Source organism: Haliotis cracherodii, unplaced genomic scaffold (genome assembly GCF_022045235.1).
Source record: "Haliotis cracherodii isolate W230 unplaced genomic scaffold, xgHalCrac1.p SCAF_6, whole genome shotgun sequence".
In the NCBI taxonomy this organism is placed as follows: domain Eukaryota; kingdom Metazoa; phylum Mollusca; class Gastropoda; order Lepetellida; family Haliotidae; genus Haliotis; species Haliotis cracherodii.
Window position 1 is genome coordinate 39,988,523 of NW_027266319.1, and position 133,079 is coordinate 40,121,601.

Sequence of the window (133,079 nt, forward strand, 5' to 3'; positions counted from 1 at the left end):
AAACAAAATAAATCATTGCTTTTGTGACCAGGGTAATAGAATCAACATTAAATCAAACAAACGAATTTCATCAATACGTAAAACTTTTCATTAGATAAAGTATATGCATTGAAAGGATACACAACATACATGAAACCAATACTTACTATCAAAACAAAGGACGCTTGATCCATGGTTCGCCAGAACCATAAGAAAACTGTACACAGTGGCCTCCGCTATCATACCCGTGGCTTCGCTTCAGCGTTGTCCCTCGCCAATGTCACTTGTGTCAGCCCACTGCCAAGATCATGCATAAATCGGGAACACAACACTTACGCACCGAACACCTAGCACTTTCAAACACATCGATCGGGTTATAACCACGGTGTGGGTAATTGCAGTGGCATTAAGCAATGCGTGTGTATGTATGTCAGTATTAGTATCATAATCAGGGAATATGTTTAATACTGGATATATGTTTTATTTAGAAAGATGATCCAAATCCTGTCAAATGGTAAATTATGCGATCAACCATTCTCAGACACTCGTCAAGACACCATGTGATATTTGACTCTTATTCTTCTACCTTATGCATGCCTCTGCTTGAACTGTACATGTACAAGGACCAGATACGATAGTGGTCCTTTTTGATCCAGTGGAAATGTCAAATTTAGAAGTTACAGAAAACGGTTCCCTCACCCCCTACATGTTAACACACGGCGCACAAGTTGGATGTTTGCATGTTTGGTGAGAACATAACTCTCATACACGTGTTTTTTATGTGAACAGGACACAATGATTGTGCTCGTAAAAAAGACTGTTGCTTTGCCGTAAACGATGATTACCCAAAGCCAGGGCTTGTACTAACGTCTAAGCGCCGTGGGTATGCTACAAACAGGAATGGTGCAAGACAAGGTTGCCAGACATTTTAATGTTCATCGAAACACAATATAATATCTTTGGAGACATTATCTACAACGGGGCTATACTACACTTGCCACGGGCCGGTCGTCCACGTGTGACGTGACGTCACCAAGACAACCATTTACGGTTGGTGCATCTACGGAATCGATGCCAAACTGCCACATTAACAGCTCGCACAATTTCTGGGTTGAGACATATTAGTGGCAGAACCTCTATATCCCCTGGGCTCGCATTCCGGTTAACTAAAACAAACCCCTGGATCCATTCCCGTGATTCTCGCGACCTCAAATTACCCGTCCTTGTTTTCATTAACATTTTACCCACCAATCAAAAGTCGAGATAAAGTAAATGGGAATGCTTGTTGCCCATTGACTTGCCACCGACAGTTTTAATGGACATGAAAAGATCCTTGTCATCAAAAAGAATTTTAAGAGGGTTTTTTGCATGACAGTCAGTTTTATCAATGTTTAATTTCTGGCAAACTCTATCGTGATCAAAGGGGCTGGCTGTCATGTTCTTGATATTACCAACCCAACATTGAGGCTGGTTTGTAACTCAGGTAGCAAATCCAATTGGCTGATGAAAATCAAGGGCGGGCAATTTGAGATCGCGAGAACCAAGGATCCAGGGGTTAGTGTAGGTCTACCGAAATGCGAGAGGAAGTACGCAACCGGTTGAGGGACAATCCGTCCCACACGTCCACAGCTCTGATGGTCATGCAAGGGTCTACCCCTAGGGGTCAAGGAAAACGTTGTACTCTACGTCGTCAGTTTGGGGTGGAACTGTTAAGGTAGGGTAAACTCATAGAACAAGACATTGTAAATGGCATTTTTGAATGGCGTACGCTACCGCGACGACATAGTTTGATATCATATTCTACCTTTTGTGCAAATGCAGGGACGTAACGTCACGTTGTAGCGGAATAATGCCAACCCACATGTTGCACGTCTTGTAACAGATATTTTGAGGCAGCATAACATTGCTGTACTGCCATGGACGGCTGCATCTCCGGACCTCTCCCTTACTGAACATGACTTGGATGAGATGAACCGATGCCTACGACAGGACCTGAACCAGCCAACATCCCCCAAAGCTGTTTTCAATCATGTGGTGTCTTCACTGTGCCACCGCTGCCTCGCATGTAACAACACAAATGGCGGTCACACCGGATATTGACCGGTTAATTGAGTTGTTACACCACCCTTTTTAGGGCGTGTGGCTCTGTCTCCTGTTACCAGGTTGAGTTGGCTTAATGAATTTGTCATGATAAAACAACGAAGGACAAAATGGTACGTAGTTATTTTCAATAACATAACATTTATACCACTTTATAGTTAGCACAGTTAAGTTTTTCCGTCAAAACATGAACAAGTCTGTGACAAGATGAGTTGTTGCCATATGTTTGTGTTATTCTACCCCTCTTAAGAAGAAATTATTTTCTCAAGTACTTATATACTGATTTCCATTTTGTCAAGTATAATTTGGGATATGTGAGATTTCAGTGAATAATCACACCTGGGTCACACAAACCATTGATGGGTATTATAAGCAACGATCGACCCACGCCGTTGAAGCACGACTTGCAATCAAATTATGTCACAGAGCCTGATCGAATTGGTCGGCTCTTACGACAGGCATAGGTGATCCGCTATCTATTCGGACACGGGGCAGGAGATCGGGTGCTGGTCACTGGAATCACAGTTGCTAAATTCCCACTTGCTCCTGACTCTGTTATACAGACAGCATCGTGATACAGCCTGGCCATGGCAGATTGCAGCGTTAAACATGTCACCCACTCATTTACTGTGCTTACAGAAGTCAACCTCGAGAATGGAATCACAAATCAAGTCAATAATGTTTTACCGCTAATAACCATGATAATACAGATCGACAGTAGACTTTCAGGGCAAGTCATTAATGTTGATTCAAATTATATTTATCCAGTATTCCAGGACAGTCAGTGCAAAGACAGAATCTAAGAGATCGATAAACCTGACAATCTACATGTTTACCTTAAACTACAAATGGTGAATACCTGATTGAGTCTCATTAGTACGAGAGTTTATTCAAACAACTTATCAAAATGCGAATAAAAGTATTATCACGTATGTAGGCGCCCCCTATGTTAAATTTGAGTTGTCACTGCCTCAACACAAACATTAGAAAGCGCATATCAATTGTTGTTTGACGTTTTGGAACTGGATTCGCTATATGGTTTGCTTGTTGTTTAACACAGAAAAGAACAGCCATATCACAGAGGTATGTGGACAATAGGCAGGCATTGGTGTCCCAGTCGCCTAAAGCGCCGCGATTCGCTGTGCATTGTTGCGTCAGTTGGGCACTCCAGAAACCTTTGATTGTGGGTTCGAATTCCTGTTCGCCTCGAGTATGTGTCTATGCTTGTCAACACCCTACACGTACTCGGGGATTTCACTTAAATTGTAAATGTCTGAGACCTGCATCACTTCGAGCTTTCCTCCCACATTAAGCTGACATGCCGTGATATAACTGGAATACTGTTAAAAGTGGCCTTAAACCCAATTCACTCACTGGAAAGGATGGAATCTGGACAAGAAAATTCAGAAATTGACATCATGGGCATGGACCAATGTAATTGGCATTGGGTCACATGGAATCAACTACAATATATCACCGAGTCTGACCTAGTCCATTTCATCGTCTCTCAGAAATATTGCTGGGCACACATATTCGTACCCGGAATCTCCACCGGTTTTTTATATACTGAGCGGCAAAAGAAATGTCACCATGGATAGATATATGAGAAATCTTATTTGTCCAAACACTGTAAACATACTTTGAGACATATCAATAAGATGAAACTTGATCATCAAGGTTGAAATTAAAGTCTGAAATGTTCTTAAAGTGAAACACGACACTAGTCTCTGAGAAAATGGCATCACAAGTCAGTATCTCATGTGTCCGTGTATTGATGACTGCCGTGCAACGTCGATACATGGAATGGATGAGGCGGTTGATGAAGGCCATAGGCACTTGAGCCCCCACTCTGAGGAACGCCTGACGCAGCTCAGCTGCAGTTGTCGGCCTTGGTCGGACGTCATTCAGCCAACTTTGAATCTCGCCCTACAGGTGCTTAATGGGATTTTAATCGGGACTGAGGGCAGGCCACTGCATGGTTCTGATGCCATTCTGCTGGAGGAAGTTTCTTGTTATCATGCTAAAACTCGTGGTTGCGGCGACGTGCCAAAGGAGGTATGGCGTATGGTCTCAAGACTTGATCAATGTACCGAGCTGCTGTGACACCATTGCCTCTCCCTGGACCGATGTTCTGGAAGACCACAGGGCCGACCCTCTGTGCAAGACCAATTCCAACCCACACCATGATGCTCGGACCACTCGGACCACCCCACGAGTCTCTCTCAACAACACAAGCCTCCAAATAACGTTCCCCACGGCGGCGTTAGACTCTCTCTCTCTCTCTGCCATCTGCTGTTGAGATACAGTAACGGCTCTCGTCTGATCAGACGGTCCCGGCGATGACGTGGTGTCAGAATTGGTCCTCGGTGTGGCCTGTGACAGTGGAGGTGTGTGCTCGTCAGTCGTCTACACACGATGTCCGCACTAATGTGTCACTGGTGTGTCCCCATGGTCTGTCGAGCAGTTTCCGCAGCAGTAGCAAAGCGATCTTGAAGATGCTGTCGCGCAATCTGACGATCCTGACGTCGGATGGTGACCCTTGGTCTTCCACTATGTGGTCGGTCATCTGTAGTGTTGGTGGTCTGGTACCGTTGCTGGAGCCTGTATATGGTCCTTATGGACTTGAAATGCCATGTGGTAGCAATTCAATAACGAATGAATGTAATCCGATCTGGGTGGATTTTATAGGGCAAGAAATGGAGGAGCGCATGTGCATTTTAATTTGCACGGAACCCACGTGCATCGGGTTACCATGGCCGTTACAGTGATGCGTTTGGGAGATCAGTTTTATTGTCATCTGTTGCTTTTTTTTATCATCAAATTTCGTTTTCTCTGGATTAGGTAATGTTGAATTTTTGAAACTTTGACAGACATGACCCAGATATTTAAATGACAACTTTTCATGCAATGTTACTTTGGGTGACGTTTCTTTTTGCGGTTCAGTATATATGGAAATGATATGGTTACAATGCCGGTTAGGATGGATACTATCTTAAAGCGCGACTACCAGTAACACATAAGTAACTGTCTATTTCAGTGCTTAGTCTTTACGTTTTTGTCCCTCAATCATTCGTGAATATATAGGGCCTGGCGAATACATAAACCTGGTTTCTGTGAGTACACAGATCAGTGAGCGCTGACTACACCGCACACACGGCAATATTTCCCTCTTTACATCGTGTGTAACATGCGTATGTGTCATAGCCCTGTGGTGTCTTCTCTACCAGTGAGCGCTGACTTTACACCGCACACACGGCAATATTTCCCTCTTTACATCGTGTGTAACATGCGTATGTGTCATAGCCCTATGGTGTCTTCTCTACCACTGAGCGCTGACTTTACACCGCACACACGGCAATATTTTCCTCTTTACATCGTGTGTCACATGCGTATGTGTCATAGCCCTGTGGTGTCTTCTCTACCAGTGAGCGCTGACTTTACAACGCACAGACGGCAATATTTCCCTCTTTATATCGTGTGTAACATGCGTATGTGTCAAAGCCCTGTGGTGTCTTCTCTACCAGTGAGCGCTGACTTTATACCGCACACACGGCAATATTTCCCTCTTTACATCGTGTGTAACATGCGTATGTGTCATAGCCCTGTGGTGTCTTCTCTACCAGTGAGCGCTGACTTTACACCGCACACACGGCAATATTTCCCTCTTTACATCGTGTGTAACATGCGAATGTGTCATAGCCCTGTGATGTCTTCTCTACCAGTGAGCGCTGACTTTACAACGCACACACGGCAATATTTCCCTCTTTACATCGTGTGTAACATGCGTATGTGTCATAGCCCTGTGGTGTCTTCTCTACCACTGAGCGCTGTCTTTACAACGCACACACGGCAATATTTCCCTTTTTACATCGTGTGTAACATGCGTATGTGTCATAGCCCTGTGGTGTCTTCTCTACCAGTGAGCGCTGACTTTACACCGCACACACGGCAATATTTCCCTCTTTACATCGTGTGTAACATGCGTATGTGTCATAGCCCTGTGATGTCTTCTCTACCAGTGAGCGCTGACTTTACAACGCACACACGGCAATATTTCCCTCTTTACATCGTGTGTAACATGCGTATGTGTCATAGCCCTGTGGTGTCTTCTCTACCAGTGAGCGCTGACTTTACACCGCACACATGGCAATATTTCCCTCTTTACATCGTATGCTACATGCGTATGTGTCATAGCCCTGCGGTGTCTTCTCTACCTGAGTCACTACAGGGACGGGTGGATTTGCTCAGATGGTTCATATTTTTCAAAGTATTCATGGACCATGTCGAAACTATGTAACACACGTCCAGGTTGTTTGAACGGCGAATACATGTGGGGGATTCATGGGATTTGTTCATGGGGTTCACGGGATTTATATAGTAAGGTTAAATTACTGAAATACAATAACAAGCATGTAATGTAACAATCATACCAATACATTAAAAATTTTGCGTTTGTGGTATGTACCACGAGCGTCACTTTATCTAAGGATATATTACACAGTACAATCATCCATTAAGTTGTAAGGGCAGAACACAATTAAAGTCTTACCTGAGTTTAGACATGCCTATCAAATGAAAACTTTGATTAACTACATACATCTATAAATATGACTTTGCCAGACATTGCTCTGGGGAATAACTTTAATGTATACCATCTTGCACATCCAAGTGCTTTAACAAAGATGTATATCTTCGCTTTATTAGATATATTTGCGTAGATGGATTATAAATATCAAAATTAGGACAGTGGTAACTTTTCTGAGACGCCTCTTAAGAAAAGGATAGGCTACTTGGGAAGGCCCACGGGGTTTGAGTGAGTGAGAATGGTTGTACGCCGCATTTAGCAATATCACGGCAGAGGACACCAGAAATGAGCTTCCCACAGTGTACCCATGTGGGGAATCGAACCCGGGCCTTCGGCGTGACGAGCGAACGCTTTAACCACTAGGCTACCCCACCCCATATTGTTGGCATATATTTAGAAATACGTCAATATATCTTTAGACATGATGGATATGATATTACTTCATATTTTGTGGTTATTTATTGATATAAAATGTGTGTACTATTTATCAAGGCTGTTCATGTCATTTCAAGCATTGTCAAATTTTCTACACTCAATTGTGTATGTCTGATCATTTGCTGAAATTAATAAAATTCGAAAACCAGTCGTGTCAGTTTTCTTCATCTTATTTTAATATCTCATTGAAAAGTAATAATTTGCAAATAAAATAAACAACTTTGAAAGAATGAGATCAATGGCTTGCCAAATTTTCTTTAGTATGTACAGAATACATTTAGATCTATATCAGAGTGGTTCAATCGTCGTACAACAGAACTAAGCAAGAGTGGAAACTGGACTTTTATACTCAGTTAACGCCCTTGCCTCGGGAAGATGGGTTATTCCCTGACTTTGACGTCTGATATTTAATGCCAGTCAACGAACGAAAGGCCAACTTCATGACGACTGCCTATAAATAATCAAGACTGGGCCAGACAAGTTGTGCTAATTTTATTGGCCGACAACTATTAATAAAACACACACACACACACTAACACTACACACTACACACACATGCTACACCACACACACACACGCACTGACCTGAAACGCCTTCGACATGGCCATTCGTTTTCCCTACGTTTGTCGGAACGTAAGGTTAGACGTTGGAGTGAAAGAGTTGGGTGTAACGCCACTTTGAATAGTACTTCAGTTATACCACAACCATTCAGCTTAATGTGTGAGAAAAACACTAATTCTACCATGAAGTTGGTAAATACTCGATTTTGACTGATCAGAGGTATCAAATCCCAATTAACACCCTCTGATTGAAACAGCCGATTTGACGGCCGCATCACCGCGGAAGTTAATATTTTTAGATTAGTACTTCTTTTACAGTCATTGTCGGGAGGCATATTTAAATAATAATATGTACAATTATTTGCTACAAAATGCAAAGTTGCGATTACTAGATATTCAATGGACGTGTGGCAATATTTTCATGCAGAGAACACGATAGAAATCTGCAAAAAAAGAGAATGTGTTTTAACAGAGAGCTTGCTATTTGGCGCTGTTCTTTGTAGTATTGTCAGGTCATATCTTGTACGTCACAATGAACGATATGTCGTCACAATTGTGACGTGCAGTGTAGCACGAATCATTGCAAGGCTTGCTCAGTTTTCTTTAGGGGTGCCCACCTCTAATTATCGTAAGTAGGTGCCGTGCTGCCAGTACCTGTCATAAGTTCGTGTGAAGTATTACGGTGTTCGTTGTTTAACGCCGAACTCAGCAATATTCCAGCTATATGAGGGCGGTCTGTAAATAATCGAGTCTGGACCAGACAATCTAGTGATTGACATCATGACATCCACGCAATTGGGATCGATGACATACATCAACCAAGTCAGCGAGTCTGACCACCCGATCCCGTGACGTTAGTCGCCTCTTACGGCAAGCATAGTCGCCTTTTACGGCATGTATGGGTTGCTGAAGACCTATTCTATCCCGGAGCTTCACGGGTAAGCAAAACTGTTGTCGGTGATCCAGTAAATTCTGATCGACAACCCACTCGAAACACTGGACTCAACCCATGCCGCTTCACTCGATATTATTTCCTAACACCAAAGAACTCGCGTTTTATTTAATCATGGCAGAATGGAGATAAACATACTGTGTTTCCAATGTAGAGATTTCCGTTCCAAATTCCAAATGTAGCGCGGTTGAATCTACAGGTAACCTTGCTCTACATTGAAAACACAATATCTCCTAAATGACAGCGATTGAAGACGTTTGCTGCTATGGTGATACCCAGTAGCAGGGTGCTGGCAACCCAGGAATTGTAATCTGGCAGTCGATCATACGAGCATACGATTCTCACTGGTATAAGGGGCGCAACTCTGCACAGAACAATGCGGCTCCTTACACGGCTGGGCTTCCATAGTCGAATCTCACGGAAGCTTCTTCTGCACCAAATCAGAATTAATCGTTCGACAAACAGTTTTCGTAGCCTTCAGTGCAGATTGAATCTTCTGGCTGGCACCTGTGATTGGATGATTTTGTGTAAGTTGTTTTAAATGTACATCCATTCAGTAACTAAAGCTGGCCATGTTTTCTTGATTTGGTGGTGTCTTTCTTAACACGATCCCTTCTGCTGAATGTGACCACATATTTTCAAGCAAGTGCCATTTGGTGCGGAACTGGGGGTGGTGTGTTTAGCTTCCTGTTCTAGGAAAAGGAACTGGCTAAGATAGTCATTTTTTGTTGTTGTTTTCATTACTAATTTTAAGTAATTTAACGCAAGACTGTGCACACATGTACATTTAATAGCTCTTGAAAGCATGTTATTGTTATATAACATATAACGTTACTACAAAAGCCTATAGGAAAACAGTATGTTGTTTGTTTGTTTGTCTGTTGTTTAACGCCAGCTATATGACGGCAACTTCTAAATGATCGAGTCTGGACCAGACAATACAGTGATTGACATCATGAACATCGATCCACGCAAATGGGAACGATGACATGCATCAACCAAGTCAGCGAGCCTGACCACCCGATCCCGTTCGTCGCCTCTTACGACAAGCACAGTCGCTTTTTACAGCAAGTGTGGGCTGCTTAAGACCAATTCTACCCCGCATCTTCACGGGTAGGTTGTGTGTATAACCTCGCGATTTAGGACACACTTACTTCCGAAATGGCAGCTTTTGTTTTCTGTTTCATGTTTGGTTGATAGTGAGGCAAGTATTGCAAATCTCTTTTGTTAAGGGACCAAAGGTGGCCCAGTGGTCCAGGACGCCAGAACTATGGCTGTGCAGCCTCACGACACGTCTGTGCACATAGTTTAGGTATTAGGTGCCTTGTATAATATAGTGAAGCACAATACTGATGATTCTGTCACTTTATTTCATCATGTCCCTGTAACACACAGAACCCTCCCTCAACAACAGAAAACTTCACCCATGTACTGTTGGTTGGTTGGTTGTTTAACGCCGCACTCAGCAATATTCCAGCTATATGGCGGTGGTCTGTAAATAATCGAGTCTGGACCAGACAATCCATTGGCTGACATCATGATGGCATGCATCAACCAAGTCAGCGAGCCTGACCACCTGATCCCGTTAGTCGCCTCTTACGACAAGCATAGTCGCCTTTTACGGCAAGCATGGGTTGCTGAAGACCTATTCTAGCCGGATCTTCACGGGTCACAGAATGAACAGAGAAGACATTACATCTGCTATTGGTGTGCATGTATACTACTCAACAGTTGATTGGGACACTGAGATATTTCATGTGACGTAACGCGACATCAACTTATTGAACTGTGTATTTATGTAACATTTTATATCAAATCAATATTAAATGAAGTTGCACATGCTTCATTTCCATGACAATATCGAATACTATTTTACGGCAACATATCCGATCAATCAGTCACAATAAGACCCCACCTGGGATCCCAGTCCCTATCAAAAGTGGAGTGGTATATACCTTACGCATTTATAGTACACTACATGTTCACTTAACACGATTACTAGTAAACAAATACCTGACTCAAAGCAAGCACATATTCTGCAACCAGCGTGCAGACTGGAGCGTTTACAATAATATCATCATGTTTTACAGTTATATGAAAGAGCATGTTATAATATAATGATCTTCCAAGAGCAATTATACCTGCACTATATGTAATACTGTCCAAGCGTCACGATTATTGTCTTGTAGTTGATCTTAACAGAAACTCCACAGACTTTATCATGATGCAGAAAATGAGAAAACTTTCAGACTCAAAGATAGGAATCATAACAACACTTAAATATATTCCCTCCATAATCCTCACAACTGAGGTTCTGTAAATATGATGATAACACATAATGCATCAACTGATATCACACGTGTCAGCTTAATGTGGGAGGCGTGTCAGCTTAATGGGAGGAAAGCCCGAAGTGATGCAGGTCTCAGACGTTTACCACTTCGGTGAAACCCACGAGCACGGGTATGGTGCTTACAAACCTAGAAACATAATTGGGTCGAACCGGGATTCGAACCAACAATCCTAGATTTCTGGCATGCCCAAGGGACGCAACTCTGCGGCGCCTTTGAAGACTGGGCCACCGGTGCCCCCTGATAAACAGTAAGCCTGAGCAACAATATGCATGAAACCAGTGCTGACAAACAGTCAATTTGTATGTACATTCTGCAGTTGTTTAAGTTGTCAGCTACCATCATTGGAGACTCAGTGCGAACTGTTTGTATTGAAACATGAGAAATCAAAATATTGAAAATAATCAAAAGGCGCCAACTCAGGTGATGATAATGCATACACATAAATTATAGCCTGAAAAGATTATGGCTTCACACAGAAATATTTATAAGCTTTTGAGTTTTGGCAGGAAACAAATGCTGCATGTTGCAGACTCAGTCCAAATTGTTTCCATGGAAACACAAGAAATTAAAAAAATAATTGAAAAATATGAAAAGACAATAGTTGTAAATATGGTCATTGCATATGTGTATGTGTTTCATGCCAAAATATTCATCAGTGTGAACGATTTTAAAGTTATGGGATAGAATAGGATTCCAAAGCCAAAAACAATAGGTCTTTCCTCCCTTTGGGGGACAAAAAAGTAGTCCCCCTTTATGTTCTTTTTTTTTTGTGATCTTTTGAGGTATGGGGACATTACAAGTACCGGTACATAAGTGGTACATCATAGTAGTTTTCTGTCTCTGAATACAACTGCGAAATGTGTGAAAGCACAGCCAAATTCCAGTTGTGTTAACTGTTCATCTCTCAGCCATTTAACAGGCATATATCCTTTCCTTGTCGTTGACAGGTGTGTCGCACACCCGGCAGCATGTCAACGTGTCGGAGCAGTCGCTGCAGGCCATGATGTGGTTGCAGGGCAGGAAGAGGACGTTGCTCTCTCTCAAGTGACACACCATGCACCGACGCTGAAGCTTCAACTTGCGATTCATCTGGACCAGCTGCTCCCTGGTGTCTGTTGACCGAATGAAGGAATGAGTGAGTTTGGATTAACGCCGCTTTGAACAGTATTTCAGTGATATTAGTTTGATGGGGAAGGAAAAGGCGAAGTGACGCCACAGCACATGTATGGTGCTGACAAACCTAGAAAGATAATCTGACATTCGTCCCACGATTTTTCCTCGCATAAGGGACGTAACTCTGCACAGCGCCTTAGACCACAGAGGACCAACTGTGTAAACGCTGCTGAGCATGATGTTCATACATACTGGTACACAAGTGACCTGCGTTGTAACCCCATAAGTATGAATGATTGGCAGGTAGGTTTTAAGGATTGATGGACGTGCCATACATGCATCGCCCTGTTGATATCTTTAAAATTAATTGACTGAATGGATGCAGCTACGTCGTATTCAAGCACGTAAGCAGTGACAGAAGCACTCGTTTAACGTCAATCCGCAACTACAAATTACTCGACCTTAAACAACGATAATCCTATTGATGTTCCGTCCAGTAATATAGTATCATGTTGATTATAAATGCTGTAAAAATGTAAAGAGACAGTGAATGTTTATATCCAAAGTCAAGTGAAAGCATACCTTTAAATCGACGTAATTGTCGAATTATATTACATCTCTGGCCACATGTTATCATCCTCGTAACACAGGGCTTTGTTCAAGGTAGATTTAAATATACCCTTGGGGACAATAGCCGGTCATATGAATCTTTCGAAACTCTCTACTTATAAGACGTCCCGGGTGCCGTGTAAGACCATGTAGCAGACTCACTGTGTGGTTGGTTATCAAGTGATAAAATAAGTCGGGTTAGAGGCAGCTTTGAACTGTGTTTCAGTTATATCACGGCAAGTCCGTCTAGTATGGGAGGAAAGCTCTGAATGACTTAGATCATCTACCTTGACAACTTTGGATAAACACAACGATAACAAGTAAATCGGGGCGAATCTGCGACTCGAACCACCCAATCGCGGACCCTGGTTCGCCCTAAGACACAACTCTGCGCTGCAATTTGTGCGTCCTTAATCCACTAGACTACTTATGTCCCGAACTCTCAAAGACATAACCTTGCATGAATAGCTCCATAGTGACCATTTGAGTGAATATGTGAAACTCGATGGAACGTTCTGCCGTGGGTTTCACAGACTACCAGCTTCAAATGCTTACAAACGCTTGCTGACAAATACGAAGGCTACTCTCCATTGGTAAACCACTGAAATGTCATATTGAATCTTTTAACTGGTAGAACAAACATTTTGGATATTACCAATATGATTCGTTTTGGATCGTCAGATCTTGTAGCGCCCCCGATAGGAACGTTACCATGATATTTGTGTAGGCCCTCATAAAGGCAACTATGCTGAATGAAGTCCTGGATTTCAAGGATAGACGCTTTCCTAGTCTTTATACTTACCAGCATCATCAACCTCCTTCAAATAAGTTGATATGTCCGAGTCATGATCTGTTGAGAAATGAGACCAAAGGAGTATCAATGTGAGTTTGTAGCTGCTGTTAACGACTTGGACAATCAACAAGGCAAGGCACGGAAGCATACTAGATAATGCTCTGATAAATGTCCCTGAGCGTGTAACTATAATCCATGGGACCAAGAGGTGAGTGGAGTATGTGATGTGTATTATATACATCATGTATAAGATAAAACATATTCATGAGAAGTCGCATGACTTCAAGGTAACGTGAGTATTGCTGATACTGTACACGTTACACAGAAGTACATACTAACAGTTTTAGTCCACTAGCAAAACCATCAAAAATGGCAAGTTTCTACTATTTGGCATTTGGCAAGGACTACACGAGTACTGCCTATTTCTAGCGCTGACTTCACATTCACACTTACCCTTTTTCGAAATAATGTCTCTTTCAATGGCTGTATTACACACTGGACATTTTAAAAAGCCTCCCACGTTGTAACACACTTGGCAGCTGACCACGTGGCCACAAGGCAGGAATACCACGTCCCGCTCGTCCTGGAAACACACCACACACACGAACTGGGCCGTCAGGTCTCTGTTCTCCTTCATCAGTGTGACGAGATCTGGAAGGACAATACACCACTTAACCAGGAACCTAGCTCTGTCGACATCTCTCTAACAGTAGATGTCATCAATCCTCAATAGTGGAAGATGGGTTTCTATGGCACCTCTAGTGCAAGAACCAATAGAAACAAAGGGGTAATACTTTGCTCGAAATATTGTAATATAAACACTCTTATTCATCTATCATTGGGGAGGTTAACTATGAATTAGAACTTCGATATGAGTAAAAGTTCACTACACATAAGATAAATATTCTCAGTCATTAATCAACTTTCACAACACAAATTATTGATGTTTACTTTCTTAATGGATCCGTGATGATCCGGGTTGGAAGTGGTCTTCAGCAACCCATGCTTGCCTTAAGTGGCGACTGTGCCTCTCGTAATAGACGACTAACGGAATCAGGTGGTCAGACTCGCTGACTTGGTTGATGCATGTCATCATATCCCAATTGCGTAGATCGATGCTCGGGATGTCAATCACTGGATTGTTTGGACCAGACTCGATTATTTACAGAATGCCGTCATGTAGCTGGAATATTGCTGAGTGCGGCGTTAAAAAGACAAACAAACAAAGAACAACGATCAACCGGATCTGTCATGGAGTACGTCCGTCACATGTGGCGTGTAACACGAGGTAATCTGCGGGTGCCCCTGTCACTAAATGTACGTAAGTATGTTTAAGCCACTGTTGTTAAAGCTAGAGCACTCGGAGTCCTATCGTTCCTTTTCAGTACTATCGCGAGGCCTCTACCTGTCTTAGAGCACAGCCAAATTATCGAGGCACATGAAAGAACATACATGCAAATAGTCATAAGTTTGAGCAACCGGCGCCCTGAAAGCCGAAACTCCAAGTGACATTCACCACTGGACAAGAGCCATTTAGTTCATTTCCACATCATTTTACCTTTAACGTCTGACAACAATACGTTCCTTAACTGTATAAATGAATAAAAACTATAGAGTTTCAAACAGTGAAATATGAAAAGGCAGTGTGACAACCTTAAAGCAAGTGAGTGAGTGAGTATGGTTTAACGCCGCTTTAAGGAATATTACAGCAATATCACAGCGGGGGAACACCAGAAATGGGCTTCACACATTGTACCCATGTCTGGAATCGAACCCGGGTCTTCGTCGTGACGAGCGAACGTTTTAACCCGACCGCCCCCTTAAAGCAAGTACCCAGGGCAGCCTTACGTCATTCGTTCAGTTTTACTCGTTTGTTTCTTCTTTAACGCCGCATTCAGCAATATTCCAGCTAAATAACGGCTCATTCGGTATTAAAATTTCCGATAGAATAACCGGTGAATTTGGGTATTAATACAATTTACAAGTGAGCGAGTGAGTGCGACTTTTACCAATATTAAAGCAATATAACTGCGGGAGACACAAGAAATGAGCTTCACACATTGTTACCTTATATGTGGAGTATCGAACCGGGGCCGTTAGCGTGACGAGCGAACGCTTTAACCACTAGGCTACCCTGCCGCCCTGCATTTGCAACAATCATGTGTTGTGTGTTTCTGTAATGCCGCACTATTCCAAGCAATATCCAAGATACATGACGGACTGCAAATAATCGAGCCAGGAGCAGACGAACCAGTGATTGGTATTATGAGCAACGTTCCATGACGTCGGGGTACGATGACAGAGGGACCTGGCCATCGGAACTAAGCCATTTATAACCTAACCCAGGATATATTCATGCGAATTATACGACGAAAGGGTGAGATCCCCTCAGCCGTTTTAGCAAGCCAAAGTGTTCCACATTCATGCAATATATAAAAAGAGTGAGTGAGTGAGTATGGTTTTATGCCGCTTTTAGCACTATTCCAGCAATATCACGGCGGGGGACACCAGAAATGGGCTTCACACATTGACGAGCGAACGCTTTAACCACAAGGCTACCCGACCGCCTCTTGCAAAAAGAAAGATTTAGCAAAGATATATAGTCATAGAGCTCCAATGCTTGTGCAGAGGAATAAAGTAATATTGAAGGTTTAACTATACCTTTTTCTTGACTCTCATCTGCAACATAAAGTAGACGCATATATACAAAAAACCGTGTTTAAACCGCATTTAAGCCTCAGTTTACTCAGAATACATTATCTTGACTCCGAAACTCCAGTCTTTGTCTTATACCCTTATGCTTCCAGGCAGGGTAACAAATACCATCTTTAACGTCTTTTGGATTGACGCGGCGATGGGATCAAAACCACCGACCTTCCATTCTCCAAGCAAACACTCTATCCACGAGACCACGGAGGCGGTGTACATACTAGAAGGTCGGATGAACTGTGTTTTTCACAGAATATATAGTGAGTGAGTGATTTTGGTTTTACGCCGCCTTTAGCAACATTCCAGCAATATCACGGCGGGGGACACCAGAAATGGACTTCACACATTGTACCCATGTCGGGAATCGAACCCGGGTCTTCGGCGTGACGAGCGAACGCTTTAACCACTAGGCTACCCGACCGCCCCCACAGAATAAATAGAAATACCTGTACACTTGGAAGGATGAGAGAATATGCGCAATCAATATTAGACAGCCAGATTACGAAAATATACACAATCAAAACTAAATAGTTTGCGAGTTACTGAGTAAGGGAGTTTGTTCTAACGGTGCTTTGAAAAGAATTTATGTTATTTCACGATGTGTCAGAATATAAAAGTGAAAAGCGCAGAGTAACGCGGATCCTAGACATGCTATCTTTCGGTGAGCAGCAGTGCTACGAAACCAAATATCATGATCAGGGCGACCTTAAGAATCAGGCCGACCCACGATCATCGGATTCTGGCATTGTTAAGAGAAGCAACTCCACATCGTCAACTGGGTCATTCATAAAGCACGATGTGTCAACTTAATGTTGGAGGAAAGCCCTTAGTGATGCAGATCCCAGAGGATTGCCACTTTTGTTTAACAACTGAGTTCGGATATCAAGCTGACAAACCAAGAGTTACAATCAGTATGAATGTGTGGCGCGTGTTTGGAATGCAACTCGTCCGTGTGGGACATGAGAGTCCCCAGTTACTCTTGAAATGACTATATAGACGGAATGATAATGTCAATACCAATGGTGAGATCAGCTTTCATCAGCTTCTTTACAGCATCCCGAAGCTCACTAGCACCTTCTCCCGGAGTTTTCCTGTGGATATCCATACTGTTAGTGACTATAGTGTAGATATCAAGAGGCAGGGTTAGAGCAGATAGGACAGCACCCCCTATCTTTGCAGCCAGGAACCCTGTCTTCAAAACACTAGCTACGGTTCTGGTGGTCGCAGAAATGACTCCTCTCGCAGCAATGGCCGAGACAACAGCTGCTAGTCTCATCGCTCCGCCGCCTATTCCAGCCACACCCAACGCCGTCAGTTTGGCGACCTCTGTTGTATGAACACCAGTTTTAAAGTCCATGTTCTTAAGGACTTTCTGCAACAGCTCCTTGTCATCATTCAAAACTTTAGTTATTTGCAATAGCATGTTGGTTGTGTCTGTGTAATCCTCTCTGGCAGCACTGGCATCCTTGAAAGCGTTACTCTGGATGATTCTACCCACGACAGTGGTGCCCACAGCCCCTACAGCGCTGGTGACCCCCAGCGCCACACCCCCGACAGTTAAACCCAGTGATGCTCCGAAGGTGAACGGTGCCGCAATGAGACCGGCAATTGTGAGACCAGTGGCTACGATCCCAGTTGAAGCAAACGTCAAATTGGCAATTCTGGTGTTGAAGGAATGTTTATCGAGTTCATCAGCCAAGGCGGACAGAGTGCTGATGACACGTTTCTTCTCCTTAGCTTCCTTCTCTATGAGCGAGATCAGTACCTCGGACAAGGCATCTGCATCACTCGTAGAAGGCATCTGGAATCATACAGATAGTAATCGTTACTGGATTATATGGTCATTTTTCTATTGGTATTTGTTTGATAATTAGAGTTTATATAGCTCGCCTACGGGTGCCAATAGTCCCATCCTTACTGCGTACAGCATCGCTAGCACGTTCATTTACCCGTGGGGATTCAGGGTAAGAATAAACTCCCCAGCAATTTTAGCTGGTCGTAAGAGGTGACTCAACAGATCGGGAGGTCCGGCTCACTGACTTGGTTGAATGCATGTCATCGTATCCCAATTTTGCGGATCGATTATTTACAGACCGTCATGTAGCTTGAATATTCTTGACTACAGCGTTCAACAACCAACAACCAACAAACAAATTATAATTTTACATTGAACAAACCTACTCTTCCAGACGGTGCAACATGTATTTTCATAGCTGCTGTTTTCTGGATAAAAGCGATGATTAAAGAATGTGGTCAGTTATCCAAATGGTTTCACAGTTGTCATGAAAACAGGTCATTCGAGGTCATAAATCTAAACTGAAGCTGACAGTTTCATAATAACTGGTTATCAGATGTGTTATTATTTTGTACACGCTAATCAGATTATCGATAGTCAACTCCAATGTCAATAAATGCAATATTACGGCAATACAACAGCCGCCTGTAGATGATCGAGTCTGGGCCTGACAATACAGTGACTGATTCCATGAACAACGTTCCACGGGTACGATGACATACAATCAACCAAGTCACCGACCCTGACCACCCAATCCCCTTTCTGACGATCAGCAAACGTTGTTGGCTGTTTCAACCAGGCATCCACACGGGGTAGATGTGAGTGAGTAATTATGACTTTACGCAGCTTTTAGCAATATTCCAGCAACATCACGGCGGGGGACACCACAAATGGGCTTCACACATTGTACCCATGCGGGGAATCGAACCCGGGTCTTCGGCAAGACGGGCGAACGCTTTTACCCACCCCTTGCCCCACATGGGGGTAGATATTGAAATTAGTGAGTGGTAAAATAATTATCACATAATTCAAAGGTGAATTGCAAAATAAATCTACTGAAAACTACAACCCATCTACATGGAAACAGGTGCTTGTCTGACACGAATAGCGGTTTTACACCCTGGAAATAGAAAACTAAGTTACCTTATATGACTAAATTTATTTATCGAGCACTATAAAATGCACACTTCCTTTTCCAAAAATCTTTATCCGCGCTTGAAATGCATCTTCTGTTATGAAGGAGGTATCCTGTGTTAGATTAAGTCGGTATTAGGCTCATTTAAATTTTGCTTTGCAGTTTGAATGTTCTCTTAAAACACATGGTAAAATATTTTGCTACTGTTGTTCCATTTTTTATTACTATTTGTCATATGGAAGCAGTTATAAAAGGATTAAAAGAGTAGGTCTTGTATTAACTAATATGCAGTGGAGTAGCTAGTTTGAAGACTGATCATCTGGAAAGCCTTACCGTAGTGTATTTATCATTAATACTTATTAATAATTTCAAGATATTCATAAAATCATCATTTATGATTATAGTTACGCTTTTCTTTGAGTATATAACAACTTGGCAAAATTGACATCACACAAGAGTCATAATCATCGGGTGTGTGTCATTTCGTTACCCAAACGAATTCGTACCCCTAGAACTGGGGCATTTCGTACCCACAATCGAAAGAACATCCGATGAAGGTGTCTGAAGTGATGGGGCGATATGTTATTTCAACAAGATTAACATTTTCAATTGCTTGACCTCACCAATTGAGATAACTATTGACTTCTCCTGTCACGACTGCAGTTTGTCGCCTGCATCGCCAACATATCCTGCTTCTTCTGATGTCTTCGAACGCTACCTCCACAGTCCAGCATTCGTTTAATGATTCATCATTCAACTTGACTGATACAAGTTTTCAAGCTGTTACCACTGTCGTAATAAATATATGTAATCGCGCATGGATGAGGAATAAGAATGTAGCAATTTGTGCGCCTCTGTTACATAATGAACAAATTCCTCTGGTAGCGGGACTGAACCATACACATGTAGTATATCCCGACATAAACAATCTAGTTCGTAAACACAACGTCGAGCTGGCACACCAGTTACAGTTACGGTGTTCAAAATAGGTTTTAGTTATTCGAATACATATTTTGTGGTTAAGTTAACCCTAGATACCACAGAAGCATAATCACTTTGAAGTTGAATAAAACGCAAAATACATCACGCACATACACACACACACATGTACACTTCATAGTTCTGTGGGAAATTCTTTTTTTTCTGATATCACAGGCAGCCATTTTAGGCAAAGCAAATTTACTGAAAACTAAATCTGAAAAATTATGCTACTTTTGACGTGACTAGTGAGTGAGTGAGTTGGGTTTAACGCCGCTTTTAACAGTATTCCAGTTGTATCACGGCGTGTCAGCTTAATATGGGAGGAAAGCCCGAAGTAATGCAGGTCTCAGACGTTTACCACTTCGGTGAAACCCACGAGCACGGGTATGGTGCTGACAAACCCAGAAACATAATCGGGGCGAACCGGGATTCGAACCCACAATCATAGGTTTCTTTCGTGCCCAAGGGACGCAACTCTGCACAGCGAATAGCGGCGCCTTAGACGACTGGGCCTCCCGTGCCCCCTGACATGACTAAATCCCAATATTCACAGCGATGTTTCAAGTACGATTTGAAATCTTCATTGAAAATTCAATGACAAAAACAGCACATCACCAATGATGATTCTGAAACATTGCCGATAACCCTAGAATCGTTTAAAATATTTTAGAAAATAGGCAAACACGAACGCCGAAGCGAACTTTCCGCCATATGGGATAGTGTTTACAAAATCACGTTTCGCGAATGCCGTTATGAGACGCCTATTACATTTCACACACAGCTGCGATACATACATCCCTGAATTACGCACACCGTTTTAGTATCAACTTACAACTTGTCTCTGTCACGATTATAAATGGTCTGGATGAAAATAAACGCTGATGTCATAGAGGTAAATCGATTTTCTTCGTTCATGGCAAGCTATTTTTCCTATCGAATGTAGATCACTAGATTCTATAACGTTATGCATGTGCATACAAATCCATTCGATAAATATATTTTTTTGTCGTTTAGATATTAGGCAGCATTTTGTTCGCACGCAGTTTCCGAAAACCTGTTAAATAAAATAAATTCTCGCACAACGTTTACTTTTCAGATATAAATAAGAAAATGTGCGTATGAAACATAACTCGGCATCATAACACCCTCGTGTTCCACCAAGCATGAACAGTTAATTGGATCATGTAGATACATTAGGAGATAAACCTACTGTGTTTTGAAATTTGATGTAGACATCTAGTCCACTGTAGAGCGTCGAATGAGTGTTTTATTGAAGGTTACATACCAAATACGGTGACAATGCATAAACGCAACATGTATATTACAAAATCATACTCATAAATATGTGACGTCAGACGGTGGGTGCACGAGCAATGACGTAATATATTGTGCACCTCGGCATGCAGTATTATACACAGCGGAACAAGCCGATTAAACTGGGAATGTTCTACAAATTGCAGCGCCATCTGGCGTTCTTAGTGTCCTTTCGTGCACACTGACGTTCTTTATAAGGCTGGGACGAGTCCAAAATTACTACCTGGGTACCCGACCCCCATTACCCGACCTTACCCGGGTACCCACTGTAGGTCTCAAGAGTTGGGGAAAAAATGTCTGACTGGGAATTGTATTACCGGAGCCCTGGCAAAAACTATTTCGATACATATATGTATCAAACAGTCAGATCATGGGTACACTAAAGTTTACTGAAGCTTTATCTTTACTGAAACACATACAGTCAAAAGGAATGTGTGCATCGTCAGAAAGAAATGCGACATTAGCTACTTGTAGTGTAACCCGGGTTCGAGTACTGTGGGTACCTGGGTCCTACTCAGGACCCACCCGACCCGAGTACCCGTCCCAGCCATAGTTCTTTAGTACACATTGTTCTTTCTTTTAAAATGACGTCTTTTCGTAACATTTGGCTATTTTTGCGTACTTTTGACCTTTATTTCAGCTTGGCATTTTTTTTTATACCGGCGTCTGTTTGTTTTGTATTTTGACCTTAAATTTATAAGTAACGTTTAACATATAAGATCTTTATTCTTACCATTTGACTATTATTGCGTGTTTTTGTCCTTTATTTTAACCAGAGACCATATAATATTATATGGACTCGGTTTTAACTTTGTATATATAATATAACGTACCTTTTATATATTTTTTGGTTGGTTTGGTTTGTTGTTTAACGCCGCACTCAGCAATATTCCAGCTATATGACGGCGGTCTGCAAAGAATCGTGTCTGGACCAGACAATCCAGTGATTAACATCATGAGCATCGATCCACGCAATTGGGATACAATGACATATGCATCAACCAAGTCAGCGAGCGTCACCAATCGATCCCGTTGGTCGCCTTATATATATAGATATTTAGAAATACGAAATAGGGTCACAAGTTTTCGTATTTTAAGGGTTAAGAATTTTCCAGTGGTACAAAAATCATTCCGATTCTTTCTCCCGGTTCGTTTATATTCAGTGCAATGATTGATCCCCCGAGACAAAGGGAGGCTACTCCGTACAACCATTCAAACCATAACAAAAACACATTGTGCCCACACATCTCAACAATACTCAGGCAAAGCCTAATAAATACCAGACGACAAGCCCATCCTTCTTATTTGATGTCAAGAAATAATGTTTGGTATACCTATTTTAACTCCGTGCTGTCAAGTTTGTTTCATAATGAGATCTCACAAAGATGGTCATAGAGGTAGATTGTAATGATGGGCCAAGCAACTAAAATTTAATACTTTACCTCGCTGTGTTTACCTTGAGTTGCTGTACGGTCGCTTTGACATTCAGCCTTGATCGACACAGGCATTTAACGACCCCATTCAACACGATGTTCAAAGTGGATTGTTGCTGCCTCTCACTACTAACGACACTATTTCCGTATCATGATGTTTTGCAGCCTGTATTGAACTGCAAGTACGATGTCGGTTACCAATCGGCCAACCTCGCCCCTTTCCGTAACTGCAAAGATGTCATTTTCAGCGGAAATGTCCGATCGTGCTCGGCTTGTTTACGTGTCAGTGCACATAAATAGTTGTATTATTATCACATGATCATGTGACATTCACTTATAGTCACGTGGCATGTGTATGCTTCGCAGGTCTTAGCATGGTCCACTGTACGTCAGTTTCTCCGGGATTATTACCTGAAACGACACCTGGCTTAAAAGGCGCCACCGTACATTAAAATTATTGTTTTACTATTTTCAATCAATACAACATGAACATGAGATTAGTTGTGTATGTACATGTGTAGCTATCTTTAAGAAAGATAATAGAGATAAACATATCTATATATACATCACACGCCATAGTAACTGATTACGTGCGACAGTGTGCACGTGTTGAGATTATGGAGACGACACATGCCTCTTTTGAAACAACTCTTGAATTACTGAGGAGAACAGCGTGGAATACTTAAAACATATTTATATGTACGAACTTTACAAAACGAAACACAACAATATAGACAACTAGTGTTTGTTTGTTTGTTTTTTAACGCCGCACTCAGCAGTATTCCAGCTATATGAGGGCGGTCTGGACCAGACAATCCAGTGATTGACAGCATGAGCATCGATCCACGCAAACTTGATCACCCGATCCCGTTAGTCGCCTCTTACGACAAGCATATAGTCGCCTTTTACGGCAAGCATGGGTTTCTGCAGACCTACTAGTGCTCTACCCCAGGATCTTCACGGGTTATACTGGTGAATGAGTGAGTTGAGTCGACAGTATTTCAGAAGTGATCGACAAATCTGGGATTCGTACCTACTATAATGAATGAAGAAATGCATATTCAGAAATTATAGCCGGTCATCCCATAGTTTAAAATAATGTACATATGTGTATAAATCATGACTATATGAATTTAATATTAATATTTGTTTGTTGCTCAACGCCGCACTCAGCAATATTCCAGCTATATGACGGCGGTCTGTAAATGATCGAGTCTGGGCCAGACAATCCAGTGATTGACATCATGACCATAGATCCACCCAATTGGGATACGATGACATGCATCAAACAAGTCAGCGAATCTGACCACCCGATCCCGTTAGTCAAATGCTCTAATGCTCAAATCACTGGACCATTCTGGTCGCACCACATGGGCTACTCACATTAAGAATATTTCGTTTAAATTAGGATTTGGATATGTATGGTTAACACAAGATGTTGGCTATGTGAAGATATTTATTCATCTTTTTAAACAAAGATTATTTGATAACCTTCAACAATCACGGTGTAGTTCTATTAATAGTATATGTGATACCAGAGATATATGGTCTCTGCCGATACCCTTTTTTAAACATTTTAAATCTCTGTTAAATGTAGAAAAATATCTTATACTCCCCATACCAGTACATCTGAGAATATGTATGACTCGTTTCAGATGTAGCAGGTTTAAACTTAAAGTTGATTTGTGGAGATACACAAATGTCCCATACACTGAACGATTATGTAAATATTGTATAGAAAATGGTAGATCTTTTATTGAAGATGAATTTCATGTTTTGCTTGTATGTGAGCGTTATTCGGCGATAAGAGGTATGTATGTTTAACAGTATATCAAGTCTCAAAGTGAAACGTCTTTAACTGAAAGTATTTCATCAGAAATCTTTGATGTTGTATATAACACATGTTTATATTTATATAAAGTCCAACGGCTAAGAGAAACTTAAATCGACTACTTCCTTGGCATGCGTAGTTCATGCAACCAAACATTGTCTGTATTATGGGCCTATTGCCTTTCTACTGAATAAACTATTTGTCTGTCTGTCTCTACATAAACATGATGTAACAGCGTAGGTATGTTGTGACAAATAGTTATGAATGAGTTAACGAGAAGATATACATTCACGATGTGGCACACATCACCATGATGACATACAATGAAACTCGGAGTCCTATAGGGACCATATCATGAAACACATCGAGGTATACATAATTCGATACAAGCTAGGTGAGTGAGTGAGTGAGTATGGTTTTACGCCGCTTTTAGCAATATTCCAGCAACATCACGGCGGGGGACACCAGAAATGGGCTTCACACATTGTACCCATGTCGGGAATCGAACCCGGGTCTTCAGCGTGACGAGCGAACGCTTTAACCACTAGGCTACCCGACAGCCCCTACAAGCTAGGAGCTGTGTTTAACCTGGTACTTTTCAGCATACACTTTTGTGCAAACTAATTAGGTAATAAAATATTTAAAATATGTTTCATATGCTCATGTAAACATCATACACGCGTTTATTTACCATATGAACTCTATGTCTTGTCTATTTTAATAAGAGAAATATATACTATTTTTATTCGGAATTTATTTATGATAATAAGTCTATGAGTCAACACCTCCCATTTTCAAAATGTATATCGGTATGGGGAACATAACAAACCACAATATTATATATTTTTAACTTCGGAATAATTTGGAATACAATGATCAACCAAGGGTTCAAAATAAGATCAAACTATTTGCACTTTCTGGCTAGAAAACATTTGGGAAAGCATATTATTATTTTAGGGATTAAACTTATATTGTCTGATATTAGGCGTAATGTACAAGAACCTATTCCTTTCTGAACAAAATAGATCCCAGTAAAACGAGTAATAGTCCTCGATAAGAGGCTTCAGCAAGGCTACATTTGGCTGATGCATGAAAATGTCAATATGGACAATGTATTGTACGGACGAATTGTGTTGATAATAAACGGTCAATATTATCAGGATTTGAAAAGATCACATTTAGAAAAAAATATAATCACCATGTATTATTAGTTCCAGCAATGAAATTGGTATATATCTCGTTTTTTATTTACATTTGTTCACAAAACAAAATCAGTAATCACCCCTCCCTCTAGCCGGCAACATTAATGCGCATGCGTATTAGTCCACGTTGGAAATATTGAGAAACGGACAGGCAAGGCCCATCGGTGTCGAGGTGTTGCGTGAAAACTTGATTAACTTGTCAACATGGTGTTAGATATTGAGCTCTTCCGTGCCGACAAGGGTGGGAACCCTGCTAAAATCAAGGAGAACCAAGCCAAAAGATTTAAAGATGTTACGTTAGTAGACAAAGTTGTCGACCACGACACAGCATGGAGGAAACGTAAGTTTGGGAGTTGACACCTGCCTCTTGAGACTTGTCTTACTGTATGTGACAGGTGCTCAGTTGTCGTCATAAATATTGTAATCTTGTGTAAGATTATTTGTAGTTTCTATTACTATTCTTCGTGTCATGCTTTACAAATTCGAAACACATCGTGCCGGGTCTTAAATTCGCGTGAATAAACGTGTATGATGTGTTTGTATTACTTTTTAGGATCTGCATTTAGGATGATTAGATATACAGTAGATTTTTTTTTGCAATATATTCGGCCATAACAAAAATGAATCATTAGATTTCCATCCTCACCCGCCTTACTACGGGACACCCCACGTCACAGAAATTTGTTATTGTCTTAAAAAAAGCCTGTGGCACCAAGAAAATCACTATATGTACATGATGTAGATGTTCCCGTCTTTCTTTTTTATGTAATTTATATGACTGCAGAGGTGCACGTGATCACATCATACTCATGATGTTTAAACTTGTACAGTTAATCGTGTGGAAAGTCCTATATCCACTCTTTTGATTCCCTGTCATTCCATTAAAGAGGCGGTTGGGTAGCCTTGTGGTTAAAGCGTTCGCTCGTCACGCCAAAGACCCGGGCTCGATTCCCGGCATGGGTACTATGTGTGAAGCCCATTTCTGGTCTCCCCTGCCGTGATATTGCTGGAATATTGCTGAAAGCGGCGTAAAACCATACTCACTCACTAACTCACTCACTCATTCCATTATAACAGAAATCGACTTAACCTTTTGTCACAGACAGAAAAAAAGTACATTTGCTCATAGTTTCACAAAGTTATTGTTAAAGTAAACTGTATACACAGAATATTTCAGAAATAACACAGCAATGGCAATAACTGGTCCGTGGCAAGTAGTCCTACCTAACATTCATGCTTCAGGTGAATCACATCTGTTGACAGTTAGTGTACTAAGATGTGCTTAACAGTTTGCTAAACAAAATAGAATACCTCCCACCTCATAGTCATAATAAAAAATTAGAATTAAAAAGTAATCACTCATTTATTGTGGCCCTTCAGAGATAAATAATACATAAAAGCATGTAAAATTAAACAGGAAATTACTCTCTGTCTACATATTAATATTGATTGTTTACCTCTTCTTTTAGTGAGGTTTCGAGCAGATTTGCTGAACAAACTCAAGAACGTGTGCAGCAGAGTTATTGGAGAAAAAATGAAGGTTGGTATATTGTATAATGGTATGTCATGGATATGTGACAGACGAAAAGTTTGTTGAGTGGACAAACTGCATTGAGTGTCCCTCTGCTGTTTTGTCTTTCCCAACAGCATCGATCATTGCTCATGCTGCCAACCATTGCTGGTGTGTCTAAAGCAGACTTTTATTAACAGGCAACTGTTTGTTTGCAGACAAACATTGCTCTCAGCAATATTTGAGTTATTTGTCGGCAGTCTGTAAAAAAAAGTGGTTGATATTAGCATCTCCCCGCATAATGGGGATAAGATGTCACACTGTCAACCAACTCACAGTCCCTGACCAGCCTGTCTGTCAAATTCCCTCAGTACAACAAACAAAGGTTGTTGGGGACCTGTTCTCAAGATCTCCACTGTGATATGGCTGGAATATTGCTGACTGTTCTAAAACTTACTGAATTTTCACTAGCCTAAACATACTAGTGGCTCAGTCTATTTCTGTTTCTGTGTACTGAAATGTGCCTGGGGTTCTTTCTGTAGTACTCAACAGGACAACACCCCGTCAATCTTGAACATGTTTTAGATCATGAGCAAAACTTCAAGTGTGAGTGCAAGTGGATCATGATCATTCATGTAATAATTTTTTTATATTTTTTTTTGTTAGCAATATGTGACATTGTTTAAACCATGTAAACCTACTTATTATAAGACTTTAAGGATTTCTTATTCTGCATTTCTTAGAACATTTTGTATCGATCATGTCATGGACACATCATAAAGATTGGTATGAATACGTTTTTACTCATTAATGCTTATCATGCTTATAGCTCTACCTCTTTAATCAGGTGATGTAACAAAATATCTCGACAAAAAACAATGGTTACACTGGTTAATGCGTATCAATTTCTCTTCACAGAAAAAGGAAGCAGTTGGTGATGATGCCGCTGTTCCATCAGAAGTTCTGGACAACCTGGATGGTATTACACAAGATCAGCTAACAGTAGGCAACCCTCAACCATTCTGTGTCATAGCGAACTGAACAGTCTGTGCTATAAACCTTTGATTCTACAACTAGTACTACATGTAGCTTGTCTTTTAGCATCATTTTGAGTACATTTTAGATTTAGTATTTGGACTATTATTTGCATGAATTACTTGGCTTACTATACTGGAGACCCATGAAGATCTGTGTTAGAATTGGTCTTCAGCAATGCATGCTTGTCACAAGAGGCGACTAACAGGATTGGGTAGTCACACTCGCTGACTTGATTGATGTATGTCATCGTATCCCAAATGCATGGATCGATGCTCATATCAATCACTGGATTATCTTGTACAGACTAGATTATTTTCAGACCGCAGTCAGATAGCTGGAATATTGCAGAGTGTGGCATTAAACAACAAACAAATGGCACACTTGAAAACAAAAACAATTCTATCCCTGGTCTTTCTTCTTTTGAGATTGTAGAAATTGTCACTCTCGATTGAAATGGAGATACTTGCTTAGTGAAAATAATGGATTTCCTTTAGAATGTATAGTATTCTAATTGTGGAGATTGTTCAATACAGTGAAAGCACAATCTGGTCTTCAGATAGCAAGAAACTCTTGATGGTGATAAGTCTGTGTATTCATTCATGTAATTTGGCTCTCTAAATGAAATTTTCTTTTCTTTACAGGGTTTGACAGTGAACCAGATCAAGAAAGTACGAGTTGAGATTGATGAAGCCATGAAGAAGAATGATGCTGATCTGGCTGCTGAGGAAACACTACGAAATGAATCTCTCAAGGAAATTGGCAATATGATTCATGAAAGCTGCATTATCAGCAATGATGAGGTCAGTGTGTCATGTAACCTTCATTCTGGTTATTTCATTTGTGTGACATCCTTTAATTTGTTTTTATCTTATCTTGCATTATCCCTTAATGCTGGTTCTGCTTACATTTGATAGAAATAAAGTTGTATGATGTCTAGCTGAAAAAAAGTTGTTCCAACCAGTGAACTACTTTTTCTTCAGCTGACCATCACAAAAGCAAGCATTAAGGAGTATTAAGGACTTCTGCAGGTATACAATTTGTAAAAATATATTTCGATTTTACTAAACTAAATGATAGACCTTTTAGGAAAATATGTATTGTTCTTTATACTACTACAGGATCACTTCATAGGATGAGGGGGAAGTTTGCAACGACACAACATAATTACTTAATTTGGATATATCTGAAGAATATTAACACATTTTACAGACACCATTTCCGTTGTTTTACCAACTGTTACAAAATATGATCTTTATTATGTGAACAGGCTGAGAACGGAATTGAGCGTACATTTGGAGATATAGAAGTGACAAAGAAGTATTCCCATGTGGATCTGGTGGTGATGGTGGACGGTGTCGACAGTGAGAGAGGGACAGTCACAGCTGGTGGGCGAGGCTACTATCTCAAGGTGCTCTTGCTATGCCATTTATAATAAAGATTTTGTATAAATATCACCATCCTAGTAATTATGATAATAATCCTGCCCTTGGCAAGAAAGACAAAAGAAAAACCAGTAGTTAGGATGTAATGTAACTTTTTACTATTATTAACTATTGTAATGCATACATGGTATAGTAATGTTCAATTGTCCATGTTCCAGGGCCCCCTGGTCTTCCTAGAGCAGGCCCTGATCAACCATGCCATGCAGATGCTGCAACTCCGGGGCTTCACTCCATTGTACACACCCTTCTTCATGAGGAAGGAGGTGATGCAGGAGGTTGCCCAGCTCTCCCAGTTTGATGAGGAGCTGTACAAGGTCAGTGTCTACTTGTTACTTGTAGGTCAGGATCACTCAAGCTGGTGGGGTAGTAGAAAGTCAAATAAATAGACTATGGGGGAGATGGTGTGCTATACACTGGGTCAGTTTGCCATTTGTATGAGCCGGTTCCCCTGGCCATTCAAGCTTAACTACTACCCCAGGGCTAGTACAAATGTCCCCATTGTTTTATTATTACAAAGGTATTTTGTCTTTAAGCAGGCTAATGAAGCTATTGGGTTTAGTTCTAACACTGCCCTCCTTTAGAGTTGGAGGGAAGTGTCCTTGGTAGGATTCACATACGATGAACAGACCCATCAAGACATTGGCTTTGCCCTAGTCAATTCCTTGGCTCTATTTGATTGGAATCTGTCTGCTAGAATCTCAGTCCTAGCCAAGTGGAAAAAGGGGGATGCTTTACCATCCCACTTCACTTCCACTGCCGGGGGCTGTTGCAACAGGATGGTACCTCTGTGTAAAGGGACTTGTCAGAGATGTAGGAAAACCCATACAACAATTACTCCTTGGGAGCAAGGCCTTAGTTCACATAGGCCCTCTGGTAAGGCAGTTCAGTCAGTCCATTGTTTCAACATTCCATTATTAGAGTGCCAATGGCTGGGTTTCTTCACGAAAAATTCATGGATGTGTTGGATGTCAGTGGGGGAGCCCATTTCGGATATGGGAGCCAGCAATATGGGGCCTCAATAATATGTTGGAGTTTGAGGCTGTCAGTTTGGCAGTGGATGCATTTTCATCCAAGCTAGCAGGCAGAGCTGTACAAATTCCCCATACTTGAGTTGAGCTATGACAGTTCTGATAAAAATCCAACAGCTCAAGGGCCACTTGGAAGGTCATTGTCTTGGCCACAACCTCAGCAGGCGGGGTTAAAGTGGTTGAGAGTGGACGCTCAAGAGGAGTACAGTCTGCAGGCTGTCCTATCTATGGGACATGCCCCACACAAACCTCTTTGCCACTCGACATCATCAAATACTTCCTCCATTGTGTCTTCAGTGCTGAACCCCTCTAGTGGTAGCATCTGATGCTTTCATGTTTAACTGGACAGGCATGGCTGTTTATCCTTTTTGTAGTCATATACCCTTATCCAGATACGCCCGATGTGGCCAGCACAGCCATGGTTACGTCCTCGAGTTACTGGTAGGGCTACCAGTGGTCCTTCTGCTGGTGAAATATAATGTAAAATAGATCAACATTTATTAATGGTTTGATATATGAAATACTTTTATTCCTAACTGTGGTGTTTTATAATTGGATTGTGCCAATAAGACCTTTTCCATTTCCTTGGTGTAGGTAATAAGCAAGGGCAGCGAGAAACAAGATGAGAGTGCTATTGATGAGAAATATCTGATTGCCACCTCAGAGCAACCTATTGCTGCATTCCATCGAGACGAGTGGATCCCCACTGAGAGTCTGCCCCTGAAGTACTGTGGCTACTCTACATGCTTCCGCCAGGAGGTCGGCTCACATGGCAGAGATACAAGAGGCATCTTCAGGGTGCATCAGTTTGAAAAGGTGGGATTAACATGCTGTATTAAGTTGCCAAGTTCACAACTTAACATTGTCCCATTTGTCATGTGTTTGACTTAATCAGTCAAGGGTTTTATGGTTTCATGGGAATTCATTCAGAAGATATTTACAATCTTATCCAAGTATTTTGTTTATTCTGGATGATGTGACAAGCAGGGCAATATTACAAATTGCTCTTGACAATGTGACAGATGGACTAGTCTTGGCTCATACTTTCTGCGGCTATGGGTAATACACTAGTTGGGTTACAGCACAGTAACACATGGCTCCCAAAATTTACTTATATTTTTAATAAACTCAAGTTTTACACTGTGACAGGATGTTGTTTCCCAATCGCTAAAAAAACATTTCAGCAGATCACCGCGAGCATGTAACACTTGAAATACCAGTCAACAAATCCATACTGAAGCAGGCAACTTACTCCAATTATTATATATCTTATTTTAAAAACATGTTCATTGTATATCTGGACTTGTATTTGTAAAATATTCTATTGATTTTATTCAAAATTTCATTTCATATTCTTTACCTTAATTTAGGCAATATGTGTTTGAAGTGATTGGATGATCACACAACTCACCGTTATTTACAGCAACCATGGTCAGATTACCGCTATTGACGCCTTGAAACAAACCTTTAGTTGACAAAATATATATATCATAAATGCCATACTTTGACTCGTTAAAAAGTCATAATTGTAGCAGTTTGACCATTATATATCAACATAACATTTTTCTAATCGGAATTCATGTAGCACGGAAAGTCCTTACAGTGACAGGTCAAATTGTTCCATACGTAAAAAGTATCCTGCAATAGCAATCAGCTGTACCAAAGAGCTATGCTTATGGTTCTTGTAATTTCAAATATATAAAGTAAAAGTTGTAACTAAAGTAGCAAGATATTGGATTATATTAATCCTCAAATATTCATGTCAGGTACAATTTCTTCCGATCATTACAAGGGGGCATGGGTGACCCAGTCGTCTAAGGCGCCGCAATTCGCTGTGAAGAGTTGCGTCCCTTGGGCTTGCCAGAAACCTGTGATTGTGGGTTCGAATCCCGGTTCGCCCCGATTATGTTTCTAGGTTTGTCAGCACCATACCCGTACTCGTGGGTTTCACCGAAGTGGTAAACGTCTGAGACCTGCATTACTTCGTGCTTTCCTCCCACATTAAGCCAACACGCCGTGATATAACTGGAATACTGTTAAAAGCGGCGTTAAACCCAACTCACTCACTCACTCACTCCGATCATTACATAAAAGTTCTTTGAAGTCGTATCATTGGGTACCTTTTAACTGAATCACCAGCAGATTGGGGGAAAATGTGTGTACTACTACAGCTGATAGCTATTTCCAACCTAGTTTACGAGAAAATACAAACAGTATTTTTAATCACTGCTTATAGGCTGGGGAAAAAAAAATTGGTTCTCTGGCAATATCCTGTGGGCGGCTTTCTTTCTTTTTTTCTTTATGTTTTTTTCCCGCAACACAAAGGCATTACTGTGAGCATTCCGAGAAACGTGTGTACAGCTGATTGCTACTTCTGGCTTAGTTTACGAGACAAGACGCACAGTAATCTTAATCTCTGCATATAAAAGAATGCCAATCAGTACAGGAAATACAATTTAATCGGTAAATCATCATGCCTAATGATGTTTTTTCTCATAGTTCAAATTTGTATTGGCCAAGTTTAATTGTTATCATCTGAATTCGCTGAAGGGATACGATGTAATTTTTTTCTGTGGAAGACAAACACATTTTTAATGCAAATGTAGGGATTTTGTTTGCACTAGTGATGTGCTTCATTCCAATTCCCTTTATAGACGGGGTATACAAGTTAGCATTGATTTCCCGCTTATTTTACGAGACAAATATTCATGTAATTGTAAATCTTAACCTCTGCGTATGAAACATGGATTGTCCCCCATCTAGTACACGAATACCAATGAATTTGTATTTGAATACCATCATCATGTCAAGTGATGTTGCATCGCAAACTTAATGTTTTCATTGACCAAATTGGCAAACAGCAAAACAAGCACACAAACTCCTATTGCCGCCATGACCATAACATCTGAGATTCGGAGTAAAGCAGTGCACCTGAAAAGGGAACTTCACATTATATTGGATCGCATTGTTTTATGTATTGTAGTGGTGGTGGATACGTGGTGTTATTCTTACTACACATAAAATTCAATAAATCTCTTTTTACACTAGGGGCGGTCGGGTAGCCTAGTGGTTAAAGCGTTCGCTCGTCACGCCGAAGACCCGGTTTCAATTCCCGACATGGGCACAATTTCTGGTGTCCCCCGCCATGATATTGCTGAAATATTGCTAAAAGCGGCGTTAAACCATACTCACTCACTCACTCACTTTTTACACTATGAATCATAAACAACTACCTTTCTTATCTTTTATCAAACTTTGAAATGTTGGCATAGATTTGTGTTAGGTAGGCACAGCAAACAAACAAACAAACTGTTGTGTTGGTCATCTGCCCCCGATGACTCCAACTCGCATTAATCGCTGATCGTCTATACCGCTCATCAATTATTTGGACCCCAAAGGTAGCTTTGTAGTAAGGGATGACTGTATCACGGTAGAGGTATTTCTCTGGAGAGTGTTTCCCTTTACAATTTAACGATATGTTTGGGTCGCGATACAATACTTATCCCGATACTAGAGAATCTGCATACTCTTTTGGTTGAACAGTTTCTGTTATTATTCATGTGTTATTTTTTTGTTTGTCCTACATTATAAGTAGTAGCAGGATCACAAGGGATACATGTGGTTTTATGCTTCCCACAATAGGTTTTATACTACGAGACAGAGCCCTCGTGATCCTGCTACAATGTATTTATCTTACCGACATGTTTTAATGAGATATTGTAAAAGACTTAACAGAAATTCAAAATTGATAGAAAACAGCTGTTCAATTGAGCTAAGGTTAACTTGTGCTATAATTGAGCTAAGGTCGGTGTGGTCGGACATCTGTGGAAACAGCTGCCATTCCTGGTCGCCCCATTCAGCCATTGATGAGGACACTATCCATCAAGTGGAGACCCGACGTATAACTGTTGGCCAGTTAGCACAAGATGTCAAGATCAGTGTAGGGTCTGTGGAAAAAATCATCCATGACAATTTGAACATGCATAAGGTGTCTGCACAATGGATTCCCAGGTTGCTCACACCTTTCCAAAAGCAGGAACGAGTCAATTGCTCAAAGGATCTTTTGGACATGTGCCAAAAAAAACAGGCAAACCTTTTTGACAGACTTATCAAACAGGATGAAACATGGGTCCATCACTATGATCCTGAGACTAAAGTTCAGTCGATGCAATGGAAGCATGTGGAGTCACCACCCCCAAAGAAGGCACGTGTCCAACCCTCTGCAGGCAAGGTCATGTTCACAGTTTTTTGGGACCAGCACGGGGTAGTGATGATGGATTTCTTGGCAAAGGGTACTACAATTACTGGAGCTTATTATGCTTCACTGCTGCGGAAATTGTGGGACGCTATCAAGCTTAAGAGGCGTGGCATGCTGACCAAGGGTGTCCGTCTCCTGCAAGACAATGCTCCAGTACACAACTCTCATGTTGCCCAGACAGAAGCGCGGTCCTGTGGCTATGAAATCCTTCAACATCCTCCTTACTCTCCTGACCTTGCACCATCTGACTTCCACCTCTTTCCAACCATGAAGTCATTTTTGAAGGGAAAACGTTTCACAGATGATGAAACACTGATTTCTGAAGTCAAGTCCTGGTTTGAGATGCAAAATGAGGGCTTTTACAAGCGAGGTCTCAATAGTTGCATAAAACGATGGGAGAAGTGTGTAACTCTTGGTGGTTCCTATGTGGAGAAAGACTAATACCTGTGCCAAGTTTCATTCCACTAGGTCCATCGGAAGTGGGTCAGGGGAAATCTTTAATGAACACCCCTTGTACGTTATCTCCTGTGGTAGACGGTGGAATTCTTGACAGAGATAGCAGCAACCTCATGCCTGTTCCTAGACGCCTGACTACAGGTTTGGAAGGATCATCTGGAGGTCCAGACAACCTCAGGGCAGTGGTCCAACGATCAGTGCACAGGGCTTCGAAACAACTTGGAGCTGGAAGTGCTCATTCTGGTTATATGCCACTGCCAGAACTGTCTCCAGAATGCCAAGTTAGCCATATCCACAGACAATATCACAGTGGTTTGGTGTCTGCGGAACCATGGGACACTTTGTCTATGATGACAAGTGGTGTTCCTTTGAAGGAGAAACATCAGGATTCCAGTTCAGCATCCCCTCATTCTCAACTCCTTCTGTTCCTCTGCAGCAAACAACAACTCAGGGGCAGCACCATCATTACCTCGTGGCCATTAACTCGGTGTTGGCAGTTCCTGATGATTGTAAAATGACTAAGATTCCCAAACAACAGCGCTCCATCAGGCTTCTGTGTGCTCCTCTACTTGAGCATTTCCACTCAGCTTCCTTCTTTAAGCTAAGAAGACGTTTTTTCCTCTTGGCACCTGTGCCTAGTTCATACAATGAGGTTTTTTATCCACCGATCTTAGACTCAACGTGGTGCCTGGAAACGGCTTTTCATCCTTGTCTCCGGGACATCCACGACATTAATCCTTGTGGTTACGTGCAGTCATCGTTCAGGCTGAGGAGGCTGCTGTTTCATACTCCAAGGGCCTCACAAGTCCCGGGCGGTTTCTTCAACACTCCATAGCAGTTGCTACATCAGATCCATCATGGAATGATTCTTCTGGAGACCTTACTCAGTTTTTGCAAGCCATCACCTGTAGACATGTCGTTGCACAGCAGGTCACCAATCCCAGACACCATTGAAATTCTACAGTTGACCAGAGCCAACCTTTTCCAACTCTTACAGTGTTCACACGCCAGATGGGAGGTTTCCAGATAGATAGACTAAGAAGTCTTAGACTTTAGCATACGCTATTTTCTATTGCAACAACTTCTTCTTCAGCTGGACCTCACTCACACAGCTTCGTCTTTCTGTCAAAAATCAACAGTAAATGCACTGAAGAGTAAAGCAGTATAAGTATACAAATGTAAAAAATAGTTTGATTTTCCTAAGTTTCACACCAATAATATTGTAACAAAATGTAGTGCTCTACAGGGGTCGTAAATTGATGTATTGTATCGTGTTCCGCGTATCGCGATACAATACTGTATAATTGCTGTATCGTTACACTACTATTTCACATATTTTACAATGTCTTTTCATTGCAGGTAGAGCAGTTTGTTATCACCTCACCTAAAGAAAACTATTCTTGGGAGATGTTTGATGAAATGATAAAGAATGCTGAAGATTTCACACAATCACTTGGCATCCCCTACCGAGTGGTCAACATTGTCTCAGGTAGGATGTACATCAGAACATGGAATTTCATGCATATTCCTGTGCACTACTGATTTTTGTAGAATTTGTCATTTTTCTTAAGGTGAAAATATTAACAGCATTTTTAGGAGGAAGAAGGCTCTTATATGATTGAAATTTTATTATCCTTAGGTGAATTGAACAATGCTGCATCCAAAAAGCTGGATCTAGAGGCATGGTTCCCAGGATCAGGTGCCTTTAGAGAGCTGGTGTCATGTTCAAATTGTTTAGACTACCAGTCGAGGAGACTCAAGATCAGATTTGGTCAGACCAAGAAGATGAATCAGGAGGTAAGAGTTGAAGGACATTACTACAAGCATGTTTCAGTACAAGACACTAGCAAGTACTGTCCTTTGGCCTCCAATACTGAGAAGGACCCTTGCTTCAATTTGTAATTCCGAGTATGTTATTATATGTATTACTGGGAGAAAAACATACATGTCAACCCCACCAGAAACTTAATTCAAGTCGACCTATTGTTACGATGACATAATTTTATGAATTTGTAGGGGACATGGGTGGCCCAGTCTAAGGCACCACAATATGTGGGCGGAGTTGTGTCAAATGGGTGCACAAGAAACCTATGATCATGGGTTCGAATCCCAGTTATGTTTCTAGGTTTGTCAGCACCATACCCGTGTGTATCACAAAAATGTTAAATGTCCAAGACATGTCCCGAATTACACTGACACACTGTAATATAACTGAAATACTGTTCAAAGCAGCGTCAAACCCAACTTAATATCAATTTGTTACTAAATATTGTTCTCAGCTATGAAGCAATGTAGTGCTTGTTGCTTCAACTAACTAATCACCATTATTTAAGTACTGGAAAGCTATTCTTCTCAATCTTTCTTCCTTTATGGGAAATAAGCTGCTTAATTGGGTATTTACACATGCTGTTTGCAAAATGTTTTTCATTTAATGCGAGCGTTTCTGTACGCAAGTTAATTAAAAGGAGTTTGGTTTTGAATAGTTTTGGGGGTTATTTTAAGCAAATACGCAGCTTATCTGTAGCTCTGTATTTAAGAATAAGTGCTGATGTTTTCCAGGTGGATTATGTACACATGTTGAATGCTACCATGTGTGCCACGACTAGAGTCATCTGTGCCATCTTAGAAAACTTCCAGACGGAAGACGGAGTTCTTGTGCCCAAAGTCCTTGGTCGGTTTATGCCAGAGGGTAAGTTTACAAGGAGAAACGTTAAGTTTTCCACCAAATGATCACTTTAGTCTTTTTTTCTCAGTAAGTTTGATTAAGTGAGAAGTGTTTACAATGCAGGCTATTTCCTACATTTTGTTCAGTTTTTTTCTGGGACGCACAGTGTTATCTAGGTCTGCCTGTAGAATTACGACTGTTGTATAATTTATTATCAACAGCTGAACTGCTTTTGGGGAAGGTTACTTTGACTTTTGCTTCTTGCTTGTCATGATTTTCATTCATGACATCCGAGAAAGATGAAATAACAACACCTAACGTGCTGCAAGTGCCACATAACTCAATCATGATTGCTGTAATACATAATAGGAACGTGCACGTAATCTTCAAGTACCCAGAGTCTAATCAGGTCTAACCCAAGAAAGCAGTACAAATTACACTGGGATTGGGGATGAATGGAAAATAAAACTTAGGGATATTGAATGTGGACAAGTTGGACACAAATTTGAATTTTTCGTGTTTTCAATAAAAGATGGCACTGGTGCATGTTTTAGATCATAATTGGAATTCTTTTGGACATTTTAGGAAACAATGAGTCTGTGGCATGTCTGATGTTTTTGTAATTGTACTGCATTCTGTTTCAGTATATGCAGAGAAGATACCATTTGTGAAACCTGCACCAATTGAAGAACAGGAGAATAAGAAACAGAAAAAGAGCAAAGACAAGAAGAAGAACTTAGAGGAAGGTGTACAAAATATGGATATCAAGAAATAAACCTGTGATAAGCATGTCACATGCTCAAAACAATGGGACCTGTACACAAATTTGCAGGATATTCGCTGCAATGTATTTATTTCACTCGAAGTGCTGACATATTTTTCATCCCTTGAAATGCTACATCATGAACTATTGTTAGCAATCACCATTATTTTGGTTTGTGCTGTCTCAATATTGAGGCCTTTAGCTTGTTTAGTATTTGAATCTTGGAAGATGTCTGTCTATGAAGCTTATCTTTTATTTTGTTTTACTTTTCACAAATGTCTTACAGGTAGTTATTGTTGAAAATACGTATGATTTTTGAACACATTTATGTAAAATAAAAATGGATCCAGCACATGTCTGGTCTTCTCCGTCATAGCTGGAATATTGCTGAGTACGACGTTAAACAACAAACAAACCCTTGTGGAAAATATTAACAGAGCGCCAGATAATGTTTTGAGCAATTGAGGTTTTACTCAAAGCTTTCTATTTATTGGTGATTTTTGAACACATTTATGTAAAATAAAAATGGATCCAGCACATGTCTGGTCTTCAGAAATTCTACATTATTATCTAAATTTGTATGGGGGGAAAAGGATTGTTATTTTACAATATTGATTAGAAGAGCCAGTTGTTCTTTTTTCAATGAAGTTTTAATATATTTAGTCATGAGATCACAGAAAAGACTCCTGAAGTTATGACAAGTGATGAAGTCATTTTCTTTTGACCAAAACCTTTTAAGAATTTCTAACATGATGTATTAGAAACAATTCATTTCAACTGCTCGATGCGAACATAAATAATGAACGTGTTGAACAGAAAATAACGACAGGTATAGTCATACACTTTCAATGTAAGCCTGAGTTAAGTAAAAATTTAGTAGTAGTCTGTTCTAAAATCTGCTATGAAACCAGACCGAAACGTTAGTTGCAAGTAGTTACAAGTTACAACTGATGATAATATTATCACTATGAATCACTCTTGTTGCAACACTATCATGTTGGCTTGTGCAATTTCACAATTATGAGTCTGACATGGAACAGTGAAGAAACATGAATTGCAATGGAAAATGTCAATTAAAACTGAAAACTGAACAAATTATTGTTATTTTCTTTGATTAGTTGAAAGAACAGACCATGATTTCTTGATATATCTCAACATTTTGCTAAAGAACAGATGACAGTGAGTATGAATATAAACTTACGCAGCGTGCTAGTGCCAATATACATCACTGGTTGCTCACTCTTGCAGTATGATTTGACTGGTCAGGATTCAGTAACAGCTAGCTATGATCTAGCTGGGAAGTTGCTGATTGTGGTGTTATACAACATTCACTCACTCATTAATTTAGTCACTTAGGAAATATGATAAGGACAGGATGGTCTGGTCTAAGGTGTTCAAGAATCTGTTGGTCATGGGTTCAAATCAAATTTGAGTCAAACCTATGCTTGTGGTATTTATGAAAGGAGTAAAGATCTACAGTCAACCTTGTATTGGACCCCTACTACTTTGAGCTGAAATGTTGTGATATAACTGTTCAAAACCTAACTCGCCCAGATAGCATCTTGAAAAGTTTAGACCGTACTAGTAATTAATAATAACATGTCAACATCTTAGGATCCTGTGAAACAAGAGAAACTCAAAATGGAAACAGACATATTTTATTGGTTAAAAGTCCAAAAAGCCTGATCTGAAAATGTCCAAAAATGAAATAATAAGGGCTATCCAACTTGAAAGGTCTTTCAGTAGAAGTAAAACCCAAGTGAAAAGAAATGTTATTTATTTTATGATCATTAACATTGTAACATGAATATTGTAAAATGTTCGAAAGGTCCTTAATGTGTCTCTATATCTGAAAATATCCCACAGTGAAACAGCCCAAAGGTATGTGACTGTTCAGATTATGTACAGGGTTACAAGATGCCACTAAGAAGCGTCCATCTTGCCAGCACTGAACACTCTCCTGAAAAACTTGGCCACACGTGATAGCAACTCCCTCACAGGGGAGTGGGGCTCCTTGTCATCACCCAGAAGGACTTCCACAAAGTGACTGTCGTCCAGATAGATGATGTCAGGGATGGGGACGGACACTGACATGGAGACGGGGTCTTGAGAGGAGACAGGTGTGTGGGGGGTGGGCAGGTCTGAGAGGGGGCAGGGTCGGGTCTGGACACTAGGACGCTGATAGGAAGGGGAAGATACGTAGAGAGTGATAGAGTAGGAGAAAAGGCATGAGGGTTGTGAAATAGTTTGACATGTTAGAAAGATGACTGAAATAGGGGAAGGAATTAAGGGGATACTGGATGAAGTCCGTGAAAACATTCCCGATTCGTCTGAATAAAGCAGGATGCATTTTTTTAGAGGACATTTGCTAACATAAGCATGACAGGTTATAATCTACTAATGTGCAAGGAAGATATGCTCCAGCTGCCACTGCCACCTACTTTGCGTGGAGCAGGAGGGGCCCAGATGGCGAAATTCAGAGGAAACCGAACCACAAGATCCAAATCTATAAAGACATGGAAAATTATTAAATATTTTGGTTGAAACGATTTGCAAATTGTAGAAGACATTCCTACAAAGAAAAGTGTAGCCTGACAACAAAAACAACGGTCTCGTTCGTGGCAGGCCATAGAAGCCTTATGAGCGGCCCTTTATGTGACTATAAAATATGAAATGACTCAATAGAAATGCCATGAATATTACAATGTTCAGTAGTCAAATACAATATGGAAACAGAATAGCTGTCATAGTTTGGTTTCAAAGTGAATTAAATATTTAATGAAATAAGACTGAATTAGAAAGATTGAGTTACTCGGAAATACAGAACGAACAAACCTTGAACGTAACTATTCATGGTGCACAAGACGTAAGAATCGTTGACTATCAAGCAGATGAGCGCAAATATACGAGATGAGCAGACGAAACAACAACAATGGCTGCGATTTACATCCGAAGTTAGGTTCGTCGTCAAGACGACGTCACAAGTCACACGAGAGCGTCAAAGTATCGCGTGGTGTCAACAAGTGTTTCGCGTAAGGAAGTTGAGTCACTATTTGCGCCCATTCAGAAACCCAATCTTGCTGACAAGGCAGTTCAGGTTGTGCGTATTCCGTTATCTAAATAGGCACATCGATGCTGACATGTTACATGCCAGCAGAAATGACGTACTTCTTTTGATAAGTGACAGGACCTAATGCCTGTTATTAGTGAGGTGAAAGAGTAGTTGACTTCGGCATTAAGGGAAATGATGCCTCACAAATGCGAGAAGGTATATGTTTGTTGTTTAACGCCGCACTCAGCAATATTCCAGCTATATGACGGTGGTCTGTAAATAATCGAGTCTGGACCAGACAATCCAGTGATTAACATCATGACATGCATCAACCAAGTCATTGAGCCTGACCATCCGATACTGTTAGCAAGAAAATAATATTCCTTAGTCTCCCGTTTGTGAAAGTCAATCTGTCACTTTGGCGAGATGCGCGATATCGCACGTACAGTACACTAAGCATGTTGCAAAATTGGATATTCAAGTCATAATAGACACCATATTTCTAACAAGTAGCATGATAACATTTTATAACTTTTCAAAATAGAAACCTTACTTCTTTGTAATTTTGCGGCATAACAAATAATCTATGATGATGATATATGTGGAAATAACAGCGACCAGCCCAAAAGTATGATCAACAAGACAGCCATCGCAGATATATTTGAAACCGCCTCGGAATCCTGTGCCCTATTTTAGAGACCCCAGTTTTTATTGTCACATTGTTTAACAGCTACTACCTGTATAAAAAGTATTTAGTTGTTTGAAATAAATATATACTAGAGCAAATGGTTATATAGCACACAACATATAAATTAACAAAGTCTTACTTTAAGATCTTATATATTTAAATCTTTTGTTTTCTTGTGCACGTTTTACAAATATTGATAGTATCATGACTTATTCGCAATGTGTATCTGACAATTACATGTAACATTCGATTACTTTAAAAACCTGTAACAATTGTAAAGCATTTGCAATTCATTTTCTAAAAGTCCACGGGAGCAGTATTGCGATGCATTAAGGTAACTATATTAAATATTAAGACACAGCATATTGTTGTTGTTTTGTAATTCGTGAAACTTAATCTGAGGAAAGACATTTTGATATTAAATGTGAGTATTATATACTACTCAAAATTTGATAAGGATCGTAGATATTTTTCTTAATAAAAAAACAAAATAACTGCATAACTGGCAATATTGTGTTCAAGTGAAATCAAAAACGTCTCCAACACACGTGCACGTGCATTTCATGCCATGGGAAATGCGTTTCACATCACAGTTCATGCTTTTGCTACCATTGCACGATTTCCAATCAGACAACGGTGTCTGATTCATTCTGAAACTGTAAACTCAATTGAGTGTTTACACTACGTTTATCTACGCAATGCCCCCTCAACGTGTAAGGCGTCGCCTGACGACAGAACAACTGGGCAGATGTATTGGAATGCTTGATGCTGGCTATTCACAACGTGACGTTGCCAATGCACTAAACGTCAGTCAGAGCGTTGTAAGCAGGCCCTGGTCCCGACAGCAAACTTTTGGTACAGCAGCACACCGACATGGGGGTGGTCTTCAGAGGTCGACAACCCAACGCCAAGATCATTTTGTGGCTCTTCAGGCACGACGTCATCCCTTCTGGACAGCAACCAGCCTACGTAACGACCTCCTGAACGCCTCGGGGGTGAATGTGTCCACTCAGACGATACGGAATCGTCTTCACAATGCAGGTCTCTACTCGAGAAGGGCATGTGTCCGAATCCCCCTGACTGTTCGACACCGGCGGGAGCGATTGGAATGGGCTGAAGATCATGTCACTTGGACATGGAACGATTGGGTTCCAGTTCTGTTCACCGATGCGTCCAGGTATTGTTTGGACTTTACAGACAGGAGGCAGCGGGTGTGGCGACGACAACGTGAACGTTTCCATGATGCCAACATCAGTGAACATGACCGTTATGGTGGTGGTTCCATCATGGTCTGGGGTGGAATCAACAGAGATGGAAGGACAGATCTTCATGTCCTGGAGAGAGGAACAATGACGGGGGTGAGGTACCGGGATGAGATCCTCGATGTGTACGTCAGACCCTACGCTGGTGCTGTTGGCCCTGAGTTCATCCTGATGGATGATAACGCCCGTCCTCATCGCGCCAGGGTGGTTGAGCAGTACCTTGAGCAGGAGACAATTGTCCGCATGGATTGGCCAGCGCGCTCGCCGGACTTGAACCCGATTGAGCATGTCTGGAACATGCTGCAGGTTGCCCTTTCACGCCGTAGAGCACAACCCACGACTTTGGCAGAGCTCGGACATGCCCTCGTGGAAGAGTGGAACAACCTCCCCATTGGGAACATCCGGGTGCTTATTGACAGCATATCTCGACGTTGTCAGGCCGTCATTGATGCAAGGGGAGGTCATACTCGATATTGACACTTCATCGACTAAGTGTAATGATGGACTTTCCCTCATAACTGTGTAATTCTTTCTCTTGTTTGCTGTTAACATTTTTTAATGAAATGCCTTTTGGTGTTTGCAGATTTCAAACATTCCATATTGATACAAGTTCATGCCGTTCATGCATTTTCATTCATAACATGATTAAACACGTTTCTGAGTCAGAGTCATGTCTTTTGTTATGTTTGTGGTAACTTACACACATATCACCTAGTGATCCTTATCAAATTTTGAGTAGTATATGTGAGTGACAGTGGACACGCTTTATTAGTATTATAGTATATCAGACGATCTGCAGTAATTTTCTCTGTTTCAGCCCTCCTAGATGGAGATGAGAAGCATACACTGTAATAAAGATACTCCTAAATCGTCTTAAACTATATATCTAGATAATCATGGGATCGAGGTGGCACTGTTTTTGCTCTGACTACTGTACAAAATTCACATTATGTTAACAATCATCTTATGTACCTCAGACCGAAACATCTGAATCTAAACAGGGGTGGATACAGCTTTTTAAAAATTGTGGTTAGTTCATTTTCCTTCAACTACTGGTACAGAATACATTTCTCAAACATGCGCCTGTGACGTTTCCCAATGTACAACTGAACTATCTCTACAGAATGAGTTACCTTTTTTTGTTTCAGATGCATAAGGTCAGTCCTGACAAACGCTCCTGACCCTTGGTGCTCCTCAAATGGGTTTTGGTGCGTCTTAAACTTGAAAATGTTCTTTCAGCCTCTGTACTTGTGACTTGTAGAGTCGCTGCTATTGTATGTAACCTTCTGATATTGGGAAACAAATCTTCATCGGATAATGTAAAACACATCATTATATTGTCCAGATAATATCTTGTTTCTTTCAGTGGCGTTGCCAGTCCTTCAGTTCTGACAATTATGCAGATGGCGTTGGTAAATCTTTCTCCCAGAACATCAACTTGGATTCAGTGTCTTTAAGGTCTGACTGTTCAGTGATGACACTTGGAAGGAGCATCAGGAGATCTATGCCTGGGCGGTTTTCAGAACTGAATCTGGTATTCATACCCTCGTTTAAATTATCAAGAAAAGGGATGACCAGATTCCTCTTAAAATACCCCCAAGGGGATTGTGAGGGAGCATTGGCTCTTTGGATCATCCTTAACTATTCTTGGTACATTGACATCAGAATCTACCAGACTGGCAAGGGAAATGGCCTCCACAAACCACTCATGACAGCTAGGGGTTCACCACATCCAGTTCTGGCAACACGAAATGCCATAATGTGTTGAGAGTCCCTTGGTACAGTCAAATGTCCCTGAGCCTTTTATACAGTGGTTTCCTGTCCAATGCCCAGTCTTCCTCACCATATATGTCTGTAAAGCTTACTTGATCTATCATTGCTTCAAGACACGTACATATGTGACTGTACAGTAAATGAGATACCTTTCAACCCACCTAGGTGTACAGAAACCCAGCAGGCGAGTTCTACTCGTTTCATTGCAACTGTTTCGCAGAATCTCTTAAAAAACCCTCTAAAGACTTCACTGACATTGTTCATAATATGTCTGACAGGGGGCATCTTGCATGAAGCTGCAATACTCAAATTAAGAACATGACTATTGCAATGAGTAAAGAGGGTAGTGGGCGTTACTGCCATAACTCTTGCTTGCACATCAACTTTGGATGAAGACATGCAATCATAACCTAAGCTAGTGTAGTTTGCATTTCTTTTACCATACCCTAAATGGTACTTCAGCTTGTCATCTCCACTAACCATTTGATTTAAAATGGCTAGGAAATTTCCTTTATTTGTTCAGATGATGAATGAACTGTCATCTCTGTGCTCTCTCAGAGGCAATCCTTGTCTGCTACAGCACAAAACTGAATCCTCACTACCCTTCAAAATGTGACAGTTCAGATCATACATTTCTTGGTTTTGACGGGACAGCTGGTAAGACAAGGAATTTTCAGACTTACGTCGATTTTCAAGAAAATTCCAGACTTACCAGCATGGCTGTCTGGTGTTCTGGTGACTCTCAGGTGCCCCTTCTTTACCAGTTGCCTTGGACAAGATTGTAAATGGAGTCTTTACAAATGTACCAGAAGATTTGTGGGCATCACTCAAATTTGGAAACAGGACACAAATTTTGCAAAGTCCCCCATTCAAACAAGGAATATACACGAGCCATTTGTACTGTTCTAACCAGCTGCGTTGAAAAACTAGTGTTTCCATTGTGGTCTAGCTTTTGTTTGGGGCACAAAGCCTTGAAAGTTTGAGCTTGAACAGAAGTGCTCTTTCAAGTATTTGTGTTTTTCTTCATTACTCGATACTATAGTACTCACGGAAATGAAATTTTTTTGTTTGTTCGACCTCAGATCTTAAATAAATGCAGTTAATATACAAAATATGTAAATATTCAAACAACTAAATTAGTACTAATTCGGCCGTGGCACAAATATAGCGTATCAAATGTTTTTATGCCTTTTTACTCGTAAAAATGTGAATAAAACAGACTGTTGTGAAACAGAGCATAACCATGTGTAAGTAGATCAAGGTGACCTATGACACCTTGACGACAGGTGAGAACAGGTGCATAATGCCTATAGTCTGTTTCTGCTATGTCAATTTGGACTTAGTTTTATTTTTGAATGTTGAAAGTGCCGACAAATTACCTCCTGTAAAGTACATTTTTTATTGTTCACTGAGATCAAACTAGCAAATCCAGACTAGTACTTTTCGGTTTTTTTTGTTATTTCGTATTTACAGCTACGTAACACTTTGTGTCGATTTTTAAATTGAGAAAAACAGTTTTTTTTTCATTTCCGTGAGTACTTTTATATCACCAACATCATGATCAACTTGACCCGTGAAGATTCCGGGGTAGAATAGGTCTTCAGCAACCCATGCTTGCCGTCAAAGGCGACTATGCTTGTCCTAAAAGGCGACAAGCCGGATCGGGTGGTCAGTCTCGCTGACTTGGTTGATACATGTTATCGATCCCAACTGCGTGGATCGATGCTCATGATGTTAATTACTGGGTTGTCTGGTCGAGACTCGATTATTTTATAGACCACCGTCATATAGCTGGAATATTGCTGAGTGCGGCGTTAAACAACAAACAAACATGATCAACTTTATGGGTATCTGTAGCGCATTCATGATCATAAGGAAGTTTGAGTTTCTTTGTATCAGGCTCAGTTTTATCTTCTATTATTTGATACCAATCATATTCGGAGGTCCCATCAGAATTCAAATTATCTGAGTGAGAGATATTCATAACCTCCTGGGGTGTCGCATCACGCTTTGGCTCCTACGAATCTAAACTTTCTAAGTAAGAGTCATCACAAGAACTATTGTACCTGTCTCTTTGTTCCCTTCCATTACACAAGACACAAAATGATAAGGTCTCCAGCCCTTAGATAAGGTGACTGTCATGTGTGTCTACAAAATACATATTTTTGGATTTTGAAATTGTCTGGTTCTGTCAAGAGCAACATTTTTCAATAATTGGATACAAAGACATTATCTGTATCTCAAATGCATTGCTTGCGCTCCCCTGCATGAGACATGATGTCAGGCTTCCAGACGACCTCAGCTGACACCACAACCTTTCTTCGGAAACTGGGGTATCATTGGGTGTGGACAGCACCCGCAACTCATTCTTACACTTCACCATGAATGCGGAAGGTTATACTTTCCCTACTACTCGGAACATTCTGACCAGCAAAATACACCCCAATATCTACTGACCACATTCTTCATAAGGAAAGTCCAGCATAACACAGCTTTCTAAGAATGGTGACCACGGACAGTTGTAGCGTGTAACCCATGTCCAGGCACCTCGGTCGTCTAGGTATAATCTACTTGGGTAAACGGACATGTTTACTTTAAATTGAAATCACCGTGACTATCGCGTGTCGATTTTGGAGCAGAGTGCCGGAAACGTTTCTCTGGGGTCGATTATATAGCTGAACAGCGTGTAGTTATCCTTTTGCTGGCTTACATTTTTATGGTACCAAGATGGCAATAGTGTTCCAAGAATATACTAATAATTTCGTTTGTGCTTTCACCATACACTAATAACGCTGAAAGAGTTGTTGAATTATGAACGCTACGATATTAAGTGTTCAATCACTCCAAATATCACTTTGCAGTAAAATGATGGAGGTATATGTTTGGTAAGGAGAAAATACTATTTGCACAGTGCACAGTCGTATTTGGGAAAAGCTGCGTTATACCTTCACTTATGTTGTCACAACCAACATTAAACAGCACGTGTGAGAAATTTGTGAATATGGTCTACATTGTATGGCTGTCACGATCACAGATAATTTTGATTATATCAATTATATGTCAGTACTTTAGATACAGGTATTATGGAATGGTTAATTTTGTATTTTTGTTGTTGTTTTTGTTTAACGTCGCACTCATAAATATTCCAGCTATATGACGACGGTCTGTAATTAATCGAGTATCGACCAGACAATCCAGTGATTAACATCCTGAGCATCGATTATCACAACTGGGATACGATGACATGCATCAACCAAGTAAGCGAGCCTGACCACCCGATCCCGTTAGTCAATTTAAGTTATGTATCGTTGGGCATATACTGAGAAAATGAGTAGTCACTTACCAAAAGTGTTTCACTCATGTTATGTTCAATAGAGGGAATTCGAGATTCGATTTCGAGCAGTATGGTACGCGGGACGCCAAACATCGTATTTGGTACATTCTAATAACGTTACGCAGCTCTCGCTTATTCGTGTCAAAGTATTGAACCTCTCTCATAGACATAAGAATCTATCATTTTGAAAATTATATGTATTCGTCAAACAATGGCACTCATTCATTCTTACATGTCATGACTGAAATTGTCCTTTCATTGACGGTAACAAATAATAAACACATTACAACACATTGTTCATTACAATAAGTTTAAGAATCAAGGAATGAATAACTGAAGGAATGTCATATCCGCTATACGGCTATGGCTGGAGATGTATAGAAGTGTTTCTGAATACACTCAACATTATAAGACGATCCAGGCCGTCGGGGTACGATGTCACGCAATCCACCTATTCACCGAATGTGACGACATACAATGGCTATACTTGGGAATCTGCACAGGGTTTGAATATTAAAAAATATATATGCTGGATATAAAACACAGCAGCTTTGGTATAGTTGGTATTTAACTGAAGAAAATGTGTTGAAATAACATAGTCCTTTACAGGTGTAATAAGTCGGAATACATATATACGTCACCCATTTAGGTTGTTTATACCAGTAATATTATTACCTTAATTTTCCATTAACAATTTCTGTATCGAGTATTTAATGCTGATATTTAGTGTACTGTGTGTTAGAGAGAGGTTTTTCTTTTACAAGTTACGAAATAATTCGTTCGAATATCTTGATTATTTTGAGGAAATTATTTTATTGTAAATATAATTTGACGAACAAAGAGTTTGCCGAGGTGTTGATGCATTGCATCAAGTTTTCTTGTCCTAGATATTTGAGGCTTATTCTGGAATTGCCAGACAACCCTTGCATGATAAGGACCGACTGACACTGGCATCGCAGTCTATGAGCTGATAAAGAAAGTTGATATAGCAATACAGCTAACGTAAAACAAACTACACATTGTTCCGAGTAAAGACATGAACGCTCCAACCCGCTGTTTGAATGTGAAGGTAGATATGATTGTACACCACATTCAGCAATATCCCCGCTATATAACAATGGGAGGCACAACTCTGGGGAATCGAACTCGTTTTCGAGTGACGAGCGAACACTTTTCCCACTAGGATATCCCTTATCAAGGAGTGTCATCTAAACTAACCATACCTTGAAAACTCTTAATCACACTGTCAGAAAACAAGGGACAATTCACTTTATACATGATCATGTCGTTCACATGTCAGTACTGTTGGGAGCGGAGTTATACACTCTGTTCGTCCTAACAACCATCAATAAATAGCACAAAGAGGACATATGTGATTAAGGTCTGCATTGCATGTACACAAATGGCTGGCTTCATTACGTATTCCTGCATCCACTTACCTTGACATTTTCAACTTGAAAAACGTTTCTTCGTGGAAAGCCTTGATAATTGACATAATATTTTTTTTTTTCTTTACGTTAGTTGTAGCGCGAAAGTAGTAGAAATTTCTATAAATAGGGGCGATCTCATTTTCATTTCGGCTTTAAATGAATTTTCACAACCTTGTTTGAAATAAATTGACATGCTCCGGCACAGTTGAAAATACACTACGTCTGCTTCGATTTATGGCGTCTGGAATTAACGCACACCAAAAACTCGTGTAACGGAAGTGATCTCTGATTGGCTATACTCGTAACCACGACACCACGTGACGATACTGCGAACACCTGTGTGAAATATACAGTGCCTGAAACCTGATCTGACATTTGTTTATATAAATATGCCACAACATTAATGAGGTTTAGAATGAAAGTAAGTTGAGAAATACTACACCGTGCATACTATTCTTTTGGATTATGTGATAAGAACCAAATGGTGTTAGACATGTTTTTGTCAATCGCACAAATAAAAAATGCTTATATCTTGCAGTTGCAAGATATAAGCATTTTTATTTGTGCCATTGACAAAAACAGTACCATTCTCAGACAAAAATCAGATTCCCAAAATGTGCCACACTATTTTAAATTTCGGGAACCACCAACAGTTTCTTTTTCCTTTACCAACACAAGTTCATCCATGTTGTTCAGTTATAGGAAAGTGTTGCAGAATGTGGACTTGGCAGCTCCTGCTGTAAATTACACTCCTTGTGCCTGCCAAGACTCATCATACTGCCACCAACCTGTTGGTCATATACTTACAAGTGACTTGTATGTTGTAGATAGTAACAACCTTCGTCGGTTATTCAAATATGTCCCAGAACATCGTGAACCATCTGCTGCCAGTTTGGGTTACAACTTTATAATACTTGTGGAAGCGTATGCCAATAAATGGGTCAAAAAGAGAAAAACCTGTTGAGGTGAGGTGAAGTAGGGTTTAACGTCGCGTCTAAGATAATTGCACTTATATGCCGAGAGTGCATACAATAAGAGTAACAATGACCATTTTTTAACGTCTTTTTTATGACACGGCCAGGGATCGAACCCCGAACATTCCGCTCTCCAGGCGGACGGTCTACCACTAGACCACGGAGGCGGTCAAGAACCCGTTGAACGTCTTTCAGAGCGGGTTAAGTCAGTGCGTGATGTAGAATGCACAAACTGAAAAAGGGGGGAAAACAGATATGGATCAAACCCATTTTTCTATCCTACTCAGCTGTCATCCAAAGTCTGCCCTACATGAAAAGTTTGTAGTTGTCCCACTGACAAGGCCTTAAATAGCACAACCATTATATGTAAGCATCACAACATTGATTGTTCGATCTAAGTACGTGGTACAGGGGATATACCAAATAATGCCACATATAAGGCCATTATGTTAACTCAGGGCGAAATCTGCCCAAACCATGCATCAGTCCTAACAACGTTGGACTCTAAAACCCGAAGATATGTCCATTGTTCTTTTGTACTGAATTCCAAAGCTCCATAACAATCGGCACACAGAGATATATATTGTTGGGTCCAGCAAATGTACCACCAAATACCTGTGCATTCTCAAAAACTCAAAAGGATTTGATTGACTTTTTGGAATCTCAGGAAAGAACCAATTCTGAGAAAACATTGTGTACACCACGAGGCTCGGAGCCCAAATGACACACAGAGGAAAATCTTCATTCCTTGACTCGTGTTTTTTTGTGTTTACAAAACGTGGTTTGTTTGTCGTTTAACGCCGCTTTCAGCAATATTCATGCTATATTACGGCGGTCTGTAACTAATCGAGTCTGGACCACACAATCCAGTGATTGATATCATAGGCATCGATTTACGCAATTGGGATACGATGACATGCAAGAACCAAGCCAGCGAGCCTGACCACCCGATCCCGTCGCCTCTTACAAGAATAGTCGCCTTTAATGACAAAACATGGATTACTTGAGACAGATTCTACCCCAGATCCTCAAGGGGTAACAAAGCGCGATGACCACAGATATAGTAACATATCCATCTTCAGATGTTTAAGGCAATTTATCAAAAATAAAGCCAATGCAGTTTACCGACAAAACAATATGTGAAATGCTGGACTTCCTCATTGATAACACATGTGAATTTGAGATGCGACATTTAGGTAAGAAGTAGGTATCCCCATGGGCACCACTTGAGCTCCTCTTCTTACTGATCTGTTTCTTTGTGCATATGAATCGGAATTTCTGCTCTGATTTGCAAATTTCAAAAAGGTAATTTGGCCAAGACCGTATATCGATGATCTGTTATTGTTCAATAACCATCAAATAGCCAATTCCCTTCCACTGATTTACCCACCTGGGAATTAAGGAGACTGGTGAGACTGCTTCCTCTGTTTCATATCTAGATCTATGCATAAAAATTCAGAGTGACAACACACACTCCTCAAGACTGTATGAAAAGAGGAGTGACTTCAACTCTCCAGTAGTCAACTTTCCCTTTATGTCGAGCAATATTCCTGCAGCTCCAGCCCTAGGTGCCTACATTTCACAACTTCTGAGGTACAATTGAGCATGCACTTTCTACCCAGATTTCAAAGAGCGACATATTAAACATGCTCAGAAGTTGTTTGATCAAGGTTATAACATCCAAGACCTCAGTAAAGCTTTCAAAAAGGTTAAATGGTAGACATGTGAAGGAAACTTCCAAATTTGACGCATCAGTGACAAAAATGATGTCCGATACGATTCCCTATTTTGATTTGTACCGCATATTCCCTTTTTTCATGTGAGGTGAGTTGAAATGGGGTTTAACGTCGCGTCCATGATTATTGCACTTATATAGCGACGTGCATGCACGTGTGTGTTTGGCTGCTAGTCCGGACTGATGCCGATTTATAGTGCTAGCACACTGAGATACCATGCCGCAGTTTAACATGAATACCCCACTCAGACACGGTATACTGACTCCGAGCTGACCAGTCCTTGTTTTAGCCCTTTAATGCCGAGCGCCAGACAGGGTAACAGCAAGTACCATCTTTTAACGTCCTTTGGTATGATGCGGCCGGGGATCGAACCCCAGACCATCCGCTCTCCGGGCGGACGCTCTACCACTAGACCACAGAGGCGGTCTTTTATCATGTGACCAATTGACTTGTCTTTACATGTGTTTGTGACGAGTCTCACCGGTGAGGCAGGATATTTTGGCAGAGATTTCTTCTTTATATGGAAAGGGATTATCGATTTTATTTATTGACATCACATGAAGGAAGTGTTTGTTTGTTTTTAAACGCAACACTCAGCATTATTCCAGGAATGGGACGACGCGCTGTAAATAATCGAGTCTGGACAAGACAATTCAGTGACTGACACCATGAGCATCGATCTTCGCAGTTGTGATACGATGACATGCATCACCCAAGCCAGACCACCCTATCCAGTTTGTCGCCTCTTACGAGAAGCATGGATTTCTGAAGACCAATTCCATTAAACCCGGACCTTCAGAGGCCAACGCGGTACTGGCACTATATGTGGTGTTCGATTATTTGCTATGTGTGTTTTCACTTTGAGGTCATTCTGACATGAGGCCGTTTTGACCTGTTCCTGTTAAGTGTCAGCATCTTTAAAGAAAGATTCATTTGTTTAAACTTCGCGCCACGTAAACTGTCAACTCGCCTTCCTGCGAGACTGGGTTTATAATTGGGCGCAAATAGTTTTTCGATTTCCTACGCTATAACCAGTCTTGATTCTTGACATCACGTGATACTCTGACGCCCTCGTGTGACTTGTGACGTCGTCTTGACGACGAACCTTACTTTGGATGTAAATCGCAGCCATTGTTGTTGTTTCATCTGCTCATCTCGTATATTTGCGCTCATCTGCTTGATAGTCAACGATTCTTACGTCTTGTGCACCATGAATAGTTACGTTCAAGGTTTGTTCTGTATTTCCGTATTTAAATCTTTCTAATTCATTCTTATTTCATTAAGTTTTTGATTCATTTTGAAACCTGTATCAAATCAACTTTGACAGCTATTCTGTTTCCAAATTGTTATTGACTATTGAATATTCATGGCATTTCGATTCAAAACATAACATTTTATAGTCACATAAAGGGCCGCTTACACGCCTTCTACAGCCTGCCACAAATGTGACCGTTGTTTTTGTTCTGTTTGTGAGGCTACACTTTTCTTTGAAGGAATATCTTCTACAATCTGCAAATCATTTCAACCAAAATATTTAACAATTTTCATGTTCTTTCTTTATAGATTTGGATCTTGTGGTTCGGTTTCCTCTGAATTTCGCCATCTGGGCCCCTCCTGCTCCACGCAAAGTAGGTGGCAGTGGCAGCTGGAGCATATCTTCCTTGCACATTAGTAGATTATAACGGTCATGCTTATGTTAGCAAATGTCCTCTAAAAACTCTGCTTTATTCAGACGAATCGGGAATGTCTTCACGGACTTCCAGTATCCCCATAATTCCTTCCCCTATTTCAGTCATCTTTCTAACATGTCAAACTATTTCACAACCCTCATGCCTTTTCTCCTTTTCTATCACTCTCTACGTATCTTCCCCTTCCTATCAGCGTCCTAGTGTCCAGACCCGACCCTGCCCCCTCTCAGACCTGCCCACCCCCCACACACCTGTCTCCTCTCAAGACCCTGTCTCCATGTCAGTGTCCGTCCCCATCCCCGACATCATCTATCTGGACGACAGTCACTTTGTGGAAGTCCTTCTGTGTGATGACAAGGAGCCCCACTCCCCTGTGAGAGAGTTGCTATCACGTGTGGCCAAGTTTTTCAGGAGAGTGTTCAGTGCTGGCAAGATGGACGCTTCTTAGTGGCATCTTGTAACCCTGTACATAATCTGAACAGTCACATACCTTTGGGCTGCTTCACTGTGGGATATTTTCAGACATAGAGACACATTAAGGACCTTTCGGACATTTTACAATATTAATGTTGATCAAATAAATAATGTGTATTTTCACTTGGGTTTTACTTTGGTTTTTAGGTTGGATAACCTTTGATACCTAAGAGCTCCAGATAACTTTTTGAGCAAGATTTTTTACTCAACGGTTTCTAGTTTAATTGGGTTGTTACATTTTTCATTGGATAACCAATATTTTTCTCTCTTATCTATTCATCAATCCAGATCTATACGTTTTTTCCCCAAATGAGTAAACATGCTAAAAAAGCTTCATTGGGTATTTACGCGTGGTGTTTTTGTGTATGCAAGTTAATTGAAAGTAATGGGTTTTGTCCCGTTTTGAACAGTATTTTGGTGTATATTACGCAAATATGCAACTTATCTGTAGCTCTGTACCTGGACTAGACATTGCAGAGATTGAACTGAACACTGAGATCTGCTGGTCTTTTTAATAATTTGTGAAACACCCTAAATTTGAACTCCACAAAATGACCAATCAACTAGGTACTCAGGGGTAGGAATTAACATGTTAAGTTGGCTATTGTCTGAACAGCAGTGGCATATAAGGCAGACACATAAAAGTTTTTGCCATTCTTCTGGCATTCGTGAAACAATTTGGTAAAATTGGCTGGTGTTAATTTTTTTCCTTGTATACAGAGCTACATACACAAGAAAAAAATCATCTCAAATATATAATTGTTTGTTTATATTCAAGATGGTAATTGTGCATTGAGGCCATTTTCTTGTTGATAGTCATTTTTGAGACATATGCAAAGTTTAGTTAATGCAAAGCAAAGACCACTCATATTTTTCACATTTAATTGACGATCACTTTAATTTTAAGATTTACAGTAATCGGGGATTTACATCTAACCAACACAGACATCTTATTCATACAGGATGTTTTTAGGATAACTTAGCTCGTCTTCCAAAATCTTAAGATGACGCCTTTGGTTTTTATCAGAGAAGACAGAAGCAGAACACACACCCCAAGAAGACAGCGAGAACTTATGGGACATTGACATTAACCATGATAACAATGTACATGTACAAAACAGAATGATGCAAGTGTGTGTGAAGTACCAATAAGTATGAATCTTATAGTGTGTATGTGTATGAATGTCTTCTAAAGTGTATATATACTGATGCACTTTGAAAACTCATATTCTAAATTTTGTAATATTTGGTAAAATGGCCATAAAAATCAATGTTGTTCTGCGTATTTAGACATGAGATAATCATCAATCAAACATTGTCGTTGTACAGGTTGGAATCCCATTCGATGGGTGTCTGGATGGACGCGTCTGATGCTTGAGTTGATGTATTTAAGTGTGTGTAAAATTGTGAATGTATGTCACTTCAGTTAAAGGATGATAAATATTATGGGAGTATGCAAAACTTATATTTGTTTACACAATTATCCAATCTACACTAAAACATCGCATACAATAAATGAGTTGACAAAGCTTATTTATAGTACATCAACTTTTATCAAGCCATCCAAAGTAGCTTTTTAACCTTGGTATGAAATACAGGTGCAAACATTAAGAAGTTTTGTGTTTACAGTATTGAAACACATTTCAAAATATATCACAGTTTAATTTATTTTCAAATTTACAAAATTTCAATATTTGTACAAATTATACATGCATGTAGAAATATGAGATTACTTGCAACTGAAAGGACGGATTATACACAGAAACAAAAGCAAGCACTAAATTCTTGTTATAAATGCATGGGCACATAAGGTATTTGTATGCAAACAGAATCACATACCAGTGATTTACAAGTTTCTGGAAATAATTCACAAATTTCATTCACATCATTATTCCTTCGATTAGATTTATCAAATTAAAATTAGTTCCTGAATATTTGATGGAGCATTTTGAAGACTGAAAGCCCTCCTGGCAAACATGGAACCATCTGTAAAACTGTGAGTTTATGAATGGAACAATCCACAGGGTTTCATAGTGAGATGTCTATCTGAAGCCAAATTATTTTTTTCCAGTGATTCTTTGTCTACCCTTCTCCCAGAATAGCAAAATTAGAAACTAACCTGTAATATGTTACTAGTACTTACAGAGATATAAATGGGAAAACCATCCCAAATGCCATTGGGGCTATGGGACAAGTATTTAGCCAAACTAGTTGTAAATTTGTTGATTCAAGTATATCTAAAAAAAATGATGATTAAACAGTTATCGCTACATGTTATTGAAGAATTTGTACTATAGACTAGGTAAATGATAATTTCAGTCAACACCTCACTTTATCATACACCCAATCAGATTGTTATTTACGACTTTATGTGGAATATATAACTTGTAACACAAACTCAAACAGCTGTCACAGACTATATTAGTCTTGAACATGTTACTTTATCATAGACCAGATCAAATTACCATGGACTTTTGTCAACCACATGTTGCATTGCTTTCATTAGTATAGTTGCCTTGTGTAGAATTGTTTCATACCATGCACACTAATTCATTATTAACCTGACACTTCATTTGCATGACAAACATGACTCTGGAAGGCTCAAGAAAATGCTGACATGGAAACGGTGCCCAGACTTTTACAGCACATCTGAGTGATGAAGATGGTCTAGCTTTTGTCATAGTGGTTGTTGAAGTTGAATCTCAGCAGCAGCTCCTGAAGATGAGGCTGGTAGCCCCGGAGAGCAAGCTTCTTCACAACTGCAATGCAACAATTTCATAAACATACATTTCTAAAAGCATTTTTGTTGTAAAGTAAAAATAGAACCAAAACCACTGACCCTTTCAACATGTTTACAGTGATAGGGAAATTAAAAACATATTTCTTTTGTTTATCATGAACCCTAAAAAATGAGGAGCATACCTTTATTTCAAAATACACACATATCTCAGTACGAGATCTCGTATCTCATGCCAAATATCTATTCCAAGTGCTACTTTAGCCTAGAAACTTGGGTCATAAAACAAGATGACCATCATGGACCCTATAGCCAACACAGAATTATTTCACTGACATGTACTTTTGTGTTTATACCTCCAGTGACGTCATCCCACTGTCCTGTCATTGTCTTCATATCTCATCAAATCCCCAACTTGTGTAATAGACAGGATTTCGTATATTGTGAACAAATTCTTTTTTATTAGGGATTTATGAATATTTTCAGGATATGTTTTGTAGTGGAGACTGAGTTTTAAACGGCATATAAAAACATTTCATGATCCCAAACTCTTTTTGTTCAGTGTATGAAATTACGGGATTTTATAGATAAAATCCCCCTGATTTTACACATAAAATACTGCAGAATTTTCACACACAACATATCGTTAATCTTATATTTCAGTGGATGGAACCTGTAACTTTTTTGTCTGTGACCCAGTGAGAGAAACACGGGGCTACAGAGGCACTGATAAATCATAATGCTTTAAGAATCACTTTTTCAAGTACATTCTGCCAGGAAAAGATATGTTATGTCCGTTTCCTAAGGTTCATGGAAACTGATTGAAACAGCAAATTGTTGATAAATGTTTCAGATTTTTCTTTCAGTAGATACATGATATAAGTAAGATAAAACCCTTCCGACTCAACCGATGAGACAAGCTTAACTACAATCATGAACCTCTACACAGCAACATTATATGTAGGATAAAACAAGTCCATGGGTTTTGTGAGATTTAAAACACTCATCCTCAGGATAAAATCTCGGGGCTGATGCCACTTTGATGAGGGTTTTATAGATCTCATCAATGCCCTCAGACTTATATTCTATCTACGTATAGTTTACGTATTGTGGATCTAAGGAAGGGGGGGAAAACGCATGCACACACACACACACAATATTTTGGAGCCCTCCCTTTTAAATGCTGGACCTGCACTTGTACTGCACTCAACGAATCAGGACTATAACAGCTTTCAACAGTATTTTGGTTAGCCCAGATCTTGGTTTACAGATTGTGTTGGGTGAGAGGTGTTGGGTGAGAGGTTAGTTAAGCTTCTTTCGTTGGTAGTTTAATCTATTGTATGCACATTTATTTTATGGTAAAATAACCATTCTTTACAGATTTGTTCCCACCTTTCATTAAATTTGTGTAGGCAGAACCGTAAACAGTTTTGTTTCCGATTTCTCCTTATATTCTGGGCAAGTCAGTTTAATGTTGTAGGAAAGTCTAAATGTATCCTTTCATTTAGATCATTTGATTGAAATTTGAATATTATCCTACCCATTTTGTGATTCTTGTTATCTTAACTTACCTTTAAAGAGGAAGAGGGTATATGCTTTAAATGCATCATAAGAGGCCACCATGTTGTTGAAATTAGGGTGAGTCATTTCCCCTGTGTTGGCATCTCTTATCCAGGGGGCGCTGACAAGCTGAGAACGGAACTTCAGGATGAGAGAGAAGGTATCCTGAATGATTTTCATAACAAAAGCAGCTTTCTTGTTCTGTAGAGATCTGGAGAAAAATAAATCTCAGAATAAATTGTAGCAATTTGAAACAATTGTCCACCATAGAAGAATCAGTTTGATTGTATTTTATATTTCAAGCTCGTGCGTGAGAGAAATTCTGTGTTAAGTCAGTAATAAGAAAGATGGAGATGGTAACGTTACTTTCAAAACAAAGCTATGGTGGCGAATGGGTCAAAGTTAGCACAATAGAATAGAGACAAAAACACTAGGAAATTGAGGATGGTTAAATGAGTTACATCATAATACATGCAACAAACCTGAAGATGGCGTTCTCCAAGTACCGTGCATGCACATGGTGCAGGTCATCCAGATTATGGACATCAGTGTGGACAGCGTCCATGAACTCCGACCAGGTCAGCAGGAGAATCTGGTTAGCGATGTACTCCTGTATTACCTTCACAAAGTGCATCATCTCCCACCTGCAACATCATCAATATAGCTTCAAAGTGCCATACATTTTCTTCATTACAAGAAAAACACTAATATTTTTCACACTGACGCAATAGCAATATAAAAATTGATCTTCACATAAGTGTTATGGAAAGGACACTGTAACTTTCATCCCTAAGTTAGAACACTGACAAGGAAAGTACCAACCTGTGCAGCTGAAGACGCCTAAACTGTGGAGAGTTCCCTGCCTTGTTGATAATGGCTGCAATGGATATCAGTGAAATGTGAACTATGTTAAACATGTATGAGATGTGAACAATCTCCTTCCAATACTAAACACTGATCTATAGCCCCGTGTTACACCTGGGAAAGATCTGGTCTCCAGTATCCGATGGATGAAGTGTAAAACTTGGTGATTTCATTTATTGCATGACATAGATGCATTAAAAGCAAAAAATGATTGCCATTTTGCTGTGAATATCAATTCTAGATACATTTAGTCAATTTCCGAGAATGCAAATTGATAATATTCTTAGAAAGTATTTAAATGCCCAAGTAAAAGTGCTGATACATGTATCAGCTCTTTAGGAATTCGTAACTAAACTCATATTAGATACAGGCCTGCAATGATATGGCTGGATTAATGCACCTTAAAACAAAATTCATTCACCCACTCTCCAAAAGAGACAAAGCAACTCACAGTCTCTCTTGAGCCTGTGTAAGATGTCCTTGAGTGCCCATACCAGCCTCTTCAGCTGCAGCATGAATGAGAAGATGCGACCATACTTGGTCATGCAGCTGTCTGTCAGCACAATGTTCATTGGCCAGTCAACCTGGATTTAACAAACAAAATCTGAATCAATGCAGCAGATATGTTGGTTGAAAAAACTGGCTGAAGTGGAATTCACTGCACTGAAACATTCTAGACTGGTTGTTCCGATTTGCAGGTGACATTGAGTATTTGATGCCTGGAATATGAAAACTTTCAAGTCATTATGACATTATACACAGATAAGTTGGTGTGACACAATCTGCATTCAGTATGTTCATGGTTTAATTACCACAGACCAACCAGCCTGTTGTGTGGTTTGTTCAGTGTTGTTGATGTACACACACCTATCCCTTTCCTTACCTTGTATCTCAGCTCCAAACAGTCCAAAGTGTCATGAGCTATTGAAAAAAGAAGAAGTATGAATTACAGTGTTATCTATATAACTATTTAATCAATGTACTGATTACAGGTTATTGTCAACACATGTCAAATATCATACAAGGTATTCCATATTAACAGCATCTCCTGGAAGTCTTTTGCCAAACATGTACTCTGTGACTAGTGGTGTCCGAAGACACAACCCCTATATGTCATTATTCTCTTCTTTGTTGACTAAGCAGGACGCTCGAGACGATATCCTACATGGATTTTCGAAGAATCCTTTGGTGTTAAGAGTTTCAAACTGTTACTGATTGAAATTCATTTCCAGCTTTGTTTGTTTGTTTTTAGTTGTTTAACGCCACACTCAGCAATATTCCAGCTATATGACGGAGGTCTATAAAATAATCGAGTCTGGATCAGACAATCCAGTGATTGACATCATGAGCATCGATCCACGCAATTGGGATACGATGACATGCATCAACAAAGTCACCAAGCCTGACCACCCGATCCCATTAGTCGCCTCTTACGACAAGCATAGTCGCCTTTACGTCAAGCGTGAGTTGCTGAAGACCTATTTTACCCCAGATCTTCACGGGCCCCCTCAAGAGCCAAGCAACCAAATATGGTCTCCCTTCTAAGGCCTCTGTGACCAATGTTACTTAACTTCACCCAGTTGTGACCTGTGTCCTGTACACAGGACTATGTGCCACCATGTTTAGCCCCTGTCTACAGCAAGTATGAGTATGTAGTGTTGCGGATACTGCGACTTCTATTCCCTGTGTTCATGACTACTGAAGATTACTGAACAAGCCATGGACCACCTTTTAGGTTCTGTCCTCCCACACTCACCATTAGGTTGGAAGACTGTAGGACTATACTTGACGGCAAAGCTGAGATTGTCAGCAAACTTGTCCTCCGAGTGCATGGACAACTGCAGCGATTTCGTCAGCGCTCCATTCAGGAAGAAAGGGTTGAGCATCTCCTGTGGTAGTGGGTTCTGGGCAAGCTGGAGTCATCAAACACAACATGGTCACTAAACTTGTGACTTGATGATTGATTGATTATGGTTTTAAGCCGCTTTTAGCAATGTTCAAGCAATATCACGGAGGGGGACACCAGAAATGGGCTTCACACATTGTGCCCATGATGAGCAAACGCTTCAACCACTAGGCTACCCCACTGCTCCTGTGACTTGATGAACAATGTACTGGCTCTTAATGCAAACTGTACCCTCTACATCACAGGGATAGAAATTCTCACAAGATCCACAGTCAGAAAACAAATCTTAATGGCTTTTTTTATGGTTTTACTTTTCACTATTTCAAATATTTAATCAACAATGACTGAAATCTCACCTTGTCCAGAAGAATATCACTCAAAATTTGAGCAAAGTCTCCATCTCCCATGAACAGGAAACTTCTGAGAGCCTCAAAATGACTTTGTATTTTCAATTCAGAGAAGAAGTAGTCGATGATGCACTTGTTCACAAGGTTGACTCTACAAAGGTGGAAAATGAGAACACAAGTGTCACAACCATTGTTTTGTTTGTTTCTTGCTTTACACTGCTGTCAGCAAAATTCCAGCTGTATCCATCATTGTGGACATTAGTTTTTGGTTTGGTTTATTGTTTTACGCGGCACTCAACAATATTCCAGCTATATGACTGCGGTCTGTAAATAATCAAGTCTGGACCAGGCATTCCAGTGATTTACATCATGAACATTGATACACGCAATTAGGATCGATGACATGCATCAACCAAGTCAGCAAGCCTGACCACCCAATCCCGGTAGTCACCTTTTACAACAAGCATAGTTGCCTTTTAGGCAAGCATGGGTTGCTGAAGACCTTTTCTACCCCAGATCTGAATGGGTCGTGTGGACATTAAGATGAGCATTAAAGGATCATGGCATGTTGGTAAATGTCAGCAATACATCAACAGCCTTTACAGTGTAGCCAAAGTTATAGTATGTAAACCAGTGGTCAATGACATCCAAATTTCATGTGCTTCACTTATTCATGTGAATCTGTTGACAGTTTGCTTAGACAACAAGTGTCATCAGAAGATGACAAATCTCCCCGCCCCCACAATAGCAAAAGGCACCACTTCAGCCCCTGGCTAATACATGCACCAAGTTTCGCTGAAAAATCACTCATGGTTTTCAAGTTATGCTCCGGAAAACAAAATACAGACGGACCAGATGATGACTATATCCCAGATCATTAGGACGTGGGGTAAAAGTGAAGCCCCCCAATTTGCATAAAAACCAAATATTTTATCGTGGGCTAAGATACAAAGGACAATTGTATTGTAAGCGAGAATCAAGAATGATCTGTTCACAAAGTTCGACTTACTGAGCTTTGAGTGAGGCAGTGATTGTTCTGTGCAGTATGGCTGGCAGTGGCATGTATCGGAAAGCCTCCACCTCTCCCTCCAGGCTGATGCCATAGTCCCCCCAGCTGCCATATGCCATGGGGGTCGACGCCATTAGGTCAGCCACCGGAGGCTCATCTGCAGGAACACAGGCAATGTGAAGTTCAACATGCTTCAATCTTCACACAATATCAACATCTGTGACGATAACCTAGATTACTTAGTTCTTAATCTGAAAACCTGACAACTTCTGTTTCTAGTATCTTTCTATCATTTAACAAAATGTAAAATTCAATGAAATGATATGAATGAAATCTATTTCATTAATCCATGTATGCCTCCAAAATTATGTTCTCCACACTTCTGCTGCATTTTGTTATTATTGTAAGATCAATATGGTCCTAAATTAGAAACATAAATTCATCAGACTAGGTTGAAACAACAAAATCTCCAGTTGGAAGTATAAGTTGAACTCACTGAGGCAGTCAAAGTTGTCCTGGTACTGGTCTATCTCGTTATCCATCCACATGGAGTGGGATGCTGCTGCAGTCATGATGTCCATGCTGGTGTCTGACAGAAACATACACTGTTTGAAATAATTTCAAAACTAGTCAGTTGGGTAGGTGACCCATAAATGTTGCCTGCACATCATCAAAGTTGCTGGCCATCTTCATCCGATGCAGTTGAAATAATGCAAACAATTACTTGAGAATCTACAAAAAACTGAATATGTAAGTAGTCATAAAATTATCTGCCAGACAGTCAAGCAGGTGGAGAAAATTTTCATACATCCCGACAGAAGAGTAACCAACCCTGGGCAGGCAGTTATTTCAGACACTGTAAACATAGCATTCTTATTCGCAAGCACACACACAAATCTTCATCCATGATTTCTCAAACAATGTTTGACAGTCCAGCAGGTACCTACTACTTCTGGTTCAAATCACAAAATACACTTTACATTCTTCTCTCACCTGTCACATGTTCCAACTCCTTCTCCCCTCGCTCACTGCTTGGACTTCCATACTTCTCTCCATACAACAGTTTCTGCACCGTTGAGTCGGATGAATGGCCGTGTATGTTCCTGATCCTGAACTTCTTCAATCTCCTTTCATCCAGGTCCACAAACTCAGACTCCCTGGAGCTATGCTTGTGTTTGTCCACCCGGATCATCGGCTTAAATGCTGCCGACTGACTCTCCATGTTCACCATCAAGGCTTTGTTGATCTTTATCATTGGACGGATGGCAAAGTCATTTGTGTCCGATTGCAAATTGGCATAGATCTCGGCATGTTTTTTTAACTTAGGAGCCGTGATATCATATTCCAAGCCAGAAATTTTTGAAACATGTCCAAAGAAATTCTGCTTCTTCACTTTCCATTCTTTTGAAGTTGTTTCAACATTTGCATGTTGCTCGCTGTGTCTCTTCAGCTTGGGTGCAGATACCTCCTGGCTTGATGTTGACTCCATGTTGGCGTGGACGTCAAGGACGACCTTTATGTGGGGCTTTTGATCTGAACTCTCGGTTTCCTTCGTTGCATGCATTTCCTCGGATATCTTCACAATGGGTTTGTATTCTTCATCAGGCACAGTCTCAGTCGTTGCATGTCTGTCCTGCATCAGCTTCACCTGTGGCTTGGCAGCACCAACTCCATCGGATTCTGTTGTACAGTGCATCTCTTCAAACACACGAATGGTCTTCTTCTCCGGACTTTCTTCCGACTCCTTGGAAGCAGTAAAAGATTCATTCATGCGGAGCCCAGTTTTCTTCCTAGGGGACACAAACACCCCATCATGGAGTCCGTCGCCATCACCCCCCTCCACAACGACTGGCTCCTCCTCAACACTGTAGGTCTCAAGCCCTTTCCTAGCCCACCCAGGCAGTTTCTGTTCAGCTGATGTATCGAGACCATACACAGCAGCCGGAGGAGCAGTGAGTCCACGCTCTGCCCACATGGGTAGAGCAGCAGCATCAGGTTCTGTGTCGTCTGCTATCACAGGATTTCCATCTGGGCTATCATTGACTTTCTCCGCCCACACAGGCAAGCTGGTGTCTTGGTCACGTTCCAACACAGCCTTAGAGAGACAAACAAAATACAAACTTTGTAATATAATATAATCGTTCCATTACTTTATTCAAAGTGACAATGAATTGAGGGGGAAAACATAAGTTGGCAGATTTCTTGTTTGCAATCATCAATCATTGGTTAATAATGGTTTGTTTCTACTGAAAACGTAAATGATAATAATTGAACAAAACATAGCAGCCATATTGAAATTCAGATATGAATATCTTGACCAGATTGAGATGTAATCATTGGTGGGATGTGAAGATTCAGCTTCATTAGTCAAGTAGTTTGTGAGATGTTTCTGATGGATGACAGACAAACAACAAAAGTTCTCTTGACTTTCAGTTAGATGAGCTGAAACTCAGTTAATAACATTTGACACATTTTTCTGAATGTGTAACCATATTTGCAGAATTCATGATGCAGGGTGACATCACTGTTGTCAACACTTGTTACTGTAAAAAGGTTTGTTGCCGACCAGTGCCCCTACCTTGGCTTCAGTTGCTTCCTCCATCTCTCTTCTCCACTTCTCCTGGTCGGCTGAGAGGAAGTCCACCCTGGCCAGCTCCAGTCGAGAGCGTCGCACCTTCCACAAGGCCTTCTGTTCCCTCTGGGCCGCATCCTCACTCAGCTCGGCATAGTACTTGACCAACTCCTCCCTACAGCAGTGATGCTGCCTCACTATACTGTCCACATGATGCTTGACAAGCGCAAAACTTTCTACCACATTAGAAACGTAGTAATGCCCTCTCCCTCAAACCTGGCCTGTGCCCACCACCTAACCCCTGCGACCTATCCCCCTCCCATGCGGCCTCTGCACCATCTAACCCCCTCCCATGCGGCCTCTGCACCATCTAACCCCCTCCCACCTGCCTCTGCACCATCTAACCCCCTCCCATGCGGCCTCTGCACCATCTAACCCCCTCCCAACCAGCCTCTGCACCATCTAACCCCCTCCCACCTGCCTCTGCACCATCTAACCACCTCCCACCTGCCTCTGCACCATCTAACCCCTTCCCAACCAGCCTCTGCACCATCTAACCCCTCCCATGCTGCCTCTGCACCACCTAACCCCTCCCATGCGGCCTCTGCACCACCTAACCCCTCCCATGCTGCTTCTGCACCACCTAACCCCTCCCATGCGGCCTCTGCACCACCTAACCCCTCCCATGCTGCCTCTGCACCACCTAACCCCTCCCATGCGGCCTCTGCACCACCTAACCCCTCCCACCCGGCCTCTGCACCATCTGACCCCCTCCAAACCAGCCTGTGCAACACCTACCCCCGTCCCACCTGGCCTCTGCACCGCCTAACCTCTCCCACCCAGCCTCTGCACCACCTAGCCCCTCCCATCCAGCCTCTGCACTATCTTACCCCCTCCCACCCCGCTTACGCACTATCTTACCCCCTCCCACCCCGCTTACGCACCACCTAACCCCTCCCAACTAATCCCCAATCTACAGGTCCTACCTGGCCTCTGCACCACCTAGCCCCTCCCACCCAGCCTCTGCACCACCTAGCCCCTCCCACCCAGCTGCTGCACCACCTAGCCCCTCCCTCCCAGCCTCTGCACCACCTAGCCCCTCCCACCCAGCTGCTGCACCACCTAGCCCCTCCCACCCAGCCTCTGCACCACCTAGACCCTCCCATCCAGCTGCTGCACCACCTAGCCCCTCCCACCCAGCCTCTGCACCACCTAGCCCCTCCAACCCAGCTGCTGCACCACCTAGCCCCTCCAACCCAGCTGCTGCACCGCCTAGCCCTTCCCTCACAGCCTCTGCACCACCTAGCCTCTCCCACCCAGCTGCTGCACCACCTAGCCCCTCCCACCCAGCCTCTGCACCACCTAGCCCCTCCCATCCAGCTGCTGCACCACCTAGCCCCACCCATCCAGCCTCTGCACCACCTAGCCCCTCCAACCCAGCTGCTGCACCACCTAGCCCCTCCAACCCAGCCTCTGCACCACCTAGCCCCACCCATCCAGCCTCTGCACCACCTAGCCCCTCCAACCCAGCTGCTGCACCACCTAGCCCCTCCAACCCAGCCTCTGCACCACCTAGCCCCACCCACCCAGCCTCTGCACCACCTAGCCCCTCCAACCCAGCTGCTGCACCACCTAGCCCCTCCAACCCAGCCTCTGCACCACCTAGCCCCACCCACCCAGCCTCTGCACCACCTAGCCCCTCCAACCCAGCTGCTGCACCACCTAGCCCCTCCAACCCAGCCTCTGCACCACCTAGCCCCACCCACCCAGCTGCTGCACCACCTAGCCCCTCCCACCCAGCTGCTGCACCACCTAGCCCCACCCATCCAGCCTCTGCACCACCTAGCCCCTCCCACCCAGCTGCTGCACCACCTAGCCCCTCCCAACTAATCTCCTTTCTACAGGTCCTACCTGGCCTCCTGTTCCAGCTGCAGTTCCCGAACCTCCATGGCCTCCTCGGACCTGGTCAGTCGGGCCATGTGCTCCTTGTCCTCCTCTGCACTCTGCTCCTTCTCCCCGGCACGCCTCTAAAACACACACAGGCAAGTCACAACACACATGTGTAACTGGTAACAAGCTCCTGACACGTATTGCATAGTGTTTCTGAGTTTAGGTAGGTTTTCATCCTGCGGTGTATTGACAATCTCCACCCACCTGCAGGTCTGTGACCATCTGACTCTTGAGCCGCTGGAACTCCTGCCTCTTCTTCATGTCAGCAGCCTTCTTCCTCTCATCAATCTTAGCTGCCAACATGAGGAAAAACATCATGAATGATAAGAGTGAGTGAGTATGGTCTTATGACATTTTTAGCAAATTCCAGGAATATAATGGCGGACATCAACACAACAAGGGCAGGCCCTAGCAAAGGATGAAATTACTTGATGCACATTGCCACGTTATGATGACACACAATCGGCCAGGACGGGCCGAGTGATTTCCATCCAACTTAGCCGTTGTGGCCTCCTGATCTTCTTTGACACCCATTGGAAGGGAAGGGGACATGTTGAGCAGGTGTGGGCCCATCAAGGATTGTAAACATGAATACAGAAGAACATGGCAGAGCCAACAGGTATAGAGCACTGACAGTTACAAAGAACTATTTCAGTCTCAACTGCTTTAATATTCATCATCATATATAATCTGCACAAGGAACTAGTTCTGTGTAGATACTTAACAACTGATTTTTCATCTCCAAGAGATCTAATTTTCATATTTACTCAAAACTAAATTGGTGTCAGTCACCAACCATAGCTCCACTAAAATACAATTTTATCTGAAGATTAGAGAACCCTGATTCAGGGATGTGATCAGGTTTTCCTGCAGTTAAATTTCGAAGGTAAATCAGTACTTTTAAAAAATCAGGCATAGCTTCCGTGCACCTGGCTACCCATCAGGTCTGGGAGCAATACTGCCATAAACTTCAACCCCCATCCTCCAGACATAAGGACAACTGTCACAAGAGTGCAATGTCTGACCCTTTCTCCATGTTGAAGCATATTGAAAAAAAACTTGTACATACTTACTTTTTGTTGAAAAAAACACAAAACTCCATTGCCAACATAAGACATTGATACAATATATATCCCTGGGTTATGGGTAGAAGAAACATTCATAGTTTTCTCGCTAATCACTTGAACAACTGTAAAACATCTCATTTACTTATTGGCTAAAAGACAACTTTATCTTAAAAACAACATTGTATGAGTATTTACAATTTCTGTGTGACGCCACACCCCACGTTATAGTGCAAGTATTTGTGATAGAAAACATATGATGTCCGAAAACCTATGATGCTGAAAGCTCTGATCGAAAACAGGACAATCCATGACGGTTGTCCAGTTTTCGATAACATTTTTCAGAGTGCTTTTTTAAAAATCTGATTATATTTTTACGAGGAAGATGATTTTTTCCGAGGAATACTGTTTTAAAAAACGCGATTTTCCGTGTTTCCGTGGAGATTTCACATCCCTGCTGAATAGTGTCAGTGACAAGGAGACTGACCTTGCAGTCTAGCAATCTCCTGCGAAGCTACCGTGTGAGCCTTCTCCATCAAATCTCGCTTCGCCTGCTCAGCCTGCTCCACCATCTGCTCCCTGAAGCACAGTCATAACACACTTCACTAGTCCACATGTAGCAGGGCATGACTGTCTAGAACAGGGTCAACGCCTTGGTCACAAGGGACAGACTCCAAGTCCAGCACTACATACAATATCACCATCCTGATACATCTGATGTGCTCACTCTAATTCTCCTAGCTACACTCAAATACTGTAAATGTGTAAATGTAAATTAATGTGTCTGCAAAAGAATGTAAACGCTTGACCCTAGCCAAAAATTCAACGCAATATGAATACAACACCCCCCCTCCTCTCAAGCATCAGTGGATTTATATCTAAAGAAAATGTTCTCTGTCAGGTTTACAGGAGAATACTCAAATTAATCCAACCTTACATTAATCCAATCACACACCAAATAGCACAGCATATTAGCGCTGAGTAGAGTACTTCCGCTAAAAAAATACATGTGCACTGGCTCGTGTGATCCTTGACGCGGTCGCAAAGAACAAAGACACCATGTTGCGTGGGTGGCGTCTGTCTGGAGTTGCAGGTGTGATCAGTGATGACATAAGTGAGTAGAACTCTTGTCTTGACCCCAGCAATGACAATTCACAGAATGTGATTAGTTTTTGAATGACCTTGTTTATATACTTGTTACAAGTGCTGCTCAATAAACAGTGGTGTGGAATACATAGTTGTTTGTTTTCAGCGTATGTCTTATTGTTGATATAAATGCGATGTTTCATAATGCGACCACTCACATTTTTCGCTTATAATTCACAAGGAATTTAAAGATTTACAGTAACCAGGCCAACTGACATGTGTGACAAGTTTCAGATTAAAGACAAGATAGATTTTTTGTCTGAATCTATGATGTTTCCACCTGAATAAGACTGATGTCCAATACATTGGTTATTTACCTGGATAAGACTGGCATCTATGGACCTGTTATTTACCTGGATATGACTGGCATCTATGGACCTGTTATTTACCTGGATAAGACTGGCATCTATGGACCTGTTATTTACCTGGATATGACTGGCATCTATGGACCGGTTATTTACCTGGATATGACTGGCATCTATGGACCTGTTATTTACCTGGAAATGACTGGCATCTATGGACCTGTTATTTACCTGGATATGACTGGCATCTATGGACCTGTTATTTACCTGGATAAGACTGGCATCTATGGACCTGTTATTTACCTGGATATGACTGGCATCTATGGACCGGTTATTTACCTGGATATGACTGGCATCTATGGACCTGTTATTTACCTGGAAATGACTGGCATCTATGAACCGGTTATTTACCTGGATATGACTGGCATCTATGGACCTGTTATTTACCTGGATATGACTGGCATCTACGGACCTGTTATTTACCTGGAAATGACTGGCATCTATGGACTGGTTATTTACCTGGATATGACTGGCATCCCATAGATCTGATATTTACCTGGATATGACAGGAATCCTATAGATTGGTCATTTACCTGGACATAACAGGCACCTGGGGATGTGTCATTTACCTGGATATGGTGAGGTTCCTGGCAATCTGCTGCATCTTGCTGACATATATCTGACAGCGTGTGTCAAGTGTTGACAGCTGCCGCTCGGAAAACGTCACTGTCACATGTGGGATGTCACTGTCATCAACTTGACAGACGAAGTGCTGAAAGAAACATATTCTGTCACCACAGGTTCCAGCAAGGACAAGACTACTTATCTCAAGATGGAACTTCTAGATATCTGTGAAGCCTTGCTATGTGACCCACCTCAGGACAGCAGATTTTGAGAAGGTTGATGGTCTTCCCGCAGATGAAGATGTCACAGGCCATGTCACGGAGGAAGACAGGTGCGCTGTCTTCAATCTGTTCCGCAGCCAAGGCATAGCCGTCGGTCCAGTAGTGCTTGTCTGCAGGAAAACATCATTATATCTCATCACAGATCCCGCAGTGTGTGAGTTAGTGTTGAATTCTTGAGTCAGCACTATCCTAGCTACCGGTACTTATCATGGCTGAGAAATGATCCATGCAATCAGGGCTGGATGACAGTGAGCGTCAACGAAATCTACAACCAACCATTTGTAGTTGCCTCTAATGGCAACAGTATTGTTCCTACAGCACCATGGTCAATACTTCTTGACCTCATTCACACTAAACTGAGCAGATACAACAGTGACATTATGTTTGGTGTTATGTAGTCTTGTGAAAATGCTTCCTGATAACTTTCAATACATACAGTGGCATGTGGCTTTACAGGACATTTCGGAACTCTCCTAACCTCAGTGAATCCCTGTATGCCCTCTACAAACCTGACGACAGTGTGACATCTGTCTACTCTCCCCAATACTCCAGATACTGGTGGTTGACCAATGACAGTGTGACTGAGGGTGTATGTCTGCCTACTCACCCCGACATTCTAGATACTGGTGGTTGACCAATGACAGTGTGACTGAGGGTGTATATCTGCCTACTCACCCCGATACTCCAGATACTGGTGGTTGACCAATGACAGTATGACTGAGGGTGTATGTCTGTCTACTCTCCCCAATACTCCAGATACTGGTGGTTGACCAATGACAGTATGACTGAGGGTGTATGTCTGCCTACTCACCCCGATACTCCAGATACTGGTGGTTGACCTATGACAGTGTGACTGAGGGTGTATGTCTGCCTACTCACCCCAATACTCCAGATACTGGTGGTTGACCTATGACAGTGTGACTGAGGGTGTATGTCTGCCTACTCACCCCGATACTCCAGATACTGGTGGTTGACCTGGATTGTGAACTCTCCATACACATCTCTGAAGGAGCCATGGAACACCCACTCCTGTACAAACCTGTACAATCACTGACAGTGTTAGATCAAATACACAAAACACTATAAAATAACATAGAACATAGAGATATTTGGTATACACAAACTCATCTGTGTGGTCATGTGGTCAGCATGGTCAGTTAACTGTGTCGTAACAAATAGCAATTTGCAAGCCATGTGGTCATCTTTTACTGCAGCAATAAAAATTGGCACTCGTCCTATAGGACTTGCCAAACTACCCAATAGTTTTGTTTGTTTGTTTGTTTGTTGTTTAACATATGTTTAACCCCACACTCAGCAATATTCCAGCTATATGCCAGTCAGCAAATAACCGAGTCTGGACCAGACAATCCAGTGATTGACATCATGAGCATCAATCCATGCAGTTGGGATATGATGACATCTATCAACCCAGTCAGCGAGCCTGATCACCCGATCCCGTTACTTATTGCCTTTTACAGCAAGCATGGGTTGCTCAATACCTAATCTACCCTGTATCTTCCCAGGTCTACCCAATAGTTAAGGCATCATTTAAATTTGCCCTTTTTAAGAGTTTTGCTATATATTATCATTATAAGGATGAGTGGACTACAAATGTTTCTATCAGTGATTCAGAAGGAATTTCAATACACTGATATCTATAGTTTTGGAATGGACTGCCAACTTTTAGCCTTCTTCTTTTCTTGAAATGTGTTACAACTTAAAATCTGCAAATGGAACACATATTCATATGAGACTCGTGAATGCAGAAACGTCAGTGACCAGTCTTACACGGTGTAAGGTCCACATGCTGTCTGTAGAATGGCCAGCATCATAGGGTAGTTGTCTGTGTTCATCGCCTCCAGAGTCTCCTGGTACAGATACGTCAGTAGCTGGATACCCTGACAACATACCACAGATGCCATCATGATCACTGGACATACCCTGACAACATACCACAGATGCCATCATGATCACTGGACATACCCTGACAACATACCACAGACACCATCATGATCACTGGACATACCCTGACAACATATCACAGACACCATTGTGATCACTGGACATACCCTGACAACATACCACAGACACCATTGTGATCACTGGACATACCCTGACAACATACCACAGATGCCATCATGATCACTTGACATACCCTGACAACATACCACAGACACCATTATGATCACTGGACATACCCTGACAACATATCACAGACACCATTATGATCACTGGACATACCCTGACAACGTACCAAAGATGCCATCATGATCACTGGACATACCCTGACAACATACCACAGACACCATTATGATCACTGGACATACCTTGACAACATACCAAAGATGCCTTCATGATCACTGGAAATACCCTGACAACATACCACAGACACAATCATGATCACTGGACATACCCCGACAACATACCACAGATATCATCATGATCACTGGACATACCCTGACAACATACCACAGACACCATTATGATCACTCGACATACCCTGACAACATACCACAGATGCCATGTGATCACTGGACATACCCTGACAACATACCACAGACACCATCATGATCACTGGACATACCCTGACAACATACCACAGATGCCATCATGATCACTGGACATACCCTGACAACATACCAGAGACGCCATCATGATCACTGGACATACCCTGACAACATACCACAAACGCCATCATGATCACTGGACATATCCTGACAACATACCACAGACACCATTATGATCACTGGACATACCCTGAAAACATACCACAGACACCATCATCATCACTGAACATACCCTGACAACATACCACAGACACCATCATGATCACTGGTTGTACCCTGACAACATACCACAGACACCATTATGATCACTGGACATACCCTGACAACATACCACAGATATCATGATCACTGGACATACCTTGACAACATACCACAGACACCATTGTGATCACTGGACATACCCTGACAACATACCACAGACACCATCATGATCACTGGACATACCCTGACAACATACCACAGACACCATTGTGATCACTGGACATACCCTGACAACATACCACAGATGCCATCATGATCACTGGACATACCCTGACAACATACCACAGATGCCATCATGATCACTGGACATACCCTGACAACATATCACAGACACCATTATGATCACTCGACATACCCTGCCACATACCACAGACACCATTATGATCACTGGACATACCCTGACAACATATCACAGACACCATTATGATCACTGGACATACCCTGACAACGTACCAAAGATGCCATCGTGATCACTGGACATACCCTGACAACATACCACAGACACCATTGTGATCACTGGACATACCTTGACAACATACCAAAGATGCCATCATGATCACTGGACATACCCTGACAACATACCACAGACACAATCATGATCACTGGACATACCCCGACAACATACCAAAGATGCCATCATGATCACTGGACATACCCTGAGTACATACCACAGACACCATTATGATCACTCGACATACCCTGACAACATACCACAGATGCCATCATGATCACTGGACATACCCTGACAACATACCACAGACACCATCATGATCACTGGACATACCCTGACAACATACCACAGATGCCATCATGATCACTGGACATACCCTGACAACATACCACAGACGCCATCATGATCACTGGACATACCCTGACAACATACCACAAACGCCATCATGATCACTGGACATATCCTGACAACATACCACAGACACCATTATGATCACTGGACATACCCTGAAAACATACCACAGACACCATCATCATCACTGAACATACCCTGACAACATACCACAGACACCATCATGATCACTGGTTGTACCCTGACAACATACCACAGACACCATTATGATCACTGGACATACCCTGACAACATACCACAGATATCATGATCACTGGACATACCTTGACAACATACCACAGACACCATTATGATCACTGGACATATCCTGACAACATACCACAGACACCATCATGATCACTGGACATACCCTGACAACATACCACAGACACCATCATGATAACTGGCCATACCTTGACAACATACCACAGACACCATTATGATCACTGAACATACCTTGACAACATACCACAGACACCATCATGATCACTGAACATACCCTGACAACATACCACAGACGCCATCATGATCTTTGGAAATATCTTGACAACACCCTCGGTCTTGGTTGAATATGTAAAACCTCAGGCATTTCCTCAAATTTCAAAGATGTTATCAAACCCCACAATGCATTTTGAGAGAACAAATAGACATTTTGAGCAGAAAAGGCTGTGCAGTGTCCGTAAGGAACTTTTTTCTATGTAGCTGCTGTGGTGGCCATATTGAAAATTGAATAAATAAAGGTGTCATCGTTGGTGAGATGATGAATGTGAAGTTTCAGCTTCATTTGTCAAGTGGTTTCTGAGGAGATCATGTTCATAGACAATGGCAATGGACAAGCAGGTCATGACATAACTCACTTGACATTCAGTCAGGTGAGCTAAAACTTCATTTGGTATTTTCAACTGCCCACAAACCCCAACTGAAGCTGAGCATGGAGGAGGGAAACAGAAATTATATGGATGGTCTAACTCACTGTAGGGAAGTTGATGCTGTCTCGTCCACACCAACACAGCTGAGACAGGAACCTACACACAGAACAGAATATCTTTATTCAGATCAATATGAACATGGTGATGAAGTGTAGACATGGAATCTAGTTTGGTGTTTCTACGGAACATTCTATAAGATGAAGGCATTGATGGAGGTTAGGTAACCCTAACTATAGCAACCAGAATGTCAATCACATCACAATGTTACATGAATCTGAGTGTTCTGTATATTCTTAGCCTGCTATGATATTGGACAATCTGCTTGTTATCTTGGATATCCTTAACACAGAGTGAAAACATCTTGCAGCAGGACTGGAGTAGGATAAGTGTATGCCTTGGGGTTCTCCCACAAGATCACCAGCTAGTTGTGATCCACTGGTCGAGGACCTGGGATTGGAGACATTCTCATTAACATGCCCGTGCCTTTAGCGAAACACTTTGTATCAGGTTGTCAAACCGGAATGTCAACACCAGGAGGGGTTGGGAATCTTGGATTCCATCATGTTGGTGTAGTAGGCTGCCATGTGTGGAGTTGTTGATGGCAGTCATTACCCGACTGTGGCAAAGGGATTGTTGCCATGTCTGAATGACGAGAGTGACTGCTAGGAATTCCAGGCAGTTGATGTGCCAATCCTTGACAATGTCGACAACACTCCCACCATCATCTCATCCATCAGCACTCCCCAGCACTGAAGAGAGGCACCCACAAATAGGTGATGAGTGGGCACAAAGTCTGTCAAAGAGAATCCATCAAAGACATTCAACTCGAAGGTCCACCACTGAAGATGGGCATGCACATCCCGGTCTAACGGTACCAGAAGATTGGTTTGATTTCAATCTATCATAGGTTAGAGAAAACCTAAAGATCTCAATGTTGGAGTCAACCCCATCTGGTAGAGTCCTTGGCTGACGTGAGGCTACCCAACATTACTTGCCACCGGTGTACCGAGATGTCTCCAGATAGGGCTTCACACACCAGCATCTAAATCTGTAACCACCTGTCTTCCGGAACTGAGATGTTTTCCAGGCTGTTTAACACTGATGAACTGCTGGGACTGCCCTAGGGTTTACCTCTGACTTCCCTTGTTGATTATCTATCCCAGCTGTGCCAAGAGTCAATGGAAGAAGTTTAAGTGGAGACTTTAGACAGGATCACCAGCTTTAGTAACACAGATTGCAGTCGTTGATGTAAGAATCGAAGCTGATCCCCTAATGATATAGGAAGGCTTATATTGGAGTAGCTATTTGGGTAAATAGCCATGTGGCTGGGTAGTACAAGCCCCTGGACATGAAACCATGGATACCTGAGCGAGTATGGGTGCATTGGATCATGCAGGTAGGCATCCTGTACGTCTAATGTAGTGACTGAATGCACAGACACAGCTGCACCAAAGTGAGTATACAGAACCTAGGAACGTACTTTCAAACCTTGAGATTGTCAATCAATTCTGGGATAAAATCCCCAAGTAACCACGTCGGCCAGTATTTCTTCTATGGCCTCTCCTACAAGATCTCAATCTTCTATCCGGAGCATCTGATGGCCCTGTGGGCAGGGTAGTTATGCAGGATGAGAGGGCTGGAGAATCCTATTCCAAGTCGATATAGGTATCTCAGGGTATTGACTACCGTGTCCTTGAACAGTTGCTCCCAATCCTTCCAGAATTTCTGTCGTCTGCCACCTACTGGATTGGAAACAGCCGGGGTGGTTGGTGGTGAAAGGTCCTTGCCACACAGTAGCACTTCCCCATCACTCCTGGTAGAACTGCTTGAGATGTAGACAAGAGGAAGATCGAGGGAAGTTAGCTCTGAAAGGGTGGCTGCATTCTGGGGTGTCTTCGTGTCATGACTTTTCACTCTGTTGTGGGTATGGAAGATAAGAAGCAACTTGCACATTGTCGTAGCAGGATAGGAATAATTTAGGGACACAATAGTCTAACATTAAACCAAGAACATTCATCAGGAAATCAATGCTCCAAACTTCCAAGAAAGTTTTGAAAGCAAAATGTTAGATTCAAGTAAACAACAATGGTCTGACCAATGGAAAATATTGCAATGATGACTACAGATTTAGAAAGGACACACGAAAAATGCATAAAATCCATTCATACCATCTACCTCTTTAATATTGATAAACATTAATCCCTACAATGTACACTAGATCTATCATGTGAATGTACCTTATTTGCTGGAATGTTCTTTCACAGGTAAACTTGAGCTGCAGAAGTGTAGTTTTGGGTGGGACGGAGAGTATGACGGCTCGGTAGTGTTGCAGGACTTTGCGCACGGCTCCAGTGTAGGCCTGGTACACCATCCCCTTTTCATAGAAGGAGTCGACCACAGGAGCCTTGGAGCACAGGTTGAGGCGGTAGTAGTTGGAACCACAAGCAACAAAATCCCTCAGACAATTGCTGAGGGCATCGGGAGTTATCCCTGTGACGTACACTCCTTCTGTTGTCATAAAACTTTGAGTCGCCTGCGAATAAGGATTAGCAATCAGTGAGTGGGTGCTGTTTATGACGCAGTCATCAATATCCAGCTAAATCACTGTGGTCTTTATATAATACAGTCTGGGCCAGACAACCAGTTGTTGATATTACCAATGAGTGAGTGTTGTTTTATGACACAGTCAGCAATATTCAGCTAAATCACAGCAACTTGGATCAGGCAAACCGATGGTTGACAGCATGAGCAACAATCAGCCTTTCTTAATTCTAGGCACTGGAACCAAGGGGAAAACAACACAAACATGGAATCTAGGGAGGGGAAAAGTCCAAATGTATTACCAAGGTACCTGATCTGCTATTACCCAACCTGACCCTGGTACCTGCTGAAGGTCTCAAAGAGTTGGGTACAAAATGTCTGATTGCTTTACTGGAGCCCTGGCAAAACCTATTTAGATACATGAACAAAACAAGCTGGTCATGTGTTCGCTGAGGCTGACTGAAGCTTAATCTCTACATACAAGTCAGAAGGAATGCATGCACAGTCAAAGAAATGCAAACATTAGCGACTTGTAGTGTAATCATGTGTTTTAATTGCTATTGTCGTTAAACAATAAATCCCATGACTAGCCAGAGTCCAGGTAGTCCTGTGGGTACCTGGGTCCCACTCAGGAGCAGCCTGACCAGAGTACTCGAGTTACCCATCCCACTGTGCACTGGACAGTTATTGAAGTAAGTGGTTCAGGCTTCTGTTCAGATAGCAGGGACACAATGATCTCCATGTGTGCAGGGGAATCAAGTTGACTGTGCAACAGTAAGACACTAACCACTTGGGTAGACTCCCAGGAAGGCACTGATGGAAATATTGGCAATATAGACAAAAGAAATATATTGATACCATGAAAGTACCTCCTAATACACAACATACCTCATCCAATTTAAAGGTATGTGACTCTACACCAATCAGAAGGTAGATGACATCCTTGAGAAGCTGTGATTGGCTGATTTCTCTCCTAGGTGGCAGCACTACTCCAGGGGCGATAACCTGGAGCTGCAGCAGCATCTGTGAGTACCACTTGTCCACAGCTAGTGGACCTGCCTCAGAGAAGTAGGGTCTCTCAATGGATCCTTCACTGGAATCGGTTCAAGACAATGTGTCATGTGTTGAACATGTTGAACACAAACTTTATTTCTGCCAAACACAAAGAACCTGTTTAGCCTTGTGTGGTGATACGGTGACTACATAAGTTGTTTTACAAAACCAGACAACTAAAGAAATTGGAAAGAGAATTAAATTACTTCTGTTATTGTTTTAGGACCCATCTGTGTTTCACAATAAGGTGCTGACCCAGGAATATCTACGTGACTTAACTGATATCTGTGAACGGAACAAAACCACTACCACTTACAAACCAATGGCTCCTGTACCATTTAATATTCTTGGGTAACTGGGAATTTTGTTGGAGTCAGAATATTTGAATGGGCAGCTGAAACCATGATGAACACAAGGGCCGATCTTCTCAATTTCTGTAGGTTATTTGTGGGTATGCCATGTATACGAAGACTGATGAAAACAGTATGACACCATCAACTGGTAACACTAAACTCAATACAGTGTGTTTTCATTTGTTAATACAGAGTTAATTGGAAGTTCAAGTTTGGGGGCAAAACATTTTGTATGAAAATGATTCCATAACATTTCCATGACTTTTCGGCTAATTCCATTTTTCAAAACTTTCCCAGACTGACATATCAACATCACATGACGTTCCCAGGGTTTAATGATCATGCCACTAGTCCCTGAATTCCAGTAGAGGGAGTTTGGGTACAGGTAAGTTTGAATAAGTTTGGTAGCTCACATTCCTCTCCTCTCCCAAGTGTAGTATCTGCCTCGCTTGCACTTCAGGGCTAGATCCCAGATGTTCTCCTCAATAGCAGAGTCATTGAATGTTGTCATCGATGTCGATATGAAGGTGTCATTTGTGTCTTGAGACAACTGAAAATATCAAATACTTTTTATCAGAATAAATTTGTTTCCAGATTTAGTGGTTAAATCCTTTCTGGCTTCGGGAGAAGGAGAAAGATCCATAGAAGGCCTCTCCACTTGACATTCTGGTATGAGTCTGATAAATGACCAAATGTTCCGATGCTTCAGAATGTAGAAGTTTGTTACTTGTTTCCACATACCTGACTGGATGACATGACCTTTGGAATTCTGATTTCAGGACATCTGAAATGGTTGCAAGATCTTCATGAACATGTTTACATGGTATAACCACAAATGGTTGCAAGATCTTCATGAACATGTTTACATGGTATAACCACAAATGGTTGCAAGATCTTCATGAACATGTTTACATGGTATAACCACAAATGGTTGCAAGATCTTCATGGACATGTTTACATGGTATAACCACAAATGGTTGCAAGATCTTCATGAACATGTTTACATGGTATAACCACAAATGGTTGCAAGATCTTCATGAACATGTTTACATGGTATAACCACAAATGGTTGCAAGATCTTCATGGACATGTTTACATGGTATAACCACAAATGGTTGCAAGATCTTCATGAACATGTTTACATGGTATAACCACAAATGGATGCAAGATCTTCATGAACATGTTAACATGGTTTAACCACAAATGGCTATTCATGATCAGAAGCTTTTGTTTGATTTTCATTGCAGCATTACTATGTTAGGAAGGAAAATAAAAATTGATTTTCAAAATGTGTAAGAAACCCTTTCTTATTTGATGCCACAGGTTAGCAAAATTACAGCTATATAATTCTGGCCTGTTAATAATTTATTGTGAGCCAGGCAAGCCAGTGGTTGACAATATGAGCAATCATGCACATTGTTGTATCCCCAGCTGATAATAAAAAAAATGTTTACTTTATAAGACACAGGTTTTGGTTGTATGAATATTTCTAATGACAAAACGTTCATAAAGAAGAAGTAAGAAAACAAGATTACTTCATATCAAATTCATCTGGCAATTCTGGCAGCTCAAGTTTTACGTCAAGGGAGGTAATTCTTCCTTGCACTAGACCTCCAAACATGGTCATTCTTGCCTCCTTTTCATGGGCATCATTCAGGAGTGGCTGAAACAGGATGAGGAGTTTTATCCCTTGACAGGCAGTAATCAGCTCAAACATACATTTGTTGACATTCTGAATCTGTGAACTACCTGGTACCCTGATAACGGTTGTGGAGCATTTCCTCACCAAGTCATTTACATGAAATGATACCATGGATACAATGATGTAATCCCAAGCAAAAGTGCAAAATTATTAAAGCAGGTAAAATTACAGACATGAATTCATTTACACATCCACACAGTACACTGTAACACAGCAACAGTTTACCTTGTAATTAAACCATCCATTTCCAGACAGCTCTGTGCCGGGGGTCAGCTCAAAAAGCTGAAAGCGAGTGTTGAAATTATTACATTTTCTCCATTTTTGACATCGGATTGAAAGGTACAATATTCATTTGCTTTGTTTTTAGAAATGTGTGAGTGAATAGCAATATTTTAGCTACATCTGGACCAGGCAAATCATGCAATGCTCCATGCCATCAGTTCATGATGACACACAATCAGCCAAGTCACTGAGACTGACCACTCAATTCATCTTGGTCATTTGTGGATATCGCATAGACCCTGTTGTTTCTAAGCACCATGGCATCTACCCTAAAACAGGAGTACCGTCAGCATATGATCTGAAGAATTGTTGTCTAATATATGAGTTGTTTTTTTAAGATTTCAAAATTCTGAATCAGGGTGGTAACAAAGTAATAAAACTGTTTTAGAAAGCTGATATCTGATTGGCTAAAGGACCCACGCATCAGAGTATAGATCTGATTTTAATGAGACTACATAACCTTAAGCTTACATTTGTTACATTATTTACCAGTTTCCTAAAATTATAGTAATATTCCTGCATATATCTACATGCTGCTGCACTTTTGAAAATAATGGTTCTCTCTGCTAGACCAGTCTCCCCATGACTGATATGACAATACAAACTGGAATCATATCGCACATGCTCAAGAAACTGACTCACATTTGGACGTTTGATGTCCATCTTTGTCCGGATATCTGTCTGCTGGTGTGCTGCCTCAAACAGCTCCCTAAAAAATACTGCAATTGTTAAAACCCAAACTGTAAAAAGGAGGTGAGTTTGTGAAAGTGGAAACTCTTGTAAATCCAGGGGCCCATTGCAAAAAGCTATCTTTGCAGTAAGGTCATCGTAGCTCCCATACTTTAACACAGGCATACGATAACCGTAGCACTAAGATCACTTTGTGCAATGGGGATAAGACAAAGCATGGTTGATTGTGTGAGAAACAGATGAGAGGTGACCACCTCCATGTCCACACTCAGCCCCATTGTGCTCACCGGGTGTCAGACACGATGATGAGGCGGGGGTGTGAGACACGATGATGAAGCAGGGGTGTGAGACACGATGATGAGGCATGGGTGTGAGACACGATGATGAGGCGTGGGTGTGAGACACGATGATGAGGTGTGGGTGTGAGACACGATGATGACGCGTGTGTGTGACACGATGATGAGGTGTGGGTGTAAAACACCATGATGAGGCGTGGGTGTGAGACACGATGATGAGGCGTGGGTGTAAAACACGATGATGAGGTGTGGGTGTGAGACACGATGATGAGGTGTGGGTGTGAGACACGATGATGAGGCGTGGGTGTGAGACACGATGATGAGGTGTGGGTGTAAAACACGATGATGAGGCGTGGGTGTGAGACACGATGATGAGGCGTGGGTGTGAGATGCGATGATGAGGCGTGGGTGTGAGACACGATGATGACGCGTGTGTGTGACACGATGATGAGGTGTGGGTGTAAAACACCATGATGAGGCGTGGGTGTGAGACACGATGATGAGACGTGGGTGTGAGATGCAATGATGAGGTGTGGGTGTGAGACACGATGATGACGCGCGTGTGTGACACGATGATGACGCGTGTGTGTGACACGATGATGAGGTGTGGGTGTAAAACACCATGATGAGGCGTGGGTGTGAGACACGATGATGAGGCGTGGGTGTAAAACACGATGATGAGGTGTGGGTGTGAGACACGATGATGAGGTGTGGGTGTGAGACACGATGATGAGGTGTGGGTGTGAGACACGATGATGAGGCGTGGGTGTGAGACGCAATGATGAGGCGTGTGTGTGAGACGCAATGATGAGGTGTGGGTGTAAAACACGATGATGAGGCGTGGGTGTGAGACACGATGATGAGGCGTGGGTGTGAGACACGATGATGAGGCGTGGGTGTGAGACGCAATGATGAGGCGTGTGTGTGAGACGCAATGATGAGGCGTGGGTGTGAGACGCAATGATGAGGCGTGGGTGTGAGACACGATGATGAGGCGTGGGTGTGAGACACAATGATGAGGCGTGGGTGTGAGACACGATGATGAGGCGTGGGTGTGAGACGCAATGATGAGGCGTGGGTGTGAGACGCAATGATGAGGCGTGGGTGTGAGACACGATGATGAGGCGTGGGTGTGAGACACGATGATGAGGCGTGGGTGTGAGACACTATGATGAGGCGTGGGTGTGAGACACAATGATAAGGCGTGGGTGTGAGACACGATGATGAGGCGTGGGTGTGAGACACGATGATGAGGCGTGGGTGTGAGACACAATGATAAGGCGTGGGTGTGAGACACGATGATGAGGCGTGGGTGTGAGACACGATGATGAGGCGTGGGTGTGAGACACGATGATGAGGCGTGGGTGTGAGACACAATGATGAGGTGTGGGTGTGAGACACGATGATGACGCGTGTGTGTGAGACACGATGATGACGCGTGTGTGTGACACGATGATGAGGCGTGGGTGTGAGACACGATGATGAGGCGTGGGTGTGAGACACGATGATGAGGCGTGGGTGTGAGACACGATGATGAGGCGTGGGTGTAAAACACGATGATGAGGCGTGGGTGCGAGACACGATGATGAGGCGTGGGTGTGAGACACGATGATGAGGCGTGGGTGCGAGCTGTCTTACCGTGGGTAATGCATGTAGAAGGAGTCGGGACAGACAACCTGGCTGTCCCCGTACACAGGAGGTCCTTCAGGTAACACCATGTGCTGGGTCTGGACAACACACAACAAATGAAAAAAGTCAGGGATTGATTTCTACAGCAAATTAATACCACACACCCTGGTGCAAAAGTCAGGTTTGTTGTTATATAAAAAATAAACAAGAGTCATCAGAAACTGATAAATCCCCCCGGGCCCCCATAAAGTCGAAGGAACAAATCATCTAATTGTTACAGCAAGTCCTACAACAGTGAACTTGATGAAAGCATTCCCATCTAAGCAGTCTGTTTGTATACAAGAGTAGTTATTGAGCTGTCAAACAATACCATGGAAATGGGACTCAGAACTTTGTTTTTTAGGTCACGTCACTTTTTGCAAAGATATGAATTAGTGGATGTCACACAATTGATACATGGCTCATGCTGTAATCTGTTGCATTACAAACAGTAGTGTGTCAATAGTTGCTGAAGCAGCTTAATAGAAATATAGATAAAAATGTTTACACTAAACATTTCCCATCTGTTACTTTGGTTACCTTCACTGGTGAAAAGCTTAACAGACAATCTTGGGGTCTGACCAGAGTCAAAGTCAAATTGCTGCCATGGAACCGGAAAATTAAAATTCTAACAATCCCTTAATCAGCAAAAGGCACCAGTTGACAACCTGGTCTTTATATGTGCAAAGTTTCATGAAAGAACACCTATTAGTTTTAGAGATATTGCCCTTGTTCCACAAAGCGATCTGAGCACTAAGGTGATAGTAACTCCTATTCTTTAACATAGGCTTACAATAGTCGTAGTGCTAAGATCGCTTTGTGGAACGGGAGCATGGTCCGTACACCACTGTGAACAGAGTCAAAGTCAAACTTTTGCCTTGGAAACAGAAAAAATCAAAATTCAAACAATCCCTAAATTGAAAAATGCCCCAGCTGACAACCTTGTCTTTAAAAGTACAAAGTTTCATGAAAGAATACCTATTAGTTTTAGAGATGTGATCGGGACAAACACATAATGATCATGGCTGACTAAAGATAACAAAGTATTAGCCAGGGAAACCAGTGGCTGATATAGTGGACAACAATCCCCACCCTACCCCAGTTTCATAAGTATCCTCATATTCCATATCACAGTCAGACTGATAAGGACCCATCACAATCAGCTGACTAATGACAACGGGTCATTACCCTTTTAGATGTCACCAGAGGCAGCTTTTGTGATGCATGTCCAATGACTTCACTACTGGTGGGATTCCTCCTTTCTGACAGCAACACCAGCAACAGCAACACTGACATCACATCACTCTTATCACCTGTAATCAAAAACACTTCTCCAGAACCAAAGTGGAAAAAACATTGCTTACTTAACAGGAGAGCATCTCAAAATGTCCCTCTCTTTACAGAGTTTACAAAAATACAAAATAGCATGTTTCTTTATCTACTAATATATGCTTTATGGTTTTTCAATGTTAAAAACAGCAGGTAGTGCTCATTATAGAACTTGGCATGTCATCACCGCTTCTATCTCAAACATGACGCAATGCATGTATCCTAAGGGAGGCAGAGAGGCACCTGGTTTGGATTACCATGATTACAACCAAATCTGATGTCAATAATAATAATAGTTATATCAGAAGTAAGCAGTGTGCATTTCATTCTGCTACCTTAGCCCAAGACTTGTAAAATGTCTTTCTGTCAATGAATTCAGCTAACAATAGTCCACAAACTAACACTAAACCTACTGAAAACGATGCCAAGTGGCACAGTCTAATTATGAAGCTTCAAAGCAGATGCGTTGACTGCAATACCTGACATATCATGTAAGAAGGAGGTTGTTAAATTTCACCAAATCAAACACTAAGCTTAGACAATTATACACCTACCATCTTTTGATAACAAAGTGTCCAGGAGAGCTTCCAGACGATTGGCTTCATCGAAAAATCGATTACATCGTAAGTGGTAAGCATAGATCAAAATGCCATCTATTTCTTTTTTCACAGGATCAGATGGGGATATGCAAGAATATCTGAAAAAAAACAGAAAACTTTCATTATTGTCACATCTGGACTTGTGTTTGAAATAACTTTATTCACATTTCATTTAATATTGTCTACATTTGATTCGGCAAAATCGGGTGTGAACTGGTTAGCATACTGCGCCAATTCAGAACCACTATCAGATTATCCTGGTTCAAGAATAGTTTCAAATACAATTTCTTCCGATCACTGCACAAAAATTCACTATAGCTATAATATTGGACATTTTTGTATTTCATCACCGGTAGATCTGGGAGAAAATGTGTGTACAGCTGATTGTTATTTCCAGTTTATTTTACCAGACAATTACCCGCAGTAATCTTAATCACTACTCATAAAACAATACCGAGTGTAAAATGGAAAAACAACCAAACTTGTAAATCATCATGTCTTGTGATGTTTTATCTCAAATTTCACATTTTCATTGGCCAATTTTGTTATCTCGTGTTAGTTCACCTGAAACAATGCAATGTAGTTTTTGAGTGCACCCAATAAACAATATAATTATTTTTTCCTCAAACTTGTACCCAAAAATGGTAGGTGCATATTATGATTATACTGAAGTGCACACTCTACACAAGAAAACATGACATGTAGTGAAGTGATAACTGTGTGCAAATTTACCAATACTTCAGAATTTGCATAAATAAGAACAGTAAAAAGATCCAATTCTAAAAAATATTACAATGTTTTTCCCAATTTGCCTGCCAAGGGTACTTTGAACAGGGTAGCATCACTGCACTACATGTTCTAAAGGGTGATGAAATAGTGGTCACTTGGCAATAAATCCAATGCCTTCTCCGATTTACATGTTAACTGAACTCCCTCCTCCTTAAACCAAGGATTTGGCATGTTTAATGAATAAATTATATCATTCCTCCAAGCTGATTTTGTTTGTTTGTTGTATCACGTTGCACTCAGCAATATTCCAGAGGAATTTCGGCAGTCTGTAAATAATGGTGTCTGGACTAGACAATCCAGTGATTGGTAAAAATAATTGAAAGTCATTGTCTGTATGTATTATGCCAATCCCCCACTACACAGCTGTAATATTTTTCAAAAGGTGCGCACTATACACAAGAAAAGAAGTATACCAACTCCTTAAGATAAGACATTTCCACTTCATCTTCAATAAACAAAGATATACATAATACAACAGTAAAATGTGGACAGTACTTAAACATGATTGTTAAAATTATCTATAATACTTATCATACACAGATATCATAAGTTGTAGCAGGATCACTCGGGGTACATCAGGTACATGGGGTTTTATGCATCCCACATTGGGTTTTATACCACAAGCCCCTGTACCCCGAGTGATCCTCCTACAACGAATTTATCTTACTGACATTGTATATGACATTGTAAAAGAATTAAAACAAATTCAAAATTGATTGAAAACAGCTGTTCAATTGAGCTGAGGTAACTTGTGCTAGGCCATGTGACTTTTATTGACTCAGAAAAAGCGTGCGGTTTGTTGCATCAACATGATCAAGGCAGGGTATAAGGGATTTATTCTCCCGCTGAGAAATCAATGTGCAGCCTGTTTTAACATGGTTGGGTATAAGGGATTTATTCTCCCGCTGAAGAATTTATGTCCAAAGGCAGGATATTTTATGAAAATCATCATAATCATGTGAACCAATCAAATCTCATCATTCTGACATGGCGGTATGATAAATGTTTTTAGATGGGTTAGGGATAACAGACTGATTAGTGGCAGAAAAGATATAAATCAAATTTCAACAAATACAAACCTTCCTCGTCCTTTAAGAAATTCAAATAATGTGTTGTAGGCCTTTCTTTTGAGTCGTTTACACTGCACATCCCGAGACGTTTGAGGCTGAACGATGTAAGCACGCTTCTGAGTGTCCTGGAGGTGATGTTTGCACAGCTGTGTCAGCAGCACGTCAACACTGTCACTGAACACACCACCTTCCATACTGGCAACTTCTAGAATGAGAAAAATGACACTGAAACTAGTAGAGGGACGATACACAGATGCATTGTTGGATCACGACTTGTTACTTCTCATTATATCAATCACAGTCACACACTAAGCAAAATTAAATATATATCGATTCTTACGTAAAATGTTTGCCTTAATAACTGTTACACCAAACACAAATTAGTAGAGAAAACCAATCTCATTAAAATCAGATTTTAGTTCTCACTATTGCTAAACAAAGATCTGAGGACATCCCATTACGGGTCTCATCAGAACGACCTTTGATACAACCAATCAAAGCGTAGCTTACCAGATCATGAAAGTGACAGTCGGAATGTGTTTTCTCATCATGCAACCTCGAAAACGTTAACATGGGGTATTCCAAACGACAGTTACGGCCCATATGACTGATTCTGTCAAAATTATCGTCTACTTCTCACTTCCGTGGGTCAAACATTTGAACGGAGGAGGCGCTGCACAGTACATGTGAAGTACTGTCATACAATCTCAATCATATGTTAGACATTCCGGAATTTTCGCTTTTTCAGTTTCTAAAATTTCAATCGAGAACTGTGCCAACATATTTTTCAAGCGTAGTCTGAAATTGAAGTTGCCAGGTTGAAATGACTACCGTAAAGCTCGAGAAAGCTGCTTTCTAATTGGCTGATGTTTGTCATTTTAGTAGTCGGTCAAAGTTCCCAAAAGGCCATTCTGACGTGACCCGTAATGGGATGTCCTCAGATCTTTGTTTAGTGGCAGCGAGAACTTAGATCTGAATTTAATGAGATTGTAGAGAAAGCATAAATATTTCCCTCCAATGCACCACACTTGGCACTGCCGACTATAAAATGGCAGTGCGCCAGGTCTTTGGCCATCCTGTCTATGAAAATGATGGCTTACGCACAGATAAAAGTACATGCAAGTATTGTGTAACATATCGGATTGTGAGCAAGGTATCGTTATACAGATCGGATCACACTGCTGGTGTATCAGCTCAGCCCTAAATGAAACACTAAAAGAAATCAGAAGACTCGGTCTCCAGTACTCAATCAGGGATCGATTTAATGAACTTGATTCAACTTGCACCAGGTGCATGTTTACATGAAATCCCGGTTGCACCAGATAAAACCAGGTTGCACCCTGGTCCCATAAATTTATCAAAGTGGAAACATAGGCCACTCTGCTGCCAATGTCACATAGAACAATGACATATTGCTGTGAATCATAACAGGAACGTGTGCACATAATCTAATAAAAGCACTGATATAAACCAGTGTTTATCAAAGCCCAGATTACAATAAAAATATGCTTCAGTTGTATGGAGCTATCACTTTCCTACCCAGAGTACAGCCAGTCAAGTTCCTCTGTCACATCGTCAAATCTTACACAGTCCATTCATGTGTTTTTCATCTGTTTCATTTTGGACGAGTTTACACATTTTGATAAACATAACTTTTATTGAAAACATATCCTAAAACATCAAAAACTATTTTCATTTGCATATTTATCCTCCATGTGCTGTCATCGAAGCTCTATGAAGAGCTGGCGATAATGTTGATTTGATATGTAAAGCTGTATTGTCATGCACCTCACTGTCGCAGTTGTTGTAGTATATCTATATGATTATGCAAAACAATATGTAAAACAACACCGAAATTAGGACCAACTGTTCCTTTTTCAGAATAAGTATGTTTGTTTTTCAAACAAGAGAAAAGTCCTGTCATGTGATAAGCCTACACCTGCAGTGTGGTCACTGGTGCAGAAAAATCCTCAGTATGCTCAGGGGTTATCGGCTATTTACAAACAAAGCTTCAGAACAACTGAACAATCGACATCCTGTTAAGGGTGAAACGATACACCGATATTCCGATGCATGGCGATACTTGACCCACGATACGATACACGATACACGAGGGGGTATATATCGATACGTCACGATACGGAACGCAAATCTTAAGTAGAGTTCCCTTGCTTCCCTCGTCACGCATTGCTCCCAAAACGCACTTACATTTTAAATAAATTCTGATACGATGTAACCCTCAACTCCCCCTACACTATGAAACATAAACAACTAATATTCTAATATTTTTTCAAACTCTGATCGTGTAAGGTAGGCAGAACATGTTGTGTTGTCTCTTACGGGTTTACGTTACCTTGCGATTGACTGCTCCGTGTGCTCGCTGGATGTATTAACCAATCAAACAGGTCGTATTACATAACTGAATGTATCCTATTGTTTCATTGGTTGACATTCATTGAACAGCCAACCAGAAGGCTTTAGCGCGTGTCACGATGACCGGCACGTGCTTCAAACGACTTGAAAACATGGCAGCAGCCGAGTTTATTAGCGAGAAATGCGAGTTGGAAAAGCCCCCCAGTTCATTTAAGTCAGCTGTGTGGGACCATTTTGGATTTCCCGTATTATATCGGGATGGAGTGCGAACTGTCAATAAGGAACAAACAGCCTGTCGCCATTGCTTCACTTGTGTGAAATACACGAGTAGTACCACAAACATGTCCACGCCATCACTCGGACATAGATATTGGCGGTAGCAAGGTTCCGTCTTCTATTCAAGGTACGCAGTCACGTGTTGTTGATTTCACCAAACCCTTGCCAGGCAGTCAACCTAATCTCCATGATGTAATTAAATCAAAATTACCGGCTGCATCGTCCCGCGCTGGGGCCATCACAAATAGCATTGGTGTTTTCATTGCTTTGGATATGCGACCGTATTCCGTTGTGGAGAATGTGGGATTTAGGCGTCTTGTCAACACACTCGAGCCAAGGTATCAGATTCCTTCCCGTACACATTTTACAAATACTGTTATGCCTAAACTGTACGAGAACACGAAACGTGAGGTTTTGAAACGAATTGAAAGTGCTTCGTCTGTTGCTATCACAACTGATGGATGGACGTCAAGTGCGACCGAGAGCTATGTAACAATAACTGCACATTTTGTTAGCGAAGAATGGCAAATGGAAAATCCTGTGTTGCAAACACGGCCCCTTCACGAGAGCCACACTGGAACTAACCTAGCAAATGTTCTGACATCTGCTTTAACAGAATGGAAGATTGACAGGTTTGGAAATATTGCTATATCAACTGACAATGCAAGCAACATTGTTAGTGCTGTCAAGCAGTCACCAAGTCTCAACCCACACATTAGGTGTTTTGCACACACTATAAACTTAGCAAGTCAAAGGGCAATGCAAGTCAGTCAGATGGCCAGGATTTTGGGGAGAGTTAGAAGAGTCGTGTCCTTCTTTCACAGAAGCTCTCAGGCTGCATCTGTCCTCAGAACCAAACAGTTACTTCTTGAACTTCCCTGTCACACACTCATACAAGATGTTTCCACAAGATGGAATTCAAGCTATGACATGTTGGAACGCTATCTGGAGCAACAAGCCGCAATATTTGCTACGCTAACAGTCAAAGATGTCAGAAAAAATGTTGATTCACTTGTCACACTGTCGGATGAGGATGTGGGATGTGAGGAGGATGCTACACGTGTCCTGAATCCATTGAAAACAATCACAACTATCATGTGCATTGAGAAGACACCAACAGTGTCACTGATTCTTCCACTCAAGGAACTGATTTTAAAAGCTATGGCTGTTGTGGAATCTGATTCAGTTCTCATCAAAAGTGTGAAAGCTGCTATTACAAAGGACCTAAAGGACAGATACACTGATCCTGATGTCAACCAGTTCCTGCAGGAGGCTACAGCCCTAGATCCCAGGTTCAGGTCCCTGCCTTACTATGATGAAACTGGACGACTCAGGTTTTTACTGGACTGACAGTGAAAGCAGTGGCATGTGCATCAAAGTTGAAGGTATTTATTTGTTTATTAAATGTTTTGTCTGAAAATCTCAATATTAGTGCAGTAAACTAAATGTTTGAGAGCTTATATTTAGCCTAGGAAATGAAACAAGCATACATGTTTAGATTACAATTTCCTTCAAAACACTTCTTTAGAAGAAAAACAACATTGATATTGTCTTTGACTATTTTCTTCAGAAACAAAAAAAATTAAAACTGACATTTAGTATAGAAGATTTTGTATACTGTAACTAAATTCTGAAAACTTGTTTCAGACTGAAGTCAGAGTGAAAGTGGAACCTGATGAAGCTCTACATGCTGAACCTGAAAGCCCACCACTACCAGCATTACCATCTGTGTCTGACACTGACAGGGATGGGAAATCTGAGAGTGGGCCAGAGTCTCATGAACCAGACGAACCATGTAACAAGAAAATCAAAACTGCCAAGGAGGAATTTTTGGAGAGGTGTTTATCACACATGTTCAGGCAGCAAGACCATTATCAGCTTGTGTGGAAAATGAGATACAACGATATAAAACCGCAGACTGTATTCCATTAACTGCAAATCCCCTGGAATGGTGGAAGGGCAATGAATGTCGATTCCCCAAATTGGCTCTTTTGGTCAGACATTATCTTGAAGTCCCAGCCACCTCTGTTCCCAGTGAGAGAGTATTCTCCACTGCAGGAGACATTGTCAGTGGCCAGAGGGCATCACTGTCCCCTGATAATGTTGACGTTTTGGTATTTCTCAAAAAAACCTCAAGCTGAACCATTCAGGCTGTGATTGAACATTGATCATATCTGGTGTTTGAAGTCCATTGTTTGAACCAAATAAAAGCTTGAGTAATGTTTTCTGTTCATGTTTTTTCCCATAAAGTTGCGTATCGAGATACGTATCGTATCGTGACCAGAATATCGAGATACGTATCGTATCGTGGCCTTCCTGTATCGTTGCAGCCCTACATCCTGTTAATCATGTTAATGAAGTAAATCAAGTCACATATTTCCATCCGCATGTTTATCAGTTGGGTACAACATGACAAAGTGAACCCTGTGGAAATAACACTGGAAGCAAATCCTACATCACTGAGAGAAAATATGCAGGCTTCAGCTCTGTGTGAATACTTATGATCACAGACTGTCCTAAGTTTTAACATGTTGTGTAAGTTGTTGGCTTAAATGTAAGTTGTGTTACTGTTAGTTTGATTAACTGTAAATAACATTTCATGGTTTATCATTATTATTGGAGTCACAAAAGCTCCTCTCGGCAATCGACAACATGACACTCATGATCCACATGGTTATTTACTTACTCCGCTTACGCCTGTTTCTGTTTGACTTTGGCGAGGCGTGTCATGTTAAATGTATTCTAGCGAGCTGTCAACACACTTCCAAACATTCATGTTTTCCGCCATACAAGTTTCGGAGTAAATACGAAAAACTCGAAATTAATAAATCGTCAAACATTCTTATATTTCATTGGAACTACATTTTTTTAATATTAGGGAACTAAAGATGATGTTAAACATACATTATATTTTTTTAATTATATTTGTATTTTACAAATATATGAATTATCCACACGAATAATCCCATTTTTTTACTGCGGACCTAAGATTTCAAAATGTCGCTCTCTTGAGACGAAAACCCGCCCTTGACGTTTAGTAATCGTTATAATTAAGTACTTTCTCCGAGTGTTAGTCTGTTTGCTAAATAGCTACAAATGTATCGAGCTTTGTACGATTACAAGAGCAAGTTGCCACAATATTTGTCGTTTTTGGGAGGCGACAAGTTTACAGTTCTCGATGGATCCAGAAGCGACTGGTTGTACGCTCAAAATGGAATCGGACAGCTTGGCTACATCCCCAATAATTATGTCATCAAAATTGATGTAAGAAAACAGTTGAAACACGTATTATGGGTTATTACGCATGATTGTCGCTGTAATTTGAATTAGATTGTGCTGTGGTTTGAATATTTCACATGTACATTGATGATTTTACAAGATCAGATGAGCATGATTAATGATGATGCATGACGAACCCCAGATACCTGCAAAGTTTACAAGATGTTTAGGTCAGTTTATGTTTTTCAGATGTAGAAGTCCCGGAGTAGTGCCCTTTACCAGGTCGCTTTTTTTTTTTATGTCAATTTCTGCTGTGTGGAGGATCGGATTAATGTTGTGTGTGGAGTATGTATAACCATGATAACATTGCCAGCTCCAAGCTAAGCATAACTAATAAGTGGGTTATAGCTAAAACGGCACCTCAGCAAAACGTCACTTGGCGAAAACAGCACCAATTGGCGAAAATATCACCTTGCCTCAAGCGAAAACTCTGCCGACTCTGATTGGGAGGCGCAACTAACTTATTGTGAAAACATTTTATGCTTTGAAGAAAAATAAATGAAATTAAACTCACATCTTCTCTTACAAACACCAATAATTGTGAAAAGTAATAACAAGTTTACATTAGCATGATTAGCATGATTAGAAATAAGCCCCCTGCGTCAGCTACTATCACAATGCTCGGTGGTACATGGGCTGATATTGTTAACTGTGATGAAGATGAAAACTGTGAAGAACTGTATATATATGTGAATGTATGTAGTTATCTGTGAACAACTGGAAAACAGGAAATAACATGTAAGTACATCAAATAATATATAACAAATAACATAAATCAGATATACTACTTCATATATCGTTCTTATCGTTATTAGAAATAGAGGTGCCGTTTTCGCCCATCTCTTAGTAGACGTTTTCGCCAAATGCGGTGTCGTTTTTGCCAGAGAAATCTGTGACGTTTTGCTGAGGTGACGTTTTAGCCTGCACCCCTAATACATTAATGTTATAAGCCAACACTTTACCACAGGACACAGGTGCTGTCACAAACCATTAGTGCTCGTTTACCAAGTGATCAGCCCCAATTATTTACCTTTATTAGCAGATGCAGTAGCCATTTTCTCCATGGAACTCAAAACTTGATAAAAAATATTTTGGATTTTCCTCAGATTACAGTGGATTAATTTCTTATAAGAGATAGCTAAGCCATAACCTAACTCACAACTACTAGTAACCCTAATAATTGTAAAGGGGTCCAAAACCATAAGTATGGTAAACATGGTCAAGTTTGATTGGCAAGTGGTGCCCAACCCTAAGGATCACGAAGGGGTGTTTGATTGGAAATGGGTACCTAACCCTAATCCCTAATGATTGTAAAGGGGTGCTTGATCGGGAAGGGGATACAAGGGCTAAGGGTAAGGTACCTGACCCTAGCACAACTAACCCTAAGGATCAAAGAGGCATGCAAGAATCTTGAATTAAACAAGAGCCACAACCAGCAGCCTGAGCTGCGCCTGGTAAACTGCAATGTTGCTGAGGTCTTTGAAGTATAAGTAGAGATAGAGTATCCTGGATAGTTCACATAGTAGTAGATGTAGAAATTCTATTATTTAGGAATGTATTTTGTTTCCAGTACATCATGATCATGTACATGATACTGAAAAGTTTATCATTCAAGACATGCATGAGGCTATCATTGATAAGAAAGAGTATTCATATGTAAGCTGTATTCTTTATTATAGAAAGAGAACAGTAAGCATGATAATCATGATAAAACTGCTATATTCACAGTAAGTCACATTCTTAACATTAAGTTAAATATTTACATCTCACAATAATAAGTTATCAAGTATTCATCATGTACATGATCAGTGATGGTTATCATTTCTTAGGAGTAGTATATACTTCACCATTACCAGGCAAATTTTGATAGCTAGTTTTCATTCCTACCAGCACACATTGGAAACCCTGTTAAAAGCAAACATGGTAAAGATGAGAATTGTAAATTATCACGCTTGTAACCCAAGAACCTAACCGTCAGGTTGAGATGACACACAATTAGTTAGTCAGCCTGTCAGACAAGCATGGTATACTGCCCCAGAATCCCCATGAGGTGCACTGATGATGGGAAAGATGCACTGAATATATACAGCCTTTTTTTCTCAGATTATGTTAGTTATCGACTCTGTTTTATTTCATGGTTCTGGACACATTTTTGGTGGTAAAAGACAAATATCTTTTATAAGTCCTGAACATATTGAATTTGACAGCAAGACATTTCTTCATCAAGAACTATGGTTCAAGCAGTGATTATGTGCAGGTGTTTCCTAGTACGGGCTAGTTACTTCACTAAACATGCTAAACTCCCTTTTACTCAACAGCATCAGTTCATGCTCACACACCAAGAATTCTTTGTCAAATTTGCAGGCACCAGTCTCTCAAATTATGAAATTCATCGATGGATCAATTGAAGCAATTCATCTTCAAGCTGCAAGCAATGGTGGAAGTTACTCACACAAGGAAAGAGAAGTCCTCAGGTTAACTGATTCCTAACGAGAATATTTGTTTTAATTTTGATATGTTGTTAGTTATATCTACCATGCCAGCCGTGAAGATCCAGCTTAAAACAGGACTTCAGCAACCCTTGCTTGTCGTAAAAGGCGACTATGCTTGATGTAAGAGGAAACTAATGTTGATTTGGTTGATACAAGTCATCATATCCCATTTGCATGGATTGATGCTCATAATATCATTCATTGGATTGTCTGGTCCAGACTATTATTTACAGACTGCCAGCATATAGCTGGAATATTGCTGAGTGTGGCATTAAACAAGAAACAAAACTATGCCAGCCATGTGAAATTCATTTTCATTATCTCATTGTTAACATTAACACAGATATGACTCTTTTGGTTTTTTGTTTGTTGTTTAATGCCTCACTCAGAATATTCCAGCAGTATGACAACGGTCCGTAAATAATCGAGTCTTGACCAGACAAATCTTGTGTACGACACATGCAGGTTAAATGAAATAACAAGACAGTGCTGATTAGAAGAAGTGCCATATTGTGTTATAAGGAGTTACATTGCGTGCAGATCCATGTCCCTCAGGCATGCAAGATTCCTATGATCACAGATTCAAATCTTAGATTCGCTCTAATTGTGGATCTTAGTTTGTCAGGACCAAACCCATGCTCACTGTTTTTTATCAAAGTGGTATATGTCTTGGACTTTCCTCCCACATAAGCAGACATGCCATGATAACTGAAATACTATTCAAAGCAGTATTAAACATCAGTTAAGTGATATTTTATGGATGTCAACTCCTTTATTCTATTATCATGATTATGATGCGATGTTTCGGTATAGATCCTTATACCATTGTCAAGCAAGAGTGAAGTAAGACGGCACAGTACAGGGTTATCATGGTTATATACATTTAATAAGGATTAACAAAACCAATATTGGGGTCAGAATAGGTCTTCAGCAACCCATGCTTGCTGCAAATGGCAACTAACAGGATCGGGTGGTCAGGGTCGCTGACTTGGTTGATGCATGTCATCGTATCCCAATTGTGTAGATCGATGCTCATGATGTCAATCACTGGATTGTCTGGTCCAGACTCGATTATGTACAGACTCGTCATATAGCTAGAATATTGCTGAGTGCGGTGTTGAACAACAAACAAACAAACAAAAACAATATTCATGAAAGGGATAAACATCAACAAAGGATAATGGTTGATTAATATATTACAACATGAACAAGAGAATGAAGTTAATGGTTGATTGATAACAGTAAAAAGCATCATGATAGAATAAAGAAGTTGTCATCCATAAAATATCTTGTCTTTACTGTTGCTTACCCACTTCCAATAATGCCAATCAAACAGTTCAGTATTAAACATTGTGATTCAACCCAAATCACTTACCAATACTCATATAACATCCTTATAACGCTGAATGGTCTGCATGTACTGTTTCATTGTGACTCTCTGAACAGGTATCTGATGATATTTCCTTGGTCTCCAGGAAGCTGATACATCATCGGAGTGTGGTGTCTGATGGCAACAGGCAATCCAGAGTGAAGAAGTCTTCTTCTACCCCAGATGCCCGGGCTTCATCAGCAAGGCGGAAGGCTCCACCCCCACCACGGGAAAATAGCATTGATGTTGCAGGAAGTAAGCTTCTGGTGTAACATGGGAAAAGTTTCCATTGTAATCACTGACAGTCAGTATATTCAACCTAAAGGGCCAGTATGTTGACCATTCTGTAGCTTTGTTTGTAAACAATAGCCGATAACCCCCGAGCTTACTCGGCCCTGCTTGCCTTATTCTGTTTCTGCTCCAGTGACCACACTGCGGATGTAGGCTTATCGCGTGTCCAGACTTTCCCCTTGCTTGTGAAAAAACATACTTATTCTGAAATAAGAGCAGAGGGGCCAAATGCAAGCCTTTTAGTGTACTTTCAAATTGTTTTGCATAATTATATAGATATACAACTGCGACGGTGAGGTGCATGACTATATAGCCCTCCACATCAAACTGACCGTAAATTGCAAACTCTTTGTAGGGCTTTGATGACCGAAAGTGGAGGATAAATATGCACATGGAAATAGTTTTTCACATTTTTGGATATTTTCTCAGTGAAAGTTAAACATTTCATGGCGTATGTTTATCTAAATGTCTAGACACTTTGAAATGAAAGATGAAAACCTGTCGATTGCAGGATATGCAAAGCATGTTTACCATCAACTGGGTGCGACAAATATTTTCCTAATATTTTCATGTTTTTAATCAAGGTGCTCAAGTTATATGATACACTTAAGTTAAGACACGTTTTATGACAATATAAATCTTGATTATTGATCAGATCGTCTTGACTGGGTGCCGCCATTTTGTTTGAAGCAAATGTAAGTAATATGATCATGATGATAGGTGGAATCTGATTGGTCAATAGAAGGGACATAACTCGAAATAGCCACTAGTGGCGCTACGATCGAGCCATGAAATCTCAGCCTAGCTTAATTCATAGACACCTGGTACATAGTTCAATAGGGGATGACAATGTAAGATGAATAATGTTACGTTGGTTTATATTCTGCAGAGATGACAGCTACTTTCTAGAAATCACTCGGAAACATTTAGTATTATGTATTGGAATAATTTCAGCCACAGCCCAAGAAAAAAATGACAAGCCAGCATCCAGCAAGCGAAACCCTGCACCAGCTCCCCCAAGAGAAAACTCTGTCTTGTTGGTGAGTACACATTTGTCTGCCATGTCTATAAATGATTTATGTATATGTGTATATGTTATGACATACTGATATAGTACAGTAGCTTCTAATGATCTCAATAAGAGAGAGAGAATGTATGGATTGTGCTCTTCATTGTGAGGAACACAACATTTCGGAGTATATGCTTACTCTTTCATCAGGTGAATAAATGCTAGCATATAGAAAGCATTTATTTGTACAAGTGAAAAACAACAGAAGGTAATAAGATAACAGGTGGAAAATAAACATGGTAAGCCAACAACTTATTCCCTCTGATTGGTGATTAGCAATGTATAAATGGAAGCCAACTAAATAATGCGACAGACAGATTAATGAGTCCGTCCCCAAAAGTCCCAAGCACTACGCAGATATGCTCCCTGGTCACGGTTTATGGCTGGCTGGTATGTCCTGTAAATGACATCTTGTAGTTTCCTTTGAAAGCTGTTGTTGCTGGTGAACAGGACTTTTGTTCCTTTTTTGCCATTCAAAAACTTGATACCGTATTTTCTTGAGTATAGTACACACTTTTTTTCGAAAAAACACAACTGTGTAGAAGGGGGTGCGCATTATACACGAATTATGAGTTTGGATGTTTTTTTCCCCCATGGAAAGACATTACCGTGAGCACGAAACACCGGAAATACCATGTCAACAAATCCATACTGAAGTACGCAAAATAATCATGTAATTACACTGTCTGGCTATAAAAAGTGTTTGTATACATGGACTTATGTTTGTAACTTATTTCATTAATTTTATTCAAAATTCCTTATAATATTGCTTTTATTAATTTCGGCGAAATCGTGTGTGAAGCGATTGGAAGATCGCACAACTCACCGTTATTAACAGCAACCACGGTCAGAATACCGCTATTGACGTCTTGAAACGAACTTTAGTTGACAGAGAATGGATACATATATCATAAATGACATACTTTGACTCGTTAAAAGTCATATTTGTTTTTGTGTGACGATTCTATGTCAACATGAAATTCTCGCGATCACGTGCACGTGAGCCTTGACGGTGACTGGTCAGACTGGTTCCATGTAACAAAAATACCCGGGAATACCAATCAGCTGCTTCGCTAAGGGTTATTATTATTTTAAATATGTTTAGTAAAGGCTGCATATAATTAAAAAAATAATGGAATATATTATTCCTGATAAAAAAAAATAGTTTCAGATACAATTATTGCCGATCCTTGCATTAAAAATCCTATAAAGTTATATCATTGGGTGTGTCTTGACCGAATCACCGGTCGATTCAAAGAAAACGTGTGTACAGCTGATTGCTGTTTCCGGCTTAGTTTACGAGAAAATACACAAGGTAATCTTAATCCCTAGATATAAAACAATGCCTATCAGAACAATAAATACTATTTAAACGGTAAATAAACATGTCTGGTGATTTTTTATCTCAAATTTCGAATTTGTACTGACGAAGTTTCTCAGCACCCGTTCGTTTGCCGGACTTCGCTGAAAGGGTACGGTGTAAAAAATTTCTGCGCATAATCAAATTTCTTTTTTTCAAAAAAATATTGAACCTGCTAGAGGGGGGTGCGCATTATACATGGGTGCGCACTATACTCAAGAAAATACGGTAGTTATCTCAAATTTGAAGTTAACAAAATGATAAGAACATGAAACAACTTCTTTATTCCTTGTCGCTACATTTCAGGGCTACTTCTTGGCCTATTATTGTTCATTGACTGCATCTGTGGCAACACAATACTACACATTTTGGGTAATTTCCCTAGATTGGATCAGAGGTGGTGGGGTAGCCTAGTGGTAAACTAGTTGCTTGTCGTGCTGAACTAGTTGCTTGTCGTGCTGAACTCGCATGTTCGATTCCCACATGGATACAATGTGTGAAACCCATTTCTGGTGTTCCCCACTGTCATATAGCTGGAATATTGCCAAAAGCAGTGCAAAACCCAACTCATTCACTTTATTGGTTGATAGATGTGATTTCAGTGTATTTTTCCAGGAACCAGAAGCAGTGGATGGAGTTGTTTCTGGCCAGGAAGAGACCAGCTCTAATGGCACTATTGCCATGGAGACATCCCCTGTCAAGGTAGACATCGCCACATCTCCTGTCAAGAACCTCAGATCTCCAGAATTTAGTGCTGAAATTGACGTCAAAGCATTGTGTGTTCCAAATAACCTAGGATCTGAACTTTTGGAACAAGTCCGGACTAACACAGGTTTGAGTTACGACAAGTCCAGAGTTGCCGTTGAAACAGTGTTGGGTTACATTGGCTTCAAGGTTCCCAAGCTGGCTGCCACAATGGATAAAGTATTTTCAACACTCAGTAAAGAGGTAAACTTCTTCATCATGTTTAGGTTAGGTTATTTTTAACTAACTTAAGAAAAGAACTTATCCAAAAGACATTAAAAGATTGTACTCTACCTGGCGCTCGGCATTAAGGGGCTAAAACAAGGACTGGTCGGTTCAGAGTCAGTATACTATGTCTAGCACTATAATTCGGCGTCAGTCCAGAGAATTTAGAAGCAGCCCAGCCCCCAGCCCCCACTCGTAACAGACATGAATTTATGAATTTCAAGTCAAGGCCTCGACAGTGAGGATTGGATGGCCACAATGTCAGTTGAGTATAGACAGCAAGTGCGGATACAGCTTTTTTGAAAGGGGAAGGGGGGGGGGGGGGGGTGGACTTCAAATACAAAAATGCTGGCACATTCAGGAAATAATTTGTGTTTGTTGACAAAAATACTACCAATGGAAAATTGTGTACAGATCAGGGGTCTGGAAACGGTCATATGCGCTGGACATGTCCGATTGGGAATGTCAAATGTCTGATTTAAAATATTGCTTACCGGACGTTTAAATTTTTCTGTCCAGACATTTTAAAAAACAAACAATACTACCTTCGGTGTCCAAATTATTGATGAGCGTTATCGTATCCCTTCAGCGAATTCAGGTGAATAAACAGGTAAAACAAACTTGGTCAATAAAAGTATGAAATTTGATATAAAACATCACTAGGCATGATAATTTACCATTTAAGATGTATTTCCTGCTCTCCAAGACATTGTTTTATATGCACAGATTAAGATTACCGTGTGTATTTTCTCATTTACTAAGCCGGAAATAGCAATCAGCTGTGCACACGTTTTCTCCCAATCTACTGGTGATTCAGCATGTTCAGTAAAATGTACCCAAAGATACATCTTCAAAGAATTTTGATGCAATGGTCGGAAGAAATTGTATCTGAAATTATTATTTTATCAGGAATAATATATTTCAATATCGTGTTATTTTAGTTGCAGCTTCCACCATATATACTTAAAATTATAAGAACCATAAGCGTAGCACTTTGGTACAGATGGTATGCAGGATATTTTTTTATGTAAGGAACAATTTTTACCTGTCACCGTAGGGGCTTCATGCGCTACATGTATTTCGATTGCGAAAATGTAATGTTGACATTTAATAGTCAAACTGCCTCAAATATGACTTTTAGCGAGTCATGGTACGGCATTTATGACATGTGTATCCATTCTCTTGCAACTAAAGTTCGTTTCAAGGTGTCAATAGCGGTAATCTGACCGTGGTTGCTGTAAATAACGGTGAGTTGTGCGATCTACCGATCACTTCGCATACAATTTCACTGAAATTATTGTAAACATTATAATAATTATTGAATGAAATATTGAATAATATTAATCAAATATATTGCAAATATAACTCTAGTCCAGATAAACAGTGAACAATTTTTTTATTACCAGATATTATAATGATAGGATTAAATTGCGTACTTCAGTCCGAATTTGTCGACTGGTATTTCAGTTGTTACGTGATCGCGGTGATCAGCTTATAATGTTTCCTGAGATGGGGGAAAATATCATGTTATTGGAAAACTTGAGTTTATTAAAAATGTTAGCAAATTTTTGGAGCCATGCTTTACCGCGTACTATAACTGAAGCGCTCAATAACGAGGGAACACTGTACGTAACAACTTTTAATGTGTGGGGAAAGTTATACGAAAATACACTATTTGAAGGGGGTGTGGCCTAAATGCAAATGTCCAATTGGGATTTTAAATTTTCAGGACCCCTGGTACAGATATCTCCTTTATGCAATAGAAAAGGTTTAAGTTATACAGGAAAATGTGGGAACGAAAATCTTGTTTTTCATCCCTGGCCAACTGACTATGTCACCAAATGATTTAATCAGTGGGGCTCTCAACACATATGTTGTATTTTGTGAAATTTATGATTTTAAGCTTGATTTGACCTTTGCAAAAATATCACACCTGGAACAAATGTGTTTAACCCTCTTCTAAATACACTTAGAAAAGGCTTGAGTAATGGTTATATGAAATTTCACTTTGTCAATATGGCCACCATGGCAGCCATATTGGAATAGGTATTTAAGACCATTACTCGACCATTTCTGTGCAAAATGTAATGAAATTTGGTATGTGTTTAGTTTGTTGTGGGGTTTCAACACATATGTTTGAAAATTTGAATATCAGTAGTGACAGCAGCTTTTCCTAACTTGACAATTTAGACTGTTGACTTCATATTCAGGTGAGCTACTGTGTCATGGCACAACTTTATGATCTGTTGCAAACTTAAGTTATGATAGTCAACAACAGGTGTGCATGATTGAATTAGCTGAATGGTCCTGTATGTAGATGACATAAAACTTGTATTGTGTATGTTGCGTCTGGTAGTCTGAGTGAAGCTGTGTTGTGTCTGGGACTGTGTTAGGGGCATGAGAGTGTGTGTTGCTGTTGCTGTTGCTGCTGTGACGTGTAGGGCTGATGTCAGTCTCCCTCTGCAGGCAGACCAGATTCAGGAGGTGGGCAGCCGGGATGCATCCAGACTGGAGGTGATATTCTCTGAACTGACGTCATGTAAGGACGACTCACAACAACGAAGCTGGGCTCTCCACGAGGATGAGTCAATCATCAAGGAGTACCTCCAGGAATTGCTCTCAATATTGGTAATAACCATATATAGTTTCAGTAAGCATAGTCAGATGTACACTTGACAGTGAAATGTCAAGATTTGAATAATGTGACAAAAACTGTACAATGTAAAACTTTCCAGTTATCATCATGATCACAGTCCAAGAACAGCATAGTCACTAAAACAGGTTTCCTGTGGACCATGGCGCATGTCAAATAACATGAGAATACAATGAATATCATGCTTTAGAAACTTGATCAGATAATATGTTCATTAAGGAAGGATAAGATATGTGGATGAACAACTTCCTTATTACTATTAGCATGATTAGGAGCAATGTTTTGGTGACGGATCTAACACCATTATCAAGCAAGTGATGTACAGAGTAAGGTTGACAAGAGAAATGTACATCACTTTCTTGATAACAGTGTTAGAACCTACACCAAAATGTTGCTCCTAATTGTAATAGACAATCTTTTCATCCATATCTCTTACCCTAACTTAGTACTTCAACTTCTAAATGCCTCTCAAAGAAGATATATGTTCATTGTCATGATTAATTTCGACATTTTCATGGAGATTATGGCTACAGTGATCTATTTGGTTACCATGGTCACTGTTACAAGTGACAAGTACAAGTTTAATTTCAGTATTAAAAGATAATTGTGATTGGTGGAAGATTGGCAGCAATATGCAGTATTCGTTCTTTTCAGACTGTACACTAGAGCTGCTATGTGCCTATTGTTACTTTGTGATGAGTGTTGCTTGCACTGACATCTTATATGATCTGGTCATCAACCAGTGAAATCCACAAAATCCAATGTCACAATTCTAGGAAATCTTGTTTGCTGATGATTTTGTTTGCTTTCACTGAATGTTTTGTTCCCAATAAATCAGCCTGCCTCTGTGGTCTAGTCGTAGGGGGTCCTGAGTTCAATGCCCAGCCACATCATACCACATACCAAAAGATGTTAAAAGATGGTACTTGTTGTTACCCTGCCTGGCACTCGGGATTAAGGGGCTAAAACAAGGACTGGTTGGTTCGGAGTCAGTAAACAGTGTCGTAACGCCATGGTATCTCATTGGGCTGGAACTATAACTATAAACTATAAAATGTTTCAGTATTTGTAGATTCATATTGTCATGTGTTGCAGCTATTATTCCAACATAGAACTATTTTGTTTCCTTCAGGAAAATGCCAAGCCTTCAATATGCAGGAAAGCTATTGCTCAAGATAATTATGAAAATGTACATAACTTGGTGCAGTACTATCAAATGGTAAGTTACAATTTCCAGCAATTAAACATGTTACATGTAACTTCATCTTTAAATCTTACCGAGGTAACTCTAAATTTGTTTTAAGATTAAAACATTATAAGTTATAGCAGGATCACTAAGGTTTATATAGGGTTTTATGCGTCCAACGTTAGTTTTTATACCACTCGCCTCAGGCTCTTGGTATAAAACCTAACGAGGGATGCACAAAACCCCATGTACTCTGAGTGATCCTGCTACAACAAATTTATCTTACTGACATGTTTTAATATGACATTGTATAAGAATTGAAATAAATTCAAAATTGATAGAAAACAGCTGTTTGATTGGCATGATTGGCGGAGGTTAGCTTGTGCTATGTCACATGACTTTCATTGACTCAGAAAAAGCGTGTAGCTTTTTGCTTCAAAGTGGTGTATAAGGGATTATTCTGCCTCTCAGTAATTCACATGCAGCCTGTCTTGCTCATGGTGGGGTATAAGGGATTTATGCACCTGCTGAGGACATACATGTATTTCCTTTCTACGTGGGATACATAGTATTTTCTCAAAATCATTTGGACCAATCTGATCTCATCTTGCTGAACTGGAGGTATGATAAAAGGTCATGTACAATTTCATCTGGTTGTAAATATCAGATCAATTTTACTTGTGGTATTTTGTGCTCTAAATTGGGCACTAAAGTCAAAGTGTCCCTAGATCAAGATACACTAGGAAAAAAATCAAGGACCCCAGGACTACACTTAATGTTGTTTTGAGGTTGATTAAGAAGCAGTCATCATGTCAAGTCTGTTGTTCCCAGGAGACCCGACTTAGTATTCGCCTGCTGCTGTTGAAAGTGTTTGGGGCTATGAGCGGCCTGGACAAGGTGGCTATCACCATGCTACTGTTCTCGGTCCTACCACTCGAGCTGGGCGAAGACATCCAGAGCAAGTCTGATGGTAGGCTTCACAACATTATAAATTAATTATTTCAAGACCAACTTTGTTTTTAATTTTGCAAGAGAGTGACCTTTTTTCCATTATTTAGTTTGAAAAAGCTTTTTTGGAGAATCGTTCATGTTTCCATTGCAATGAACTCTTTTTCTCATGGCAGTGAGTCCAGATCAGTTCATGGTTTGGTTTTACCATGTTTGCCAATACATCTACCCTGAACTGCCCATAGTTTATAAGGAAGTAAATCAAAAATTATTTGTTACATTGAAAATATGCTTTTTCAAACATCTTTTTGTAGTATGTTTGTTAGGAAATTAACCTCATAAAAAATTAGTTTTAAAAACGAAATTATTGGTCTGTTGTGACCTGCAGTTGAAGGCCCCACAACAAGCTTCAACATGGCTGCAGTATTGGGTATTGATTTATTTCCATTTCGTTTTTCAGATGTCACAAGATTGTGCTACGTGTCATTAGTCATGGCAATGTTGTTTTCTACAGGGGAACATGTACCTGCTAATATTCATGGTAACGTTCATTATTGTTGTGAACCAGCATTAGGGCAAACGTCTTAACAAACTTAACAATTCTTTGTGTACATCACATTTTGGGACAGATGGCGTTCCGTTTAAGAGGAGACTGCGGTGTGATGCAGATTTCATGCTGTGTGTATTCATATTTGTGCTTCACTGACCCAGTACTATGTAACTGTTCATAGTAGTGAATTGATTGTAAGAGATTAGCTGTCTACGACTGCTTAGATATTATAAATAAATTGTTTGTAATAGAAATTTAGAATCTTAAGTTAGGAAAATATTCCACCTCTTCTCCAGTTATCGACTGCACAGACAATGCAGATCCACGTTTTTAATGTTTCTAAAGTTGGTTTAGCAGTTGGGTAGTCTAATAGTTACACTTGTACCTGAACATCATTTGTACTTGAACATCAGTTGTACCTGAACATCAGTTGTACCTGAACATCAGTTGTACCTGAACATCACTTGTGCCTGAACATCACTTGTACATGAACATCACTTGTACATGAACATCACGTGTGCCTGAACATCACTTGTACATGAACATCACTTGTACTTTAACATCACTTGTGCATGAACATCACTTGTACATGAACATCACTTGTACATGAACATCACTTGTACATGAACATCTCTTGTACATGAACATCACTTGTACTTTAACATCAGTTGTACATGAACATCACTTGTACATGAACATCACTTGTACTTTAACATAACTTGTACATGAACATCACTTGTACTTTAACATCACTTGTGCCTGAACATCACTTGTACATGAACATCACTTGTACTTTAACATCACTTGTGCCTGAACATCACTTGTACATGAACATCACTTGTACATGAACATCACTTGTACTTTAACATCACTTGTACATGAACATCACTTGTGCCTGAACATCACTTGTGCCTGAACATCACTTGTACATGAACATCACTTGTACATGAACATCTCTTGTACCTGAACATCACTTGTACTTTAACATCAGTTGTATATGAACATCACTTGTACATGAACATCGCTTGTACATGAACATCACTTGTACTTTAACATCACTTGTACATGAACATCACTTGTACTTTAACATCACTTGTGCCTGAACATCACTTGTACATGAACATCACTTGTACTTTAACATCACTTGTGCCTGAACATCACTTGTACATGAACATCACTTGTACATGAACATCACTTGTACATGAACATCACTTGTACATGAACATCACTTGTGCCTGAACATCACTTGTGCCTGAACATCACTTGTGCCTGAACATCACTTGTACATGAACGTCACTTGTACTTTAACATCACTTGCACATGAACATCACTTGTACATGAACATCTCTTGTACATGAACATCAGTTGTACCTGAACATCACTTGTATATGAACATCACTTGTATGTGAACATCACTTGTACACGATCATCACTTGTACGTGATCATATTCCTATAATCCTAGCATGGCTGCAAGAAGTTCATTCTTAGTCCTTCCTTGGCACAAAAATATTGCAATATTGCTAAAACTTATGTGCTATTCCAAATCTAAAGGTCAACTTTCCTTCCATCTCCAGATCACCTAAACCAGTCTTTCATTGCTCACGTCCTTGACCTGATCGAAACACCTCCCTCCATGGAGCACGACGAACAGGCCACCGACATGCTCATCACCTTGATCCTTGCATTCAATCTGCATTTCGAGGATGTCAACCACAACATCGTCATCCAGTCACTGTCTGAGCAGCAGAATGCCAAGACGCTCACCGAGAAGCTCATGCTGCTCTTCAATAGAGGAGGTAGGGGATATACTGCAACTTAATTTGTTTATAGATGATTATCAGTTATGTTTAAGTCTACCCAAAACATTAGCTCAGCCAGTCTTTGACTTTGCTATTACCAAAGAGTTAACTTCAATTTGTGTCAAGATAGAATGGAGATTAACTACTGTGTTTGAATAATGAGGTTTGCCACTGTTGAGTATCTGTTTTCTTTCTTGAATTTCTGATTGTTTATTGCAGATGACCCTGTCCGCATGTTTGAGCACCTGCCTGAGCCTCCCCACTCTGTGATAAAGTTTATGCAAGACCTTTATAGTTTCCCCGGCACCGCCAACTTGCTCTACACCAACGATGCGATGGTCCTCATCGACATCATCATCAGACAGCTGGCTAACCTGTCTGCAGGAGATCTGGTAACCTTAACATTTTTAAAATTACTGCCTTTCCTATTGATTGATAGGACTGAGATATTCATCAGTTGACGAGAGAGGGTGCGGTAGCCTAGTGGTAAAAGTGTTGGCGTGTCACGCTGAGGACCCGTGTAGGCTTGTGACAGTCCTAGTGTAGTCTTGTGACAGTCCTAGTGTAGGCTTGTGACAGTCCTAGTGTTGGCTTGTGACAGTCCTAGTGTAGGCTTGTGACAGAACTAGTGTAGGCTGGTGACAGTCCTAGTGTTGGCTTGTGACAGTCCTAGTGTTGGCTGGTGACAGTCCTAGTGTAGGCTTGTGACAGTCCTAGTGTTTTCTTGTGACAGTGCTAGTGTATGCTTGTGACAGTACCAGTGTAGACTTGTGACAGTGCTAGTGTAGGCTTGTGACAGACCTAATGTAGGCTTGTGACCATGCTAGTGTAGCCTTGTGACAGTCCTAGTGTAGGCTTGTGACAGTCCTAGTGTTGGCTGGTGACAGTCCTAGTGCAGGCTTGTGACAGTCCTAGTGTTGGCTTGTGACAGTCCTAGTGTTGGCTGGTGACAGTCCTAGTGTAGGCTTGTGACAGTCCTAGTGTTTACTTGTGACAGTGCTAGTGTATGCTTGTGACAGTACCAGTGTAGACTTGTGACAGTGCTAGTGTAGGCTTGTAACAGTCCTAGTGTTTACTTGTGACAGTCCTAGTGTAGGCTTGTGACAGTGCTAGTGTAGGCTTGTGACAGTCCTAGTGTAGGCTTGTGACAGTACCAGTGTAGGCTTGTGACAGTCCTAGTGTTGGCTGGTGACAGTCCTAGTGTAGGCTTGTGACAGTCCTAGTGTTGGCTGGTGACAGTCCTACTGTTGGCTGGTGACAGTCCTAGTGTAGGCTTGTGACAGTCCTAGTGTAGGCTTGTGACAGTCCTAGTGTAGGCTGGTGACAGTGCTAGTGTTGGCTTGTGACAGTCCTAGTGTTGGCTGGTGACAGTCCTAGTGTAGGCTTGTGACAGTCCTAGTGTTGGCTGGTGACAGTGCTAGTGTAGACTTGTGACAGTACCAATGTAGATTTGTGACAGTGCTAGTGTAGGCTTGTGACAGTCCTAGTGTTTACTTGTGACAGTGCTAGTGTATGCTTGTGACAGTACCAGTGTAGACTTGTGACAGTGCTAGTGTAGGCTTGTAACAGTCATAGTGTTTACTTGTGACAGTACTAGTGTAGGCTTGTGACAGTGCTAGTGTAGGCTTGTGACAGTCCTAGTGTAGGCTTGTGACAGTACCAGTGTAGGCTTGTGACAGTACCAATGTAGATTTGTGACAGTGCTAGTGTAGGCTTGTGACAGACCTAATGTAGGCTTGTGACCGTGCTAGTGTAGCCTTGTGACAGTCCTAGTGTAGGCTTGTGACAGTACTAGTGTTGACTTGTGACAGTACTAGTGTAGACTTGTGACAGTACTAGTGTAGACTTGTGACAGTCCTAGTGTAGACTTGTGACAGTACTAGTGTAGCCTTGTGACAGTCCTAGTGTAGGCTTGTGACAGTACTAGTGTTGACTTGTGACAGTACTAGTGTAGACTTGTGACAGTCCTAGTGTAGACTTGTGACAGTACTAGTGTAGCCTTGTGACAGTCCTAGTGTTGACTTGTGACAGTACTAGTGTTGACTTGTGACAGTACTAGTGTAGACTTGTGACAGTCCTAGTGTAGACTAGTTACTCTTTGTTGATATGATTGGTAAGGCTTATTGGATACATTCTGACATCTGAACTTTCCTCCACAGACTCGAACATCCTACCTGGTCTTGACGAAGCTTGTGCTTAAGAATTCCAACTACAAGGAGTTCTACCACCGCCAGGAAGAACTCTTCTATATCCTGAGATCCATCGCCGACGAGGAGGCCGATGTCCCAGAGGACAAGGAGCTGTGTACCCTCATCCTGCTGGAGAACGACCAGACACTCAGCCCCACCTGAGTCCCCCCAGTCTCCAGCCTTTGGGGTGGAGGAGCACCGGATGTGGGTGTGGGAGGTGACCAATGATTCCTCTGACGAGGTCTGAACAATAGTGATGCTGGAAGTGAAGGCTGGTCGGTCTCGTCTGTATTTGCTGTCTTGGCTCTACACTATTTGCTGACATCTGCCTGCTGGTTGACACCACGTTATCTCCAACTATTACAGCAGTTTGTTCAGCATGCTCACCTCTGTCACTGCCTTATTCTGCAGTGAGGCTGTGAATTATAGTTCTTTTAAGGAATGAAGATGTTCCCGATAGGTTGCCCAAAGCTTGCTTTGTGGCATACACAGTCTGCAAGATACAATCTAAAATATTAGAATTTTATGAAAAATATTAGCCAAAAAACCAGGTTCATAATTACAGGAAGCAAAATCCTGTGCCCTTTTGCATAAAATGAACACAACAAAAATACAGAGTGCAGAGAATGCTACTATTTCGTAATTTGGTAGCATGGTTTTCTAGTAAACGCTATATATGATTTTACATAATTGATAAAATGAAAATGAAAAGGAATAACACTGTGCCACTAATGAAAATATCAACTTTGTCAGGTCACTCAGTGAGATAAACATGGCCTTTGACAAAAAAATGCAATTATTCCTCATCCCAAACTAAATAAGCCAGGTACATCCCTGCAGGCTAGTATGTGTAACAGCAACTAGATTCATCTGTACTCAATCAAGTGTTGTTGGGTGTCAGCTAATGACACTGAGCACATGGTGAACAGGTATGGAATCATGGAAAGTCTTGGAACTTTCTAGGTTTTATATGAGCCCTTTTGATGTATAGGAAACGAGATGTATGCTCTACCTGCCATAATGTTACAATGTGCAATTTTAGAGGAATGTCTTCGTTCTGAGCAATGTGTGTGTTCTGTGTTCTTTGGGCTTTCACCTTCTTTTAACTGAGGAGGCCTTTTGTGTACCCTATCTCATAAAGGTCATATCTTTTACTTCTCTGTGCCATGATCTGAGAAAACTTTCATACGAGGTCGTGTCAGGTGAACTTTCTGATAGTCAGTCAGCGTCAAGGTTTTTAAGCTCTCAGCACAAATGAGCAAAACACTCAGACCAGCATTTCTGATTTCTGTCTCATAATCAAATTTTAACGACCATTCCCAAATCGGCTTAATGAAGGTCGTGCTATTATATTTTTGTGGCTATATTATCAGTGATTATACACCATGTCATTTCTGAACTTCAATGCATCTCCATCAGAAAAGAGTAACATTGAAGGAATAGTTGTGTCATTTGTTTCCAAATCAATGTGGTATAGAAATTAAGATGAACTGTTTTGAAAAGCTGACACCAGCTTGGCTCAAGAACCCATTCATGCTTCATTTGGATAGGGCCGTCAAAGGTCACTCTAGTCACCTGACGTGAGCTACTGCGGAGTTGTCCTGAGATTTTCACACACGTAGGTCTAGTATCAGAGTGAAAGATCTGGTTTTAATGAGATTGTTTCTGTACCAAACAGAATATATGATGAACAAATTCTCCCACAGTTTTTGTGCATGTGATGATAGAGACTTTGTCAAGGGATCACAGCACAGGGGAATAGGAATGGACAATAACTTTGATACCAAGTGTGTGCCAGTATCCGAAGAAACTATTTTTGGACAATCCATTTTCTGGCATATCATGAAATGTCTATCTATAATCATGATAATATGAATTCATTAATCTAACAAAATGGATTTTGATCCAGAAAGATAGATTTATTTAGAGGAGCTGTAAGTACATGTTTAGCATGAAAACAAATTCATTGATCTCTGACATCATTAATAAGGATCATGGAAGTGTTGTTTTGTTATCATGGTTGCTTGTTGGAATACCAATAAATTATGACATAAATGTCATTTAGGTTACAAAGATACCATTGATATGTTTACCTTTACTCAAGCTCAAAGTTATTTGTAATTTCTCCAGTAAGCCAAGCAGTGTGTGGCTCTTTTCTCCATGTTTTATTAACAAGCTTGTCACAAGACAACTGTCAAAGATGTGCACGAAAACATATGAAATGGAATGATCTTTTTTTCTTTTTTTTTAACCATTGACCCAAAATTTGTGAGAAACCAACTTAAGAAGCCCTAAAGAACTATTTTGCTGATGGGAGTATTTACTGATGCTAAAATACTGAGAGTGAATTGTTTCTGTATTACCTGGCATTTGACTTACAACATTGTCACTCATAGTCACTCATTAGGCCTGATACAGCCAGACCCTGTGTGTTACATAATGCTACTTACAAGACATAGGTCAGTACAGAGTCAGTAGTGAGGAGAGACACAAGAATCTCAAGACTAATCATCATGGTGATGGATCGTGGCCATTGTGAGAAACATTGTCTGTCAGTGAGGGTTTGTGGAACACTGCGACATCCTTGTTGCTGTTTTATGAGACACAGGTGAATGGTTGTGCTTGGAGTAAAATTAATGAAATACTGACCATTTCCAACATTGATGTTTTGATAAAAAAAAGTCAGTAAGACAATCTTTTTGCTATTCTGATGTTTTTTCTGACTTTCCTGTGTTATTTTTGCTATGGTACTGTCATTACATTTATGCTTGTATGTGTGTTGAGACATTGGGGCCCGGCCAAGATAAGGCATCTCAGCTAGACCCATTAAGTGATGTCATCTTAGTGACAAGTCAGTGTTATGGTACTAAGTTTGTTTAGTGCTAAGATTACTGTTTACCTTATGATATAGCCATACCTTATCTTTCAATGAAGTAATACCCTATCATATGGTGTAGCCATATCTTATCAAGCTATCATAAATGATAAACATGAAAATAAGAAATAGTTTTTTTATTGAGGGAATAGAGAAACCTGAGAGCATTATGTGCATGTAGTAGCAGACTGTTCTCCGTGAAATGTTTGTTTATCATTGAAATGATAAATACATTCAAACATGGTTTTGGTGTGTTGAAGTAAAAGCTTGGTCCCTGCTTAATCCTTCTTTATTCATCATTACTTAAGCTCTGATGTGTCCAAATGGATGTGTCAAAGTAACAGTTGTCTCGAAGTCATTTTCCAGTCCAAAATAAAACTTCCACCACAAATTTACTCTTATAAGTTGATCTTACCTCGAATCATCAGTCATCATGGATCAATGAACAAGGCTTAAGGTGACTGAGCAATCGGGTGATGGCCTGGTTTTTTTGTAGGATAACTATAACAGATGTTTCTACACCTACGGAACGTAACTTTACAGTAGAATCGATTGAAGCTAAGTGTGAAGTAATACCAATTGGTAAATGTATGCCATGTTCATTTTTCGGTTTTGTCGAACCTCGTATTTAGGTCCCTTCAACTTCAACTCAATGTGCTTGACTGGACATTTTGTGGCTACCTGTTTGTAGACAGTTTCTGCTCTAGGACCTGGTAAACCCACTCGATCAGTCAGCCTGCAAACTGTATGATGAAAAACAAGGGTAAAATGACCTGATATTGTCACTGTGAGATCCAGGGTCGGTCTGTTTGATCATATGGAGTGCTGTACTCTGAGCAACACTTGTGTCTTGGCCAGGCCCAAGAAGAGAGCTTCTGTTGTCAATTTCAGGGATGATTTAAAGCAATATTTATTCTTCATGACTGGCAGGATGCTTGACAAGATGTATATTCGGTTGAACTGACAAGTATTGATCTGTGAGAGTCAGTGCTGTTTTTTTGTATGTCTTTTTGTATGTCTTTGTGTTGTATTGTAATATGATTGTTTAACATTGTATATTTTATATGGTGTTTGCGTCGTCATGTGCAACCTACACTCTGGCACTGCAGTCAACATGGTGCACTCATACTGATGAAAGACTAAAATACTATAACTTATATGAATTTTGATTAGAATAGATCAAGAAAATTGTTCTCACTGTTTTTTACTGTAATGAGAAAAAAGTTATGATCATTTAAAAAAACTTAATGTTTTGCATATGTGCAAATTAGTGGTTCTCAAAGCTGATTGGTCAGTGAAAACTATATGATGTTGTACTGATGCATGTTTAAGAACAATACAAGATGGTGTCAACCATTGATCATGTCACAGACTGATAAGCCTTTATCACTGAAGCAACAGGTTGACTGCAGCATGTTAGTGAAGTGTCTGTAGGTTGTATGTGTGCATTTTCTTTCTTCACTGAAAATGGGTATTTTATAGAATAACTGACTAGAAACCTGGAATTACTGATGATCTGTTTGCCAGTGGCTGTTTATTTACTCTGCTTGTTGACCGATAATCTGTAATTCCTGGCAGCACCTTGATTCTACTTTATATATTCATATTCATAATTTTGAATTTTTTTAATAATTATTCTAGTCTTTAAATGCAATATTAATGTGCAAAAGCAGATTAGTCAAATAAGTTGTTTATTGGCATTAAGCGTTATTTAGTATGAATTGTTGTTCATTTCTTTGTAAGTGAAATTGACAGAATATCCCCGCGTCCTTGTCAGTGCTGTTGCTGCTGTCCCAGGTTGCTATGGACAGTGTTCTATTGCTGCAGTGTGTGATCTCTGTTCTTCCCTGTAGTCTTTCAGTCCTCACATTCCCCAGTGTGCACAGGCAGTGCGCTCATCTTCTGTGCTTGTAGGAAGTAACCTGAAGTTTATACCTGTTGATTGATGTGAGAGTATGCGGGGTGCTGATGTACAAGTTGGTTGTAGGAAGTAACCTGAAGTTTCTACCTGTTGATTGATGTGAGAGTATGCGGGGTGCTGATGTACAAGTTGGTTGTAGGAAGTAACCTGAAGTTTATACCTGTTGATTGATGTGAGAGTATGCGGGGTGCTGATGTACAAGTTGGTTGTAGGAAGTAACCTGAAGTTTATACCTGTTGATTGATGTGAGAGTATGCGGGTTGCTGATGTACAAGTTGCTTGTAGGAAGTAACCTGAAGTTTATACCTGTTGATTGATGTGAGAGTATGCGGGGTGCTGATGTACAAGTTGGTTGTAGGAAGTAACCTGAAGTTTCTACCTGTTGATTGATGTGAGAGTATGCGGGGTGCTGATGTACAAGTTGCTTGTAGGAAGTAACCTGAAGTTTCTACCTGTTGATTGATGTGAGAGTATGCGGGGTGCTGATGTACAAGTTGGTTGTAGGAAGTAACCTGAAGTTTATACCTGTTGATTGATGTGAGAGTATGCGGGGTGCTGATGTACAAGTTGCTTGTAGGATGTAACCTGAAGTTTCTACCTGTTGATTGATGTGAGAGTATGCGGGGTGCTGATGTACAAGTTGGTTGTAGGAAGTAACCTGAAGTTTCTACCTGTTGATTGATGTGAGAGTATGCGGGGTGCTGATGTACAAGTTGGTTGTAGGAAGTAACCTGAAGTTTCTACCTGTTGATTGATGTGAGAGTATGCGGGTTGCTGATGTACAAGTTGCTTGTAGGAAGTAACCTGAAGTTTATACCTGTTGATTGATGTGAGAGTATGCGGGGTGCTGATGTACAAGTTGGTTGTAGGAAGTAACCTGAAGTTTATACCTGTTGATTGATGTGAGAGTATGCGGGGTGCTGATGTACAAGTTGCTTGTAGGAAGTAACCTGAAGTTTATACCTGTTGATTGATGTGAGAGTATGCGGGGTGCTGATGTACAAGTTGCTTGTAGGAAGTAACCTGAAGTTTATACCTGTTGATTGATGTGAGAGTATGCGGGGTGCTGATGTACAAGTTGCTTGTAGGAAGTAACCTGAAGTTTCTACCTGTTGATTGATGTGAGAGTATGCGGGGTGCTGATGTACAAGTTGGTTGTAGGAAGTAACCTGAAGTTTATACCTGTTGATTGATGTGAGAGTATGCGGGGTGCTGATGTACAAGTTGGTTGTAGGAAGTAACCTGAAGTTTATACCTGTTGATTGATGTGAGAGTATGCGGGGTGCTGATGTACAAGTTGGTTGTAGGAAGTAACCTGAAGTTTATACCTGTTGATTGATGTGAGAGTATGCGGGGTGCTGATGTACAAGTTGCTTGTAGGAAGTAACCTGAAGTTTCTACCTGTTGATTGATGTGAGAGTATGCGGGTTGCTGATGTACAAGTTGCTTGTAGGAAGTAACCTGAAGTTTATACCTGTTGATTGATGTGAGAGTATGCGGGGTGCTGATGTACAAGTTGCTTGTAGGAAGTAACCTGAAGTTTATACCTGTTGATTGATGTGAGAGTATGCGGGGTGCTGATGTACAAGTTGGTTGTAGGAAGTAACCTGAAGTTTCTACCTGTTGATTGATGTGAGAGTATGCGGGGTGCTGATGTACAAGTTGGTTGTAGGAAGTAACCTGAAGTTTATACCTGTTGATTGATGTGAGAGTATGCGGGGTGCTGATGTACAAGTTGGTTGTAGGAAGTAACCTGAAGTTTATACCTGTTGATTGATGTGAGAGTATGCGGGGTGCTGATGTACAAGTTGGTTGTAGGAAGTAACCTGAAGTTTATACCTGTTGATTGATGTGAGAGTATGCGGGGTGCTGATGTACAAGTTGGTTGTAGGAAGTAACCTGAAGTTTATACCTGTTGATTGATGTGAGAGTATGCGGGTTGCTGATGTACAAGTTGGTTGTAGGAAGTAACCTGAAGTTTATACCTGTTGATTGATGTGAGAGTATGCGGGTTGCTGATGTACAAGTTGCTTGTAGGAAGTAACCTGAAGTTTATACCTGTTGATTGATGTGAGAGTATGCGGGGTGCTGATGTACAAGTTGGTTGTAGGAAGTAACCTGAAGTTTATACCTGTTGATTGATGTGAGAGTATGCGGGGTGCTGATGTACAAGTTGGTTGTATGTCTCTTTGTTGACTTGCTTTGATTAGATACACATCAATCAAAATTAAATGGATAAATGTTTCTTTCTGCAAGTACCGAGATCATTTAGATTGAGGCTGATGTCATTTTTTGCTTTTCTCTCTTTCTTCCAACATCTGACTTTGGTCGAAGAAATGTGTGATCCAACAAGTTAATATCTGTTGATGACTTGATATGGGAAGCAAACATGGTTGATTCTGACACTTTTTCATTGCTGCTGAAACTCAACAGATATAATGCACAGAAAAAGTTTGTTAACATATGTGTGTCAAAGATATTAGAAAGTTATTAGAAAGATATTGCATCTGTTTGGGTTTGTGCAACTTGCACTTCCAAGATATTTGTAGTTAATGACTTAAAGTTTCTTTTTATTTTGGCCTTTGGCATGCAATAGTGAGTCCGAAATAGTAAAACAATTAATAAAATATAAATGACCCATCAGTTTGAACTTTTCAAGCTTATAATGCATTTTGTTTTTTTTGTCTTTCTTCTTCATTAAACATTAAGGTGGACACAGTTTTATATGTGTGCATATTCTTTAAGACACTATTCCTACAGTCTAAAGATTTTGCTATTTGTTATTTTTCTTGTCATTAGATATTTGTTTAAATCTTATATTACATGTGTTTTTGTTTTGTTTCACAGCATGGTTTTTTTTATAGATTTTTAAGGATTTGGGGTTTTTTTCAACAATAATCAACCTCATCATTAACCTAGGTCTTCTGCTGACCAGGCATTATTTAAGGATTTAGAACAAGATTGAATAGTATATCTGAAGATAACTTGTTTTTGTCATGTATCTCTAGATCAAATCATGCCAATGTGATATTATGTTTCTTCAGTATTCAGGTTTCGGTAGCTTATACGCTTACATCTTTTGTGAGCTGACATTTATAGTCTCAGAAACCGCCAGTATTTGATGAATTGTTCCACTTCGGTAAGCTACAAAACACAACAATACTGGTGAGGGAGTGAGTAATGTTTTACACAACTTTTTGCAATATTCCTGCTATATCGTAGACGGGGACACCAGAAATTGGCTTCACACATTGTACCCATGTAGGGATTGGAACCCAGTTCTTCGGCATGACGAGAAAATGCTTTAACCACTAGGCTACCCCACTGCCACCTAAAATACTTGTAGACACATAAAGTGAACAATGATTTGATTATTATAAAAGAATACCAGACCCTGATTGTTTGCGGATGAACTATCTTTTCTTATCAGTGACTAAAATAAGAAAATATATATCAGGCAGGGGGGTCATGAGAAATGAGAAATATATTTTATAGCCTTAAGTCGTTATCCATCGGATGATACAGATTTAATGGACAATGTTCTTTTGTGAAAATAAGGAGCACAGTTGGCACAGTGGCACAGCAATGTGCTGTTCAGAGTTGCATCCCTTAGTTCTGCCAGGATCCACTAGACATATTCATTTTCTTGATCTGTCAGTACTAGACCCATAAAGGTAACTTGAGCTTTCCACCCAAAGTAATGACATGCAGTCATATAATAACTGAACTACTGTTAAAGGTGGCATTAAACTCAACTCACTCACTCATACCAGTGAATGAAACATGAGATGCAACATATTTAATTAGTGGAAATATTATGGCTGCTACATGTGTATTAGAACAAGTCAGCTTTGATATTAACAGTCTACATTATACCAAAACCCATAACCTGATATGTAACTAGAGTGTCCTTGCATATACCTATAGTATATTGTATGCTCTGCGTAACTGCTACAGCACATTTGATAGCAATCCTACAAACTTACACAGTTTACCTTCCATTTACTTACATATTGCTCAAATACAGTAAATCTAACAGGCCGCCACTCCACTGTGCATGCATGGATGGTTGTAACCGGCCACCATTGCTCGGAAAAGTGTATCAATTTACAAAGCCTTGTTGGGTTTGGTAGGTAGGTAGCTTGAAATCTGTTGACGGTCATTGTACTCAGCTTGATTTCCATAAAAAGCCATATCTATGTGCATAGGAGTAGGTTGTAGATCACTGGCAACTCAACTGTCCCATTATTTCAAAAGTGAAAACAGGGAGGTGAGGTGAAATGGGGTTTAACATCACATCCAAGATTATTAGCGATGTGTGTGTGTGTGTGTGTGTTCGTGCGTGTGTATGTGCGTGCATGCACTCTTGTACTAGTCCAGACTGAAGCCAATTTTATAGTATTAGCCCACTGAGATACCGTGTTGCAGTTTCACATGTACACACCGCTCAGATACAGTATCCCCACTCTGAGCCAACCAGTCTACCTCTAGACCACGGAGGCAGTCAGAAGTGACAACATTACTTTAAGGGGTTAGGTGGACCTACCACTATATTGACTTGGGGATTGCTACCATGGTCATGTCATGTTTGGAACGATTTAGGAAGATTTAACTTTCTTTTTCAAGTTGCTGCAAGATGATCTGTCTGTGTAAGGAACACCTTTGTGTCAACAAACCTGAATATCATTTTCAGTATGTTATCAGATAAGTTCATAAACTGGTATACACTTTACTAGACTGGTAAATAGTCTTTAAGTATTAATATTTTCTTGGGGCTTGAAGTAGTTAGTACATGTTCATTGTCAGTGTTCTGTTCTTAGGATGAAAGACCGCCTCCGTGGTCTAGTGGTAGAGCGTCCACCCACAGAGCGGAAGGTCCGGGGTTCGATCCCCGACCGCGTCAGACCAAAAGACGTTAAAAGATGGTGCTTGTTGTTACCCTGTCTGGCGCTCGGCATTAAGGGGCTAAAACAAGGACTGGTCAGCTCGGAGTCAGTATACTGTGTCTGAATGGGGTATTCATGTTAAACTGTGGCATGGTATCTCAGTGAGCTAACACTATAAATCGGCATCAGTCCGGACTAGTACAAGCAGCCACACAAACATGCACAAGTACATGCACGTCGCTATATAAGTGCAATAATCTTGGGCGCAACGTTAAACCCCATTTCACCTCACCTCTTAGGATTAAATGAATTTACAAAGGAGTACATGCTATTCATTTGATGGTTGAAGAAACAGTTATTGCTTTGTGTGATTTGCAATATGAAATCAGAACATTTGTCATTACCTTTGTCAGTCCAAATACCATTAAAAGTTTTTAAGCAAGCTCATATCATTGTGCAGGTCTTCCCAAAACTTTACAACAATTATATAATGTCAGAAATGATTAGTGATTTTATACCTAAGTATGAATGATTTTTGTTTGAATATTTTGTTAATTATTGGATATATTCTGTTCCTGCCAAGTCCTAACATGTTTGTGTTTGTCAACTGGTACAGATGTACTAAACTTATTTTGACATTTTCATTGTCTTATTATATTCAAGATATTGGGTAATATTTCATATTCAGTGCATGTTTATTTATTACATGTGTTCATGTCAGTCATGCTGCTCTGTCACCATAGTAAACAGTTTAGTTTTAGCTAGATCAGATAAAATGTTCATGCTATCAACCACTTGTTTGTCAAGTCTTACCTGATTGGGAACAGGCTTTGATTCAGCTGTATCACAGACTGCACTGTAGCTGGGTTCGACTCAAAAGCTTTACTAGCTGGGTAAAAAAGTTCTCGTGTAAAGGCTTGTGTAAAGTTCTAACCTTGTGTAGACTAGTTGTCATGTTGATACGAAGTAGGTTTTCATGGAAATATTGAGCATGAATGTACTCACTGGGTACTTATGGTAACAATCAAAAGGACTGACACTTACAGTGAGCTATAGTATCAGCTTAGCAGGTGAGAGCGGTGTGGTTGACATGGGTACAGTGTGAGTTGGTTGCTTCTTGATCTTGTTACAGTGTTTTTCACTGATGTATGTTTGTTAACAATTACAATAAATAACAAATCACAACATCACTATGTGTTTTTGTCTTGTAACAGGTTCACTGCTGATTGAGAACATTTCACAATACCTGTGAAGATCCGGGTTAGAATAGGTCTTCAGCAACCCATGCTTGATGTCATTGGAACTATGCTTGTAATAGACGACTAATGGGATCGGGTGGTCAGGCTTGCTGATTTTGTTGATGCATGTCATCATATCCCAATTGCATATATCAATGCTTATGATGTCAATGATGGGATTGTCTGGTCCAGACTTGAATATATACAAACCACCATCATATAGCTGGAATATTGCTGTGTACGGCAATAAATAAAAACAACCTTCATGAGTGGCGAGTTTAATAATGAATTTTGTGTTGTCGTGGATGGGTTTGAAACAATATACCAGGAGCCATTCACTTTGAGATGATGCCACGGCAGCTTTGAACAGAATTTCACTGCATATTTTATATCAGTTTTATACTGCATGTCAGTTTTATACTGGATGTTAGTTTTATACTGCATGTCAGTTTTATACTGCATGTCAGTTTTATACTGCATGTCAGTTTTATACTGGATGTTAGTTTTATACTGCATGTCAGTTTTATACTGGATGTCAGTTTACTACTGGATGCGGGGCTTAGATGATTACCACTTGCCTGGAACTCAGGAGTGGAAGCGGTGCTGATAAACCAAGACAGAGTCAGGGGGATCTGGGATTCAAGTCCACAATCACAGGTTTCTGGGATGCACCTCTACACAGTGAATTGTGACTTCTTAGCCGACTGGGTCATGCCTGACACTGTGATGCATTTTGTGTTGTCAAGGAACCAAAATCCGGATTTCAAGATCTGCTCACTTTAAGCTGACAAGCCATAATAGACATGGTAGAACTGAATACTTTAAAGGTGATCATAGACCTAACTCTTATTTGGGGATGATTCCATGGAAGCTAGCCAAATATTTGCACTGAAAGGAGTATCCTGGTGGAGACTGCATAGGGCATCCTGGAGGAGACTGCATAGGGCATCCTGGTGGAGACTGCAGGGGTATCCTGGTGGAGACTGCATAGGGCATCCTGGTGGAGACTGCAGGGGCATCCTGGTGGAGACTGCAGGGGCATCCTGGTGGAGACTGCATAGGGCATCCTGGTGGAGACTGCAGGAGCATCATGGTGGAGACTGCAGGGGTATCCTGGTGGAGACTGCATAGGGCATCCTGGTGGAGACTGCAGGGGCATCCTGGTGGAGACTGCAGAGGCATCCTGGTGGAGACTGCAAGGACATCCTGGTGGAGACTGCAGGGGTATCCTGGTGGAGACTGCATAGGGCATCCTGGTGGAGACTGCAGGGGCATCCTGGTGGAGACTGCAGAGGCATCCTGGTGGAGACTGCAAGGACATCCTGGTGGAGACTGCAGGGGCATCCTGGTGGGGACTGCATAGGGCATCCTGGTGGAGACTGCAGGGGCATCCTGGTGGAGACTGCAGGGGCATCCTGGTGGAGACTGCAGGGGCATCCTGGTGGAGACTGCAGGGGCATCCTGGTATCAGTTTATTATGGGAGGAAAGCCTGAAGTGACACAGATCTTAGACAACTACCAAGGAAACTCAGTAGCATAGACTTGGTGCTGACAAATTAAAAATAATAATTTATCCAAAGTGGGATTCGAACCCATGCTAATAGATCCTGTCACAACTAAGGGGTGCAACTCTGCACAGCAAGTGATGCCTTAGGTGACTGGGCCACCTTTGCCCCACAGTGATAACGCAAAGACCGAACGGTATTATGCATTCTTTATTAGGAAATCAAGTCCATTTCGATGCAGTTTGGTTTTAAGTTTTATCATGCATAACAAAATCTCAACAATCTGACACGACGACCTTTGATTAGACTGCAAATCTTATTAATGTTATACAATCTCTCTTTTCTTACAAATCTGTGTGACATTGAAGTTGATGTTCAACAACATAGTGAAATGGAAATTGTTGATTCTATATTTCATAACATTAAATCAAATATAACGCGCTTGGAAAATAATGTGAGCAAAAGTCTGAGATTCCATCCCATGATTGGCCACTGTCCCTGCCTGTTTATGGTATGTATTATCAGCTTGTAATTAACAAGAACTGAAGACGTTTCAATAATGATTTCAGCATCCTTGTCATACATACATACATACATACATACATACATACATACATACACAATGAAAGCAGTAAAATTTCATTTTTCATGACTTCTCTATGTTCCAGCCAGTGTATGGCTGATTAAACTCAACAGGATTTCAGCAGTCAAGGATGTCCACTGATCTACTTGTGTAAACACAGTGCTACTCAAATTGTTGTGTCTTGGAGAGTTCGAACATTTTTTAATTTAATTTATTTTCAATATGAAAGTGAAAATGTTAGCAATCAAGATCTTTCAGGAAAAGACTTTTTATATTACACAAAAAGTTAATTAATACCCATTTTACGACATTGATCATGCAAATGGGAATTTATGAGCATCACAATGTTCTTCAATTATGACATCATCGCCTTATTACCTCATCAGTGACATCATAAGTCTATGACATCATCAATGGAATGTCGTACATTGGACATTAAGGAAAATATGTAAATGTGTAAATACTTATCAATTTGCCAAATAAAATGCCTACTAAAACTGATTGCTCAGTAAAATGTATTTTGGGGGTGGTACTTAACAAATGGGCATATAGAATAGTTTGAAGCACATTGACGACCTTCTGTTTCCTTTAGACAGCTACATTAAACGATTTAGACTTGTGAAGTATGTGTTAGTGTATGTACATACCAGCAGACATCCTTAACATGCTGTGACTAGAATAACATCCACATAATCCCACGTACACCAGCATGTCACAGGGAAAGCACCACTGATGGGTTACATTTGATTTTCAGGCAAAACACATGTCTTCTATCAGTGTCAACACGGAGTCAAGATGACAAATATAAATACCGTATTCGACGCAATAACCGCCCAGGGCGCTCTCAAAATTAGAAATAGGGGGCTCTTATTAGAATATAATTTTGGTGAGAAAAAAAAAACAGAGTTGAAAGATTGTAAATTTCGTGTTGAAAATGATACAAAAGAAAAGTCTGTGCGTATTATACACAACAAATATATTTTCCACCATTTAATCGCCCATAATTAAGGGTGCATGTAACACACGAGTGGGTATTATACACGAATAAATAATTCTTGTGTACATTGGGAAGGGATTCTAATTGGGATTGTTCACTAGCCAATATATCAGCAAATATCGCCTTGGGCGCTTATTAGAGCAGGGCGCTTATTGTGTCGAATGCAGTAAGCTAATATACAGTAATTCTTTTACTCCAGAAATGCAGAATTAAACAGAGTAATTAGAAAGCTAACTAGCCATAAGTCATCTCTAATGTTGACACATGACATATATTTCAGGTATCAAATTTCAATATAACATGATGTAATTTTCCTGTTGTATTGACAAGGGAATGTCTCACAAACAAGATCCAATAGTTTCCTAAGGCAAATAACAAGCAAACTCTTTAATCTTCATAATATTTTCTTCACAGATTCTTTTATGTCAAGTGTCTATTGAAATAGAAAGACATTTTCTGATTATCTCTAGCAAAAGTTGAGTGGTATTGATGCTGGCATCAGGATAAACTGCTGTTCTTGCAAGTTTAAACTTGGAGAGAACATGCTACCATCGACTAAATAACATCTTACGATTCAGAACACTGTCACCTGGTTCCCACAAGATGCAATAATCACATGTTTCACTGCTTGAAGTAAGCCCCATGTGTGCTGTCAAACTTGTTCATTATACCATTCTTCCATCAATATGGCTTCATTTGACATCCCAAAACACTCTTAAACAATACCTGTGTTTTAAAATCGTTATCCATCCAGTAACTGACAAATCTTTTGACACATGATCACAATATCATTACACTTTATTTGGAAAAAAAAATAACTGTAATATATTTAGTTAAACAGTTGTTGACAGTGTTTAGCACAGTTCCCAAATTCCCAAAGACATTTTAAGGCATTTTATTGGTTTTTAATGTCTTTTGAAAGCTGAACTGACAAATTCAAGGCCCCATAAAGTCTTCGAGAACCTTGTTTATAACAATAAATGTTTGATACAGATCATGTTTCAAATTCACTCACAGCAGAAAGCATTTTGTGAACATCTTGACTCAAACTTGGATTGTGAATTTCCCTGAGCCAAGTACTCAAATAATATAAAACTTTGGTGTAATAAATATGAAACAAGTTCACATTCACGACAAATCTACATTTTATCCTGAGCATGCTGACCAAACTGCATTATCACAGCTATTTGATAACTAAGTATTGTATTATGTCCTCTTTGGTCATCTCCCCGAGGCAAGGTAGTTAACTGATTGTACAAGTACAGTTTCCATCCTTGTTAAACTAGGCTGGAATTCTGGAGTTACATTTTAGCTGGACTAACGTGTCTATGCATAGTCCAATCAAAATCTCATAACAAAATCAACATCCAGTTCATAAACTGACATGCATATTTCGGTCAATTGTAGTATTTGCAAAGCATGTGTACCGCCGACTGGGCATCAACAGATATTTTCCAAATGTTTTCATGGTTTTTGATCAAGATGCTCACATGATTTGATGCACTTTGTTTTATCACAATATAGAATTTGATTATCAATCAGTTCGTCTTGACCGGGCGCTGCCATTTTGTTTGAATCAAATGCAAGTGATATGAGAGGTGGAATCTGACTGGTTAAAAGGAGGGACACAAAAGGGATATAGTTCATAAAAGCTACTAGTATCGCGACAATCAAAGTACAAAACCCCAGCCTAGTTCTCAAGGGTGGAAACTGGATTTCACAGTCAGTTAACTCCCTTGCCATGGGAAGATATTTTTGTTTAACAAAACCATACACATCGTATTGAAAGACGTGAAATATATATACATAAGTACTTAACAGATATAAACTATAGATGAAAGAAATTTGCTTAGTAAATCCTCTCCAAAACATTATATTTCCTCATTACAAATATATAATAAAAAAATAGAGGATATTTCCTAAGCAGTCAAGCATGCAATTCGGATCTCTACAACGGAAACACAAGAAACAAACAATATACAGAGGTTTCTCAAATATATTAAATGAACATGTTCTGAATAAACTTTCTGATATCTCTGGATATCTAAATGCAACATTAATAACTACATGATGTAAACAAATAAAAAACTAACTGCGTTACTGAATGAAATAAATATAACTGTAAAATCACCCTAGAAAAACTCTCAAAAACACTTGTACAAAAACTGTTTGGAAAAGAAAAAGGTTGATAGATGTTACAATATTATTGTCAATAATTTCATGATTGAAGAAAAGAAATTTTAAGCAGAATTATGTCCAGCAGAGACGACCTAGAAATTGTTTCCATGCAACTAGTTTGAAAAATTTGTGTCATTACATGTACCTTGATTCATTACTGTTATGTGTGCTACAAGAGCATCACAGAGGAGACCACACTCAGGCAATACATGCTCTGCTGATGCACAGGATGCTGTGAGTGAGTGAGTTGGGTTTTAATGCCCCTTTGAACAGTATTCCAGTTATATCAGATTAATGTGGGAGGAAAGCCCAAAGTGATGCAGGTCTCGAACATTTACCACTTCGGTGAAACCAACGAGCACGGGTATGGTGCTGACAAACCTAGAAACATAATCAGGGTGAACCAGGATTCGAACCCACAATTATAGGTTTCTGCGTGCCCAAGGGACGCAACTCTGCACTGCGAATCGCGGCGCCTCAGACGACTGGGACACCTGTGCCCCCTCACACGATTAGTATGTTTAGGAGGAAGAATAGCATAACACCCAGTTCTTCTGATAAACAGTCATATCAGGTGGGTACTTTCTGCTCTATGGTAAATATATAATGCTGGAGAGAAAATCAGACATTGTTATTTCATTCGATTCAACTGTAGGAAAAGTTCTTCATCTACTGCACCACAAGACATTAAAGCACTTCCCATCAATATTTCTGCAGGTGGATGTGTTTCTGGAGTGTCACAGTGTGTCACTGAATATCACCAGGACACAGACTGGCAAGAATGTGCCACAGAATGTCACAAGAGTATGTGATCTAGAATCACAGAGTGTCCAGTGTGTCACAGAGTGTCACACAGCGTCACAGAGATAGCCACTGCCAATGGTTAAGAAGCACCAAGTGTTCACAGGGTAGGTAATTCTGGTCGGTCAAGCACCATAGTAAGGTCCTATTCATAATGCCACGTTTCTGTCAACCTTAACAAGTGTACATCTACACTGCTGTTATTGTATCTAATGACAGCCATCTACATTCTCAAGGGGCAGAGAGAGAACTTTATCTCACCCTCAGCCTGTTTCAGTCGTTATTCCCATGTGTCGTGGAGGCCTATGAAAAACATCCCATCTGGGCAGACAATACATTAGCTGAGGGGTTAAATACCTGAACTCAGGACATGGGTCCCCACTAAATCAGCTATTATTTGCTCGTTCCATGAAGTCCATCACCCAATTTTTACTCCTCAATAGTAGTCATTTTAACCATCCAATCCCCATATCAGTAACCACATATTTTGAACTTCAACACTTAATCAAGACACAAAAGTTCAGTTCTTATCCATAGTAAGAAGACCACCCAATCTCCAATGTAGTAATTTCAGATGGTCTCTCCATGCTGTTTCCTATTCAGTTCTTATCCATAGTAAGTAGCCATTTTGGACCCAATTCCTGTTTTACTGCTCTATCAGTGACATCTGTCTGCTAGCATCCTCAAAGGTCTCCTTCATCCTTCATGATCAGTCTGCCTGGAATCCCCGGGTGGCAAGACAGGTGTTGGACTGAGGTATTCTGGGAGGGCAAGATAATGGACAAGATGGGGGATGGGGGTCAAGGCTCTTGGAATAGGGCAATCTTACATACAGAAATATCTCCAAAACACTGTCAACAATGAATTGTAGAAAAGATGTCAAGGCGTTAAGACACTGGTTGAATGCTACAACTCTCTACACGAGTCTCGTATGGTGATATTGAATGGACTGGATGCTCGTAATTACTTCAAGGTTATCGGGTCCATCCAAACTCCCATACAGATACACTTCTGCCAATAGTATGTCCAAGCCAATGAAAACAATTGCATTCTGGGTTGTTTGTGTGTTGTTTAACTCCACACTCAGCATTATTCCAGCTGTATGACGGGGGTCCAGACAATCCAGTAATTTATATCATGAGCATCGATCCACACAAATGAGATACGATGACATGCATCAACGAAGTCAGTGAGCCTGATCACCCAAACCCATAATTCGCCTTTTACTTCAAGCATGGGTTGGTGAAGAAGTTGCTCTCTAACCTGGATCTTCAAGGGCACATTCTATGTAAAAAGATAGCTTATGAAATACCCATTTTTCATGGGAATATTAGGAAATTTAATGTATAACAGTTTTATATCAGAATGTTTATTCTATTTTCTATCAATGCAGTATTCTCAAAACATAATTAAAAAGTTTTCAAATTGAGAACCTTGACGTCTTATTGTACTCCATCACATACACAGTTCCACTAAGTCTGGTAGCTTTCTAGTAGCCTAATATTCTAATTTAAGGATATTAAGATTCTTTTTCAATTTGCCAACCATTAGAGAGGATGTAGAGACTCTTACTCTCATATTTTATATATCAAATATCAAAAGACTTGACTGTGAGATTCTATTTAATAATCCAAATTCATTCTTCCATCTTATGCAAGCTTCAGAGTTTTAAAATTTATTGACAAGTTTTGATATATTTGATATCAAAAGAAATGTGGTGTTGAATGTTGTCTAACGCCGCACTCAGCAATATTCCAGCTATATGTCAGCGGTCTGTAAATAAACGAGTCTGAACCAGGCAATCCAGTGATTAACATCATGAACACCGATCTACGCAATTGGGATATGATGATATGCTTCAACCAAGTCAGCAAGCCTGACCACTCAAACCTGTTAGTCACCTCTAGTCAACAAGCCTAGTTGCTTTTACGGGTTAGATTGTATTTATTATGTACCAACTTTTTTCAGTTTGTAAACATTAATAACCAGTGTCTTGGGTGTAAAGGTGCACCTAGCCAGCCACAGTGGCAGGGAGATTAGTCCAGTCTTGTGACTGTGATACATGGTCACCCAAGCCATATCCCCAGTGAATGATAAATATCACACTAACAGCTGTCTTCAGATTGCCATCACACTTGGAGATGAGAAATACCAAAACTAATATAAATGGGCCGACCCTATTTTCTGCAAACTTTCCCCTCATAAAAACATACACTGAAATAACATTACTAATTGAATTAAGTTGTTTTTCCATTTGAGGGTAAATAGACATAAGTTTATCACATGGTTAGTTCCCAGTCCAGTATCGTGAATAACTAGTGGGTGGCCGGGACACACTTGGTTTGTGGCAATGGTAACATCCTTCCTATCTGCCCTGACACACATTCACCAGGACGTTTGGCTTGTGTTGGAGACACACATTCACCAGGACGTTTGGCTTGTGTTAGAGATACTGGCGGCACATTTCAGTGGACCTTTTGGAAGTAAAGTAACGACAATTCTTATCTGGAAGATGAAGAAAAATATGTACATAAAATCATGAACACAATGAATTACTTGGCTGTGATTTCTGGCAAACAGCTAAAAATGTACAGTAATGATTGAATCCATCAGGCACGTCTGACATCATGACTTGACAGGTAGGACATAAACTACTTCCTGTTTCCTGACAAGTCACGCCAGGACACGGATCATCATGTCTGAACACAAGCTTGTGAAGTCAAACTAAATATTTCTAAAATTAAATGATTTCTACAAAACTAAAAATCTTGTGTAAAAAATATCAAATTGTGTAGAGACAAGCGACAACAAACTGTACACAGGTAAAAGCTCAAAGACAAAACATGTGTATAAAGCACGGCAGTATTACAAAACCTCCACCATTGTAATAAAATCAGTTTTTCTGAGTCACATCACTGAGTATTGTTTCCACAGAGAGTTCATCTTCATCAACATGTTTTTTAGTAACATGCAAAACTCTGGTGTGCCCCAAATATCCACAATGTACTCTACTACAGATGGTCATGGTGAAATTTAAAAGTATGTGCCTGAAAATGATAATGCTATGAATTGAAATAACTATCAAATATATCAGCAGAAAAGGTATACTTATAAGGTGGGATTGTTATATATATATTGCATGATGATTATTTTCACTGACCTTGTATGTATATAATGCATGATCTTCATAATGACTGAACATACATATATAATCAAGGCATGATTTTATACATGCTAATTATTGTACACATACGTTCGTAATATAGGTTCAACGAAATTAATTTTTAACATTCGTATTTCAAATCAAGTTCGGTGGTTCATATTCATTTCCTAATAACATGATTATTTCATAACGTCATATAACTTTATACACCTTGCACAGACAAAACATGGCACAAAAAACAACATTATTTAAGTATCATCTCAAAAATGTCAATGATATAACAACATTACAAATCTGCTGGACTGAGAAGTAAAACATTTATGATGCATTGACCATTTATGTAATTCTTCATCATGGCCATAGTCCCTAAAACTTAATCACCAAAAGAAATTTAATGTCAGGTTAGGCCTGATATTTAATCACATTGATGACGCATTTACATTTACATTTTACATTTGTTAGGTTGAAATGAAAATAAAACTAATATTTCTGACAAATTACTGTTTTTAAACTGCTCTTTTTACCAGTGGTGACTTGGGTTTATGGCTGTAACAAAGGTATGAAAGGAACAGGATGCTTGGAGTGATTCTTTGATCAATGAGTTACTTCCCTTGCCATTGCAGTCAGGACACACTTGGTGTGGCATCCTTTGATCCTTTTGATTTTTGTCTCAGTACAAGAGTGAGTGAGTGAGTTGGGTTTAATGCTGCTTTTAACAGTGTTCCATTTATATCGCGGCGTGTCAGTTTAATGTGGGAGGAAAGCCCCAAGTGATGCAGCTCTCGGACGTTTAACCACTTCGGTGAAACCCACGAGCATGGGTATGGTGCTGACAAACCTAGAAACATAATAGTTGCGAACAGGGATTCGAACCCACGATCATAGGTTTCTGGCGTGCCCAAGGGATGCAACTCTGCACCGCGAATCGCGGCGCCTTAGACGACTGGGCCACCCGTGCCCCCTCTGAGTACAAGAAGCTGATTGCATGGCTGGATGATTCATGGTGTATAAGTCTGAACACTTGATGTGAACAAACCTTTGACCAAAGAATGATACAATTTTACTCACTGATGATACACTTGAATGATTCATAGCATTATACAAAGTCATCAATAGAAAATATCCCATCCTCCCATCGAATTGTTCTATCACTTTCTATCCATGAAAAATGCAGTGGCCCAGTGAGGCACCAAGGTCCTGTGTTCAAGGGCTTCTGGCCATCCAGTGAGTCACTTTGTTCAAGGGCTTCTGGCCATGCAGTGTGAGTCCCTGTGTTCAAGGGCTTCTGGCCATCCAGTGAGTCACTTTGTTCAAGGGCTTCTGGCCATGCAGTGTGAATCACTGTGT

The 133,079-nt window shown here is 40.6% G+C and overlaps 7 protein-coding genes across 8 annotated transcripts; 4 read left to right on the plus strand and 3 right to left on the minus strand.

Moving 5' to 3' along the window:
* Positions 1-9,432: 9,432 nt before the first annotated feature.
* LOC139445904 (apolipoprotein L4-like) lies at positions 9,433-23,099 on the minus strand. Of its 2 annotated transcripts, none has more exons than XM_071227159.1 (6): positions 22,855-23,099; positions 17,205-17,988; positions 16,140-16,157; positions 13,932-14,129; positions 13,488-13,535; positions 9,433-12,075 (listed from the first exon to the last, which is right to left on the minus strand). In XM_071227159.1, exons 1-6 carry the CDS (start codon positions 22,918-22,920, stop codon positions 11,876-11,878), a joined length of 1,314 nt encoding a protein of 437 aa, XP_071083260.1. In that variant the 5' UTR covers positions 22,921-23,099; the 3' UTR covers positions 9,433-11,875. The 2 variants fall into 2 exon arrangements, with proteins under 2 accessions (XP_071083260.1, XP_071083261.1); XM_071227160.1 differs by having other exon boundaries at positions 22,869-22,929.
* Positions 23,100-26,012: 2,913 nt separating this feature from the next.
* Positions 26,013-40,123, plus strand: LOC139445096 (serine--tRNA ligase, cytoplasmic-like). Its single transcript, XM_071226184.1, has 11 exons — positions 26,013-26,218; positions 27,348-27,418; positions 28,307-28,390; positions 29,068-29,226; positions 29,694-29,834; positions 30,027-30,182; positions 31,491-31,712; positions 36,970-37,099; positions 37,250-37,407; positions 38,170-38,299; positions 38,920-40,123. The coding sequence occupies exons 1-11, from the start codon at positions 26,083-26,085 to the stop codon at positions 39,048-39,050; spliced, it is 1,518 nt and encodes a 505-aa protein (XP_071082285.1). The 5' UTR covers positions 26,013-26,082; the 3' UTR covers positions 39,051-40,123.
* Positions 40,124-40,961: 838 nt separating this feature from the next.
* On the minus strand, positions 40,962-41,892 carry LOC139445036 (uncharacterized). The gene is made up of 3 exons (XM_071226098.1): positions 41,874-41,892; positions 41,480-41,544; positions 40,962-41,216 (listed from the first exon to the last, which is right to left on the minus strand). Exons 1-3 carry the CDS (start codon positions 41,890-41,892, stop codon positions 40,962-40,964), a joined length of 339 nt encoding a protein of 112 aa, XP_071082199.1.
* Positions 41,893-54,497: 12,605 nt separating this feature from the next.
* LOC139445765 (uncharacterized) lies at positions 54,498-55,423 on the plus strand. The gene is made up of 3 exons (XM_071226977.1): positions 54,498-54,516; positions 54,851-54,915; positions 55,169-55,423. Exons 1-3 carry the CDS (start codon positions 54,498-54,500, stop codon positions 55,421-55,423), a joined length of 339 nt encoding a protein of 112 aa, XP_071083078.1.
* Positions 55,424-56,328: 905 nt separating this feature from the next.
* LOC139445583 (gamma-tubulin complex component 6-like) lies at positions 56,329-94,209 on the minus strand. Its single transcript, XM_071226740.1, has 32 exons — positions 94,117-94,209; positions 88,791-88,986; positions 86,878-87,020; positions 86,183-86,307; positions 84,965-85,053; positions 82,983-83,049; positions 82,284-82,340; positions 81,892-82,019; positions 81,098-81,140; positions 80,770-80,906; positions 79,839-80,043; positions 78,647-78,942; positions 76,454-76,505; positions 73,600-73,709; positions 72,759-72,850; positions 71,782-71,921; positions 71,536-71,678; positions 69,946-70,037; positions 68,599-68,687; positions 68,356-68,471; positions 66,451-66,619; positions 64,866-65,967; positions 64,369-64,461; positions 63,873-64,029; positions 62,873-63,014; positions 62,367-62,523; positions 61,494-61,531; positions 61,062-61,194; positions 60,569-60,623; positions 60,229-60,390; positions 59,758-59,957; positions 56,329-58,208 (listed from the first exon to the last, which is right to left on the minus strand). Exons 2-32 carry the CDS (start codon positions 88,973-88,975, stop codon positions 58,117-58,119), a joined length of 4,809 nt encoding a protein of 1,602 aa, XP_071082841.1. The 5' UTR covers positions 88,976-88,986; positions 94,117-94,209; the 3' UTR covers positions 56,329-58,116.
* Positions 91,809-93,571, plus strand: LOC139446430 (E3 SUMO-protein ligase ZBED1-like). Its single transcript, XM_071227754.1, has 3 exons — positions 91,809-92,702; positions 93,078-93,225; positions 93,348-93,571. The coding sequence occupies exons 1-3, from the start codon at positions 91,809-91,811 to the stop codon at positions 93,569-93,571; spliced, it is 1,266 nt and encodes a 421-aa protein (XP_071083855.1).
* A 218-nt stretch (positions 94,210-94,427) lies between the features above and the next one.
* Positions 94,428-116,452, plus strand: LOC139445929 (NCK-interacting protein with SH3 domain-like). Its single transcript, XM_071227180.1, has 12 exons — positions 94,428-94,694; positions 97,074-97,183; positions 98,677-98,825; positions 99,816-99,901; positions 101,906-102,238; positions 104,726-104,887; positions 106,045-106,131; positions 106,930-107,068; positions 107,507-107,587; positions 109,172-109,393; positions 109,616-109,788; positions 111,556-116,452. The coding sequence occupies exons 1-12, from the start codon at positions 94,527-94,529 to the stop codon at positions 111,745-111,747; spliced, it is 1,902 nt and encodes a 633-aa protein (XP_071083281.1). The 5' UTR covers positions 94,428-94,526; the 3' UTR covers positions 111,748-116,452.
* The last annotated feature ends 16,627 nt before the right edge of the window (positions 116,453-133,079 follow it).

Coding starts and splice junctions, on each gene's coding strand:
- LOC139445583 (XM_071226740.1), bottom strand. CDS start 88,975: ATGGAAGGTGGTGTGTTCAGTGACAGTGTTGACGTGCTGCTGACACAG. Junction 82,341..82,982: donor TGGACATCAAACGTCCAAAT/GTGAGTCAGTTT, acceptor ACTCGCTTTCAG/CTTTTTGAGCTGACCCCCGG. Junction 78,943..79,838: donor ATACCTTTAAATTGGATGAG/GTATGTTGTGTA, acceptor CCTTATTCGCAG/GCGACTCAAAGTTTTATGAC.
- LOC139445904 (XM_071227159.1), bottom strand. CDS start 22,920: ATGCCTGTGTCGATCAAGGCTGAATGTCAAAGCGACCGTACAGCAACT. Junction 17,989..22,854: donor CTCAAGGTAAACACAGCGAG/GTAAAGTATTAA, acceptor GTATGATTCCAG/ATGCCTTCTACGAGTGATGC. Junction 13,536..13,931: donor AGACATTATTTCGAAAAAGG/GTAAGTGTGAAT, acceptor ATTTCTCAACAG/ATCATGACTCGGACATATCA.
- LOC139445096 (XM_071226184.1), top strand. CDS start 26,083: ATGGTGTTAGATATTGAGCTCTTCCGTGCCGACAAGGGTGGGAACCCT. Junction 27,419..28,306: donor TTATTGGAGAAAAAATGAAG/GTTGGTATATTG, acceptor TTCTCTTCACAG/AAAAAGGAAGCAGTTGGTGA. Junction 29,835..30,026: donor GGCGAGGCTACTATCTCAAG/GTGCTCTTGCTA, acceptor TCCATGTTCCAG/GGCCCCCTGGTCTTCCTAGA.
- LOC139445036 (XM_071226098.1), bottom strand. Junction 41,217..41,479: donor CCCCTCCTGCTCCACGCAAA/GTAGGTGGCAGT, acceptor CCTTCCTATCAG/CGTCCTAGTGTCCAGACCCG.
- LOC139445929 (XM_071227180.1), top strand. CDS start 94,527: ATGTATCGAGCTTTGTACGATTACAAGAGCAAGTTGCCACAATATTTG. Junction 104,888..106,044: donor AGGAATTGCTCTCAATATTG/GTAATAACCATA, acceptor TGTTTCCTTCAG/GAAAATGCCAAGCCTTCAAT. Junction 109,394..109,615: donor GCTGCTCTTCAATAGAGGAG/GTAGGGGATATA, acceptor TGTTTATTGCAG/ATGACCCTGTCCGCATGTTT.
- LOC139445765 (XM_071226977.1), top strand. Junction 54,916..55,168: donor CCCCTCCTGCTCCACGCAAA/GTAGGTGGCAGT, acceptor CCTTCCTATCAG/CGTCCTAGTGTCCAGACCCG.
- LOC139446430 (XM_071227754.1), top strand. CDS start 91,809: ATGCCTAAACTGTACGAGAACACGAAACGTGAGGTTTTGAAACGAATT. Junction 92,703..93,077: donor TCAACCAGTTCCTGCAGGAG/GCTACAGCCCTA, acceptor AACTTGTTTCAG/ACTGAAGTCAGAGTGAAAGT. Junction 93,226..93,347: donor TCATGAACCAGACGAACCAT/GTAACAAGAAAA, acceptor ATAAAACCGCAG/ACTGTATTCCATTAACTGCA.